Source organism: Nelumbo lutea, chromosome 6 (assembly GCF_056320005.1).
Source record: "Nelumbo lutea isolate HS-2025 chromosome 6, American lotus-T2T, whole genome shotgun sequence".
Taxonomy (NCBI): Eukaryota; Viridiplantae; Streptophyta; class Magnoliopsida; order Proteales; family Nelumbonaceae; genus Nelumbo; species Nelumbo lutea.
Genome location: NC_142689.1, coordinates 17273113 through 17417291, shown reverse-complemented (window position 1 = coordinate 17417291; position 144179 = coordinate 17273113). Strand labels below are relative to the sequence as shown.

Sequence of the window (144179 nt, the reverse complement as noted above, 5' to 3'; positions counted from 1 at the left end):
CGTGTAAAGGTTAAGCACGAGATCCCCTCGACACTGTACTGTGTGCTTGTGCTTACCACTGATTAATGCAATACAAGTGGCCTTTTGTCTAATTTGTGTGCACTCTTGTTTCCTTTTGTGTGTTGTTGCTTGCATTTGTAGGCTTTCTCGACCCCAATCGAGCGCCGCACGGGGCGCCGTCGAATAGCCCCGTGATAGTTGGTATCAGAGCCACGTTGACACTAGCGGTTGTCAAGCCCAATGAGTCCTTGTCGTGCCCCGCAACAACACTAGCCCGATGAAGAATCATGACACGCAAGAGGAGATCCAAGAAGGGATCTCACGGGTTTATTATGAGGACGAGCCTAGAGATAGCTCTCCCAAAGACACAGGCGTCAACTCAAAGCATAGCAAGCGTGACAAGTCAGTTGACAAGCTTGTGACCATGGACAAGCGCATCATGCACTGTGAAGCAGTGGTTGGAGAAACTCGTGACCGCGTGGACGAGCTTCAACTCAACCTTAAGACCGTAGCTTCGGTCGTGGAAAGATTGGAGGACCAGTCCGGTGATAGCTCCAACAAGCCAGACAACCCACTAGAAGACCTAGTGAAGTGCCTACAGATCCAGCTCGAAGATTTGAAGGGCGAAGTTACCCTTCTGAAGAGGCTGATGGCCAATACAGCCAGCACACCTGCTGCTCCAGCCCCTCCAAAGATCAAAGTCCGCGAGCCTACCTCATATGCAGGGACCCGCAATGCTCGGGAGCTTGACAACTTCCTGTGGCAAATGGAACAATATTTCACCGCTGTCGAACTTGTTGAGGAGGCGGGCAAGGTGCGTACAGTTGTTATGTATCTTACTGATGTTGCTATGTTATGGTGGTGCAGGAGATGTGTTGATGCGGAGCGAGGATTATGCTCCATTAATACCTGGTCTGTGTTCAAAAGCGAGATAAAGCGCCAGTTCTATCCAGAGAACGTGGAGTACCAAGCCCGTCGGAAGCTCAAAAACCTAAAACACACGGGCTCATTGCATGAGTACGTGAAGGAGTTCTCCGCACTATCTCTCGAGATCACGGACATGTCAGATAAGGACATGCTCTTCAACTTCATGGACGGCCTACAACAATGGGCCGAGCTTGAACTCCAGAGACGAGGTGTGAAGGACCTCGCCACAGCCATGGCCGTTGCTGAACAACTGGTAGACAATAGACGACCAAGCAAAGACGGCCCCAAACCCAACTCATATCAAGGCGTAGGGAAGGTTGGAGGTGATAGGAAACCTTACTACGCGCCCAAGGGAGACTCTGGGCCAAGTAAACCTAACACTATGAAGCTCTACAGGAGACCCGAAAGAGACTCTGGTTACAGGGGTGGCCAGTTTGTGAAGAGAACACCTCCGGCACCATGCTTCATCTGTGAAGGAAAACATTGGACTAAGGATTGTCCTAGTCGGGGGAAGCTCAATGCCTTGCTCGCAAAGCTTAGTGATGATGAGCATAGCGAGGAGGAGAAGGAACCAGGGGAGAGAAGAATGGGGGCTCTACGAAGACTCAATGCAATGAAGAAGAAGACGAGCCTGCAGGGAGCATGGAAGTTCAAGCCGAAGGGACTGATGTATGTAGACATTCACTTGAATGGTAAGCCAACAAGAGCCATGGTGGATACAGGTGCTACCCACAACTTTATCTCTATGGAGGAGGCATCCCGAGTAGAACTTGCACCTACCAAGGAAGTCGGATGGTTGAAGGCTGTGAAATCTAATGCCAAACCCATACAAGGTGTAGCTCATGGGGTGGTCTTGCAACTTGGTGACTGGGAAGGGACGATAGACATCTCTGTCGTGCCCATGGATGATTTTCAGGTTGTTCTCGGCATGGACTTCTTAACTCAAGTAAAGGCGGTGCCCATGCCTTTCCTCAACAAAGTGTGCATATTCGAAGATCAGACCCCTTGCATGGTTCCAGTTGTGCCAGAGACCACGTCCACCCCCAAGATGCTCTCAGCATTGCAACTCAAGGATGGAGTGTGGAAAGGACATGCCACTTACCTAGCCACATTGGTGGACTCCGACCTGCCTGACCCACCAACCGGGCATATCCCGCCAACGATTGCTATGGCACTAGAAGAATTTCAGGATGTCATGCCTCCCACATTGCCAAAGAAGCTTCCCCCAAGGAGAGAAGTTGATCACAAGATTGAGTTGGAGCCTAGAACCAAACCACTGGCACACCCACCATACAGAATGTATCCTCCTGAGTTGGCCGAGCTACGAAGGCAGTTGAATGAGTTGTTGGATGCTGGATTGATTCGGCCTTCTAAGGCCCCTTTTGGAGCACCAGTCCTGTTTCAAAAGAAGCATGATGGATCTCTTCGGCTCTGTATTGACTACCGAGCTCTCAACAAGCTCACCATCAAGAACAAATATCCCATACCTTTGGTGGCCGACCTCTTTGACCAGCTCAGTAGGGCCAAGTACTTCACCAAGCTAGACCTGAGGTCGGGGTACTATCAAGTGCGCATAGCTGAAGGAGATGAACACAAAACAGCTTGTGTTACACGATATGGGTCCTTCGAATTTCGAGTCATGCCCTTTGGGCTCACCAATGCTCCAACCACCTTTTGTACATTGATGAACAGAATATTTCTTCCCTACCTAGACCAGTTTGTGGTTGTGTATATTGATGACATTGTAATTTACAGTAGAACCTTGGAGGAACATGTTGACCACCTCCGTACTGTTTTCCAGGTCTTGCGGGACAACAATCTGTTTGTTAAGAAGGAGAAATGTTCTTTCGCCACAGAAGAGGTGGCCTTCCTCAGACATATAATCCAAGCAGGCACAATCAGCATGGATCCAACTAAAGCCAAAGCCATTCAAGATTGGGCACCGCCCACCAGGGTCACCAAACTTCGCTCCTTCCTTGGCCTCGTGAACTACTATCGAAGATTCATCTCTGGTTTCTCAGCACGAGCCACTGCCCTCACCAACTTACTGAAGAAGACTAGTATGTGGACTTGGAGTGAATGTTGCCAAACAACTTTTGATGACTTGAAGAGAGCTGTCTCAGCAGAACCTGTCCTCGACTTGCCTGATCCAAGCAAGCCGTATGAGCTACACACAAATGCTTCTGATTTTGCCATTGGTGGGGTCTTGATGCAAAAAGGACATCCCATCGTCTTTGAAAGCTGCAAGTTGAATGATACAGAGAGGAGGTACACTATGCAAGAGAAGGAGATGACAACCATCGTCCACTGCCTCCGCACATGGCGACACTACCTGCTTGGCCCCAAGTTCGTGGTCAAGACTGACAACATAGCTACTAGTTATTTTCAGTCATAGAAGAAGCTGAGCCTTAAGCAAGCTCGATGGCAAGATTTCTTAGCGGAGTTTGACATGACTCTAGAGTACAAGCCAAGGCCGATGAACAGGGTTGCTGATGCACTTAGCAGGAAGGCCGAGCTTGCAGCACTATCCACAGGTGAAAGTCCCTCTCAAAGCCAGATCAGACTGGACATCATTAAGAGCATCAAGGAAGGACTCTAGAAGGACCCCATCGCTCAGAGCCTATTGACAACGGCTCGTGAAGGGAAGACTAGGCGGTTTTGGGTTGAAGAAGGCCTTCTTTTGACAAAGGGAGGGCGGATATTTGTACCGAGAGTTGAAGACTTGAGGAAGACTCTCCTACGTGAATGTCATGAAAGCTTATGGGCAGGACACCCCGGGTGGCAACGTACCTTGGCACTTCTACAACATGCCTACTATTGACCTCATATGGAGCAAGATGTTCGAGAATACACAAGGACATGCCTAATTTGCCAGCAAGACAAGCCTAAGCGTGCCAAGCCTCTTGGACTCCTACAACCTCTTCCAACTCCCTCACAACCTTGGGAGAGTGTTTCCATGGACTTCATCAGCGGTCTTCCTAAAGTGGGAGACTATGCATCCATCATTGTTGTTGTTGATAGATTTTCCAAGTATGTCGCTTTCACCCCAGCACCAAGGCACCTTTCAGCTGAAGACACGGCATACCTTTTCTTCAAGCACGTGGTGAAATATTGGGGAGTCCCACAAAACATTGTTAGTGATCGAGATCCCCGATTCACTAGTGCTTTCTGGACAGAACTATTCAAGCTTCTTGGCTCGAACTTGAACTTCTCCAGCAGTAGCCATCCAGAGTCAGATGGGCAGACAGAGAGAATGAATTCCCTCCTTGAAGAGTACCTCCGCCATTTTGTATCAGCTACACAGAAGAATTGGGTTCGATTGCTGGACATTGCACAATTCTCTGTCAACTCACAAAAGAGCTCCTCCACCAATCAAAGTCCTTTTGAAGTCATCACCGGCCAACTACCAAGATGTCCGCACAGCATCGTCAATGACCATCAAGGAAGAAGCCCTCGAGCCTTCACTTTCACCAGGGAATGGAAAGAATGCCTTGACATTACTCGAGCCTCCCTAGAGAAAGCCTCCAGAAGAATGAAGAAATGGGCCGATTTGGGTAGACGGCCCGAGAACTTCCAAATAGGTGACCTGGCCTTAGTAAAACTCCATACCCATTGCCTTAGGTTCTTTCGAAGAGTACACCCCGGGCTTGTGAGAAAATATGAGGGACATTGCAAAATAATAGCCAAAGTAGGAACTTCAACCTACAGACTCAAATTACCCCCCTGGCTAAAAGTACACCCTGTCTTTCATGTAAGCCAACTTAAACCCTACCATGCCGACAGCCAAGATACCTCCCGAAACCAAAGTCAACGCCCACACCCATCCTACCAACCACCCAAAAACCGATCCCTTGACTCCATCCTCAACCATAGGTTGTCCCAATCCTCCCAAACATCAGAATGGGAGTACCTGGTGAAATGGAAGGGACCTGCAAAAGAAGACACATGGGAGCTAGCAGAAGGCCTCATTCCGTTCGCAGAGAAGCTGGACAAGTACCTGAGGAAGAATCTTCGAGGATGAAGATTGAATTGAGTGGGGGAGATTGTGACGGTTCAGCCACCATCAACGCCATCAGCACGTCATCTAAGTGTTTTGGGTTGGGTCCTTGTACTCTTTTTGTAAGGGGGTATGCCAATGGCAATTATGTAAATAGTAGTATGCATGTACAATATTTTGATGTATTATTCAGTCACTCCCCCAAAAACTTAATGTACTCTTTGAGGGGAGGTAGGTAGTCGAGTGAGCTCATAAGCGTGTAAAGGTTAAGCACGAGATCCCCTCGACACTGTACTGTGTGCTTGTGCTTACCACTGATTAATGCAATACAAGTGGCCTTTTGTCTAATTTGTGTGCACTCTTGTTTCCTTTTGTGTGTTGTTGCTTGCATTTGTAGGCTTTCTCGACCCCAATCGAGCGTCGCACAGGGCGCCGTCGACTAGCTCCGTGACACTCCGATCGGTTCACCGACGGCCTACGACACTGGTGATCCGCGATATTGGTGGCTCGGCTACGGATTAGAGACTAATGCATCTCGACGACACTGGCAATCCCAGTTACTGTGTTTTTCCTTTTTTTTTTTTTAATTTTAAGGGTACATAATAACCAAAAAACCGAACTGTGGTTAACTAGTCGACTAGTTAACTGGTTGTATCGGTTTGGTTTCTATTCGGTTAAATGTAAAAATTGAACCTATCAGTTCGATCCAGAAAATTACCCCATGGTTCGGTTAATCGAACCGTGAGCACCCCTAGTGGTAACACCTAGACCTGTTCATGGTTTGAGCTGGGTTTGGGCCAAACTTTGCCTCTTTATAAACAGAAAATTATGAGGCTTGAGCCCAAGCCTAGCCTTATATAAAGCCGGAAGCCCAACTTTGATAGGTATTATTTTTAGAGCTTGAGTCCGAGCCCGTGGGCTTAAAATTTTGTCCAAGCCCAATTTAAGATAGGTCAGGTCGAGCTAGCCCATCAAGCTACCTGACCCATAAACAAGTCTAGTAACACCAAATCAATAGGCTTTAAGATTCAAAACTTGATCATGATGATTTCTAGCAATACTAAGTTATACATGAGCTATTGGGGTCATGAGAGACATCAAAATTAATTTTAGTGGCTCAAGACCAAATCAACCCCCAACAACGTCTCACAACATATCTCCGCCGTGTATTGGAAACATCTTCCGATAATGACATCATTATTTATGGTATTATCATCATAAAATGGCAGATATGCTGTGCGATATTGTAGGGGACAGTTTTGTCGGAGGCTGATTTGAACTCCATTTATTAATTGATTGATCATCCATATTATTAAAGTTGTCTTTAAGATCCACAAAAAAAAAAAAAAAAGGAAAAAATAGAGTTTTTTCAAGCAAAATAGGTGGGGTCATCATCTTATATTTAAATGATTCAAGTTATTAGATTTAAATTCATAATTTCTCAACCTTTTCATTTAATATTTGAATATATAATAAATAATATAAAAAGTAATATTTATAAAATTTAAATTATAATATGATAAACTTTGAACAATATGTTAATATATTATAATAATCTACATATTAAATTATTCAATTTAATCAATAAATATAATAAAAGTTTTAAATTATATTATTATTATTGAAAAACAATTTTTTAAAGAATATATTTCATTTTTTTAAAAAGGAGAATAAAATAGGTTACACGGTAGACCCTAGAACCGACCGAACCATGTTCACACTTACTCTACATTTACGCTTTTCGCTGCTTGTTTCGTAAATCCAAAAGACAGTATTATTTGCTGCTCTTGAGCCGTGATTTAGTAATAACGCTCCATTTAATGATTTAATCTGGAGCGTCCGATTCCCTCCGGGTAATGCATCCGGTGAGGTAAACCGTAAACCGTACATTATGATGATTATATTCTAACCTAACGGCTTTAAAATAATCCTCTACTGCAGCGTGCGTGCTTCATTGTTCATTCTTTCAAAATAAACGCAGCCGGTGAGGACGGCGGTATACTGCTGTTACTTTCCTCTCTGCACAGCAGAAGAAGAGGAGAAGAAAGAGAAGAAGAAGAAAGAAGAAGAAGAAGAAAGAAGAAGAAGAAGAAGTTATTCGAGATAAAGATGTCGATGATGGAGATGATGCTGATGTTGGTGATGGTGATGATGATGATGATGATGCATGTTGATGCTAGCGACACGAATCGGGCTTTTCAGCCGTGCTCGGACACGAAGATACAGAGATCGGACGGTTTCACTTTTGGGATCGCTTTCGCTTCGAGGAGGTCGTTTTTCTACAATAGTTCACAGCAGCTCTCTCCATGCGACAGACGCCTGGGTCTCTCATCATCAAGCTCTCAGCTCGCGGTTTTCAGGCCCAAGGTGGATGAAATTTCTCTGCTCACCATCAACACCACATCCTTCTTCCCGGTACGCATTTTAGGGTTTATTTCCTTCTCAATAGGATAAGTTTATGTTCTATGGTTTCGATTATGCAATTCGTGGAATCTGAATTTTGGACTTCTTGCTAGGTTTCGTCAAATTAGTTCGCTGCTTAGACCGACGTTTGCAAATTTTGATATTTTTCGTTATTTTGTTGTTATTATGGTTTTTGCTTTGATAAGTGTAGGTTTGCAAATGTAGATAGTGAATTCATTAGGGTTATTGACTTTGAATAGAACATCCAAAGTACAATGAATTTAAGTAAATGGTGAGTTGTTGACTTTGATTGGAGCATTTAAACTTTTAGTGACGCAACGCGATAATCCCGGACTGGTGATGATCAAGTTAATGTGGCATAAGAGGTCTGCTTCACTTAGTGTTAGGTAGAACTGTAGAAATGCTCTGTGAATAAGAGATAATTTGATCCCTTGGATGGGTTTGTAAGGGGAATCTGATAGCTACTCAATGAAGATCGACAATGCCCGTTCATATGATCATATTACTCCATGTAAGACTAACAGTAAATTTGATTGCCTCTTTGTTTGCTTGCATGCTTTAAATTTTGTAGTTCTGTAACATTGGGAGATGGCTATTAAAGTAGTGAGTATCTTGATTTCTGGCTATTGGCTAATGGTTTGTGGACATGTTTGGTTTGTTTAATTGCTAAAATTCTAACGAGTGGATATATGGGTTTGGTTGAATTCTCTCAATCTCATTGCATGTGTATCTTTTTACAAGGAGATAAAGAACCTTAACCCCTTGTTGGAGGGAGGGGAGGGGGGAGATTGATGGGGATTTTCATTAAGTGGATCTCAAGGATAAGGAGCCTATGAATGAGTCGGAGGAAGAAGATTAAGAGGAAGTTCAGATATATCAAATACATCACCTTGGAGTATTAGTAGTGGTTGATCCGGTTCATCAGAAAGTGCGGGTGGAGAAGTCACTGGGGCCCAAGGATTACTTCTGTACTTTGTTGTCCCTAAGGATCATGTTATAATCCCCTTTACTTCTTTATTGAATATTGTTCATATAAAATGTTTCTAGTTTTGAGGGGAATTTGAGAAATTTTGACAATCATGACACTCAAGGCAGAGGAATTGAATGGGTTTCAAGTGAACTTGTCCTATCTTCTGACAATCAGTTGTTGCTCAACCCTCAATCTTTAAGAAAGTGCTACGGTGTAGTCTATTATCTTGCAAAACAGTAAGAGAAAAATTCCAGTTATGTCTTATTAACAGAAACATGCCAAGTAAGAAGGTATGGGCATTTGAAGATATACATGATTTACATTGAAAATAGCACTCATATGATAAGCCTGTATATCCCTTTCAGACGTTTTTCTTCATGAACACATGGATTGATATTAACTGCCTGGTAAAAGGTCATGGGCAGTGTTTGACTTGAGGCTGGTTGCATTATTCCCATATCATCCAGCACCAGAAATGGTTGAGGGTTGGTTGACAACGGTTTACTTTTTCTATCAGCTTCTTGTATAGGTATCCTCAAAAGTGAAACTCCACAGGCAAGTCACTGGGAAGTATCAATCCAATTAGTGCTGGGAGTAAAAGGCAGTGGAAAGTGGCAACTAGTTCAACTAGTTTTTGAGAATAATCAACACTCATGCGGAGAATAATGAAAATTAATTCCTGAAAGGTCCTAACTGCTAAATTTGAAAGTGATAATAAGGAATGAATATTCACAAGGGTCTGTCTTGTGAGACATGAAAGATTGATATTCTCCTTCTCAGAAAAATGAACCGGGTTTGTTTGTTTGTTTTCTTGGGGCATGGTCAGATAGATGGATTTTTCTTGAAGATGCTTCATAGTCTTGCATCAGTTTTACAAGTCTCATCATTTTCTTTTTCTCCTTTAGCTACTATTATTTTCATGCAGTTTTCTCTATATTTTCAAGGATTCTTAGCATCATGGACCTTGTCCAAAACCATAAGACAACAAAACATGAAAAAGGATTTTTTCTTTTTTGCAAATATAGGGGGTTAATAGGTGTGAAGTCTTGTCCTTTTATTGTTATAAGAGGCCTGTAGTGCTAGCATCTGCTGTTTTGAAAGATAAATGTTACTGTCAACTAGAGCCAATGGATACATATGTGCATTGGCTGGTGCTTATTAGATTTTATAAACTCGTGTTGCAACAAGTTATTATTTTCAACTGATTCCCTGATGCAAAAAGGAAGACCAATTGCTTATTTGAGCCAAGAACTCCATGGCAAGAATCTCTTTCTACCTACATACAAAAAGGAGTTAGTTAGCCATCATTGTTGCTTTCCAAAATTGGTGCTATTACTTGATTGGACAACATTTTATCATCAAAACAGTCCAAAGAAGCCTTAAGTTTCTGTTGAACCAGAGCCCAGAGGGTTGTAACCCCAGCTCAATGGAGGTGGCTAACCAAGCTAATGGGGTTCGGTTATGTAGTAGAATACAAGAGGGGTAGAGAAAATGATGATATCGATGCCTTGTCATGATGGGGAGATGTTGAAATGTTGGCTATATCCATTGCTAAGCCTAATGGATAGGCAAGGTAGGGGTAGCGAAATATTGGCTTATCCATCTGCTCATATACTCTGTGCTTTTTTAATGAAAACTGTTTTTTTTTTCAAAAAAAAAAAAAAGTAAGGGAAGAAAGTCTAACTGATCCCTATCTACAACACATTAAGACACACAACTAGAAGATAACACCTTATGGTATCAAGATATCAAGCTAAGGATGGATTACTTTGGCCTCTAAGGAAGAATCCTATTGGGCCCTACTTCTTGTATGAGGACTCTTTTTAATGAACACCATGAATCACCTTTAGCATGACACTCAGGATACCATAAAACACTTCTCTGAATTAGAGATGCCTATTATTGGCTTGGAATCAAGAAAGATGTGATGGATTGGGTGAGGGAATGTGATGTCTACCAATGCAATAAGGCTGAAAATGTACCTTTACCTAACAACTATACGTGCAGCGATAATGTCAGCATGAAGCTGCCTGTAATATTTGTATCCTAAAGTTGATATGCAAACAAGTTGTAGAGGAAGGATTACTAGATGTGGAGCCGCCTATTGTTGAAACATTGAAGCTTTATTCTAAGCATGTGAAAGAAGTGCCTGAAGATGTTATCCAAGCACTTGAGGAATAACTTTAATCAAAACAGTAATGATGAGATTGGTAGTTGAGTTCCCCAAAGATTTCAATTTCTTCTTCCTTATGGTTCCTAGTATAGAATGCATAGATCATGAGATCATGAATTGGAACAAATTTTGATTCTTCCTTGCCTGAAAACATGGTTATGTTTTTTTCCTTTTTTTTCCCGGAACTGGGGGAGATGATGCAAATAAGGATGCAAGGAAAGGATCAATTGAGAAATAATTTTCCAACTCCTACACTAGTTTCAGAATTTTTGGAAATGGTGATATTAATATTTTTTTTGTAGATTTTTAAATTCATTATCTAGTTTGTGGATGTCTTAGGAATAAAGTTATTAAGATTTCTAGCAACATAATATTATTAGTAAATTAGAATTACTATTTGTGATGATTTTGGACTTACTATTTATAGCAATCCCCATATTTATTATTATAACAAAATCATAATTTATTATTTTTAATAATTTCTTTTTTTCTATATTAAGTTAGTTTTAACATATTATAGAGCCAACTCTTTTGCTCTTCTCACTCATTCCACAGTTCCACTACAGCCATCACTTCTGCCCTCAATGAATCACCAACTCCAATTGGCCCTGAATACAAAGCAACAGCATTACCATTTTCATCCCTAAAGGCCCCTCCTACTCCTGATTGCACTGGGTTTCTTTCCCAAAGTGTTGCTATCAAGTTAAGCTTAATGAAGTCTTTCTGTGGTTGTGTCCACGGAAAAAAAAAGAAGAAAAAGCTCTCTCCATTGAAGTCTTAGTTGCAGAAGTGTCTGCTACCTCTCTCCATCAGTGTTTTAAAAGGCATGGGAGGCGTATGCCTGGAGGTGCGCCTTGAGGTGAGGTGCTCCCAAAATGCCCTGAGGCGTATGCTAGAGGCGCAGATACCTCTGAGGCGTACACCTCTTGTGCTTTTTTCATGAGGTGTGCTAGAGGCGTATGCCTCATGCGCCTCATGCACATCTGATATAAAAAGACAAAAAAAAAAAGAAAAAAAAGAATGGAAAGGAAAGGAAAAAGAAAGAGAAGAAAAAAGAGAAAAGGGAAGGGAAGGGAAGAAAAAATAAGGGGAAAGGAAGTGGTTTGCTCCCCAGACCCCCTCGCCCCCTTTTCGATGCAGTCCAATTTGTTTTTTTAGAGTTAGGGGGGTCTTGCTCCCGCTCCGGCTCCGCTTCGATAAGACCCCTCCCCCCTTCAACTAATGTTATGCATCTTTATTATTCTTAATATAAAATATTTTTATTAAAAATAAAGAAAAATGAGATCCCCCCTTCCTCTTCTTTCTCCTCCCAACCCCCACGTCTTAAGGAGGCTTACGCTTCTTGCATTCTGAACTACGACGCCTCATGCCTCTAGGTAGTGGAACGCCTCGCGTCACGCCTCCACGATTTAAAACGTTGCTCTCCATTAAGTATTTCATTGACTGAAAATGAAGAAAAAGCTTCCAAAGTTTTAACCCATTGGGCAATCCTCACTTAAAAAAAGAAACAAGTGAGGGGGAAAAGGAGAAAAATTCCTAGCAATAACCAAAATTTACCAGTTTAAAAAAAAAAAAAGAAAAACAGAATTTTCCAAGCCAGACTTTCTTTTATCAAATCAAAAGAATGCTATTCGAGAAATCCTACAGAAGGATTTCTTGATCTTCAAAGATGCCAAAACTCAGGGAGGATGAAATGCTAGTCTCTTAAATATGTTGGGAACATTTTCAGGAAAGTAATGGAACCTTTGTCATTGATTGTATACTTGTTTTGTTGATTACAAGAAAAAAAAAACTGTTTTGCATTGGAAATATTTTCAGGAAAAGCATGGAACCTTTGCCATTGATCGCAATTTGCGTATTTGTTTTGTTGATTAAAGGTGCATGAGGCTTGCCCCTTGAGGTTCATGCCTAGAAGGTATAATGCACATGGGTCACACTTCGAGTGCCTTTGTCAATTCTGTATATAACACATTAATTGTAGTTACAGTTTACGTCACAAGAATGGATTAAAGAATAATTATAAAATCTCAATGTGCTTAGTTTTGAATTTTACGTATATTTAGGGTTTTGAACACCCATTTGAGGTATCGATTTACATTCAGTAGTATCCTAATTGTCTGGAAGGATTTGAATGAAATCTTTATACCTCTGTTTAGTCCTTGTTTATATGATGAATTCATCTTTACATTCTTTTATAAATTTTTCTGTAGTTCTATACTTTTATCATTTTTGTTCATGTCATTTTTTCCTACCTCATGCATTAGAAGATCCTAATATCTCATCTCACACCTCTATGCAAACACTGGTTTATGGTTTGTCAGGAGAATTATGGCTACATGGTTGCATTTGCGGGGAGGAAATATGCAGCAAGATCTCCCCCTGCTTTTGTTGCAAACAGTACCTATATGGTAACCAGCTTTACTCTGGTAAGTAGATCATTACATCAGACCTGGGTTGGTATGAATTCAAAATCACGTTTTCTTCTTATTTCTTTTCTATTTTTTGATGGATAACTATTAACTCTAAATTTTATTATACAACAAGAAAATAAATTACATAAGTCGGTATCTTTCCCATTGTGAATGCAGGTTCTCGAATTTCAGAAGGGTAGGCTGCAGAACTTGTACTGGAAGAGAGATGGATGTGCTTCGTGCTCAGGAAAGTCTAATTTTGTCTGCCTCAACAAACAAGACTGTGCAATCGGAACGAATAGTTGTAAAGGCCGAGGTGGGTCTGCAGATTGCAGCTTAGGAATACAGCTAGCTTTCTCAGGCACAGACAAGCATGAAGCTGTGCTCAATTCATGGTATGAAGTGAAAAATCTTCGTCAGTATTCCCTCTATGGCCTGTATTCAAACCTCAGGGATTCTCTCACCAGCCAGTTCAACAACTTCTTCTAATTGAATTACATTTTCTTCTTCATTTGTCTTGTCCTCATCCTCGTTGTAACGATCAATTTGTGTAAATTTACACTTGTGAATGTCAATTCTTACTGTGAAGTAGCTTAAAGAATGGCCGGGTTAAGACTGTGCATGCATACGAACAGGTGAGGTCTATCCCAATCCCATCGAGGTTGTCAGTGATAAAATTATACTTTGAGATATCAAAAGAAAGTATCGGTCAGTATCGAGAGCTTTTTTTTTTTTTTCTTTTTGTAAATTAGGTCCAGAGGGGGCCAGTTTAAGGTCTATCCATTCTCTGAAGGTTCAAAAATTGGATATGATATGCCCCGTATCAGGCGTATTGTTGGATACTTTTTTTTAATTTCTTTGAACCTTGCTCTGAACCAGCCAAGACCCCGAAACACTCTCTGCAATGGCATATTAGGAGGCTCCTCATATATATTGGCCGATAATAGTTCAACACATATTGAAATTCCAAACCTTGGTTGATACTTGGTGCTCCATAGGTGGCAAAATGGGTTCAACCCATTCTAGCAAAGATTGAGGAAGAAGTAAGCATCTAGGTGCGGCTCTCAGGAGCATGCCCCATGACAAGTGTGGGAGATTTTCCATTGCATGTTGAGATGTGGGTTTGCTGTGTGGGGTGTCGATCAAAACTTGGAAAGATAATATTATTAATGCTATGTACGAGAACATAAAATATATTGTTATTCAAACAGGATGGACAAAAGTCGAGAAAGAAAGAATAAAGTAACTTATATTCGTGCAGAAAAGTGCCTAGTAATACTAATGAGAGGGAGAGAGAGAGAGAAAGGAATACATCGTTTATTAAAGAAAAAGAAAATCTGAAGTTGGATAAAGCAATTAGGCTGGATAGTGGTAACCTTAAAAAAATCGGAAGTTGGCTAAAGCATGTTCTTCCTGGCTTCATCACTCTGGAACCTGCGGCTACGGGGTTGCAGTGGGTAACCAAAGATGGTGTGGAGAGACAGAATCTGTCCCGCAGTGAGAATATTGACTTTAAGAACACTTGAATAATGATGGAAAGGAAGTGTGCCCGAAAGAGAACAATAAAAGAGAGTGACGATAATCCAATCTAGAGGATTCAAAAGATTGGTTGACCAATATGGGCTAATTGACATGAATAGTTTGAGGTAGTAAATTCAAGTCGAGATCCTAACAAATGATCGAGGCTTCTTTATCCAAATGCGTATTTATAGAACTTACCTTTCCTTGTATGGACCATATTCCTCTTTTTCTCTATCTTCCCCTCCTAACACTCAAGCAGAGGCCTAAGCCGTTTACATTTGGGGGGTGTTCTTGTTTTGAATTTGGAGAGGAGAGAAAGTTTGTTAATGGGATTTTGCTTTCCATTAGCCAAAAATCCTATGTTTTTTTTTTTTTTTCATTTCTATGTGGGGATTAGAGAAAGTTAATTTTCCTGCGTAAGTGATACCCATTTCCTAGGTGGATAAATAACTTTCCCACATAGGGAGAAAGTTGTCAACATTTGGATAGAACAAAAATGTCATTTCTAATAATTGATTTCTATGGCTAAAATGATCATTGCCTTATTTACCTGAGAAATAAAAGAACATAGGTAAATGCACTTACTTGGGTAAGTGTTTCTCAAGAAAAACTTACCCAGATAATTGTATTTACCCAGGTAAGTAACTTACCAAAAAGCGAATGGGGTCTTGAAGGAATGTGGAGAACGTGTAATTTATTTGAAAATATTATAAAAAAAATCTTAGGAAGTTGAGGTTACTTGGGTCAAGAGGAGTTCAATTTTTGAAAAAAAAAAAAGTTAACTACAAAGCGACTGTTTGGCATCGTTGCCGTTTCTTGGAGCAACAACGCCACATCAGTGCCACATAGGAAAAAACAGTGCTCTAGGAAACAACCATCTGTTTGGAACCATTTTTTTCATAGAAAACGGTGCTCCAAACTGCACCTTGGAAATCGGGAAGGCATGGCTTGGAGCAATGCCAAATTTGGTGTTTCTTGGAGCTGCAACTCATTAATGCCAACAGGGCAATGATGTGGCACTGGATAATGGGTAGAAGTGCATAAAACGTTTCTTAGAGCATTGGTACCAAACAAAAAAAAGTTGTTGCTCCAGGAAACGTTCTACCTAGCAGCAACGATTCCAAACAAAAATATGCACCATTTTCTCCAACCCACACATCATGCAACTGTAGCATCGATGCCAAACATAAACATAGTTAATGAAATAAAGAAATGGAATGTAAAAAAAAATGGAAATATTCATGACAAAAAAATACATAAGTTTGGAAAAGTTAAAGGAGGTGCAAGATAGACTCTATCTATGGATGACGGTACACTCCTCCATGAAAGTGGTGTTACAGAAACAGCTTAACATTATTCTCTAACAGGAATAGGCTCACTGCGCCCAGAAAGTGAGACTAAATGAGATTAACTTGGAGACAAGAACAATAAGTACTTTCACACAATGGCAACGATAAGAAAAAATAAAAATAAGGCCCCATTTGGTTCGCAGGAATAAGGTTCTGGGATCGGATTTGGAATGGGCTATTCCAATTCTAACTGTTTGGTTGAGCAGAACTAGAATTCCATTTCGGCTATTCCCATTCCTGCTGGAATGGCATTCCCCCATTTGTGTTTGAGGGAATGGTTGTACCCTGCCCCTCCCTTGGGAATGAAATTTCATTCTTGCTGATTCCAATTTTTATTTTCATTCTTGTTTGAACCAAACAGACTATGAGAATATACCATTCTGATTCCGATTCTGATTTCGACTGCAAACCAAATGGATGCTAAAATCTTCAAAATTAAGGATCATAAAAGAGTTTAATTCGGACCAGAAACATCATGGAAATAAAAGAAAGATTTGCTCTATTCTTGAAAACAGATTCCACACTCTGGGTAAAAGGCATATGAATGAAGTCACTAACCTTATCTGCCCGTGCATCGTAGAGGAACAAAATGAAAGAAGAGATGTTTTGTAAGAAGAATATATGGGAAGCTCTAAATTGAATGCATGGTTTAAAAGTCTGAGTCCAGATGGGCTGAATGTTTCCTTCCTTTAAAAAACATTAGGTCATTATCCAGATTCTATTGAAAAAGTGAAAACCCATAATTGGTTGATGATTTTAGGTCAATTAACTTTTGTAACATGATATACAAATTTGTTGTCAAAAATCTTGTTAATGGAGTTAAGCAGCCTCTCTTTGAGACATGGTATCCTCGTATCTAAGTGTGTTTGTGCCCCATAAAAATATCGTGGATGGTATTCTAATTGTGCATGAAATGTTTAATAAAATAAGAAAAAAAAGGGATGAGGAATGATATTGTGGCATGCAAGATTGATATGGAAAAAGCTTATGATAGATTAGAATGAGATTTCATTAAAAAGTCATGGACTTAATGAGAAATGCATTCAACTTGTCATGAAATGCGCCACCATTGCTTCATATCAAGTCCTCATATATGGTTCACAAACAAGAACTTTTAAATTAACCATCTAGCAGGATTTATCAATTTGTTAAGAAGTCCCCATCTCCTATCTTTTTGCTTTATGTGAGGAAGCTTTGATGTGAATGTTTTGCATTGATCATGTTAATAGAATGAGAATATAGGGTGTAAGGCCAGAAGAGATGGTCCTTACGTCCTATCATTCCTATCCTCCAATTTGCCGATGACCATCTATCTACTTTTTGTAGAAACCTCCCTTCATGCAGCTTAGAAGATAAAATACATTATTGAGAAGCTTTCTAGGGTTTTGGGAAAATGCCCAAACTTGAAAAAAAAATGTCACTTTAAGTGCTCTATGTTACAAAAATATTCTCCCAAAAGTTCTCAAATTTTCGTTGGAAAATAAAAAGAGAAATACTTAGGCGCCACAATCATTGATGAGAGGGTTGGTGGACATTCTTTTAAAAAGGTGGTGGAGAAGGTTGAAAGAAATTAAGTGGATGGAAACCAATGTTTTTAAAACTGAACCGGACAATGAATGATTCAAGGGTTTGGTTTCCGAGTCGAATGGTCCAATTGTTCGAATCAAATGGATAGCCCATTCTGACAAAAAATAAAAATAAAAAAATAAAAATGGCCAAAAAACGTTGGATGATTCAAATGGTTCGAACTGTTCGACCATCCGGGTCAGTGGTTTGCTGACCAAATCAACGGTGTTTGGCCAAAATGGTATTCTGGGGTAAAACAGAACACGCTCTAGCCAGAAAAGCTAACCTTCTCAAACCGACAGTTAATATAATGCCCACCTTCTTGATAATTGCATTTAAAATTCCCACTAAAACCTTGGACAATATTGATAAAATGCAAAAAAAAAGAAGAGAAAATGAATAGAAAAAAAAAAAAAACCTCCCCACTTTTAAAGTGGGATAAAGTATGTAGCTCTATAGAATAAAGGTAAATTGGATTAAAAAAACTTTAGTGGTTTAATCGAGCTTGTCTTGCAAAATTAGGTTGAAAAATTTTTACTCAATTTGATAACCCATGGGTTAAGGGCATGAAGGGTAAATATATTAGAAACAATAACTTTTGGGAAATCGATCCCCACAATAATGCCTCTTGGGCCTGGAGAATTCTCAATCAACGCAATATATTTCCATAAGGTCAAATTTGAAGAATTGGCATTGGGAAGTTGGTTAATATCTGTAAAGATAATTAGATCGGGAGGGTTCTCTTATTAATTTTGTGGGTGAAGTTGAGTAACTAGGATCAGCTAAATGCATTAACCGTGTAGTGGGTTCTGGAACCAATGAACACGAGTTCACAGTAAAATGTTGAATGATTGTGGGCTCTATGTATTTTATGACTGGTGTAGAGTGTTATTATTGATTCCACAACCTTCTGAACAACTAATCAGCTGAACCTATGTTGAAGTTGAGTTTTGAGATAAAAATATTATGGTAAAATCCCTAATCTCTCTTAATATCAAAGAATGGGATTGCAGATATTTGAATGACTTGGGTGATGTTTGGCATTGATGTTGATTCTTCCTTACTGATTTTTGCGGCTTTGAGTCTGTCATGTAAGTCAATTTCTGTGGCTTTGAATCTGTTTGGTAATGATTCTCAAGGGCCGATTTTTCCTTGTTCGATGCTATGTCATCCTAAAAAAAAAAATCGAAATCAGATAGAACTCAGGAAATCCTCAGAAAGGGTGATTCCTGAAAAGGGTGGATTTCAAGAATTGATTTTTGGCCGCTTTCTTGAAAATCATTAAAATCAGCCAAACATCACCTTGTTACCTCCTGAAGTTCTGTTAAAAATCAAGGCCATTTTTCTCCCTCCATTGGATAAACAAGACAAACTTTTTGTGGAAGCTAAATCCAAGGGGAGAGTTCTAATCTGCATACAAGATTGCAAAAGGTTTGGAAAAATCCTCTATGTGAACTCTAGAGAAGAGGATCATGTGGAAACTGAACTTCCCACCTAAACTCAAATGCTTCACCTAATAATTAGCGAGTGTCTTCCTTCTAAACCTTTGTTATCTAGAAAGGAAATGAATGTTTGTTGTGATTGTTGCTTTTGTGGAGACTTGGAAGGTTGCACTCATATCTTCTCAAAATGTGAATTAGCTAATGATGCATATGAATCATGTCAATCTGGGTCAAAGAGATGAGAACACGTCTATGAGGGAGTGGTGGAAAAAAATTGTGAAATTGATAATGAGATACAGGGCAACTTGCTCTTGTGTAGCTCATCCTCCCTCTTCACAAAAAACAAAAAAGAGCTCTTTCTTAAAAAGAATGATCCTCTTAGGTTAGATGGGCCTATAAAAGTCAAAATGGACCTCCATTTGGGTCCAAGTCTTAGTATATCTGAGCCATGGCCCACGAAATGTTGTGAAACAATTTTTTTTTTTTTTGTATTCTACCCCTTTTTCCCCAAAATGCTAGTTGTGGGATTCAATTCCGTGTCAATGCTGGAACAAACTAGTTAATACACCAATGATTCAGCCCTTGGTTGGTTAGTAAACCAGCAAAACGGGGTTTGCTTGAAGCAGAAAAAACAAAAAACTATCTCCTCATCGTGGAGAGGAATGCCAATTTAATATTTTCCACATTTAAAACCCCCAATCTCCTAGTATTTTGACTATTGGTGACTTTGGATATGATATGCACAATATAATGCGATATGTATTGATATTTTAAACCTTACTTGGTAGGCTGAAAGTAAACACTCCTAAATGACTCGATTTCAAAAACTAGACTTTGAGATTGCCCTTAAAATACCCTTATGAACACTGAGTTTTTAATTGCAAAATCGAGATATGTCCTTAAAATAAGAAATGCCAAATGCAGCCAAAGCATCTCTTTGGATGATTTGATTGGCTTAAAGAAAATCGTTGTTGCTCCAAATGTTGAGTGTTCCTTTAGTCCTTAAATTATTCTTCTCATATAGTGAATGTATATGGAAGCAAGCGTACTCTTAGAGGAGGAGCCTGCAAGCAAAAATTCTTCTCATATAGCATCCAGCTGCACATTGAAAATATCTCCCGTATATTCATGTTAAATTCATGAGATATTAGCAATACAGGGCGAGATTTCCATGCAACTTTTGCTTGCTGCAGAAGATCCCATCATCAGGAAGAGAAGGGTAGGACCAAAACCATTAAGTGGGTCAAATGGATTCCACCTAAACATAGAATTAACAAAAAAAATTTTATGCCTCCTAGAGAGAGAGAGAGAGAGAAGCTAATTAGGTTAACCTGTGCAACTCTTTCCTCACCTACTAAAAGAAATAATGGAGAGAGTTGTTGGACTTGGAGCATCCGTCTAGTTGTTAGCTTGTCATTTTCAGCTCTTCTATTACTTTTGATGAATTATCAGTGAACAAATAGGATTATCTAAAATTCCCCTTTAGTAGGTGTTTGGAACGCATAAATCTGTTTCTGAAGAAACACTCACTGTTTGGTTGGGTTTTTTCCTGAATAAAGTTTTTTCAGGCCATACCTTGGAAACCGGAAAAACACCATTTTTTTTATGTTTTTCTGTTTTTCTACTGCTGCTAGCAACGGTGGCATTGAAAAATACCTCTTTGGCAGCAATGGCATAAAAAATAACGTTTTCTGAGAAAATAGCATACCCCTGTCAGAGATCTATTGTTAAGAGAATAACGATTTTTGTAAATTTACAATACTGCCACTTTCTTTGACTTGCCATGAATGAAAACTGTGAAATGATCATGGTTTTCAAAATTGGACTGGACCGGACGGTTGGATCGGAAAAACCAGGAACCGGTCATTTTAATCTAAAACTGGGATTTCTCAAAAAACCGTTGATTTTGGTTAGTAAACCGCTGACCAAGGGCAGTTAACCGTTTGAACAGTTTTGACCTTTTTTTTGTCAGAATAGGCCAACTGTTCGACTTTCAACGCGGTAACCGGACTCCTGACCGTTTCAGTCTCCAAGTCGGTTTTAAAAACCATAGAAATGATGAAATTTATTATACCCCTCAATTTGAGATTTGGGAGTTGATCTCTTTGTCCAAACGGGCTTGGGACCTTTGAGTTGGAGGATGGATATAAGTTTTTTTTTTTTACCTACTTTCTTCTTTGAGCAATTATTTAACAGAAAATCAGGGTTAGTTTGGTCATTAAAAACACTTAATAGCCTAGCTCTGAACAACTTCCGTTAGTGGCTACTAACGGTGACATGCCGGAAGGTAAGTTTTGTATAACAAAAATTCTCTGACAATGAAGGCCTCTAAAGGTTTTTAAAAATCAGGTTAATATTAAAGAGAAGTGGGAAAATGATCCCAAAGGGAATTTTAGTTAATAACCCAAACAGGAAAAAAACATTTTTTTTATGACAGTTCTAGAAAAATTCAATCTGGACTGTTCAGGAATATTATAGGTCTTCATATCATATGCTCAACATTTGTTTTTTTTTTTTTAATTTTACCTTGTATCCAAACTCCTTAATAAACAAATATATGAGATTATTCAGAGCTACAAATGAATTGGATATTGAACCTACCCAATTCGAATCCAAACCATGCGGGATCTGAATATCTGATTGATAAATCTAAACAAATTTGAACGTATGATTAATTTTGTAATGGATGTAGGGCCAACCAGGCCCAACTGATGCATCATTTCTTCCTCCAAAATAGAGACAAAAGGGAGGAGAGAAGCAAGGCTCATAGTGATCCTTGGCATGTTAGGGTCCAATTCAATTATTTGTATAAATATCTCTGAGCAAAACCTATGGTGCATCTCTTGTCCCATGTAGCAGAAGACGTGATTGGTTGAACGCGATGGTTAGTATACGTTATTAAAGATGAAAATACACTTTGTGAAATGCAAATCAATAAAAAAATAAATAAATTTTAACATAATTGGTTGAGATTTGGATTTATCGTGCAACCAATATTAATGCATACACCTTAATTGAACTCATATCTTTCTTATCTAAAGGGTTTAGGAGTCGTTTTCTTCAGGATTTCATTGGAGACCTGAAATTCTAAAGTGGCTTTTGAACAAAAATCCTGAAGATCAGAACATCCTGACAGACTAGAAATAAGGTTCAAAATATCACAGTGCATTGATTTACAGATTAATCGATACACTGCTTCCTCAGACTATTTCAGTGGCTTTTAAACATTATAAGAGAATATATCATACCCATAAAAAAAAAAAAAAGTTTCAATTGATCAAAACTCTTCATATGCAATTTTTTCATATCATGAGTATTTGACACTTAGAATCTGAAACCCTAAAACCACCCAACATGTACTTGTCTTCAATCTTCTTAGCATCTCAGATTTGTAAGAAAGAGGGATTTGTTGGTTGTTTTACTCTAGATTGACTTGATCTTCCACAAAACACTTGAAAATTAAACTCTCCAAGGATCTTCTATTTTACCTTGGTGAGACTTGTTATCAAATGGCCCTTCCAAGTTCCAAGGAAAGATTAAACCCTTTTTTCCCCTCAAGTCAAAGTGCTCCAAACAGTAGCATAAGCTGGTGAAAGTGGAATTGGGATCTCCACCTCACAGAATGCTCTTCACACCGACCTCACAGCCATACCCCACCAGATCCGGACTTGTGAAAGTGAGGAACTGGAGATTGATCGAAACAGATTGCCACCGATTCCAGCCAGCAAACTACAGGATCTCTTTTCCTGTTTCTTTCCCTCTTTCGATTTTGAGTTCTGGAACCAAGTCACTGGGTCGAATGGATCGGAGCCCAATTCACAGAACGTGCTGTGGAAATGGTAGCGTTTGGAATTGATTATGACCTTATGGGGTTTTTCCGTTCTCTTCTGATTTTGAAGCTCCCATCTGTCATTTTCTTCTGATGTGAATCGTTCCCAATCCACAAAAAGAAAAAGTAGAAAGCAAAGCACCTGCAAGCTTGCAGATGGACAACTGCATAACACAGCAGTCTTTTATATTATCTTGCTACCGAGTCAAAACTAGAAGTCCAAACACTAGCCATTGTAATTAAGTCACAACACCAAACAAATATCAGCATTAAGCACAACCAAACTTTATTGTCTTTTAAAACTCATAAACTTGAACATACCAAATGGGGCTCTTAACTGGTTCAGTTTTCTTCTGTTTTTTTTTTTTTTTTTTACAATACATAAAGGACCCCAGCACTCTTGACAGCCCTGAGACACAGACAGCCTTGAGTTGACAGGGGCCTCAATGCAGAGAAAGCCAAGAATGAATTGCCTTCTGATAACAACCAAATGGCGGTAGGGACCATCCCTCGACCAGAACCTGTTGCAGTAACCACAAACAGCAATGCAACAGAGCTCCTCCATTCAGTTGAGGCAAGGATGGGATTGTTCATGTGGAATACACAGCTGTTGAGCTTCCTGCCTACATCTTATCAGAGCCCAAACAAGCCGATGGTAAAACACAAACAACCCCATTTTTATCCTTGCATTCAAACTTTAAGGTCACAACAGCCATCTGCTGCTGCAACCCACTTGCTGGGTATTCCCATACCCTGCCCACTATCAACAATATTTGAATGGAAAGCAGATGGATGGAGACGATCAATGTGAAAGCGATCGAAATTTCCTCTAGAGTACAAACTAGTCACCTCCAACCCTGCACCAACGGATGCCTCTCTTGATGTGTTTGCATTCGCACTTTCAGATTGCAGAACTTCAGAGGTTGGAGACCCAGAAGACTGACCATTGCTTGCTTTGCCTGTGTCATTCGTACCCTTTTGACTATTTGTAGTCTTTGTGTTCAGGAAGCGACCACCACATCCCCTTGCTCGACGCATTGCATGAAGATGGCGTGATTCATGCAGATATGGCTGTGGAGCACAAGATCAGTAAGATTAATATGGCTGGAGGAGTCATTTTATGGTACATAGTTAAGATATCTCAGTCCACCAAGATCATGGTGGCTGCATTACCCAAACCAACTACACTATCACTGTCTTCAACATTCAGGATAACTATATTGGTAAATAATCCAGAAAGGAGTCAAATAACTCAGATAGTTAGGATGATCTAATCATAACAACCTAAGATATAATGTGGGTCAGAAACCAGTTTGTGACAAAGGTGGGTAGAATTGTTCTTTTCTTAAGGAAGTGGCATTCTACCACAAAAGATGGTTGATTTTCTTCTTGCAACTTTCAGAAATGAAGATGCGCTTTCCTTGGTTCAGTTGAGTGCGGTACCTTCCGAACTTTGATCAACTTATTCTCCATCTCTGCCTTTGCACGAGACTGCCTACGCCTAATGATTCCATGGTACTGCTTTGCATTCACATAGATGGGTCCATCTTCTGTCATATTCAATGGCAACATCACCCGTCCCTGATTCATCTTGAAATTGAAAAACCTGAATCAGCTTCCATGCCTAGGCTTTACACTCTAGTTGATATCACTTTCATCAGTAAAAGCTACAACTATTGATCTGCTAACATACTACAAAGTTGCCATTTATCTCCCAAAACATAATACAAGGTTGAAAGGAGAATTTAGGACCAAAACCTTATTATAAAGAAAGAAAGTGAACCACATGACAAAGGGAAAGGAATACTCAGTAGTCAACAAGACTGCCCAAACAAGTGTACCATCAAGTCTTCAGATATATACACATATACATAAATAAAGAGATCTCCTAACAGTTCCATGAACCATGCATATATTTTTTCTAGAAAAAAAATGAATACATAAGCCATTACGAGTTAACAGAATAACATTTGAAAACTATTTACCTGGATATATTTATGTGCCTAGCTTACCAGTATTGTATCTGGTACTAATTGGATTTAATATAGGATATTGCATGGATATTTCTACATGTACTTTTTAGCATTAATACTTTCATAATATGTAAAATGGTAAATTTTAACAAATTATACCACAAAAATATCTGCACATTTTAGAAATTTAATTAAATTGGCCAGATATAAGTATTGAGAAGTGACATTTAGCTTCAAAAGCTAGTAATATAGCATGAGACACCTGTACCCAAATCTATGTCCACGTCCATATCCGTATCTGGGCATAATAGTTTGATTTTTCTTTTTTTTTTTTTTTTTTGTGGGGGGGATGGGTAACAGTGAAAACAATTTTATTAATTGGAATTGAGGTAATTAAAATGGTAAAGTGCCTTCCACCCCTTTAGGTTCGTTAATCTCAGCTAACCCTGCATAGTTTACGCAGTCCCTCTATTTGATACAATACCAAAGAACATTTGATTCCCGTTAACCATTTAGCCCCTCCATCTGCTAAGGAGTTGGCTGACCTTGCATCATAGTTTGAGAATAATAAGCCCATATTCTTTCTATGTATGCAGTAATGCTTTGTCAGTCTTAGTATTGTGTCAACATGAGAGTGCTAAGCATGTGTCAGCTTGGTATCCATGTATCATAATTTTGGGTCCATAAAATAGGAGCCTTTAATTCTGTCCTACATCAATCTACCATATTTTGTTTCTTTTTTTAATTATATTATGTTTACTACAGCTGGAAATTAAAAATTCAAAATGCAAGACAAAACAGAGTAATTTACTGGTGGAACTGTGGAAGCCGAACCAGTGCTACATGGATAAACAATATTTTTTAGTATAGCTTTAGAAAATGTCAACCAAGAAGACTGTCATAAGTTCACAATTGTACTATATACTTAACAGAATAGTCTCATCATATAGAATCTATCATTTCCCATCTTTTAATTATCTTTTTAGTATGGCTTTAAATGGAGAAATCTAAATTCGAAGATTTCCAAGTTGTAAAACTGACAAAGTGAACAATTTACAAGAGAAAGCTTGTAAAAAGATGTGCAAAATATTTTAAGAAATTCTTATTCTAGAGTTGCCAAATATTCTTTTGAAATTACTAGGAAAAAACTGGGGAAATGTCATATTAATACACTGCTTCAGCTAATTTTCACATATTACTAATTTACATAAAATGTTAGTGAATTTTTGTTTTATCACTTTTGAGCATACATAGAGCACACCACAATTCTGCAATGAAATGAATGAATTAATCCATATGTATATTACTATTAAAAGTTCAAATGATGTTTAGATTCTAGAATATTCTTGACTAAAATACCCCTATTGTTGAATTTGGTCCCTCTTTATTATAAGTAGGGGTGCAAATGGATTGGATCCCGATCCAATCTGAGATCTGATCCTATTTGGTTGAATTCAGATCACCCCTGTTCGGATCTTCAGATCAGATCAGATTCGGATCACCCCCTATCCAATCCGGTAGATGTTATATATTTATAAATATAAATATAATACATATATATGTCATTTATTTATTTATAAATATATTATTTATATTATATTTTTTAAAATTTTTATATTATTTATTTTTTTATAAACAACACACATATATATATGATGAAAATAATTAAAAACACTTGTATTTTTTGTTTTTATTTATTTAAATTGGTATATTTTATTTTATTTTTAATACTTTATTAACTTTAAAGAAAACAAGTCGGATCAGATCAGATCCGAAGATCTGACTTACCGATAGGATTCGAATTCAAATCGAGACATATCAGATCTGATCAGATCGGATCTGTTTCTGGCATGAACAGTGCCTTATCGGATTTGGATATACCCTGATTTGAATCCGATCTGATCCGTTTGCATCCCTAATTATAAGGGCAAAAAACATAATTTGAACTACTACTTATACTAAACCCATTCCATTCCCTCTTATCAAGTCCTATATTTAAGGTATTAACTGATTTTCCTTTTTCTCAACAATCACTTCTTTCCAAATGAACCATACAAGTAGTAGACATAAATAAATTCCTAAACAATGATAAGAACTAGAAGAAAGGAGGAAACTAACCACTGTCTGAGATCCATAAGTTGTAAAGATTCCATAACATTGATCCATATAAGGATAATTTGCACAAGCCTGAAGATTGACAATACAGATATGTCAAAAAAAAAATCCACAAGTATATCAGTACATAAAAACCCAAACAACAACAAGTTACATAAAAAAACAGTCAAGTACTATCAAGATTGTCAAGAATAAATCAAGTCGGTCAAAGGCCAAGGAAAGGGAAAAGGAACCTTACCATTGGTTGACCAAGTCCTAATTCAACACGCACTTGATAATCAGGTGGGAATGATTGTCGAGTAATGGTTGATGGAATTTGCTGAGGCTTGCTCCCCTTCCCGGAATCCCTGCTATCACCTGAATGATAAGCTTTTCAACTGATCAGTTAACATTCAAATCGGAGACCTCATATATAGAAATTTCTTTTTTTAGTTGAACATATACAGAAAATTGTGTACACAGAAGACCATAGTTCCTAGAAAAGAAAAATAAAAGCAGAAAAAAGAAGTATTATGTAGGAGAAGGTCCTACCAAATGGAGACAGGAAATGCACCAAAAAATGTCATGAGAAAAAAGTATTGCATGTGGGAAGTAGGTTTCCTTGTATATATGGTATATAGGACCCCTGGACATTAATGAAAGCATGTGTTTTCTTCTTCCTTTGGTTGTGATGCATTATGAGAAAATTGGATAAGATTAAATTAATCAAACAATGTGTACATCTAGAAACAGTAAAAATATCCTGGTCTTCTGCTCAAATATTAGGACAGGTAAAACCTAAGAAGAAATGTTCCAACCACTAGGCAGAATGCTTTTGCTATTCCACTATTCTTAAGAGAAAACCAAGAAAAATTAGTGGCACCCAACAAAGAATATAATAAACAGAATTTTCAAATCACTATCAGAGTACCAATTTGTAGATGTCATACTGAATTCAACACCTTCTGTTGTGGGAATATTGAAGCTACTGAATTCGCCACTCATGGAATAAGTAAAAAGACTATACAATAAGTGCATTGCATCTTATAGGATATTAGTGTTTCCTCCTTTCTATCTTTTTATGGACTCCTAAACAATAGGGAAACACAACTTAATAACTAATATTTCATGTGCAAAGCAGTTCAGGTATTTCTGCCAGTAAGTCACTTTTCTTTTTGGAAAAGAGGGATATTCATAAAATAAAGTAAAAGGAAGCAACATAACAGACAACAAGAACACATACCACAAGAAACCAAACAAGAAAATCAATGGAGTCAAGTTTAAAGGGTGCTCAAACAACTTTTGAACTGGACCATACAAAATTCACTACAATTGAAATGGTGCTCCGTCTTCTCCAACATTGTAGATCATAGCAACATCTGGTATACCCCACCTTCTAGAAAAGATATATCAGAAATTATTTTATGTTTTTGAGAACTGGCTTGAACCAAAGGTTCTGATCACGAGTACTAGCAAACTAGTACCATTTTCCAAATAGCAAACTAAAACAAGAAAATGATGCGAGAGACTAGAAGAAACCATAATATTATCAAGATAAAGGCCACAAGATATTGTAAGGCCCATCCATCCCATAGACCCGATGTGCAGTTGGGAGTTTTCTTACTGCATGCAGCTTTACACTTTGAGTCCCACAGGTCTGTCTATATGATGAGTTATTGTTGACAAATCCTAGAAGAAACCTTACCTCGAACATTTGAAAACAATGACTAACACGAGTCCACCATTTCCTTATATTTCCCGTTAATACTAGAGGAAGAAAACACAATAGAAATTCATTATGAAGACTGGTCAAACATGCTAGAACAGAGAAGGAAAATAAACATCGATAATAGAAGATAATTATACAATTTTATGCCATTGTTGGATTTGCTTACTGAACCCAATTATCTAAGGTAATCGACAACATCAATATGCCACCCAAACAGAAATATTACTAAGCTTCATTCATGTCATAAGGAGCATTAAGGGGAAGATTACCAGGAAAGATGGTGAAATGAGCAGTACTATAGCTGTCCTTTCCTTGTCCATGGTCTGTACCAAGCTGAGCTTGTGGAGGAGCAGCTGTAAGTTGGTTTCCACCACTAGGATTGTCCAAAGAGAAAGACTTCAATTGACCAAATGACTCGCCGTAGGGCGGTTGTGATCCAAGGGAACTCCACCAGGGAACTGAAGCAATTGGAGACAACTGAGAAGCAGAATTGTGGGCAATTCCTCCATGTTCTTTGAAGCAAAGAGTTTGCATCCTGAATTTCCTCGAGAGAAAATCCGAACTATTGTTTTGCAGGGTAAAATTACTTTCCTGGTTCAACCTAATAACCTGCAACCAGAAGCTCTCTTGTAAGTTAACCAAAATGATTCCAAATAAAAACCCATAAAAAAACAGGGTATTTCAGGAAGCAAATTGTGGATAATCTTCAATAAGAAAAATCATTTGAAATCAGTCAGAGTGTGATACGACCAAAAAAAACAGTGAGAGCATTCAAACTAAGGAACGCCAGTTGAGAAATTAAACAAAGAATAAATTCACATATCCATAAATCAGTAGAAAGTATCACAAAAAAGAAGCAAAATTCTAGAATATTTATATAACCTTACGGTTCAACATACAAAACCCATTTCAAACATACAGATAGAAATACCGAGCGAGTGAGCGAACGAGAGAGAGAGAGATCAAAATTTGCATGAACCCACTTTACTAAAGAAACCTTCAATCCATTAGATAAAAAGAAGGGAAGCCCAAATGGAAAAAATAACCCAGCACAAACCAGAAACTCAAAAGAAGAAGAAGAAGACAAAACAAGTACATCGGTAAAGTAGGTAACCAGAGACTCTAATAAGACACAAGATCATCTACTGCCTCTACGTCTGCACCTCCATAAGAGAAAGAGAGAATACCCACATTTCAGAAGGCGAAGCAGCTCCGAATTCTAAGCATAAGCCATAACGAGAGAAGCCCCATTTGACAGGAGACCTGTCGGTATAATATCAAGCCGAGGGGAAAGAGAGAAGACGACCCAAGAGAGAGAGAAAAGAAAAAGAGAGAGAGAGGACAGAAGCGATAAATGCTAGAAAGTGTAATGGAACTACACGGCAGCAGCCAATGAACCTAAGCTTTCATGCAAGCCTTTATATTATGTGCAGTAATAATAAATTATTGCCAATACAATGGCTGATCCTCCTTTTGATTATTTGTTTACTCCCAGGGCGTTTGTTTAATCCAAGTTGGATTCTAAAACTAGTATTGTTCATTTTTCTGCAGAAATTAATTAATTGCTAATTGTAATGTTGGAGAATATGGGGATGTAGGAAATGGCCAAACAAAACAACCCATAACTGTCTATATCCTATACACAGTAAATGTCACCCAGAAAAGAATAGAAATAAACAAGCAAATGACTGTAAAGGGATGACTGAAGGTCTATGATTCCATTGAACCATGGCTATGCCCTCCCTAGGTTGGTTCACTGCCAGCTAATTGAGTAGATGGGGATTTAATTTGCTTGCCTCGGCTCATCTCAGCTCATCCCCTCTTGTTTGGTTGGGTTAAGGTTCACTTGGGATGTGAGTACTGATAAGCTTGTACTGAACTACTGATCTCGTTGGGGTCCAAATTTGCAGATTCATACAACCTATCAAAGCCCACAAATGGTTTTGGGTCCCATGGTTTCCCACAAGTGCATAATCAGATGCATCCCTTCCTCCTTGACATTATAGCTTTTTCAATTAGTTTTGCCAAAAATTGGATTACAAAATTCACTGTAATCATTCAATTTTTAAGGAGCTGTTAAGTCCCAATGTCAAACGTTTTGTATGGCATTCGTCTTGAATAAACTAGAAAATTGGTTGAAATGTATTTTTTGACAGTTAGTGCCATTAAATGCCATTAGGCATATAGTGAATACATGCCTTAGTGTTGGGGGAACATTAAAAATAAGCTCCTTCTAACAGAAGGCTTTCACATAAATCAAGACAAACGTTTATTTGATAAATGATTTAATTAAACAGCATTCCAAAACTTTATTGAAAAAATGCCTATGTAAAACTAAGTTGATGCCGTTTTTCAGATAAATAGCAACCGAACCAAACACCATCTAAAATTTAAATATACTCAAATGGTTTGTTTTAAAGCTTAACAAAAGAATTCCATAGGGTGTTCATTAATGTATAAGGTTTTGTTTTTTGAAACCAAAGAAAAAACACTGCCACATCAGTAAAATCATTTTTTTGACATGATTGTTTCTGTTTTGAAAAACAAAATCCTGCATATTGGCAAGAATTCCCTTAATTAATGTACGAAACAGAGGACTAAGGTCTGAGGGGATATTCTTCAATATGAATGGTTTTGTTTTGAAAAACAAAAATAACTTCCATAACAGAAAAAAAAATTGATATTATGATAAGATTATGCTCATCTTTTAAAGCCAATGGTCTAATTGGATTGACATTTTCTAGGATGTTGATAACTTTTGGGGTCTACATCCATCCATGGGTCCTGTGCAGTGTTAGAGAAACATAAAACAGGAAAGAAACGATATATTGAATAACCCCATTCCAATATGGCTTCTCTTCCGAGAAAATCATTGGAAATAACATTCAAAGAATTTCTTTTAAACATTCAAAGAAATTAAAAGACATCAGTACAACTATAATGCAGCAAATTTTTCAAAAAAAAAAAAAAAAACTGAATTCATACACACATACAATACAACTATATTATATTTATAAAAGGACTAAGTAAACTGTTCAAAATATCAAAATATAGCAGTGTGTATCGACCAATATGGGTTATTTCAATTGTTTTTAGGGGTTTTTATGGTTTCATTTTTTATGTGACATGATGCATGTCCAAGTTATTAAACCAAAATAATAATAAAAAAAAAATGTTTCAATCAGAAGAATTTTTCCATGGAAAATTGTGTTTTGAGAGTATCAATACTTTTAACTTCATTCAGTCAACGTTGACAGCTTCTCTTTCTTCATCATCTTGCCTCAAGGCCTCTTCAAAGCCTTTTTAGATGCTGATATTTAAAAAAAATATATATAAAGGATAAATTACAGATAGCCACCCTGTATTTATAGGGAGTAATACTTGCTTCATGAATTTTGTTTTGTGACAAAGACATCCAAATTTCTATGTTCCATCACTTTACCCCCTGACCAGCAAAGTTATTGATGAAAGTAAAATTACTAAATTGTTCATTCATTGGAAATTCTATGAACCAACAACAAATATCAAAATGATGAAAATAATCATTCCAAATCAGGCATTATTGATAAATTAATTAGTTTCAAGGTGTTCTCAAGATGAACTGTGTTGAAAGAAAGTTGAGAGAAATAAGTGAAAGCTAGGATTTTATGGGAAAAAAAAACTAAGTCAAAAAGGGCAAAATGCTATCATAAAATAACACAAGGATAGTCCAGAGTTTTAGAAATCTCTAAAGAAATATTCCATGAAATTAACTAATAAAATGTAATGGCAAGGGCAAAGTGTTAGAATCCAAAAGTTCAAAGAGCTAAGTGTCATGATTAGACCTGTTCATGGGCCGGGTAGCCTGATGGCCCGGCCCGGCCCACACCCCGGTCGGGCTTGGTCATGTAATTAGACCCACGGGCCTGACCTCGGGCCTAACACAGTAAGCCCGATTGTGTTTCAGGCCGGGCTCGGGATTTGTCAAAAAAGCCCGGCCCAGCCCGACTCAATATTATATATTTTATAAAATACATAATATGTATTTTATATATATATAAAATATATAAATAATAAAATATTTATTAAAATATATATATATATATTTATAATTTAATATATACATTTTTTATTTTTTTCTTTATAATTTCTCTCTCTCTTTCTCTCTATCTCTATTCAACCGCTTCAGCAATAGTAACAGCATGGGCTAAATTCGGGTTCGGGCCCAGGCCCGGGCATTGGACTTTTTATGAGGGTCGGGCTCGGGCCTTAGAAAAATTTGTTAATATAGAGTGAAAGTCCAACCCGAGCCCGGCCCAGCCCGGCCCGGCCCATGAAGAGGTCTAATCATGACTAGTGGTTACCCCTAATTACTTGATGGTAGCTGTCTATAATTTATCCAAAATTAATAAAAAAAACATGACAATAATGTTATTATTAATTATCTCATCCACATTAATTGCAAAATGAAAACTTTTAGTGCCCATTAAAATAGTGCTAACTTCTGAACTGTTATGTCCCACTACCTCATTAAAAACATATTCAATCTTCTCTTGATCAAATATGACATTAATTATCATTACTAGATACAAAGCATTTTTAACAAATGTTTTAAAAATGAACCTAGAAATGGATCAAATTTCTATCTAAGTGGCAGGTCAACGGTTCACCCTCTCTACTTGGCAACCACTTCACTTATCACTGGTTCTCTTAGATGAAAGTGTAAAATTACATTTTTTACCCTAATGCTTGTTCGACCAAAATACTTAAAAAACAAAAGAAATAACCGAATTTTAAATTTAAATAAAAAATAATTATAAATAAAGTAGACATTAATAAGAAAAATAAAAGAAAATAATAAACTAAAATAGAAATTAAAGGAAGACAACAGAAAATAAAAATAAAATAAAATAAACAATGAAACTATTTCTCTATTATTGTCTATTTTATTTTTATTTTTATTTTTGCTATATATTCTGCTTTGCTTTTTTTTCTGTTTTTATATTACCTTTTGTTTCTTTTTGGAATAAAACAATGTGGGAGAAGGGTTTTATTTCTAAAAGCGTAATATTAGACTTTCTATGGATATTTCTAGAATAAAAAACCATAACCAAATGAATATAAAAACTGTTACAAAATTCTAACTGGAAGTGCATTAAGTGGAGCAGTTGCAAAGTAGAGGGGTGTCTTAATATGCAAACTATAGGGTAGGTCCTAGTATTTATGTGAATCTATAGGGGTGTCTTAGTAAACGGCTCTAATAAAAATATAAAAAATAAATAGATAAAATATAGAAAAACAGCATCCTCTAATACCATATATTTATCATATAAAAAAAAGTGTGACAAATGAAATTATTGTTATTAATAATGGAAATTGGTCAAAATGCAAAAGCGGTCCAAATAGTTGATTTTTGATTGTGGAGTAGATTGCCCCAAGATTTGATCCCGTATAACATCCCTACTTAGTGATTTTGGGTTGACAAAATGACAACTAAATACAAACGGGTTTGATATATTTCATGAATCACATTCATTCGGAGTAGTGTATGTGTGATTAGGGTTATCAATGGATTTAACCCTTTAACCTCTTTTTGATCCGATTAAGATCCGAATCTAATTAAATTATAAAGTTTACGATTAATAAATTCAATATTTTATAATATTTTATATGATATCAATAAACAATTATGATATCAAAAGGAAAACTTATAACCAATCAATTAGTATCATATAAGTGATAACCAATCAAATTGTATTTATTAAAAGTACCAGTGAGTGTGGGTTTTCCCAATATATTATCCATTAACATGATTAAAAATGAAAAAAAAAATCTAATTTTTCCCTCTTTTTCTTGACTACAACTAAATTTGTAATAGGAGGCCATTTTTGGATTCATGAATAAATGTAATGGCATTCAGATAATTCATGAAATGGATATCCAAAGGACGAATGTACTTGTACCACATAGACTATCCAAAGTAGGAAAAGGTTTATCGTCGTCATCATCATCTAAGCTTTGTCCCAATCATGAGTTAGGCTACATGAATCCTATTTCATCTTTATGAGAAGTTTAAGTCATGTATAAAAGGTTTGCCATATAGACTATAGAGAGAGAGTAACATAATAAGAATTAGGAATATGAGTTGAAAGAAGGTCCTTTATTTATGGGTAGGAATGGCAATGGGGAACTGGAAATCCCAGCCCCATCCCTGTCTTCACGGAGAACAAGGATCCCTGAGCCCCACCCTACCCTACCCTGCCCCTTGTTGGCCAGAATGATTTCATTCACATTTTGGATTAGATTTAAACTTGTCTGGACCAATTGAGTCTCAATTTGAATTCAGACGAAAAGATACCATTTGCAATCTTACCTACCAGTGTTTATGACTAATGATCCCCTTGTTGCCCATGTTTAGTATTACTCGCCTTCTTTTCATTATAAATGCCTCAATGGTGGTTGGTGGATATTTATGCCTTTTAACCTAAGGTTTAGAAATTTTCTTGCGGTGAATGAATGTTGTTTTTAATGGATGGGGGGGGGGGAATAATTTAGGCCCATTCCATCCTAATCATTAATCACAAAGTTGCTATAGGGGTGTTTGATGGAAATGTTGTGGATCATTTGATTTTGATGCATGCCACAATATCATGTTTTCGTATAACCAAGGTTTAAAGTATTGATACATTCAATATCCACGAATAGGCATATCGGGTGTTTTGATGTTTAATAACGTTTTGTAGTTTTTTTATTTTTTTTAGAATTGCTTCAGAGGGTTGGCTTTAGGCATGTCTACCTTTTGAAACCATTTAAGATCCGAAACATCGCTTATTTAAGGTATTGGAAACCTAACGATACAATACAATACAATACAATATGCCTAAAATGAGGCATTTCATGTCCGAAATTTTGAACCTCAGGTATAACTTAGTTTAAATCATACTAAAGCGTAGATTAAAAGACTGTGCATTCAATCATTCTTATAAAGTTTTACAATACATATTGGCCAATACAGACCGATACATAATAGTATTTTGAACCTTGTACCACAGTGCATTCAATCATTCTTATAAAGTTTTACAATAAATGACTAAAAGGGTGTTCGGTACAATGAATATATTGTGGACATGACCGTTTTAGTCTTGTCCACGATAGAATGCGATGTTCTATTTTGTGTGGATTGTCCTCGTCCACAAAATAGCATGGACAGGAATGAGCCACACCCTAATTTATCCTCCACAATATTTTCAAGATAATATTATAATAACTTTTCTAAACATTGAACCATTTTCTGTTAATCAAAATGGTTTTATAGACATTTTATTCTTTAACAATTGACATAAATGACAAATATATTTATTAGTAATTATATATATATTTGTTTTATTTTATCCATTATTATTTTATATTTTTATTATTATTCTAATTTATTTTTTACTTAAATTATGATTTTTTGTTCATGATTAATTATGTAAATTATCTCATAAGTTGTACGTGAAACATGTAGAATCAATAGGTTTAGTGTGGATTAGTCCATGCCACATAGTATTTTGTTGAAAACTTTATTGACAATGCATCCAAACCAATCCATACCATTAAATAGAATGCATGACAGAAGTGTGGTGTGGTTTCAAGCCCACCACACTTTATCTTATCCATAATACCAAACATTTCCTTAAAATCAAGAACAACCACTATATTTTGACTTCTATTATAACCAAAAACCAATGTTACTTTTATTTGTCTTTTTACTAGGGTTTCTCATGAGGGCAGATTTGGCCCTCTAATGACATTATGACGCCCGGCACTTACAGACAGCCTGACACTTATAGGCAACTCACTACATGCAGCTCGTCACAAGCAGTTTGCCACCATGCAGCACTTACAGGTAACCACCACAGGCAGCTCACCATCATGTAGCCAAGCAACTTAGACAATTCGGCATTGCACAGGCAGCTCACCACTAGGCAGCTCGCCACCAAGCAGTTCTCCATCATGTGACAACCCCGAGAAACTCACCACCATATCCCGTGTTTTATGGGATTGTGACTTGTAACGGTTGTATTAGCTCACCCACTCCCCGATTTAGGCAAAAATGGGCAACATTACCGGTTGGTGGCTTTATGCCCACCTAACACGAAAGCAGGTCCCATCACAGCGGGAATCTAGGAACTGCTTCATCAAACCCACGAGGACTCCAGTATATAAAGACCTAACCCCCTAGGGGCAAAGGTAGAAGGAAAAGAGGCGAGAAAATGAGGTGTTCTCGCATGTCCCTCAGCTCCCGCCGCCTACAAAGATGAGTAGATCATCTTCAGCTCGGGAGTAGCCAGTTCAGTTCCCGTCATCGCTGGTAGCCAGATCAGTTCCTACAGGGAGCATCTGGGTTGCGCTACACTAGGGAGCTCAACTTTAGCCTCTGAGTCACCGACCACTTGGGAGCAGACGAGGTGACGAGGTACTTAGCCAAAAAAACTGATACATGGCCAAAAATTGATTCATCAATTGGCGTCGTCTATGGGAACACGCTACAAAAAGCTAAGTTCTCATCCTACCAAAGCTAAATTCTCATCCTACAAAAAGCTAAGTCCTCTTCTCCCAGAAATCTAAGTCCTCACTTCTTAGAAACTGAAGCTCTCGCTTTATAGTTTCCTTTTTTTTATGAACTCAAAGACTGTGCAGGGAGCTAACAGACTAAGCAGCTCTACCAACTTTACTTTCAATTCAGATAAAACATCACCAGTCCTCTTCGTGAGGTCCCCTCTACAAAGACGAGCTCTTCATGACTTCCACAGGAGTTGGCAGCCAATAGACTACATGGGTGCCCTTGCTGATCGAGCCTTATAAGGCTCCCGTGCGAGCTGGGGACCTAAAGTTAGTGGTACTGCCCCCGAAGGTTGAGTTCTTGTAGCTTTTTGTAGGAGTGGGTGATCGGCATCACGAGGCTGATGCAGCGCAGTCATAGCTCTAAGGCGCCCACCCGGAGGCCTGGCGGCCTGGCCCAAGCGTGACCTGGCAACTTGGCATAGGCCCGACCTGGCGACCTAGCGACTTGCAAGACGTTCTCGTTGGCGAATTTGACATGCATATCCAAACACTCCCACGATCCTTGGAAGTTGGCCCACGTGTCAAGCGATCTGGAAGGTGGTCAACAGGCATGGCGGTTACCTCCAAGAATCTTGAACCACTTAGACAATCTCGCAGAAATCTTGGATATGGTGCGTGAAGCCCACGCCGAACGATGCTTGTATAAAGGCATCAACCCCAGAAGCAAGTAAGCAAGTTCTAGCTCTTAAACTGTGATTTTTAGCTCGCAGTCTACTATGAGAGTACTAACTTAGCCATCGGAGTGACCTCACCGGATTAGCCACCCCGGGTCCTCTAACATTTAGTTCCTTGCAGGTCTCTAAAGAGCAACGAAGCTCATCAATCCAGCTCGGCACCTGGTCAGCCTGGCGCCTCACAAGCAGCCCTGCACTTGGTCAGCTCGGCACCTCACAGGCAGTTCGACACCTGGTCAGCCCAACACCTCACAGGTAGCTCGGCACCTGGTCATCCCTACACCTCATAGGCAGCTCGGCACCTGGTCAGCCCAGCACCTCATAGGCAGCTCGGCACTTGGTCAGCCTAGCACCTCACAGGCAGAGACCTCAACACTACATAAGACCCAGTCGCCTCTTTGGCATGGGCAAAGTCCAGGAGTGGACTACGAGTCGCTTCCAAAACCTAAGGGCTACAATACTACACATAAGACCCAGTCACCTCTTCAGCATGGGCAAAGTCCAGGAGTGGACTACAAGTCGCTCCCAAAGCCTAAGGGCTACAATACTACATAAGACCTAGTCCCCTCTTCGGTATGGGCAAAGTCCAGGAGTGGACTACGAGTCGCTCCCAAAGCCTAAGGGCTACAATACTGCACAAGACCTAGTCGCCTCATCGGCATGGGAAAAGTCAAGGAGAGTGGACTACAAGTCGCTCCCAGAGCCTAAGGGCTAAAGTACCGAACTGGTAGAGACCTCGACACCTTACGGGCAACTCGCTTCCAAGCAGCTCCCAGAGCCTAAGAAACTGAATTAGCGCTTACGAGCTCGTCGAGTTACAGGCCAAAAGGAGAAATCTATTACCTTTGCCGAGTTACTTTCAGCCCAGAAGTGGGGGCAAATGATGAGGGCGGATTTGACCCTCCAATGATACTATGACACCTGGCACTTACAGGTAGCTCGCCACAAGCAGCTTGCCACCATGCAGCACTTACAGGCAACCCGCCACAGGCAGCTCACCATCATGTAGCCTAGCAACTTAGACAATTCGGCACTGCACAGGCAGCTCGCCACCAAGCATCTTGCCACTAGGCAGCTCGCCATCATGTGACAACCCCGAGAAGCTCACCACCGTACCCCACGTTTTACGGGATTGTGACTTGTAACGGTTGTATTAACTCACCCACTCCCTGGTTTAGGCGAAAATGGGCAACTTTACCGGTTGGTGGCTTTACACCCACCTAAAACAAAAGCAGGTCCCATCACAGCAGGAATCCAGGAATTTTTCCACCAAACCCACGAGAACTCCAGTATATAAAGACCTAACCCCACAGGGGCAAAGGTAGAAGGAAAAGAGGCAAGAAAATGAGGTGTTCTCGCAGGTCCCTCAGCTCCCGCCGCCTACAAAGATGAGCAGATCATCTTCAGCTCGGGAGTAGCCAGTTCAGTTCCCGTCGTCGCTGGTAGCCATATCAATTCCTGTAGGGAGCATCTGGGCTGCGCTACACTAGGGAGCTCTACTTCAGCCTCTAAGTCACCGGCCACTTGGGAGCTGACAAGGTGACGAGATACTTAGCCAAAAAAGCTGATACATGACCAAAAATTGATTCATCAGTTTCATCTTGTTTGTAAAAAATAATATGTGCCCAAATCAAATTATTATTATTATTATTATTATTATTATTATTATTATTACTATTATTATTATTATGAGATAATGGTTATAAGAACATATTACGGAGGTCAATAAATTTTATCCACTTTTTGTGATAATAAAATGTGTTTCTTTTTTTTTTACCATTTTGGTTATCTTAAAATTGAAGTGGCATTTCAAATGAAAGGAAAGGAAAGGAAAAGTAAGAAAACCTTTACAATTTTCCTGTCTTTCCCTTGCCTTTTCCTTTCAAACCAAATAGCCTAAATAGCTCTCCCTTCTCTGTTTTTTCACTTTTCAGATTATAAATACTTTCTGTCTTGTGTATCTAACGCTAACTACCGTACTGGCAGTGTTGCATACAATTGCTTTAAATATCGTAAATTGGGTACATTTGGATGCCCCCACATGACCTATTAGCAACTCTAAGCACATTCAGATAATCAAGTTGTCCCACCGAATGCCATAGTTGGAACTGTTCTCCTCTGTCCTCTCATCTCATATGTTGGGTCCCACAACCACATCTCACTTATTTAAACATTTGGAGCCCACCATCGGATGGGCCCACTAGTAGGTCCTAAAACCCTAAAATTTCTCTACAAATGGCACACCTATATTACTCCATAAGTTTTATAGACTTGGCCCCAAGATATTTCCAATAATATCTCCCTTTATTAAATGTATAGTAGAAGAGTTCCTTCCCATGTCTCCAAAATATAAACTATAAAGTGCTATTATTTCTAGCACAAATTTCTGATGCATGCTTGATTTTAGGGTTTGGCTTGTCCTGTGGGAATATATATTGGCCAAGACATTGGTTGACAGCTTGACATGATTAAGACCCGTTTGGGAGGAATTGCTTTACTCTTATTATTAATGCTTAATTTGGAAAGAGTACAATACAAATATGTAATGGTGCAAACCTATATACAATATTTGTAAATCTTGCATTTTTACAGTTCATATTTATATTTACACTCTTTCCAAATTAAGCCTAAAGAGGAAACTGTCTGATTCATAATAACGTTAAAATCATCTTATCAGAAGTACGAAATTCTCCAAAAATAAGGAGGCGTGGTCTTATCATCTACCATTAATTGAACCATTTTGACATTTTTCTCTTTCTTCTTAAGCCTATTACTAGTTGAGGGATGAGGCATATTGTATTTGCCATCCCACTTTATCTATACCATTAATAAAAGAGTTAATAGCTCCATTTTTTTTGACTTTTTATTCTAAGCAACATATAATATGCATAAAAAAGGAGCATATATGTCATTTATTCACTTTAAAAATTGCCCACTTATAACAGTTAAGAAACAGTCTACTTATAGCCGTTCAAAAACTATCCATAAATTGTAGACCTGTTCATGGGCTGGGTAGCCCGATGGCCCGGTCGGCTTGGTCATGTAATTAGGCCCGTAGGCCTGACCTCAGGCCTAACACAGTAAGCCCGACTATGTTTCGGGCCAGGCTTAGGATTTGTCAAAAAACCCCGGCCCGGCCCGACTCAGCATTATATATTTTATAATATTTATAATATGTATTTTATATATTATATAAAATATATAAATAATATAATATTTATTAAAATATATATTTATAATTTAATATATACATTTTTTATTCTTTTCTTTATAATCTCTCTCTCTATTCAGCCGCTAACGGTATGGGCTAAATTTCGAGCTCGGGCCCAGGCCCGGGCTTCGGGCTTTCTATGAGGACCAGGCATGGGCCCAAGTTGTAGGCACGATGGTCGGGCCGGGCTCGGGCTCGGGCCTTAGAAAATTCTGTTAATACAAAGTGAAAGCCCGGCCCAGCCCATAAACAAGTATTGAATTATAAATAATTTTGTTTTGGAGATACTATCACGTGCAAATGCACATATATCTTTACTATTACCCAGTAAATGGTTGAATAATAACTAATTCTGGCTTTCTGCATTTTTCACTCAATATTGCTTATAAACTAAAAACTATGAAACCCCGACTTATGGCACAGTTGTTGGATTCTCATTAGTATCCCTCCAAAATAGGAGGCATGGGATCAAACATGAATACACCATGAATCTCCGTGGTATGGTTAATGAACTTCACATGCACCTTATTCTGTCCCTATCCCCTCCTTTACTACATTTAATGCAAATAAAATACACGGTTGAAACCCTCCCAAACGGCCAATAAGAAGCCATTCACATTAAAAAAAGGGTTCAACTATGATATAGGAAAGATATAATATCCGAAAAACTTCTAACCAGTCAATTGGAATTATAAATGTGATAACCAATTAAGTGTTATTTATCAAAATTCATAGATGAATTTTAATTGGTCAAAACTCTTTCTATACCATATCTTTTACACATCATAGATTTTCCTTAAAAAATCTAAAAAAAAAAACTGATTATAGCGGAGACCTGGAATCAAATCCTACCTTCACCCGGATTGGAGCAGTCTAAGGGATTTTGGGATGGCTACAACCTGTTGTATAACACATTACCTAAAAAACCATAGATTCTAGATCTAATTACCAAAAAATACAAACTGTAGCTCAGCTAGACACCACAATAAAAGCTATTTAGATCAACTCATTGACATCCCTGGTCCTACATGTTCCAATCTCATAGACATTTTATGTTGCATAGGGGACCAATAATGCAGTTACAGATTTATTTGAACAAATGTTGCAGATTTGGACTGTACCAAACAGTTGGCAGGTCACCCCCAGTGACCAGTGATCTTTCTCATTAATGAATGGTTTTTATGGTTGGAATGAAACTAGCCGGCCGACTAGCCAATAAAACCTGACCTAGTGTCCCTTCTCAAGGAGGCCGGATCTGCTCATAACTAAAAGAAATGTTCCAACACGTTCCAATATGATCGGTGTGGTACGATGAGTCTCAGTTTCAAGGTGAGATGTGTGGACACAGAACATGTTTGTACAGTTTTTATTGTGAGTATATCCCAATCCTTTTCGGAGGGGATGAAGCGTACTGGTTTTTTAAGGCGGGCTCCATGCAAATAATTTAGGGGTTTTTATTGTTCAGTTTATCCCAACAAATCCTATTTCCACCATACAGTTGAGTGTCAATTTAGAATTGATGTCGGTTAGGATTAGTGTTACAGATGGGGGTATTTGAAATTTTTACAATAATTTATAAGCCATGCATGGTGAAAAAGATCACAGTTCACAGGAATCCAAATCTGCCATTAGTCATTTAAAGGGCTATCTACTTCAAGTTCTTTGAATTGGAGTGTTTCAAAGCAGCTGAACCAATTTATCTGAATCATCATCTCAGCGAGATAGGATTGGCTGAATGTAATGGCTGTTTAGCAAGCTATGGAACCCATGATTAAGTGCCCCCCTCCCCCACCCACCAACACTGGATCACCTGCCAACAAAACACATTCTAACCCTCTATCAACATCATCTCACACTGTACATCTCATACATGGTGGGTCCTGATCTCAAATTCAGATTCCGGTGTTAGATCAAGTTGATAAAGGATTGGAATGTGTTTTATTGGTAGAAGATCCCAACTCTCCACCCATCAGTCATAAAATACATATAGCCCACAACCATTCAATCTCTCACTTAACATTTACTGCTAGTAAGAGACATTTTCACTGGTTCCACAACCTACTATACAGCCATTGCACTCAGGCATTCAGCTAATGCCAACTTGGACACAGCCTAACTACCCTTTGGAGAAGAGAGATAAAAAAGGTGGGCTGTCCTTAGAGTCCTAGATCATAGACCAGATCTGCTCCTCACACCTGACGCCTCACAGAGACTTCATATACACATTGTATCATGCATTGGGAATATCTCCCATACTTATTAATTATAATTCACGGGAGATGTTCTCAATACACGGTGGATGTACCTGTGAGGTACCCATTTGTGAGGAGCAGATCCCATCACCCTAGATCGAGGTATAGCCACTGGGGACCGAAAGTGGGGTTGGGCCACCGCCCACTTAGTATGTCTCTTCTTTTATCCCTCATAAAGCATTCATTGATCCTATCTGTTTGATAAAATGATCCAATTGATCTTACCTCTGGTAATGTGACTGGAACCTCACGAGTCCTACTTTTTGTCGAAGGCGCTGACACCATGTGCCATGAGTCCATGACGTGGAGTTCTTTTACGTCACACAGCTACAGTCACTCCGTTTATAGCTAGCCTCCTATGTTGGACATATTAAATGGCATTAACACCATGTGCCATGAGTCCATGACGTGGAGTTCTTTTACGTCACACAGCTACAGTCACTCCGTTTATAGCTAGCCTCCTATGTTGGACATATTAAATGGCATTAACACCGTCGTGTTTGGTTGGGAGTAAGGACCACCATGTTTTTGATTTGGCTAATTGGCTTCTGCTCCAATTTCTCACTCTCTCCTTTCACCAATTTTTGGTGGGAGAGTTTGTGCCCCACACCCCATTTGAAAGATCTCAGACTGAGACACGACAAGCAATAATCCTCCCTTCTATGGCTGTCAATGCACGCTAGGCTGCCAAGGCATAAGGCTGTCAGTGGTCCAGGCCAACCCAGAAAGGCAGCAACCCATTCAGTCGGCCCTATTTCTTAGGGTTTGGGTTTGCATTTTGCGCCTCAATTATCAATAGGGTCCGTTCTGGGTTTGCATTTTGAGTTTTGATTATAATAAGTTGGGGATCAGGTTTGCATATTTCAGTTAGGTTAGGACTTAGGGTTCGAATAATTTCATAAAAAATTACTAGAAAGCGACTTATGTGATGTACAGATTGGTGTCAAAATGCTCCGTCCATATGACTAGATTCGGTCTTTCCAATTAAAAAAAAGCACTGAAATGGTTGTGGGCAAATTTAAATAGGTCTTGCTGCCTTATCGAATCTAGATTAGGGTTCATATTTACAGTTATGATTATAATAGGATTGGGTTCAGTAAAGTTTTACATGTTTCGGTTAGATCAAGGTTTGAACTGATCATGAAGGTAGTATAATATATGAGATACTTTGACAAGATAATGCAAGTTTATTTACAAACCCAATAGATAGGATCTATGTGCTTTTTTTTTGTGGGTTTCGGATTGGGTTCAGACCAGATCCGACCAATTAAGAACCATGCCAAGGCAGGGAGTGAGCAACTTGACTAGCCTCTTGAGATAGTTGGAAAGGAGGAGCTCAATTGTCTAAGTCTATCTTCAAATCCTAAGCTCACTCACCCATGTATGGGTTAAAAATCTAAAGCAAAACATCACAAAAAATAACATTTTGTACCTAATTTTTGTAACTAGAAAAGAATTCATATTATGTTACATATTACAAGAAGATAACATGTTTTTTTGGAAATTAGGGGGTTCTGCTAGGCGTCAACCCATCTTTAATTTGACTTTTCATTTCAAGGTATCCAAAAAAAGAGAGAAGAAAATAAAATTATGGGCCTTTGTCTGGCAGTTGTTATCCAAGAATGAACCAACCAGATGCCAGGCATAGCCTAAAGCTAAGAGCGCAAATCTAGGTGCAATTAATAAACCAAGTGGGGCAGTCATTTTGGGTCTCAAGAAGAGTTTAAGTGCAATTACAGGCGTCAAATGGCTTAACTAGATGACCTACATGGTTTATTTATTCCACTCTAGCCCGTGCCTAATGCCAACCAAGCAACCTTATCGTCTTGAGATGATTTCCTGTCATGCTGTTCCATGGGGGAGCAAAAAGACTGACTTCTCATAGAATTTGGGCTTTGTTATGTGTAGTGAAGCATCAATTTACACCAAAGCAAATGCTAGCACAAACTGCTTAATATGCATCAATAAAAATAAGGTAAGTGGCGTGGCTAAGCATCAAAACACCCTTAATAGACACATACATATTAAACTAAGGCATTAGGAATAATACCCATTTAGCCTTTCTCTCATATGAGCTGGGATCTACTGTAAACAATTGATGCTGTAAGTCAATGTTGTCTTGTCTATTGGACAGCTGTTTGGAGTGGTCGGAATTTAGGGCTCATGCACAAATTCAGGGGACATTGCTATACAACACAGATAAGCAACAAATTCCTTTGCTGGCTGGTTTTGCAACTGCATTTGGTTTGGTTACATGTTGGTACAATTATAGGTTAAGGCTTTATTCTAAATTTTTAAAATAAAAACTAATTATTTAAGTTCACCCATAATCAATTCAGTTAAGAAAGTGAATGTATAATATGGGCATCTTTTTAATACCATCTCACAGGGTTCATCTATTTTATTCATCAAATTGAAGTTATATATGTATCTATATATGTATGTATATAAATATATACAAATTATATTATTGGTGAAAACAGTATTTTAAATCTGACCCGGAGGTTGAATTGTTTTTCCTATTTAAATCATCTGGCTCAATGAATGAACACATGGTATCGTCGATATAAAAATTTCAAAAACTAAAATAATGCAAATTAAAAGACCAATAACCACTCAACTGTCAATACATCAAATGGGTCAGTGGTTCAACCATTATAGTTGATGAATTGTTAACCAAGTCAAGTTTTTGTAACATATATAGCAGGTTGGTTGGATGTTGACCCAAACTGTGACCGATTCATCGCTGGGTCAAACAGATCGAAAACATTGGACGTAGTTCAATCTTGTTAATGACTTTTATGTAGTGCTTGATAGATCAGAGGGGCCCATTATTTCATGCAATTCTAACTCCATGAAACCCAAGTTTCTTTTCTTAGAACTAAACAAAAGAAAAAGTCCAATGTGAACAACCACTATAAGTAGGCCGATCTATTAAATTCCATCACTCAAACTTTAGAGATAATTTTAGCACCACCATGACACCAACATGCAAGGACAGAGTTTGATCCTAGAGACAATATTGACCACATTGCACCGAGTTCATTCCTTATTGGAACAAAATTTGATCTGAAAGACTGTTGTTGCAGTACACCTTGGTTTCAATTAATCTTAGTGTCAAAACCCCAGATACCTTTAAATCACCTCCTATTGTATATACCATGGTTTTAAACAACAACATGGAAATGGAACCATTTTGGCCATAGGTTTTTGGGATGATGGTTCGATCATCTGGTTTCTACGGATGACTTATTTTGATAAAAATTTTAAAAAATATTTAAAAATAAAAAAAAGCCAAAAATCATTGAATAAATTGATAATTCAAATGTCCGAATTAACGAATTGTTGACTGATTTAATGGTTTTTGGCTAAAAATCAGGTCTGGGGTAAAATGAAATTGATTGACTGAACAATTTCTGGGCTGAACTGTCTGAGTTAACGGCAATTCAAAAACCATGATATTTACATTATTCTCTATCTCAGTCTATTATTTTACACCTTCTAGCTAGCACCCTGAATTAAGGCACCCATCACTGCTTCAAATAAAGATTATTCAACAACCTAGTGGTCCTCCATCTTAACTGAGAGTGGATTGGCTTCTCTTAAAACTGTATGCAACAATTGAGATATCAGTTCTCTCTACCAATTAAAAAAAAAAAAAGGAAAGAAAGAAAAGGAAAGAAATTGAGATAGTAGTTTTCACACAAAACCCAACTTCTAATAAGTTCATATTTATATGTTAATCAACCATTTCCCCTTGGAAATCCCTACATATTCAGTGATTTCATTGAAGTTATTGACCCATTACTTGCCATATATATGTATATACTATTGTTAATTAATTATACTTAAAACATGATTAGACAAGCATTAATGTGTGGGGCTAGTGGCCCAGTTTTTGTTCAACCACCAGGACTGAGTCCCTTGATATTAACTTTCATTTAAAGTCAGTCAGCCTACCTAAGCAATGTCTCTTAGAAAATATCAAAATAATGATATATTATTAATATAGAACTATATAGTGTTATTTCATGGATTTTTTGTCCAATAATTTATGAATATATTTAATGGCCAAAGGTTTGTCCAACACAACAAAACCTATATATCAACATCAGGGATCATAAGTCACTCATAAAAGCTTTTCCCCTTTTTCAGTTAGAGACTTGAATTGAAAAGATACCCATGAATCAACCTGCTTTTAATATAGTACTACTATATATGTATAATGCAACATTTCATCCAAACCATACCAAATTGTGTGTACCTTTAGTCCCTCAAGTTCTAGTTTTCTTTTGAAGCCATGATCAATTCATTGAGAGTTTTAACCATGTTTTGCTAATTGATGCCCTTTAGTGTGATCCCCACCATGCCTAGTATTCTTTAAGAAAATTCACGTGGTCTACCATTCTAATCACTTGTGTGCCACTCTTCTCTTATCCCCTTTTGCCTCTATCCCTTTTTTTTATGTTTAAAGATCTAAGCTTTGGTTGAGAATGATTGTAGAGGGACAAGAAAATAATTCTCTTTTTATCTGGCAGTTGGGAATTGTGACAGGAGAGGAGGATGGAAAAGCAGGTCATTGGTTAATTGTTGAAAGGTGAAGATGGAAATATCAGGTCCATGTTTGAGGTGACAACTTTAGGCTGGAAAAGGAGTGAAAACCATGTCTGACCACGTATAGACACGATTCCTCTCTGTCAAATATCAATGGCAGTCTCTACAAATATATAAGATGAATAGGATTCATTTGGGGACTTGGAGATTGTAAAGATGTGTGTTTATGTATATAGGGTTAAGTAGGCTGCAACCCAATGCAGAATTAGTAGTCCACTCTACAAACCATATCCTGCCCGTAAATTTGACATCAATTCACGGTCAGAATTCATCCCCTTATACAGTGAGGCTACAAAATTTGAGTTTCAAGTCCGATTTAGATTAAGGTTGTTCTGTATCAAACCTGATCTATTGACATAATACCATTGAAACATTTATAAATAATGTTCAAAGTATCAATACTCTTGACATGAAAAGTTAATTACCATATCGAAGAGTTTACATCAATAGGTTGAATAGTGGAGAATTCACATCAGTTACTAACATATAAATTAACAATCGAAATTATCAAACTCTTATAGTATAGCATATCGAAGACCCCGCAAATGATACATACCATACAATACACAATAATTTATATGGATATTTTGAATTTTGTTTATAAAATTATATATAGCAGAAAGAGAGAGAGATCATATATATTGTCTTAATTAAGGCAATAACAAGCTATTCCCATCTTGATTAAAATACTCCAAATTTAACTATTTTATTACATTGTTACACTAACAAATAAGTTTTCAAAGTAAGGGTGGATGAAATGGCCATGGCACTAAGTAAGTGGATTAGCATCCTTATAAACAATAGTGGATTTTAGACATTGTGCTGATGTACAAGGATCAACTCACATATCATGAGATTATGGGACTTAAAAATAGAATTTTTAATCCAAACTAGTATCTCTTTAAATATTTTGTTTGTGATGGAGGGACCAACAAGAAAGTGGAAGCTCCCTTTTTGTTTATAGTAATAGTGATCTTGGTATCCAATGTCTCATCTATTTGGTAGGTTAGATGAAGACAGGACATCTCACCTTCTGGAGGCTGGAATATTGGATGAGTATGACAGTCTGATTTGATAATAAGTGTGCTTTTGGGCTCACTGCTTATTTCAATTTGATGATTGTTAGAAGCCTTTTTATGTGAACCTTAAAGAAGGGAATGTCATAAATTAAGGGCCCGTTTGAGTGTGAATTGATATTCAACAGAGGTGATTCAGCTGCTTTGAAGTGCTCCGAAGGAACTATTCAAAGAAATTGAAGAAGACAGCCTCACAGCCCTTCAAATGACCAACTGATAATTGATTTGGGCTGTTCAGATTTTTACCAAATATATAATTTATAGGCTGTTCACATGGACCCCACCTCGAAAATCCAGCCCTCCCAAATGGGAATTGATTTAATTGCTACTACAGCCATACTGGAGGATATATGCTCAAGGACAGGATTGCCTTATCTCCAATTAATTTACTATTCTCTTCTTCTAATATAGCTGGTTGGGAACTGCCTTGAGCCCAGCACATGGACAGGAAATGAATTTGTCATCTAAGATAGGATTGATTTCTGTAATGAACATTACTTAAATGCTTGAAATGATTTAATTAATTAATTATCAGATCATTGAAATAACTCCATTTAATTTGATCAACTTGCATTGATTGAAGTTATGACCTTTCACAGCATTTGAAATGAACTGATTATTCTGGAAGATGCTCAATGACAGGTCCACTCTATCTCTTATTTGTTTTTAATATTTCTAATATAGCCAGTTGGGGTCTGTCTTAACCCTAGCCTTTTTTGTGGTCAGGAAACGAACTCGTCACATAAGAATTGAATGCTGAAATAATAAAGTTAAATTCACTTATATTTAAATTACCATGTCTTTGAAATAACTCCATTTTAAATTAATCAACTAGTGGAGTCAAATGTTAGAAAATCTAAACTAAAATGATTTCATCTCCAAGCGGTTTCCAAACACACTCAGAAAAGTATCATATCATGGGAAGCTTGATTTGAGCAAGGATGGCTTATTTAATTAAGAGAAGAGACATCATCCATTAATTTATCATCTTAGGGCTTTTTATTTATAATGATAAAATCTCGAGCTGACAAGTGTGAGAATATGGGTTTGAGTGTAAGAGTAGTAACTTTATGAAAAAGTGAAAAGTCATATGTATGCATAGAGTCCGCCGGCCCTTCCTAAGACGCCGGCCGGGACCACCCACTGGGTAATGGTATTACCAACCCAAAAAACAAGAAAAAAAAAAACTTTGGGCAATGGTCTTTTTATAAAGTTTAAAGCTAAGGCTCTGCTTGGGTGGCCAACTTGGATTTATCCAAAATCCCACTACCAGGGCTACTTTTAGGCCTTTTACAACAAGGAGAGTGCTCCTGAACACTTGTCAAGTGTGAAACTGAGTTAAGGAAGGAAACGCTGTGTTTAGGTTTTTGTAGAACTAGCAGTTTTGATATATATATGCAAATGGGCCCTACAGTCATAATAACTATAGTGGGCCAGCAGTGTCCAATTTCACCTACTTATGGACAAAGCAGAGAACATAGTGACCAACCTGTTTCGACCTGGGCTTAGCCCTAGGCCAACAAGCCAACCAGACCTAAAATTAATAGGGAGCAACCTATTATGTGCAAGAAGCTTCAAAACCGTCCAGATTGCTTTTCCCAAACAGTCAAAGTTTTTCTCAAGATCATGCATGTGTTCATTCTTCATCTTTTACATTTTGCTTTTATCTGGGAACTGGGGTCCTATTACGATACAGTGAAAGGTTTTTCACTCATGGCATTAGCTTAAAATTGACCCACTCAATTTTAGGGGTGATCTTTTTCAGCCCAAACCAGAAATTTTGGGCTTATATGTGTTTGTTATTTTATGTTATATTTTTATATATAAATTATATAATAATATGACACTTATATATATAATTTATATTATACTGGTGTTGGTGTAGGTGCATATGTGGGAAATAGGGGTGGATTCAAGTCGAATATTTGGCTATTCGAGTTTGACTCGCAGGAATGGTATCTGGTTCAAGCTTGAGCTCAATTCAAGCTAGAGATTTTAGTTCGAGCTTGGCTCAGTTCATAGCTTGCAAGTTCGAGCTCGATTATAAGCCTAATGTTTTTTAAGAAGATAAAAATTATATGTATAAAATTTTTCTTTTATTTTTTTAGACAAAAATTAAGAATTATAGAAATTATTTACTATTATACATAAAAAAAATAAAATTATTATATTAATAAAATTATTTATTATATGTATGTATGTATATAATAAAATTTATTTATTTAATGCTAGGCTCACGAGCCTCATGAGCCAAACTTTACTAGACTTGAGCTTGGTTCGATTAGCAAACGAACCTATATATTGGATTTGAATTTGACTCAAAATTTGGCTTAAACCGAGTTGAGCCAAGCTCGAATAACTTGTAAAAGGCTCGGCTTGTGGCCACCCCAATGTAAAAGATGAATGAGTATAAAAGAAAATCATTATACAGATATCAAAAAATATATATGATATGTATAGAAACCAAGGCAAGTATCTACTCTATCTATTTATCTATTTATATATAGCCCAAGCCCTTATACAGATACAAAGCCCAACCCGGGATGTTCCCAATGCACACCCACCAGTGGGTGTAAAGAGGATTCTATTAGGAAATCCGAATTTGACAAAACTAGACCCGTCAATGGACAGCAAACTCCGTCCATATTCCATGGATTGATTCTGTGTCTGAATTCTGGACTAATAATAATAATCAGGTCAGGACCAAATTCATCATATCCCCAACTTAAGGAAGGAAATTTTCCCCATTTTTCAGATCTTATGAAAATATATATTAAAAGGTAGAGATGGAAAAACACTCTCCCCGTTGATAGGAACGGGCACGGAGATGGAGATGGGGACCGTCCCGCTCCCATTCCTACCCAAAATGATAAGGACCTGATCCCAATCAATCAAACTATATGTATGTGTATAATTGGGCCAAGTAAGGAGCTTCTCTACACCACCAACCCTATTACCATCCATTGCATATTGGCCATTTTGGATTTGCTAAGCCTTCTCAACATCCTTCACCTTGTATTGGTGATTTTCCTAAAAAGAATAATTAATTGTTCAAGGTTAACTTTTTTTTAAAAAAAAGCTTCTTCCAAGATGACTTATTATTACACATGGCAAATTCTTTGGGGCTTAAATTTGATCCCCAAACAGAAGATGATTAGACAAACACAAGCAGTGTTTTAGGCATGAAAATAAAATCCCATGTATGAGATCCCTTGGTCATTAGGGAAGCTTTAGACAACTAGACAAGCCTTCTAGTCGGATCCTTTTTGTGATTTTCTGTAATCAACCAAGGAATTCTAGATGTGAAACATTAGTTTGGAGCTCAAAGCAAGTCTTTAGAGTGATTTTTCATGCCTTTGATTTGTGGAAAAATAGTAGGCCCAAAATCATAGGCAGAGCTACATTGTCATTAGGGTAAGCAATTGAACCCTTTTGGTTTCTAAAATTATTGAGGTGTTATTCACAATTTATGTTAGATTTAGATTTTTTTTTAATTGATCCACTCAAATAAAAATTGTAGTAGGGTCAATTTGAAATATATAAAAGGGAAAATTCTCGATTAGTGCCTTGTACTTTGGGTCTAGTGTCATTTTAGTCCCTGAATTTTAAAATGCATCAATTCAATACCTAAACTTTTAAAACGTGGCAATCCAGTACTTGTCATTAACTAGCTATTAACCTGCCGTTAAATGGCATTTGAAAAAGTCACAAATGCCCTTCAAGTGTTATTTAATTTTCTTTATCAACCATTTAAATGTTGACAAAAAATTAACAGTCCCAAATTTTTGTCTTTTCCATTCAAGAAAGTTGGGGTCATGTTTGAGTTGACATTCTGGTGACCCTTTATTAAATAGAAGAGTCAAGGATTCGAGACTGTTAATTTTTTATCAATGTTTGGATGATTGGTAAAGAAAATTAGATGACACTCGAATGACATTTGTGTCTTTTTCAAATGCTAATCAACGGATAATTAACAGCTAGTTAACAGCAAGTACTGGTTTGTCATGTTTTAGAAGTTCGGGTACTGAATTGTCACATTTTAAAGTTTGAGAACCAAAATAATACCAGGCCCAAATTACAAGATACAAATTGGGAATTTTCATTTTGATCCACTAAAGTAAAGCCACTAAATTTCATTAAAAAACATGGGATACCTCTTATAATTTTAAAAAGTGAAAGATGGTTTTAATAAAATAACCAACTTGATTAAAAGGTTAAAACAAAAGCTAGCTTTTTGCGTAAAATAATCCGAAGACTACATTACCAAACACCAGGTATAGATCAAAACCGGGTCTAACCCAATTTGCCTTTTTCTATCATGTATATCTTCAATCTGAACTTTATCATTTTCCATGTTTATTATTAAATTACAAGGTCAAAATAAAATCCCAGTCTCCAGGAAAGGATTTATCGAATCAGACCTAATAAACTGATTGGTAGTAGGGTTGGTTCTGGGATGCATTGCTTACAGTTACAGACCCTACGCTGGGTCTGGACTGATGAGACCAAGTACAGGTAGACAGCTATGCCCATTTTCTTATCAGAAAGGAACTGGGTCAAGCCCAACTTAGGACAGATCCGACCCATTGACAGCTCTGTGTGAACCCCATTTTAGAACCCCACCAATGGAATTATGGATACGGGTCTCAATTTAACTTCAAACAAAGGCCAGTGGCTACGAAACATGGATGGTAGCTGCATTGGGGTCCATTTCAAAAAATAATTACCATATCCAGCTTTTTGTCCTCTACATTCTCTAATTGCTGACGTGAGTGTACCAAATTTCTCTCTTTGTGAAATAAATTTCCTACTTTAATTTCTTTTTTTTAAAAGAAACTTCCTATTTTTATTCAAAATTAAGATAACTGAAGGAAGATATTTTCTCCATCCTGGACTCTCAGTCCTCTTTAACACTATATCCAAATTTCACTAAAGTGGTAACCAAATCAAGTGGGTTTTCATCAGAATTCACAGGGGGCTTGATTGATCAAATTCTTTTCGATACCATTTCTTTCTGGCATCATAGTTTTTCCGATTAATATTCAGATATTGAAATGTAACAACTAATTAAACTAAAAATGATTAAATATTACATATTAATAAAATGAAATGACTTTGATATCATATATCATGAATAAAATGAATTGAAAATAACGTATGACACTCAAACTTATGACTCTTTAATAAACATGCAACGTTCATGCCAATTTTATTAATAGATACAAAATAAATTTTAAATATATATATATATATATATATATATATATATATATATATATATACATGCATATATTGATATTTATTTAAATAAAAATGGGTAATTGAATAGGGGTGGATTAATATTCAATCCAATTATAAATGAATTTGAATTAAATTCAGATCAGCCTTAATCTGATTACATTTGAATTCGGCCAAATGGATACTGTCTGAGGACAAAGACTTGATGGTCATTTATCATCAAACCAACCTCAGACGGGTTGGATAGAAAATAATAAATGAGAAAAATAACCTCAATTCAACAAAGAATTACTCCAACCAAATGGAGTAGAGTTGCATAATAGCAAGTAGATCGCTTCATGGGCCGGGTTTGAGTTTGGTTTTACCAACATTCTAATGAACCCAGCCCAAAGCCTAGCCCGTGAACAGGGCTAATAGCAAGGGACAGAACAAAAATTACAGTATAGCATATAACTGAACAGAACAAGAACAAACATTCTGTAAATAATCATTCCTCTTGTTCAGCCATTAGACCCGGAGAACAACCTCCCAAACAAGAGCCCATACCCTTTTGAATTAGTTGGCTAAGGCATTAAATTGAGTTCACATTTCCGTCCCACAACGCCCCACAGCACATCTCCGCCATATATTGAGAACATCTCTCGATGATGACATCATCGGGAGTGGTATTATCATCAGTAGATGTTCCCAATACATGGCGGGAATGTGCTATGAGACATTGGGGCGGCCCCTTGTGGGGCGGAGATGTGGTCTCCATTAAATTAACCAATATAGGGGTCCACCAAGGACCATATATAACATTTATTAGACAAGTCTACTACAAGTATTTTATCACCACCTCAACCAATGCCCCTTTCAGTCTTTTTAGCTCTTCCAAAGCCCACAAGTTGCATCAAATTATTTCTTTATTGAAGCAATAGGCCATTTCTTATGTACATGCTTAAACCACCTGGAGACTGGATCTTCTCCTCACAGAGCAGTACACCTCAAACGGACTTCACAGCCTCATCCCACCTAGAGTTCAACTATGAGATCAAAAAAAAATTATAACCAATCAACTGGTAACATAAAAATGGTAATCAATCAGGTGATATTCATCAAAATTCACAGGGATTTTGATTGGTCAAAGCACTTCTAGTACCATATCTTTCCAGCATCATACATTTACCATTAAAGGGGTGTTCTTTTTTCGGATTTTGAGAGGGGAAAGTTGGTCAATGGGATTTTGATTCCCATTGACTAAGAAACCCATGTTATTTTTTTCAGATTTATGTGGGGACTAGCGAAAGTTTATTTTCTTGGGAAAATAACTTTCTTCTAGATGAGTAAATAACTTTCTCACATAGGGGAAAAGTTGTCAATACTTGAATGGAACAAAAATACCCTTCAAATAATAGATTTTTATGGTTAAAATGGTAATTACCTTATTAAATGGAAAATAAAAGAACATGACTAAATGCACTTACCCGGATAAGTAACTTACCCAAAAATGACCAGGGCCTACTTCTAATGTTGCAAGTTGACTTGCTCTAGAATAGTTGAATTTCCTCCTACCGAAGGTTTTGTGAAGCTGGCAAGCTGCTGAATATGAACGGATCTTCACGGGGCAACCCGGGCCTGGGAGGTCGAGGGGGCATGGTTAACGATGGTTTAGGGTTCTTCTTGGCAGGTTTCACCAACTCCTATATGGTGTTTGCTCCTCTTTTTCAGGTGGAAACTCAAGCTCTCCAGGATGGCTTGATCCTTGTAGATAGCTCTCAATAATAATGTACAAACATTACTATTGAGAGTGATAACAAGTACGTGGTGACCTTTCAAAAAATGTCCGTGGTGGTTGGGAGGTTTACTACATCCATCAAATCGTCAATAAGCTAACCTATAATTTGAATGGAGGGTTTGTTAGTGGGAACGGGAAAGGGTTTTGTATCTTGGTTTTAGGCAAGGTGGGCTACGTCTAGAAAACATACCATACTGCTCTAGAACCTTGTCAATCACAACATCTCTCATATTGTGAACCTTGTCAATCACCTTTTTATTCTATATATAAAAACCATACCATACTGCTCTAGAAAACATAATTCTGTGTTTAGTTCTAGAAAACATATGCATCACTAGACCTGTTCATGGGCCAGGTGACCGGGCCCCCGGACGGGCTTGAACATGGTTATAGGCCCGTGGGTTTAAATTCGGGCCAAAAAGCCCGACTCGCAATAAATTCAAATCGGCTCGGGTTTTGTCAAAATAGCCCAGCCCGGCCCGACCTAATATTAGACTTAAAGTGAGTAATGTGATTATGTCCATTTGAATAAATTTTTTGATTTAAAAATGTAAAACTGTGTTTTAAAATATAAAAGAAAGGGGAAAAAACCATCTTGTAGGCCCATTGTTCATTTAAATAGGAAAAAAACTATCTTAATTTTTAATTTTAATTTGAATTGGGAAAATTGTTTTTTTTATTAGGCCGGGCTTTGGGCTCAGGCTCAGGCTTTGGGCTTTTTATCAAGACCAGGCTCAGGCCCAAGTTATAGGCCCGTTGGTCAGGCCAGGCTCGAGCTCGGGCCTTGCATATTTCCCTTAATGACAAGTGAAAGCCCGACTCGAGCCCGGCCCATGAACAAGTCTATGCATCACTAGGGGTGGTCACAAGCCAAGCCTTTCATGAGCTATTCAAATTTGGCTCGTGAAAAGCTCGACTCAACTCAGTTTAAACCGAGCTTTGAGCCAAATTTGAGCATATATAGGCTCGTTTGCTAGTCGAGCCGAGCTCGAGCCTAGTGAAACTCGGCTCTTGAGGCTCGCAATCCTAGTATTAAATAAAGAGTTTTTATTATATATATACATACATATAAATATATATATTATGAATAATTTTATTATACATAATAATATTTTTATTTTTCATGTATAATATTAAATAATTCTTATAATTCTTATTTTTTTGTCTAAAAAATAATTGTTTACATATAATTTTTATTTTTCAAAAAAAAAATTGGCTTATAGTCGAGCTCGAGCTCAAGTCTCTAGCTCGAATTGAGCTCGAGCTTGAGCCTGATACTATTCTTGCCTGCAAAGTTCAAATAGCCAAGTATTCGGCTAGGCTCGGCTCGAATCCACCCCTATGCATCATTATATTTTGAAATGTTGTAACTCATAAGGCCATGATGGACAGGATGATGGGAGGAGCAGAATGAATGTGAGTTAAATGTTTTTTTCTTTTTAAAAAATATGAAAAAGCATATTTTATCTGTAAATGTATGTATAATCTTTTAAAACATGCATATTTATAAATATATGATATTCATATAGTAGAGAAAATATACTAAAAATCAATCACACTGATTTTTTTTTTGATCATCTGAATTACTTGCATATTATAATTTTATAAAAATTGGCTTTTTTTTGTATCTTTGCAAGCACCTGTTTAATATGATTTTGTTGAAAATACAAAATCAAAACTATAATATTTATGTTTCCTAAATACCATAAGATGCAGCCTAGGTTAAACTTGACCTATTATACAGCCACAACACCAATCTAGAATGAATAAAATTATGTACAAATTTAGGAGTTCAGATTAGCTGCACTTGATGGCTGTGTAACCAATAGCAACGCCCCATGTCAGCCACAAAGTGCATATGCCACACAATCACTCGATCTCTCATTTTGCATGATGTGATGTGGAGCGTTATTATTGGTCGCACATCCCCTAACACAGCCATCACGTTTACCAAATCAGAGTTCAAAATTTTAATCTGAGGTCAAAATTTAGAGGTTAGACGATTAAACAATATATATCATAGTCTAATTTGAGTGAAAATCACAGAGGTTATTACTGGTTGATGTGGAGCGTTATTATTATTGGTTAAATAATTGGCCCCTAACACAGCCCCTGAAACCGTAGCTTGTAACCAGTAGGTGTTTGGCACCGGTGCTGGGAACATCACACCATTTTCTCATAAAAATGGAATTGAGCATATGGAATTATAATACTTTTTATTTGAAACTAGTGATGCCATATAGGCATTTTTTAAGAAAACAGCACTGGTTTTGTTTGGTAACAGTGATGGCAACAAAATTTTCAACATTGATCTATATTATCCAATATCCAGGTTGATACCATATTATTAAACTGCTGGCAAGTAGCAATGCACTGTTTTCTCAGAAAACATTAAATTTGATGTTACTTCATACCACACTTTCCCAATTTCCAAGACATGGTCTGAAGCAACATTTTTCTGAAAAAAATGATACCAAACAAGAGAACGTTGTTTGAAGCACCTCTTTCTCTGATGTGGCACCGTTTCTCAAAAAATGGCATCGATGCCAAACACTCTCTAAGATGCAGCCTGCAGGCACCACCCTGCCTTCACTGGATCTATTCCTGCTCATCTAATTGAGCTGGCCTCCTTTGATCTTGTTAATCACATAGATGGGACAACTTTCTGTTTTGGGTGTTCATTCTATGAAAACACATTAACCTCTATCCCCTTACCCAAGACACTCTCAAAACAGAAGCTTAAACCTTATTAATACAAGAAGGATTGGAAACAAATCTGTGAACAGACATTTAGCACTAAACCTGGCTTCATCATATTTTGCCTGTACAAAGCTTTGACTGGGCTCTCACTACCGTATCGTCCAGGACAGTCACATATGCAGCTCAACATTATGATCTATGAGATGTAATTGGTGAAGATCCTGTCAAGGCTCAAGGTAGTAAAATAGCTCAGTTTGGAAAGAATACAAATACAAAGATGTACGGTGCAAACACATACAAAGATAATACAAATTATAAGGTTTTGCACCCTACATATTTGCATTTTTACTCCTTGAAAATTCTCTCTGCATATCTTTCAGAAGTTACAATAAAAATGTGTTGGCCATGCCAAGGAATCTAAACTTGGACACAAGTAAATGACATGATAGGTAATTTTTTTATCAATTTCCTTGAGGCTATGTTTGGTTTAAAGGAAAAAGTAGGAAAAGGAAGGGAAAGGTAGGGAATCCTTTACAAGCCTTGTATGGGTTTCCTACCTTTCCTTTCCTTTCCCTACTTTTTCCTTCAAACCAAACAGCCTTAGCAACTTCAAATTGCTCTCTGATCAAAATGTGAAAAATACATGGAACAATTGCAACAAGATCAATTTGGTGGCATGATTGTTGTGCAAGTGAGGCTCAACCAGAGCTTTGATCTTTTCAACCAATAGGACTGTCTTCAGTACCTTTTTTATCATAAAATATCTTGCTCAAAGTTATTTGCATAGCCTTGGGCATTTTTCCATGGTAATTGACTTTTTGACACAAACGGTATCCTTCATGCACAATGGCACTTTCATGAAACAACGTTGCTGATGCCAAAATAGACAGTCTTTTGCTGAAAGGCATTTATGGCGTAATCAATCTGAAACTGACCAGAATGAAATTTAAATCGAAGGCCATAACCAAAACCAAATCCAGACCCTGGTTTGCCATGTCTAAGAGCAGGATTTCCTGGATGACACAAGTGAACAAAATGTTAGTATTCACTATTCACTATTCTTTTGCATTGAAAACTTCGTTTTACACCCCATTTAACTTCTTTTAATGTAAATGACAAGGAAAGCAAAGTTTTCATTGTAAAGGAGGCAAAAATATAGCTCAAACATTTCAGCATGAAATGTTTTCATTTCATTTTACATTTTTAAAAAACAAAGCCAAAAGAAAAATGTTCATTACATAAGACATTTCCATTGTTAAATTATGACAGTAACATTATTTAGATTGGTAAAAGGAGAAGTTGAAACATAATCATCTAAGCCTTGTCCGTCCCAACTGTATGCGGTCAGCTACATGAATCCTGTTTTTCAATTCCATTCTGGTCGGTGTCATATCCACTGTTAAATTATGAGCACTTAAACCTACATCCTTTTCAATCTGCCCCTAGCTCTTCTAGCCCCTTTAATTTGTAATAGATCACTTCTTATAGGTGCTAAGATGGTCATCTCTGCATGTGACAAAATTATATCATAGTCTACTTTCTCTCATTTTATCACCTAGGAGCTACTCCTAGGTTCTTTGAATGATTTCATTTCTATCCTTGTCCTTTCTAGTTTTTCCATTCACCCATATCAATATTTGCATTTATACTACACTCATTTATCGGATATGTTTCATGACTTTCCAACACTATCCATACAACATTTGTGACCTTACAACTGTTTTCCATTTAGCCTAATTAGTATTTGCCTATCACATAAAACTCCAAATGCACCCCTCCGTTTTTCCCATCCTACTCTAATTCTATGGGAGATGTCTCCCTTATTATAAATTATTGAACCAAGGTAACAGAAAAGCTCACATTGAGTTATCTCTTGGTCTCCAATCCCAAATGTACCCTGATTTGCACTCCTATTATTGTTAAACCTACATTGCATATATTTTGTTTTAAATTTTTAATCTTATTCTAAAATCTCTTGTTTCTAAGGAATTTGTACATAAATGTAATTTTGCATTTAACCCGTCATTAGTTTTAGTCTATGTTTGGTCAATTCATTCATGATTAGTGCAAATAAATAAGGATTAAGTGCTAAACCTTGGTGAAGACCCATTGTTACTATAAAATCTCATCTCTCCCAAAGTACTACCACCCTCATACATATCCTTAAATAGGTTTGTGCACTTATTTGGAACTCCTTTCTTTTCCAAAACCCACCATATTATCTCTCTAGTTACTCCATCATATGCTTTCTCTAGATCAATTAATACCACATGAAGATCTCTCTGCTTCTTTCTAAATTTTTATATCAATCATCCTAATAGAAAGATGGCTTCCATGGTTGATCTCCCCGGCATAAACCCAAATTGGTTTTCTATTTACTTTTTTCATGTCATAATATTTGCTCAATTATTCTCGACCAAAGTTTCACAGTATGGATGATAAGCTTAACCCCACATAATTATTACAACCTTGTATATTGCCTTTGTTTTTTAAATATAGGTACCATAGTGCTCTTTCTCCATTCATCCGACATCTTTGTTTTAATCATCTTATTAAATAGTTTAGTTAGCCAATAGTTTAGTCCCATTTGGATCTTAACCAACCTTTATGACCCCAATAAGGCAATAACTACAAAGAAAATAATGAAATGTGGGAGGAGTTGTATGCAATTCAAGGGTTATGGGATGGTCCTTGGTGCTTGGGAGAGGACTTAAATGTTATAATATTCTCTGAGGAAACTAGTAACCCACATCAATCGATTACAATCAGCATGAGGGAGTACAATGGTTTTATTGAAGACTGTGAGTTGAAGGAAATTCCACTCCAGCAAGCTAGGTTCACCTGGTCTAATCATCAAGAAAATCCTCTTTGATCTAAACTGGATAGATTTCTTTGCAACTTAGCCTGGGAGAATATTGGGAAGATTTGGCTTCTAGGGCTATGCATAGGGTCAATTTTTATCACTGTCCTATTAAAACGGGTTTGGGATCATTTGCTAATGGACCTGGAATATTGTCTGCTGTTCTTGCATTCTTTGAGAATCATCTTCTTCACTTCAATCATGATCCCCCTCCTCCATCTTGTTGCCAGCAGAAACTTTCCCTTGTCCTTCTTCTCCATTTCCTTCTTCAAGTAAACTCACCTCCAGAATTTACAGTCTCAACCAAAAAGAAAAAAGAACAATAAAGATCAATGGTTGATACTGAATGATACTGATAGATTTACAAAAGATTTCCCTTTGTCATTTACTATAACAGCAATAGTTTTCCTTTCTAATTTCTCAATCATTCTTTGGTGGACTGCAAGCTGTGTACCTGCTTCTCCATCTCTATGCATCATCATCAATCACCCAAATCAGGTCTTCACCCCGAAAATCCCACCACCAAATTTAAAATTTGTAGGCCTTACATGTTCTACATCAACATTGAACATGAAATCTGTCATAAAGAGACAAGATATGGAGATAGAGATAGAAAGAAATAGAGAGATGGGTTTCAGATACAGAACATTTAATGGGTGAAAATGGAGAATGAGAGGAGAGAGTAGGAATACAAAAAGAATAAGATAAATTGCAAGGATCGTGAAATAGGGAGTTGAACTCTCCTTTTTATGTAGGGTAATAGATACATGTCTATATACCTATAAAATGAAAATATGCCAACGGTATGTTCAAACCTAAGAATAAGTGCAATTGAAGAACTATCAAATATAATACAACTAACCAGGTACATGGTGACCGGAGCCCAAGTCTGTGCCACAGTCCACGAAAATAGTACCTTCCAACACCTTATTCTGAGTAAAAAAAAAAAAAAAAAAGATAATGAAGTTTTAGTACTTGCATTATTTTTATTTTCCATTTTCTCATTCTTTTCAAATTGCAACTGCAAAAGATGATAGCTTCATAACACTAGCAGATATAAAATTATGATTTAGTAGAGAGCATTCAAGCATATCAATGAAGTAACATCAACAACAGTAATAGAAAATAATCACTGATAACAAGAAAACTCCCCATATTCTTTATGGGTTTCATCCGAAGTAGCCAGTTTATAAATCATAGTGACCTTACAACAAACATTAAATTGCAGGAATGACTATCAAAAATATAAATAAACCACCCCCAGCATGTCAGTGACAGAGCTCCTCCTTTATAAGAAAGAATATATAATATAGGAACTGCATTCATTAAGATATCCTAATTGCACAAGGCCCAACAACTTCATTGGATTTCAAATTCAATAAAAATTCATATGCTTTGTAACCAAGGTTCATTGGATATATATCGGACGTGTCGTATCGTATCTTTGGGGGTCTGATACACTTGTTTACAGGTGTTTCGGGACCCAACTCTTTTTTAATAAGAAATGGGCTTAAATATCTTCCCAAAAACTAAATTTTGAAAAAAAAAGAAACTAAAAAAAATATTTCTGTGTATCTAAGTACCGATACGCCTCTGCCGATACACAGAAGCGTATCGATACTTTGAACCATGTTTGTAACAAGAAAAGTACCCTAAAGAAACCCAGAGTCCCATAGGACCAAACCTGGGACACAGTACCCTAAAAATGCATGCATTTAATCAAAATGTTTACTGTAAAATGGCATCCTTTCAGTATTTGTAACACTTCTTTTCTTTCTTCCCTTTTTTCTTGATAATTAAGTCAGAAATTTTTATCAAGTAGAAAAGAGGTTGACCCCTACTACTAGGGAGGCCTAATAGCAGGGAAAAGAGAGTAGTGTGATACAAGATAAAAACAAGAAAAAATACAAAAAATACATTCATGATAGATGTTCTGCCCCAAGGTTTGGTGCCCCAAAACAAAGACCTAGTCTCCCAACCCCAACAATGGCAAGTGAATCCGTCAAAGCATTTATAGATCAAGGACCCACCTGAACAAGGTGTTCAGAAGGGTAGCAATGGATTTTGCCTCTCTTAGAGCAAATATGAGAGCACGAGGACCTTCCCTTGTTGAGACCATCCATCAATTACTACCTGGCAATTCCCCTTTTTTATGGATAACTTGAAGATTTTATTGATTATAAAAAACTGTTGTACAGAAAAGTGTGCCTAGCACCCCTTTGAGTGTGGGCCATCCCCTGCTGCTGTCCATCCCCTTTGTCCCCCATAAATAACTAGGGGGGACATTCCCCAAAACAGCCGATCCCTTTGTGCTCCTTGTTTGGCTAGCTCATCAGCTAGCCTGATTGCTGATCATTGAATGCAGAAGAAGCTCATGCTTGATTGCCTAGCCAGGTACCTTACTTCTCTAATCATATGTAGGGATTGCTAAGGCCCTAGACTATTTTTCTGAAACCATCCAACCACTCCAATGGGTACAGAGTAAATTGTCATTATGAACCTATTGGCATCCCTATATACTCCTCCAATACCTGAAGCTCCTCAGTTCCCCAAACTACAGCCATGAAATACAGCTTGAGAGTATTGGGAGGAGGGGGACTAAAGTGTGGCTATGATGCTTTGATGCTTTGATGCTTTGAGCTGTGGATGACAAAGGGATGACTTGTCATTCTCTAATAATGTTATTTGTCAAGAATGGTGCATAGATCTTGAAGGTTTTCACCCAATGGGCCACCTTTACATCAATGTTTTCAATTAAGGCTTCCTATGATTGGATGGTTTCCCTGAAGGTTCTTGCATTTCTTTCTTCCAAAACTGTCCAAAAGATTCCTGCTTTTGTACATCTCAAAAAGATTTTTTCTCTCCTTTATAAAAGAGGTCAAGAAAATGCTTCTGTAGGTGAGGCCCACCTATACACTAGGGTCTAGACAATCAAGTATAATTCCAATGGGCCTATTGAGAAGTACAAAGCTAGATTGGTTGTAAGGGGCCATGCATAGATATACGGTGTAAAATACTTGACCTTTGCTCCAGTGGCCAAAAGCAAATTCTACGAACCTTGTACAGATCTAAATATTGATTTTCCACTTGCAAAAGAAATTTGCATTTATCAAACTGTCAATATTTGCCATATAGAAAAAGAGAAGTGTGCCTCTGTTGTAATTTAATTTTGAAAAGTTCCCTTCCTAAACCAACAAATGATTTCTAAAAGCTCTTATTCAATTAGGCTAAATACAATAAACATATAAAAATTAAACAACCCATGGATGATATGGTTCAACTGTTCAAGGATGAAAGTTCAACGGCCCCCTGGTATCTTGATAGATCTGATCACTAGTAGGGTCCCCCATTCACTGCATACAGAGAAAACAAAAATGAGCATTCTCTATGGATGATATGGTTCAAGGATGGACACCTATTGTTTTTGTACAATTTTCAGTTATCTCTTCCAATTATAGACAGGTTTCTTTTCAGAGATTTCCCTCCCCTAAAAATAATGATGGCTGATCCTTGAGAAATATGAGTCCATCAGGCATAGACAGAACATCATGCAAAAAGGAGAGATATTATTAGCTTATTTAGGCTCTGTTGGATCTAGACGCTCATTTTGTATACGTTTCGAAGTCTAACTTCAAGACCTCAGGCTCATGACATCCGCTGGACCACAGAAGGCAGATAAGAATGATTAACAGATCCATATAATCCTGTTTAGAGATGGATGTAAGTTAATGCCAATTTTTCAATATTCTTCTCTAATTAAAGACAGCTACTTTTCAACTTGATGGCAAGGGAGCCCATGGTGACAACAATTCCACACTATTATTATTTTTTTCTGCTAATTCCACATCGTTATTGTTAGAACTATTTTTTTGAAAATCATAATTATATCATAAATCATAGAAAAGGTTGCATTGGATCGAATCATTAATCATATCAAAAATCGTAAGTATTTTATTTTAAATTTGTAAAAAACAATATGGTAAAATTTTATACATATATGAGTTATTTTCCACTAATTTTTAAGTTGAAACCACCATATGTTTAATTAGTATAACAGACTTTACCACTTATACACTTGAACAGTAAGATGACATAATCAAATTTGACAAGAAAGTAAATTAGCTCATATATAATAGTTCCTTGGACTGCACGTTCAGGTGGGTCCCAAGGATTTCCAATTGCTTGGATGATACTCTAGCAAGGACAGAGGTGACGAGCAAAATCTACTATGAGGAAATCCTGGGCATGGGAGACTTGGGAGTGAATTGTAATGTCTCAATCAGATAATAATTAGTTTGATCAGGTAAAGGCTGTTTTGCATTTATACCATGCTATGTGATTTTATGGATAGTATGTATCCTCTCATAATTCAGATCCTTCATTCTCCCTCTTCTTCCCACCATGTCCACCCAAGTAGGATGTTCTCCCTTTTTATTTTTTTGATGAATAACAGACTCCTTCCCGTCCTACACCATTAATACAACTATAACTGTATTGATTAAAAACAAAAGGAAAAAAAAAATGGTTCCTTAACTTATATGTGATTGAGAAAAAAAAGGAAAAAAAAAAACAATAAGGTTTCTAAATAGGCTTTTAATAACCCAGTAAATCTTATTCAGTACAGGTTTTGAAACAAAAGTCCCTTGAAAAATTATATAAAATAAAGAAACAATGAAGTAGAAAAGTAGGTTCCGGTTGAGTTGATTCAAATGATAAAACACATGAATCATATAAATTGTAAGATTCATGATTCAAATCAAAAGATTCAAACAGTAATTGCAGGATACTTTTAGAAAAAGGATTTAGGCATGAGGTTCGAATACAAACAGTTCGGGATTCAAAAATCAAATCATGAACTATACAGAAATCATAAAATTTTGACAAATTATGATTATATTAGAACCAATTTAGTTCATGCCATGGTTATCAGCTACAAAAGAAACATGTCTGAGCAGGGAATGTCTTTTGAAGAAGGATAATAGGCTTAGTTTTATTTTGCAATTTGGCCAACATTGAACTGACTTCAGGTCTTCGGCAATACTTGAGTAACTTGACCCAAGAACAGGCAAGTTGCCTGCATAAGCAACTTAGCATGTAACGTGAGAAACAGTAAGGTCCTCAAGAAAGGGGGCAAAATTAGTACATACCAAAGGGAATGTGAGTCCATTGTTCACAACCAGACATGATCTCCCAGACCCAACTGCACCTTCTCCATAACCACGAACGCTACCAAGGCCCCCAATTGCAAATGCTTGATAAGGAGCCATGTCCCCCACAATGGAACCACCTGTCAGGCTGTTGAAGGAAAAGGTCAGAGTGATGATAACAAGGAATCGACAGGAACCAAGCACAAGTCATTTCCAAATATTCCAAAATAGAAATGTCATTCACCTAGTCAAGAAAAATGCAGGCCCTACTTTAAGTCCCTTTGATGCAACAAATTTGAATCGGTTGAAAATTAGCCACCTAGATAGAACAGGCATTCCTTGTTCTATTTGAAGACTCAACTGAACCACATAACAACAAAGTTAATGAATTACAAATGTCTTATCCTTGATTTTAGAATATAAGATTAACATACAAGTGGAAAAAAAAATCACAAGTTCTAGATGGATGGTACAGATATTTTACTTGAGAGAAACTGCTCTCATTTGCCTTGGCATAATGGGACTCCTGCTTCAGAACCACCATATTATCATGAGGACCACCACTGCATAAAAGGCATTTCAAACAGAAAAAAGATAAAATCAGTTCTTCAGCTTAATTTCAAGATTGACAAATAACTGCAAGCCAGAATTACCTGCAAGTCACTGGAAACCCATCAATGTCTCTGCTTATGGAACGACCATCGTCATTGATTGGACGTACATGCTGATCGAAATTACAATGGATAAATTAAATTAACAGCTAGAATCCGGTATTGAACCTGAAAGGCTGAAACCGGAAAATTTTTCTTTCTTTTCTTTTTTTTTTTTTTTTTGGATCGGTGCTGAAACAGGAAAAGTTGAGAGTTGTAACAAGTGAAACCCACCTCAAACTTTATGCTGGTTGTGCTGCTCCAATTGGAACTTGCGGGCTCATTCAGATCAACCCCTGCCGAGAAACGGCACAGATTGACACCACCACTTCCCGAGCGAGAAAAGTTGTCAATGGGCAGGCCATGGACCCCAATCTCGGGTGAAATTGAATGCTGTATACACCAAATATTCCTATTAGACACAAAACGATCTCTCCCAATCACAATATAGTAGCTCCAAATTCCCCAATTTGCCTGTAATTGCCTATAACCAAAAGAGTAAACGTCATCCGTAAAAAGAAAAAGAAAAGATATAGAGACAAACCTGAATGACAAAGGACTGTTGAGCCAGCCATTCGGGTCTTGGCCTCCTATAAGCTATCAAAATATTGGAATCATAAAGCCCCTTATCCCAGGAAACGTCAAGCTTCTCACTTCCGCCAAACAAATTGGGGTGTTTGATGCAAAGACTACAACGAACAGAACAAACTCAGAACATCAAAAACTGAAAAAGACGATAATCGAACGACTCATCTTCAAATAAGATCAACAGAAACCAATACCGTACCTCCCAATAATCAATGAAAGCGGATTTCCATTGTCCCTGAAGAAAACCAAATTCTCTGTGAAATATCGCAACTTGCAACAAATATAACCAAACTGCACATAGCTTGGGAATGAGATAAAAAACCTGAGAGGAGGAAGCATCAACGCTGCACATAGCTTGTGAGTGAAATCAACGTTCACATCTATCTTGGCTGTGGAGCAGAGACAATGGCGTCAAAACAACAAATGGTTAAAAGAGAAGAAAATAGGGACTTTTGGTTGTGGGTTTCGATTTTTCTGTATTTCAATTACAAAGAAGTACTAACCTTTGCCAGCATGGATGCTCTTCTGAGCTCCCATCCCATCACTTGAGCAACCATTAAACGGAACTTGAACTTTGAAAATCTTCAATGCTCAAGCCAATTCCGAATGGATAGACGAAGAGTATACGAACGAACAAATTAATAGAGATGGGCTCTCTGTTGGTTGAGCAGAGAGAGAGGGAGAGATGGTTTGTCAGGCTAAAACAAACAAATGGTGATTATGCCTTGCGTGGAGAGTGAGAACAGAGTAAACTTGTCATTCGGGCAAGAACTAAGGAGTGAGGAGTGAGGAAGAGGGGGAACCCTCAACCCAGAGCCTTTTTATAAGTTTCTACTCGCTTCCTTCACATGCAAAGGAAACGTATCCAATGTGGTGCACATGAAATTGAGCACCCATTATCCACCACTAGATGGACGGTGGATCTCAGCAGGGCCCATCATGATCACCCACTTTCCATGTTTGAACTGGGGTGTTCTAAGTTCTAACAACATAGTTGGTTATGATTCATGGTTGATTTTGATTTTGTCTTTTTCATTCAAATCAGTTTTACTAAATGCAATATAAATGTATATATGAGCATAAATATTTAAATTGAATCGAATTACATGGACAAAATGACTTTTACTAAATGCAATATAAATGCATATGAGCATAAATTCAGATTACATGGATCACATAGGTGAATCTATTTGCAGCCTTATATAAAATCTAGTGTAGTTTTTAAAAGCAAAAAACAAAAAACAAAAAAAAAAACATGGTAAAATCAAGGAAGGTGGGGTGTAGTGTGGGGCGCAGATGTAAATGTAATCTCTATATTCCTTTCAAAAGAGCAAGAAGAAGAGAGGGACAGAAGGTGTGAGGTTGGAACACAACGATCTCTCCATATTCCTCCAAGGCAATTCAACGATCCAATGGAAGTCAGGAGTGCAATCAGGGGACATCAAAAATGTTTTATTACTCACACTCAAAGAAGACCACGAAATATATGTTTGGCACCCTTTTCTGATGTGTGGGTTAGAATTTAAAAGCACTTTAAGAAATGTTGCAGTTAGATAGGACATTTTCTGGAGGAATAGTAACGTTTTTTGTTTGATATCAAGGCTTTAGGAAACGTTTTCAACACTCGTATCCATCACTTCCACCTTACATTCATATTGGCAACAAAGAGCTGAAGTTTCAAATTCGGCATTACTTCAAACCATGACTTTACGATTTCTAAGGTGTGACTTAAAGTATTATTTTTTATGGAAAAATAATTCTAAACAAACACCCATTTTCTGAAGTATCATTTTTTCCTACATGACACTAATGTGATACCATTTTCTGAAGCAACGGCAATGATGCCAAAATGTATTGTCTTTCTCGATGCAACAGGCAGAGCCCTCACTCGCTGGGTCTAGTTTTGTTTGTCTTGTTTTTTCAATCTCCCTGTTATATCATAAAAATTAAATGTACGATGATAAGATGCTTCGCACCAAGAATTTGGAATTTCAATCCAACTAGCCAAAAGGGAAAAGGGCTAGAGCCTAGAGGTCCATATCCATACATATACAAAAAGACTACAAACTAAAAACATTAGCTTAAGTGATGATTACATAACTACATAAATGCACATAATAAATCTAGTCAAAAGTGTAACGCAAATTTACTTGCATTGATGCAAAATTAATGGGCACCTCACAAACACATCCACCGTTTATTTAAAACATCTCCCCTGAATAATAATTAATATGTACAGAAGATGTTCCCAATGCATATAAGGATGTACGTGTGAGGCGCATACAAGGCACCAGGTGTGAGAAGCAGATCCAGTCTCGCAAAAATATGGTACTCCAAATGATTTTGGTGTAAATTCTAATTTATTTTTCTTTCAATTTTTATTTAATATAAAGTAAGAGAAGACGCAAAGCAGAACAAAGTAAATCCAAAACAAAATTAAACAAAAAACTGCAATCTTTTCATTTGCACTCCATACATGATACATGTACCAGTGCAAATAAAAGTGGACTGCCACCAAACGCAGCCTAACAGTTGTTGATGCCGGTGTAGTTAACAATCCACAACCACAAGTGATTTAGCTGTGAATAATCCTCAATAATAAGATTGCCTCAAGACAAGCAAACAAGGATTGGATTCTTGCAACATTGCACCAGTTTGGAACCGATTATTAAATCGCTGTAAAAGAGAGTATTTGTCCTGAATCGGTGAATATAGCGTAATGGTGAATTGGTGGTCCAAAGCATCAATACGGTGCAGCCCTTATTGACTGAGATCATGATAAACAACGGTCATCCACTAGTCCCCCTCGGTAGCCAGAGTATCAGTGTCCAACCCAACAGTCATCAAAACTCAGAACTCGCGAGGAAGTGACGTCTTAACACAAGAAAACCGCATGTAAAAGATTAACTCATCAATAAGAACGAAAATCATCCAAAACTAAAAATTCAAGTGAAAACTACGAGGTCAAACAAGTTTAACAAATATGAAAGGAAAGAAAGAAAACAAAACTCTCTAATCTGAATGTTCCATCCTGTCAAATCAACAGATGTTACTACTTAGTCAAACAAGCTGAAGCCCATGTCATCATCAGACTCCTCTGCCGGCTCCTCTTTCTTCTCCTCCACAGGAGCAGCAGCTGGGGCCCCACCAGAAGGTGCTGCAGCAAGAGGGGCGGCAGCAACTGCAAACTTTGAAGGGTCCTGCAGATTATAATTTGTTTATGCCAATATAAGTAACCTCTAGGATGTATAAACAGAAGAAGGAACATAAAAGTTCAACATTGAGGATGGACGAGATTAATCTGGCTATAATATTAGAAAGTAGCGTAACTAACAAACCTTCAAGTATTCTTTCACTTGTTCTGCCTGAGGATAAGAGTACTCTGTGGCAACTGCAATAGCAAGAACATTTTTGTATGCATTAACGAACATGTGTGGTGCTGCTGCAAGGGTTGGGTACGAAACTGCCAGTGAGAGTGCTGTCACCATAGATACTCCTGATACAAACTTCTCCATGAGGTCATCTTCTGTGAGATCCAACACTTCTGGACTGAAAACAGACCCATTGTCATATACAGACAAAATGTTTAATCCATATGAGAATGGTCTGATCCCCAGCTTCGCCAAAAGAGCAGCCTCGGAAGATCCAACCTTCTCTCCCTTCTTTATCAGCTCAACGGGTGTGATAATCTCAACAGTACCTTTGTTAATCTTGGTGGGAATGTTGAGAACCTGCAATGCATAAACTATAAAGTGTTATAACCAAGAAAGAAATGCAAAGGGGGGGATCGCATTTATGTGACAGGATATAAACCTGGAAGAAGGAAGTCTGAGATGGGTCCAACCCAGTATTTCCAGGAGGCACAACGACATCAATTGGAGCAACCAGACCAACACGGGCAGGAGCTCCAACCTGTTTATAACAAGAAAGAATTATTTCATCAACAATCTTCTAAGATCATATACAGATGTGGAATCATCCAATCGTTGATTCTAAACTAAGATATCTTTGAGAATCAAAAAATGAAAAGGCTTTTAAATAGATATGGAACACTGTTTCATATGAGACAAATAAAGCAAACCTTTGGCAGAGTAAATGCCCCCCCTGTTAAATTCACATGCAATAATTCTATTTTTCAAAATACAAGACGGTGAAATTGGATTTTAGAAACCATATGGTTTACATTAGAAGCCTAACAATGAAGGTTTTACCAAGTCTCCACCCGGTGTTGATTCAAAACAATAGATTTCAGTGAGAAACAGGTACTTGATTTAAGAAAATACATGCTGCATAGAATATATCGCATACAATTAAAAGGATTCCATCTGTTGAGGTACAAGTTCAAGAAAGACTCTCATTTTAATTTGCATGAGTTCCCAAAAAAGTTACTGCAAGCAAAACACAAATTTTCCGGAAGGGTGCCAAATGCACACAACCCAAAATACATGCAAACATACAGCCTTCGAAATACAAAATCCTGGCATCGCATCTTAATAATTTGATTGTCGTTCCAAGTCATTTGACAAGGCAATACAAGCCTAGAATAAACGAGGAACAAATTTTGAAAAAGGCCACTACTGCATAAATCTTCAGTTCAATTCAACAAGATGGATATGGTAAAATACTTAAGAAACAACATTTTGCACGGTCCGAAAAATATTTTAGAAGAACCCCGATATCCTGGCAGGCCATAAATTGCTGCTACAAACCCCATATATTCCTCAGTGATACAACTAAATAAGTAAGAGACCACTTTAATATTAAAATAACTTGTTCCTATTTTGGATGCTTGATTGGTAGATTTTCAGCATCATGACTTTTGTTTGTTGGGTCTCTACAGGCATTTTCATTACAAATCTTACAAACATGTATTTCCATTTTCTTCCCTCTACATGCCCTCCATCTTAGACTGCGTTTCAATGGTAGTAATACAATTAACCAAACAATATCCAGCCCACAACTAAGTATAAACCAATACTCGAATCTTTAAAGAAACAAAATAAGGCACATGTTCTTCACTTTAGATTTAATATTAGGCGGTGTTTCATCACAGACAATTACCTCATTCAAACAAAACAAGCATATCAACTCTATACATCATAGATTGATGCTCAGCAAACGAGAAAAAGAGAACATCAAACCTTGTATTTAGCCACTTCCTCAGACACTTCCTTCAAATCTCCCTTGGTGAAAATAAGACCCACATTTCCCTGTTAAAAATAAAAAAAAAAAAGAGAGAGAGAGAAACATTAATCGATCATCATAAAAACCCTAGAATCCGAAGACAGAATAACAAAACGGAGAAAAAGACAATCTCAAAACGTACCACCAACAGGGGGATGAGGTTCAAAAACGCTTTATTGCCGGTCTTCTCGGCGTGAAGCCGGATCGACCTCTTCATCATGGTATTCTTACCCATAAGGACAACGGAATCACCACGTAGCCCCTTACGGATGTTCTGCAACTGATTCGACCCAACATTGTCAGCCGACGCAACGAGGATCTGAGTGTACTCGTCGAGAAGCTGGCAGAGCTTCTGATCGTATGCGGCCTTCTTCTCAGTCTTGGAAGGCTTCACCGCCATTACACTGTTTTTGAGTTTCAGAGAAAGATAGAAGAAAACCCTAGAATTGAAGAAGGAGGACCAAGACGACGCGAGAGCTCGCCAAGGCGGACGAACAAAAAGTCTCTTTAACCTCGCTAGGGCTTCTTCTTCCACGCCTTGGAACTTATAAAACCCTAAAAGGGTTTCTATATCTGTACTGCCCCTGGGTTTTGTTATAATGACTTAAATATCCCTCACTTTTGAAAATGATTTGAAGTAGGGTTTTCTTACAATTTCCAAGTTACAACAGGATAGGACAGGTAGCATGTGAATGTGATAACAAGTGATTGTTATAATATTTTTAAAATATCCCTCTATTATCTCCATATCCTCCGTTTCTCCTTCGGCCCTCCGTTTATCAGAATGTTGATGTTAAATAATTGAGTGGTGGTTCAAATAATCCCTACCGAAATGCAGAATCGAGCCCTTATATTACCACCTACCTTCGAGAATAATTAACATGTTGCAGTAAATACCAAAAAAAAATGAAGAAAATAAAATACCAATTCTAACTTCCAACCAAATTCAACCAAAATGTGGTAGTGGCCGTTAGGGGAATAAGTAGGGCTTTTCATAACAAGACCCAAACGGATCAATCTGGTCCGATTCGATTTGAGTTGGCCGGTTTTTCTTTGGCATCAGTTGGTTTCAAGTAAAAAAAAAAAAAAAACATAAACTGATGGTTCGGTTCAGTTTATATATATATATATATATGATATATTTCAGTTTTATTATATATATTTTAGATAAATATAATATATATATTTGTGGAGCTTTCTTTCAGAAATATACATATTATATATAAAATTTCTGATATATAAAATATCAATTTTAATCCATCAAATCATTTTTAATTTGTAGGCATCCAGCCTTTGCTTTTTTAGACTTGAATCCTTTACCGTTCATACCGAGATAATCATTCACAAAATCGATCTAAACCGACCCAACCCGATTCAAACCGATCAGGTCGATTTTACTTAGTATTGGGTTGGTTTCGATTTCATTTTTAGGTAAACCGACCAGGTCTGGTCGGTTGAAACCAACCCAACCCGACCCGTGAACGGCCCTAGGAATAAACAAGACAAGTCGATTCATGAGTTATTCGAGATTGTCTCACTAAATATTCAAAGTCAGCTCGAAGATTTTCAAGTTAAGTAGTTAGTCGAGTCGGTTTGAGCTCCATAGTATTCGGCTCAAGTAGCTCACAAGCCTGATCGAGCTTCTAATAAAATATTTTCAGTCTTTTTATTTATAATACATATAAATATTAATTATTTGATAATAATTTATTTATAATATAAATAAATAAATTTATAATCAAGGTTTATAATATTTTTATTTTTAATATTTTAAATATTAAATTATTTGTATTTTTTAATAACAAATTATTTATAATTGATTTGAATAGCTTTCAACTATCGACTCACTCTAAACATTATCTCATGTATTCTTGGGCCTAGTCCAATATAAAATTTATTTCAATTCCATACAAAGATTTTCGAACAATTAATTTATTTACAAACAGAGAATTTCCTATAAATAGTATAAGAGACTGATTACGCCCTTATAACTTAGTGGTAGAGCGTCAGTCTCGTAAACTGAAGGCCTGTAAGTGCTTGTCCCCCACCCCAAGGGATGTTCTCAATCGTTTTTTAAAACGTTCTCAATATGTCTCTTGCACCAAAATAATTATAATTAACAGAAAAAAAAAGCGAAATGCCAATTGGAAGTGTAAAATGAATTTCATAAAAAACCATCTGATTGATCACCACTTTTATTATACGCGTTGACTAATTAAAAAAAAAAAAGTTGGATATCATGTCTTTCCGATATTTTAACCCCAATTTGAAATAATAGATATTTTTAAAATAAAATAAAGTAAATAAATTAGAATATAAAAAAGGAGGATGACATTAAATATTGGACGGAGATAAGACTCTCGAGAGTCCCGGATCTGTATGTTGGATCTGTATAGTTAGGAAGATTTTTTTTTTTTTGTTTTGTTTTTCTTTTTGGATTAGGAATTTGTTTTTGAGTTTTGGGGAGCAATGAATTCCATCATTTGTATATAAATATCATAAGGTATCAATGGGAAAAGCACCCCTTTTGGCTTCCAAAGTTTTTCTCATGGTATCAAAGTAAGGTTACGCTGCAAAGCCACATTCTGCAGATCAGTAGCGATAGCAACGTTGCTGAGAGCATCGCCACATTCGCTCGGCGCCAATAGCATGGGGTCTGTGTTCTAAGCGGTATCAAAACGGTTGCTATTCGTTGCGCAACCAATGATTGATGGGTGCCATCACTACAGCAGTGGCATAGAGGAAACGCTCACTGTTAGGGGAACAGTGTTATAGTACTGTTACTACTTGTTCTCTCTCTCTCTCTCTCTCTCTCTCTCTCTCTCTCTCTCTCTCTCTCTCTCTCTATATATATATATATATATATATATATTTCTTCGTGTTGATTCTATCGTTCGTTTTGCTAATTAAAATTTCCAATGGGAAACCTTAGGAGGATACTCGATATTGTACCTTCTTTACTCATTAAGTGGCCATCAAAGCATAAATTTTCTTCCAACTGCGGTGATTCCAAATGGTTATTCCCTTTCCTTTCCCAAAGGATTGGAACAGTGTGTAAGTCACAATATTCAATAGCATCAGCAGCCGAAGCTCCAAGTTCGTTCTTGCCAATCGACGATTCAGAGGATAATCAAAAACTACAGTGGTGATCCGCTTGTTCGTGGGTCGTGTTTCTTCTTGTTTCTTTAAGAATTCAATATTATTGCTGACAAGTCTTGCTGATCAATCACCATGGCTGCCAACAACGATAGGAACGGTGATAGCTCGAGTAAGCCTGTTGGACACTCTAGTGGATGTGGCCAAGGTACGGCAAAGGCTCATACTACTCAGTCATCAGCAGGGAGTGAGGTAGCTGCTAATGCAGTTGTGACTGACGAAGACAGAACCGGACTGAACGGGCTTAATGACGAGCAATGGCAGGCTCTTGTAAGCATGCTTAATGCTTACAAAACCAGGACTAATGAAAAACTCTCTGGTAAGAATTACTCCACTGAATGGATTGTTGACTCTGGGGCGTCACATCTCATGACAAGGAATTTAAATGTGCTCGTCGACACCTATGATGTTGCACCTTGCCCTGTTAGTTTACCCAACAGTGCCCACACCGAGGCCATGAAAGAATGCACTGTTGACACAGATTGTATTGTGACATTTATTAATAAGTTGTGTGTGATACAGGACCGTGTCTCGAGGACTCTGATTGGTAAGGGTGAACAACTTGATGGTGTCTATGTCTTCAAGGGTGTGGCGTCGATTCGTGCTTACAAGACAGATGGAATTGGATCTTGCAATTTGTGGCATCAGAGATTGGGACACCCTTCTTATCAAACGGTTTGTTTGCTTCTTAATATCAATAATAGTAAGAACAAAACCTGTGATGTTTGTTTAAAGGCAAAGCAAACTAGAGATGTTTTTATTCAAAGCGGCGATAAAGCGACCGATTGTTTTGCATTGATTCATTGTGACTTATGGGGTGCTTATAGAGTACCTGCATCTTGCGGTGTTGTATATTTTTTTACATTTGTTGATGATTGTTCTCGAGAAGTTTGGATCTATTTGTTGGCAGAAAAAAGTGAAGTTGGTCGAACACTCAAAAATTTATGTGCAATGATTGAATGACAATTTAATAAGAAGGTTAAGGTGGTGAGAAGTGATAATGGAACATAGTTTAAATCCTTGAAATCATATTTTGACGAGCAAGGGATTTTATTTCAGACTTCCTTTGTTGGAACACCACAACAAAATGGTCGTGTGGAGAGAAAGCATCGTCATATCTTGAATGTGGCCAAAGCACTCAGGTTTCAAGCACATCTTTCGATCAATTTCTGGGGTGAGTGTGTTTTGACCGCAGGGTATTTGATTAACCGTACACCTTCGACCCTTATTGGTGGTAAAACACCTTACGAGATGTTGTTTGGACAAAGTCCTTCTTATAAATATCTCAAAGTTTTTGGTTGCTTGTGTTTTTCGCATACTCGGGACCGTGACAAATTTGTCGCTAGGATTAGAAAATGTGTCTTTGTTGGGTATCCTTTTGGGAAAAAGGGATGTAAATTATACGATCTTGACTATGGTGATTACTTCGTCTCATGAGACGTGATGTTTAGTGAGGTCAAGTTTCCCTTTGCCACTCCGGAACATCAACCCTTAGTAACCAGTCCTCCCGTAGCCAAAAAAAATGTTGGATTGCCTTCGGCCACTCCTCCTGACATGGTATCTGAATCACCTCATATAGAAGTCAGGGGGAGCAACACGATCAATGAAGAAGGACATCAGAATACGGATAATGATGAGGAGGCAAGTCCTCTTGATGAGACAAGGAGCCATACAGATTGCATAAATAATGAAACTCCAACTGCTCCTCAACCCACCACGGAATTATTAGGCCGCAGACATCGAGAAAAACGGCCCCCCAGCTATTTACAGGACTTTGTCACACACTATGCTCGTCGTTTAGACCCCTCCGTTGTTTCTCTCGCATCATCTCAGTCCTTAGGTACTCCTTATCCCATAACTCATTATGTGACGTATCATAATTTTTCTGTGAAACACAAACATTTCTTGGCAGTTGTTACTGCAGGCCGAGAACCTACTCTTTTCTTTGAGGCAATGACTGATGCTCGGTGGCACAAGGCTATGCACCAAGAGATACAGGCTTTGGAAGTCGATGGGACATGGACCTTGGAAGACCTCCCACATGGAAAAAAGGCAATCAGGTGTAAATGGGTATACAAAATCAAGTACAACTTTGATGGATCCATTGAAAGATTTAAAGCACGGTTGGTAGTCCTGGGCAACAATCAAGTTGAAGGTCTTGATTACAACGAGACCTTTGCCCCCGTGGCTAAAATGGTCACAGTTTGAACCTTCTTAGCAGTTGTTGCGGCCCAACATTGGGAATTGCATCAGATGGATGTCCACAATGCTTTTTTGCATGGTGATATCCATGAGGAGGTCTATATGAAACCTCCTCCAGGTTTTCCGGCCTCTGGGACTGGAAAGGTATGCAAACTCCATAAATCTTTATATGGTCTGTGGCAAGCCCCCCGAAATTGGTTCTCTAAGTTAGGTGCTACCTTGAAACTTTTGGGTTTGATCAATCCTTTTCCGATTATTCCTTATTTACATATCGCAAGAATGGGCTTGTCTTTCACGTCCTGGTTTATGTTGATGACTTAATCGTTGGTGAGAATAATCCGAAGTATATGAACAGTATACTCCAGAGTATATCGCAAGAATGGGCTTGTCTTTCACAAATTTAAACTGTATATGAACCGGTGTTTTCACATGAAGGACTTGGGTGTTCTTAAATATTTTTTGGGCATCGAAGTGACTCGCAGATCATCGGGGATATTTCTTTGTCAAAGAAAATATGCACTTGATATTATTATAGAAACTGGATTATTGGGGTCCAAACCTACTCCCTTTCCTATTACTCAGAATCATAAACTTACCCTTGCTGACAGAGCACTCCTGGATGATCCTGAACGATATCGACGTCTTATGGGCCGGTTGATGATTTATTTAACCACTACATGGCTGGAGCTCAGTTATTGCATCCATGTCCTGGCTCAATTTATGCAGTGTCCTCGTGTTGATCATTGGGATGTGGCACTACGCGTGGTTCGTTATCTGAAAAGACGTCATTGTCAAGAAATATTTTTGCACTCTGATAGTGATATGCAATTGTATGCCTATTGTGATTCCGACTATGCGAGTTGTCCTCTAACTCGTCGCTCTCTTATTGGGTATTTTGTCATGTTAGGACATTCTCCCATCCCTTGAAAGACTAAGAAACAACATACCATCTCCAGTTCCTCTATCGAGGCTGAATATCGGTTAATGGCTACTACCCGTTGCGAGCCGAAGTGACTAAAAGGTCTGCTATCGTCTTTGGGTATATCTCATCCTCAGCCTATACGATTGTTTTGTGACAATCAAGTTGCTCTGCACATTGCCGCAAACCCTGTTTTCCATGAGCGAACCAAACATATTGAAGTTGAACGTAATTTCATTTGCAATGAGCTCCAAACCGGCATTATTGCACCTGCCTATGTATGTACTGGTGAACAACTTGCCGACATTTTCACCAAGGCTCTCGGGCAAAAATAGTTTGATTCTTTCCTTCCCAAGTTGGGCATTCGCAATCCTCATGCACCACTTTGAGGGGGAGTATTGGACGGAGATAAGACTCGCGAGAGTCCAAGATCTGTATAGTTAGGAAGTTTTTTTTTTTTTTTGATTAGGAATTTGTTTTTAGAAAGTTTTGAAGAGCAAGGAAGCCCATCGTTTGTATATAAATATCATAAGGTATCAATGGAAAAAACACCCCTTTTGGCTTTCGAAGTTTTTCCTGGTAAATAAAAATAAAAATAAAATAGACAACTTTTAAAATACTAGTTTGCATCGATCACAACCAAATAATAACCTTAAATTTATGAATACAAAACTGAAATGAATTTGCATCCATCTACTGAAATAAATTTTCATCACACCAATGTATTCTCTTTTTGCATTCTTGCCTTCCACAACTTTTAAAATACCCATCACAACCAAATAATAACCTTAAATTTATGAATACAAAACTGAAATGGATTTGTATCCATCTACTGAAATAAATTTTCATCACACCAATGTATTCTCTTTTTGCATTCTTGCCTTCCACAGCCTGAAAAGCAAACTTTGCTCCCATTTTAAATGAAAAAACGATGGAAAAATCAATTTTACTTTCATATTTCGTACAAAAAATGCATTTTCACCAAGCACCTACAAAACCAATCCAAAGTGTAAATTCACTTCAATTCTGTATTAGCATTCTTAGCATAATATGTACAAATGTCTCAATGATGCAATGTTAATGGGCATCACCTCGATCCAACCCCAACCCAAAACCTGATTAAACCTGACCCAACCCAAATCATACAGGATCGAGTCAGTGCGCCACTTAACCCTACCCACACCGACATCCCTTAGTAGGGTTTCATTCAATGCGGTAGGTTTAGAGACCCATTAATCAAATAAGTGGACTACAGCTATAGTACAGTAAAAACAAAATGGAATTGGATCAAATAAACAAAGAAAAAATGTAACAAGTAAGATTTCCCACTAATTTGGTGGGCAAACCAAATGGGTCAAATATATATATATATATATCTATATTTTTTGGTTGGGTCCTGGCTGCAGACCCGGACCCGACCCACCCCATTGACAACACTATATATACCAGCACCCACAACAATAACGTTCTTTGGTATTAAACGTTGGTTGGAAAGAGAAGTAGCTAGTCACACTCTTTGTGAAGATTGTATATGAGAGGAGGATGAGCAGACATGAGTGCATGCCTTCAGTACGTGTGTGTAATGTGTATATATATAATGATAATGGAAAGCAATCTAGTCATCCACTTCCAGCATTGAGTGCAGATACTATGAAAATCTTCTTCTTCACAAACTATGCCTTGGTTCTTCTCTTGCTCTTCATCCTGCCCATCTCATCCCTTGTTTCAGGCAGAAAGCACGTCTATATCATGAACAGACTAGGGAATGGGCAGAGTATGAACGTGCATTGCCAGTCCGGCGACGACGACCTCGGCAACCAGGTTATGGCAGATGGTGATGAATTTGGGTGGGCGTTCTCTACCAACACCCTCGGAACAACGCTGTTCTACTGTGATGTGAACTGGTTCAAGAATGACTGGTTTCACTTTGATGCCTATTCTCATGAGCGCGACTGGTCGAGGTGCCGGTCGGAATGCCGGTGGAGGGTTTCAGAAGACGGATTATATCTTCATAACCAGAAGAATGGTGAATGGGAGGCAATGCCACTTCTGAGAGCTTAAGATAGAGTGAGAAGCAGAGCCTGAGCACAATGATGTGAAGTCTTTTAATTTGATTTCTTCTATTTGTGTTTAATTCTAGCGATAATAGTGATGAGTTTAAATCAGATACAGCCTTTCATCATGTCTTCTGCAATTGAAACTAAAACTGTGGGCCCGTTTGGTAGATTTTTCCGTGTGGTTTTTTGGTCGTTTAGAAGATCGATTTTTTGTCTATTTTCATTTGGTGTAAAAAAAATCTAACTACCAAAAGACGAAACTCGAAAACTTTGAAGCTTCTCTCATCTTTTACATTTTAATCATGCACGATAAAACGCAACTTACTTTGGGCTTATCAGATCTTCATGTTTACATGTCAGCCAAAAAGGCGCACCAAACAGGCCCACTATTAATTGGGTTCTCTTGTTGCAGTAACAGAGCTTCTTGATTTTCAGCCAACAGTCTAGTATTGGGATTTGAATTGTTCAAGCATATGCCTATGAACAACTAGACCTCAAAAGTATGAGACTTGAGAGAATCGTTCATACCTCATAACCATCTGGTTATAACCCTCAAAAGTAAGGATAACGTTAATTCAAGCACCTCGTTATAAACCGCAAGCTTCTGCATTTGCTGACAAAGGTGAGTAGGCGATGAATCCACCGCTATGCTACTCCAACTCTCAGTATTTTTCATCACCATTAAAGAACTTGAAACCAATCAAACAATCAAGCCAAAACCGAACGGCAACCACGGATACAACGATGAATGAGAAAACAATGAACAACAAGAAGAAAAATATAAGAGAAAAGGCATGTTTCTCGACTGGAGATCCAACACTATCTTGAAATGCGAAGAGACAAAATCGACAATACAGGGATGGCATCTCCGGCACTGGCATCTCACTGCCTATTTCCCCGGCACCGGCTAGCATCTTCATCCGCCCCCTTCCCATCTTCGTTCTACAATACGGGGACAGTGGATTCAGTCTCAACAAAACATGGGACTGGCGCGTATTGTTGGAGGTGGGTGGTGGCTGCGCGTGGATGGCGGTTTGGGCAGCAACAGCCGCCATGGAGGGGGGTGTTTCACTGTCTGTTTCGCCGCCGTAACTGTTTGGAGACGAGCTCCACTACTCTGTCTTTGCATTTTTCTGTTTTTTTAGGCAGCAGCAGCAGCCGGAGACGAGTTGATTCACAATCATCGGCAGGAAAGGAAGATGTGCTATATGATGTAGAGACAAGCTGTGTATTTCGCCGTCAGAAGTGTTTGGAGATGAACTCCACTACTCCGAATTTGCATTTTCTGTTTTTTTATTAAATATCTTGCTTTCGAAACCGCTTCTGGGTTCGTTCGGTTGCAGCATGTTCAGCATGAGTAACTGAAGATTTTTGTATAAATGGAATGTGGTGGATTCAAATTGTTATATCTGAATTGTTGGGGCTGCCGGATATGGGTAGCAGATTGTCCTCTTTTCTCTGTTTTACTTTGAAATTTTGAAGAAAAATACAGGGTAAAATAGTCTTTTTCTTCTTTCCGTATTTCTACCCAATATTCAGCGCCACACCAAATTTAGCGTTCCTGCAAGTCATGCTTTCCCGATTTTCAGGCATGGCTTAGAGTATGATTTTATATGAAAAAATGGTTTCAAGAGATGGTTGTTTCCTTCAGCACTGTTTTTTCCTATGTGGCGCTGATGCGGCATTGTTGCCGGCAATGATGCCAAACAGCCTCAATGATAGTTTAAGAAATTTGTCATTTTCAATTAAAATGAATAAGGAAAATATCACATAAATGATGAATATATGCGTACATAGCTAAAAACATAACAAAAAACCGCTAGTTAGCTAGTTGGTGGACTTGCAAACCAATTGTAAACAGAAATTCATAGGAATTGGAATAAGAATGAACTATTAAAATAGGAACTAAAACTAGTTGGAATGGAATTTCATTCCCAAGGAGGGGAGGAAATGGCCATTCCCTTAAGGTTGTGTTTGGAAACAATGCAAATAAGTGTCAATGCAAATATGTAGAGTGTAAAATAGTTTATATAAATTGCAAAATCGGGTTAGTTTTGCACTGACAAATGTATCTTCTTACCAAATAGACTTTTAGCCGTAATGGATGCAAATATGAATTCCAATAAAGCATATGTTTTTTCTTTTTTTTTTTATCAAAGCCCACTAGAATGCAAATTTACTTCTTTTTTATTATGTACATTTACATCTTATTATCGATGTAAATATATATTGGTTTGTCATTTGTTAATGCATAAATATAATGTTGTCAAACACATGCAAAAGTAAACCAGAGTGCAAAGTTACACTGAATTGGGATTTACACTCCATTTGCATTGTTTCCAAATGAAGCCTAGATGAGGGAATGCCATTCTACCACGAATGGGTATGACATTCTAGTTCCACTTAACCAAACAATTGGAATCTAAAGGGCATTTTCATTTCAATTCAAACCCCTATACTTGTAAACCAAACAAGCCCTTAGCCTTTTTCATGTTTTCACCAAAAGATAGCTTGCTAAAATAAGCACTTATTCTTTGCTTTTTGGCCAAACACAAATAAATACTTTTTTGTCACTTATTGTGTGATCCCATCACTTAAAATGCATTTATTTTAAGAGTTCCCAAACAGGCGCTTAAAGTGTAATTAGGCTTGATGGCTTTTCCCAATGTACAGTTGTAGTGTCGTGTGGGTAGGAGATCTAAATTCATGAAAAAACCATTGCATGAAAGCCTCTCCAATCCCAAATGGGCACATCTTTTGCTAATGCAAATCTCTCTCTCTCTCTCTATATATATATATATACACACACACATACACACACACACACACACACACACACACACACACATATATATATATATATATATATATATATTAAATGAAGGCTTTTAGGCTACAAACTCCACCATCCGGACATGTGGCTTTTTCAAATTAGACACATGTCATTTTTTGAAAAATTGTTGTTAAAACCCACAACTCATTACCACCATTCAGATGAAGGGAAGGGAGATCCATCATATGGATGGTTGAACCATTTGTCTCCAAGGTTTAGGGCATAACTGGAAAATGGTTCGATTCAGGGTTTCAAGCAAATTCACACTACACGTACTTCAGGTTTTACCCTAACAGCTGAGACAAGCGACTCCAACCGACTTGGTAGCACATTAGTCTTAGCCTTGGTAGGATAAACCTCCCCAGGTCTATCAAACAACCGTGAATGTTCTAAATTAACACGAGTCTCATTAGTGTCTAGTTTAAGGGTATCACACAGAAACGCACCATAATTACATGAATCAACTATGTACTTGATTCATTTACAATAAATGTCAATAAGTTAATCAATCTAATTGGAGCTAAGAGCATACACTGTCTAATAGACACACGACCTTCTCATTTTTTTGGGAAAACTAGACACGTGACATTTTCTAAAAAGTTGATGCTAAAACCCACAACCCACTATCACCATTTTCAATTCATTCCTAAAAAATGCAAAAGTCATTATCCATTCCACAACCGCTTTTGCCTATATTCTCTCAATATCAATTAACCATTAACCCTCTACGTATCATAACAAAAGAAGACTATTCATATTTTAACAATTATTGAAAATATATTTTTTATAATAAACATATTTTTTAAATTTAATAATTATTTAAAATATTAATAAATATAAACTAAACTACTGATTCCATAATGTAAATTTAACATTATTGGTTCCATGTCAACACGTCACTCCTTTCTCCCCCACCCTTTTCCTAAATTCTCAAAATTTTTAATTTTATTTATTTTTTAATCCACGTAATAACAATGAAGTCCAATGACGCGCAAGAGGCGTTTGGACTTATGAAGCATCTCCCGCCAGGGTATTCCAAACATCTCTCTCACTCAGTTTGGTCTCAAGCTATCATTGTTTCCCATACTATCATCCTATTCCGGCGATCAAGCTCCACAATAAACTCGGTTTTCTCTCAAGCTATCATCCCATTATATTTTGTTCCTACAATCAATCTCCACTATGTCTTCTCTTTCAAATCTTTGTTTGGGTTCTTCAACAATCAAGCTCTTCGGGGAATCGGTTTTGTAACTGGTTAACTGATGTGATGCGACTTATAGACAATATTTTCATTGTTGTTTTGGACGTCAAAACAGGGCTTCCACCCTTCTTCTTCTTGATGGCAGGGGGTCTGGATGTTAAAATAGTTTGGTTTTGCAGTTAATGGACTTAGGGTTTCAGGTATTCATTAGAAAGATGTAGGCCAACTTATCAAGATTGCCATGGAAAAAGGATGAGTAGCAAGGCTTGAATTAAACATTGACCTGTAAATATTAAACAAGATTGCTTGCTATCATTAGACTTTTCCTCTGTCCAGCGTGTTATTAATTAGAACCTAACTTAGTATATAAGCATTTTCACCGTAATGGTGTTTTGGAAATTTGCATACTTAAAATGCAACCTTGCCATCAACACAGCTCATAGCCTCAAACTCCATAAGATGGGATACCTCTTATAATTTTGGAAATTTGCATACTTAAATTATGTGTATGTATGGTTGGTGGGCATAAGCATATTTGGATCCAAGCGGCAATGAAAAAATGGTAAAACACTAGGATTTACTTAAGATTTGCTTATTTTAGCATTTCTTTATTTGTTTGTATTTTGAATTCTCTTCCTTCTTTCCTCCCCCTCTTTATATGCTTCCTTGATGGGATCTTTACTGTCATGCAAGATATGAGACCTTTAGTTCTTTACTGACATTCAATGCTTTATAGAATAAGATCTTTCCTTCTTTCATTCTTTTCTCCCTCTCTTTTCAGTTTCAGAAAATTTATGAGATGGGTTATGTCTCTAATGTAGCTTTATCATTATTCTTTTATACATAAGGAAATTGTAGAAATTCAACAACTGTTTTTTATCTAATGAATTAATTTAGATTGTGTTGAAACAAGAAGTTATGGCAGAAAAGAAAATGAAAGTAGTAGATATTGAATTTAAAAAGCTTTTCAGGCTGAGAGATGATCAATTTGGGTTTCTGGTTGAGCAACCTGGGTATTTCTCAAATCTTCTCATAGTCTACAATCTTTTGGTCAATTAAATAATAACAATGAATAAAAGATGATGATCTGAATATAAAACTTCTAACCCTTTTAGTCTAATCTCTGTTATCAAGTTCAACATATTGTTAAGTTGTTAACATGTAATTGACAATTTACTATTTTTAGGAGAAGACGATTAGCCATCCAAATTTTGAATAAAAACACTTTATTTAGCAGTAATTACAAAGGTTAGAGCCATAGTGATAAAGAGCATAATAGTAATGAAAGAGAAGGAAACATCTAATTCATTACCATTATAAGAGGGACATCCATCTCTTGCCTTTTCAGCATCTCTTCATACACCCCTTTCTCTTTCTGTCTCTATCTTTCTCCTCACCGAACCGAAGTGAACACACTAAGAAAGAGAAGGAAAGTAGAGCAAGGAGATAAGAGAGAAAAAGCAGTAGAACACACTCACTATCACACGACACAACCCAAATAATTATTTATAAATAAATTATAAATGGGAAAACCTCCTAAGTATGCTTTCATATATCTTTTATCTTCTTTAACCTATATGCTTGCTGTTGTAATTGGGTTTTAATTTCTTTGAACTTTTAAATGCTTTGGGGTTTAATATTTTTCTTTTTAAATAAACAAGTGCCTTTTTCCCTTGGAGATTAATTGGAGACTTCTTGACAATAATGTTTATTTAAGTAGAGCAAAATGTCATTTAGTTTTGTAGTATTTTATTAGGCAAGAAGGGTTTTGTGCTCTTTTTTTTTTTAACTATTTATCAGAATATATCTTCTAGTTATTTATTTCTTACCTGGGATTGTGCAATGCTATTGTAGAAAGTCTAAATTTTAGCAATATTCAAGTTTTCTAGAAAGTTTCCGTATTGTTTTCTTATAGTTTTAATTGAATTGAAAGCACGAAGTATAAAATGAAAAGTAACATTTGTTTTAGCTTTTTATATATCTAAGAAAAACTTATACCTTTTTTATATTAAATAAGGGCTACTGGCACCAAACCGTGCACCAAAACGGGTCATCTCCACTTACCCATTTTCGAAAAATTGTCCAAACCATATAGACCCAATCCATGGCTTGGGTTGAAAGATATTTATTTTGATAATAATCGTAGTAAGGGTTTCTAGCATATAAGGGTAACTTTTGGGGTTTAATATCAATAAAGGTAATGTATTTAATTTTTTTTTTTCAAAAATAGGTTAATTTTTTAAAAATAATATCAATAAAGGGCAAAAAAACTCTTCTTCTTCTTCTTCTTGCCATTTGTTCACCAGAGCTGCCGTCCGCCACCACCTCTACCTTGCCGAAGGCGGAGGCAGAGGTGGGCGGAGGCAGTAGCGGGCAACGGCTTTGATGAACAAATGGCAAGAAGAAGAAGATGATCAGTGTTTTTTCCCTTTATTGATATTATTTTTAAAAAGTTAACCTATTTTTTAAACTTTTTTAAATATATTACTTTTATTGATATTAAGCCCCAAAAGTTGCCCTTATATGCTATTACCCCTAATAGTAACAACAATAATTATAATAACAATAGTAATAATAATGAAAAAGTAATATAATAAAATATATAATTCAGATATTTATTAAAACGTTCTACAATATCAATTTATTTTAATATCTCCAGTAATTAATTAGTTATTTTATTATTTTTATTGCCTTTAAAATTAACAAAAATGCAAAAATTAAATTAATTTTAACTGAAACTAATTTTCTACTAAAAATTAATTTTAACACTAATATTTTTTAATTTAAAAAATTAAAATTTCAGTAATTTTTGAAAATAATTTTGAGATACTTATTAAACATATTTAGTAATATCGAATTATTTAAATATTATCGGAAATAATTAAAAAGAATTTGAGATACTTATAAAATAATATTCAATTTATTGATATTTTCATTAATTAGTTATTTTAGTATTTATTATTTATTTGAATGTATCCATTAATTATTTATTAACTTTAAAGTTACTGAAAATGCAAAAAAAAACTGAAATCATTTTTCCACTAAATGTTAGTGAAATAGATTTAGTAATATTGAAAATTGATATTTTTTCAGAATGTTAAAAATCAATTTCAGTAATTTTTGAAAAATTTCAGCAATTTATTAAAACATTTCAACAGTAATTGAGAATTATTTTCAGATGCTTATTAATGTTTCAGTAATTATTGAAAAATTTCAATATTTTTTTTGTGGAAATTAATTTCAGTAAAAATAAATTACATATAATAATTGAAAACGATTTAATATATTTTTGAAACATAGTTATTGATTTTCAGTGATTTGATTTATGTATTTTTATGAAATGATCAATCAATATTTGTTAAGGGTTAATTAATTATTCGGATCAATAATTACTGAAAAATTAATAATTAAAAATTATTGAAAAATTACTGATTGTGGTCCATTTCTGTATTTAGTGATATCAATTGATTATGTTGCTTAAATTGTGGTGAAATTATCTCTTGATTTTGAATTATTTGTATATTTTTCCGTGAATGGCACGGGTTCCTGCTAGTAGCTCAATTAACGTTGAAGTCCTCTCAGGCGCAGTGCACTACTAGGAGGGCTTTTGCTCAACGGCTTTTGGATTTGCGAGATCGATGGACCCGAGTCCCTAGCCAGTTTTGGTGAAAATCTCAAAATCCAGATGGGCCAAACACGACGGTTAAAAGCAAAAATAAAAACATGGCTTCCCAAATTGAAGCTTCTCTCATTGACTTCTCCAAAAGTCCGAAGTAGCTGCTAGCTCATCAGAAGCAGTTCAACCAACGCTTCGACCCTCTCAAAATGGGCCATCACCTAGCTCAGCCAAATGATGGCTTTCCCATGGAGTGACGCAACCAAAGCTTCAGCCCTCAATCGAAACATTCAGTTAAAGCAACTTTAGCTATTATCAAGCAGCGTAACGGCCTGCCGCCTGAAAGTACATGGAATTGCTTTTATATTATAGTGCAAAATTGATTGATAGCGGGTTAATCGCTTTTAGCATATCTCAACCGTCCATCACCAGGCTTCCGACCACAGCAAAAAAAAAAAAAAACAGCAGAGAAGGGAACACAAAACCTCGGTAAGACTCTGAACCGGAGAACAGGGAGCTCCAGAGGCAGATATTGGATAGAGATAGCTTTCAAAGCGGAAGCAGAGAAGAGGGAACTCTCTGCATCTCCCGAGTCTGTTGTCTAGGAGGTTCGGAGGATTGTTGTTTTTCGTGCAGAAGACATGGGGAAGAACGAGAAAACTGGGTTAGGGCGAGCACTGGTGAAGCACCACAACCAAATGGTCCAGCAGTCCAAAGAGAAGGGCCGTTTCTACAGAAACCAACAAAAACGAGTTCTCGAATCGGTCACGGATGTGAACGACATCGATGCCGTCATCGAACAGGCCGAAGAGGCCCTGCGTATCTTCTCTGTCGACAATCCTGTGCCTAACCTTCTCATCGATTTGTTAGCCCAAATCCCTTTTCTCCTATGTTTTTGCCCTTATGATACTTATTCCTTTCTGGTATTCGTCATTTGCTTCTTGTGTTCGAATATAATTGAAGCATAATAATTGTATCTGAATCGGGACCCAAGTTCAGTTCTGAATGATAGTTTTTTTTTTTTTCTTTTAATGCTAATTATGCATATTGGTTGTGATCAGGGATGGGAGCGCTGAAGCAAGCGGCATGACGCCGGAGGAACGGAGAAAGCAACGGAAGAAAGAGGAGGCGTTGCACGCTAGCAGCCTTCGAGTACCTCGCAGGCATGATTTTTTTTTTTTTTTTATTTCGGATTCTTCGCAGAAACTTGACAAATGATAACAAGCTAAATAAGTCTCAACTTATCAATAGGCCACTGTGGAATGCTGGGATGTCTGTGGAAGAGCTTGATAAAAATGAAAGGCAGGCTTTCTTAATTTGGCGGAGAAGCCTTGCGAGGTCAGCTCTTGGATTTTGCTGAATCCTTATTTTATTTCTTTTTGGTTGCCTAGAAATTGATGTTGTACTTACTTTGGTCAGTTACCCTTCTTCTCCTCCCCCCTCCATAATCCATGTTGTAGTTTTTCTTCATGAAAAGGAAGAAGTTGCGAATATTTTAAGCTTAAAGTTGATAGTCTGCATTCTGCAAGGATAATACGGGGAATAAGATTATTCATGGTTAATTACAATATGTATTCTAACTTCAGCACCCCCCCCCCCCCCCCCCCCAAAAAAAAAAAAAAAAAAAAGGAACAGTAATAATGGTAACTGGTCGGCTAAAATGTCTCTCTATTATCTTTTCTTTTTTCTTTTTTATCAATAACAAGAAAGTTTCATTAAGATTTGAACTTTAAATACAGAAAAGGGGAGATAATACATTTTACATCAATGTCCTTTGTCACTTGAACTTTCTCTTTTCACTGCTGTAATTCCAAAGCTCATTATTGTCTTCCTTTAACCAGCCCACTACTATCTCAGAATCTCCTTCTATGACCAGTTTACTGGTATTCAGCATTTTAGCACTTTCCACTCCTTCCAAAGCCACCAGTACCTCTGCCCTAAGAGAGTCACCTATTTCAATTGGGCCTGAAAACAGAGCTATTACATTCCCTTGCTCATTCCTTAGTACTCCCCCAATGCCCGAGGGCTATCGATTTCCAATACTACTAAATTCAGCTTGATAAAGCCACAAGGGGGAGGGTTCCAAGTTGGACTTGAGGCTTCTTATCTAGGACTGAACTCACAATCTCTTTCTAGTTTCTTAGCAAATCCAAAATAAAAAATTCCGTGAACAAATCCAAAGATTTCAGCCAGTGTACCACCCTACGTAGATCAATTCTAGAATATTTTCTAGGCTTCTCTCATTGTATGAAAAAATTCTTGAGTTTCTTTATTTCCATATAGTCCAACAAATAGCAGCCCTTACACACCTATACATAATCCTTCCTCTTTTTCGTTGGCCAACTCAAAGAAGAAGTAAACAATATTTGCACATTCAGTGGGGGATTCCACCGGCACCCAAACAAAGAAGTAAACCATTCCCAAATACTTTTTGTAAATTGGCAAGAAAGTAAACCAGATTCACCATTAGCCTTACAAAGAATACACCAGTGAGCTTTGAAGCAAATCACCCGTGTTGGATCTTTTCAAGAAAGCTTCCCAAGAAAAACTCCCAACTTTTGGTGGGATAAGTTGACACCAAACTTCTTTAATAAGGAAAGACAAGCCAGAAGGAGCAATTGATTGTGTTAAGGCTTTGAAAAAGGAGTCCCAAATGAATGATCCCGAAGGTGAGGGGGTCCAAATTCTGCTATTTAGCTTTGTAGGATCTAGGAAAACCCCTTCAAGGATGCCCAAAAGTGTCAAAGTGCTATACCAATTCTATGTCCTTGATTGCTCTTCTCAAACCTAAGTTCCAACCAAACCCAACACTTGAGTTAGATGGTACAAGGAAAGTGGAAATAGGCTATTTTTAAAGTTAGAGACAACAAACAAAGATGGAAATTGGTCTTTCAAAGGAGATCCCAACCCAACTTGTTCCTAAAACTTAATAAGGTTGTATGAGTGCAAGTCATACCTGATCAAAGGTGAAAATAAAGGCAGGACAACTTGGATGGCTTTCCAAGGTGATGCTCTTGTAGTCCTAGCCAGAATCCCAGGATCTGCAAGCCCTTGAATACTAGCTACTACCTTAGCCCATAGCTTTTCTTTTTCTATTGGGAACCTCTACAACCACATACCCAACAACGCTGAGTTTCTCTTTTGGATATTCCCAATGTCAAGACCTCCAAACTTCTTACTTCTATTCACCATCTCTTAACCAACTCTATGCTCCTTTTCCTCATCCTCGGTTCCCAAGGAAAGTCTCTCATCAGTTTTTCCAACTTGCTAGCTAACCCTGTTGGGATCTTGAAAACGACAAAAAATAAATAGTCAAGTTAGCTAGTGTAGACCTAATCAGGGTGATTCTCCCTCCTAGAAATAGATAAATTTTCTTCCAAGAGGCAAGTCTCTTTTCAAATCTCCACCTCTGGATTCTAAAAACTTTCTTTATTAGAATTATCTCCTAGGGTCAGACCTAGGTAATTCAAAGGCCAATTAGATACTACACATTCTTGAATGTTCACCTTTAGATTTGACATTTGCTCAAAAAGTTGTATTGCAAGTTTCTTCAAGTTCTAATCCAGCTCAAATATCCCCTTCATAGAAAAGTATCATATCATTTGCAAACTTCAAGTGAGTGAGTGGTATGTCCTCCCTGCCCATTCTCCATCCTCTTACTAAATTCCTAGAATCTGCTCTAAAAATTAGTCTCCATGGGACTTTTGCAACCAAGGTAAACAGAAAAGGAGAAAGGGAGTCACCTTGTCTTGTTCCTCTCGAGGTTAGGAAAAAACCCACCACTGTCCTATATTACCAATATAGAGTAATAACAAGTCCTAACACACTATATCGCCCATTTGTACCATTCATTTCCCAACCCAAAATTAACAATCACTTCCAGCAAAAAAGACTAATCTACCAGATCATAAGCTTTTTCTAAATCCAACTTGCACACCGCTCCCTTTTCCCTGACTTATTGAAATCCTCTACACTTTCATTTGCTATTAGAATTTGATCAGTTGTCTACCTGCCCTTCACAAAAGCTCCTTGGTTATGTGCTATAAGGGTAGGGAGCACCAATGTTTTAAAACGCAGAGGCATGTCGTGAGACATTCCAGTACCTAAAGGCATGAGGTGTAGTTCAAAACATAGAGGCATAAGCTTCCCTTAAGAGGAGGAAGAAGGAAGAAGAGGAAGGAGGATCTCGTTTTTCCTTTTTTTTTTTTTCATAAAAATCTTTTATATTAAGAAGAGTGAAGATGCATGGCACTGGTTGAGGGGGGGTTGATTTTATAATAATGGGTGGTTGGCATTCTCATTACTATTTAAACAAATGATGGTGTCTGAGGGGAGATAAGCCTTGTTTTCTATGTTAGATAATCTCACCATTGTTGTTTATCTTAAAATTAGCTTCTCAACAAATTCTTTGATTTTATGTGGGGTAGGGCCATCCCATAAGAACTTCATGGAAAAGGATATGAGGAATACACCAAAAGGAGAGTTAACAAGGGATAAAGCCTCATTACCCTATGGAAGATTTTCTTTTTATTTGTAAGAAATGAATTTTATTGTGTTATGATGCATTACAACATAGTTTTAAATCCATTATTTTATTATAAGGTAATTTATTTGTTCAGGCTTGAGGAAAATGAGAATCTTGTCCTTACTCCTTTTGAGAAGAATCTTGATATCTGGAGACAGCTATGGCGGGTGCTTGAACGAAGTGATTTGGTAAGCTCATATGCTTTTTCAGTGTTTGGTAGTAATAATTTCAATTCCTTCACCTCATTTAAAAAAAAAAAGAATCAATTCACCTGAAAATGGTTCCCTTTTTCTTTTTCTGTTCTAAAATGCTCTACAGTTGTGAAAATATATGTACCTCAAAATATTCGTTTGAGCATTCCATGCTTACTTACTTTTGCATGTTGGCTGATTGCCTAGTGAGGATGGGGGCGAATAGGAGGGAATTGGAATGGGGTACTCTGGGTCCAGGGGCAACACTATTTGAAGCGTTAGTAACCTGATTTTGGGCTAATTGTCAGCTGTTATCTGTCATGTTATCCACCTCCAATTTATTAGGAGTGGTGGGTATTTGTATATAATTTCATAATCAAACAACAAAATTAGTTATTCATGATAAAAAAGTTAACCTTTTGCTGTCACCGCGTGATGAAGGTGGCAGGTGTACCTTATGGTCTGCAAGATGCGTGCATCCTTTTTTTTGTTTCATTTTTTTCCTTCTATTGGGAGGTGTTTGTAGAATCATCTATTGGATTTTTGGCCATAGTTGTCAAGGTGACAAAGCCCCCATGGAGGGCCACCTTGCTTAACCGCCTGCCTATTTTGTACATGTTACTATGAAAAACTTTTATATTCTTTATTGTTTGGTATTATAATAATTAAATAGATATTTTTAAACTAAAATATTTGTTTGTGGGCTAAGCAAGTAAACTCAGCACCATAGAAGTACAGATTTGCATTCAGGGAGATTGATTCTCTTGCTAAGAGATTTAGCTCTACTTTTGGATGGATTAAAAGGACAGGGAATGGACTGGCAGATACTCTAGCAAAACAAACAGTTGATAGACCTACTCTATTTTGGGCTAAATTGTAGCTAGCTGTATCACAACAGTGGGATGTTGATCTACATAATCTAGGTTTGTTTGTATATTGTAATACTCTAGAGTGCAGAGTAGACAAAGAAACTGTAATCTGTTTTTCAGTTTAATAAAAAGCTAAATTCTCTTTTGCTGATAAAAAATATTTGTTTGTGGGTTCATATACTAGTTTATTTTTATTATTTTCTTATTTGTTAGGGTTCAATCAAGGTTCAAAATTCGATATGATACACCCCGTATTGAGCATATCGTATTGTATCACTACCAGCAAACCCCTGATATGCAAAATAAAGGCCTTTTGGGGTTTTGGCTACTTTTAGGTGGTAGGCAGGCCTTAGACCAACCCCATGACTAATTTTGAAAGAAAACAAAAAACTAAAAAATAAAATGGTTCTGTAGTGTCAAAACACCTGAAACACTAGTTTGTGTATATCGTGTATACCAATACTTTAAACCTTGGGTCCATCAACACACATGTTGGTATATGCTGTCTTGAACCTTCAAAGAGTTCTAAACCTGAACCAATAAGCAAGAGCTTAAAATTTTGTCCAATCAGCACATTCTTATCTTTTGCCGTCATCATCGTCATTTTTTTCACCATTTTCTTCTTCTTCCACCATTTTTTTCTTTTCCTAGGACAAAAGTAAGGGATCGGTGCCTATATTTTCTGAAATTTCTTTCTTTCTTCTTTTTCTTCTCATAAAGTATGTTGATTTTCTATGTTTTAATATGAAACTTATACTTTTTTTTATGATGTTCATAGATACTATCAACAAAAGATAGTTGCTGGTTGCTATGGGAACCTAGGGAATTATCCTAGGTTTCATGGTTCTACGTAAACAATTCCATTGTTTAGGCGACTAGACAACAAGGTGCCCCCCATCTTAGGATTCTTGTCCACCACTCTACCTTCAAACTACCTGTCAAGGTTGCAAATCAGATTGAAAAGCTTATGAAGATTTTCTTTGGGAATTGGGAGATTCAAAAAAGGACCATCTAATGAAGTGGTAAGTAGTTTTGAGGAAAAGGGAACATGGGGGCTTAGACATTGGTAATATTAGGTTAAGAAACTTAACCTTGTTGGGGAAGTGATTATGGAGATTCCCCCTAGAGCAGGATGGTTTGTGGCACTTGATGATAGTAAATATTCACGGTATGGCAGCAAATGGATGGGATGCTGGTATCAACGCTAGGCCTTCTCACATCAACTTCTCCCCTTGGAAAGCCATTGTTAGAGTCCTACTTGCCTTTCGACCTTTCTTCAGGTATGATGCGTGATCAGGTAACAAAGGTATGTGAGGATGTTTGCATTTGGAACACTCCCCTTAAGGATAGGTTTCCAGTAATGTATTCTCTTTATTAAATAAGTTCAAGGTTATTTCCTCCTTTCATGTGTTTGAGGGTTCATGGGATTTGGGCCTGAGGAGAGGGTTGAGGGACATAGAAGTAGCTTTTGCAGATGAATTGTTCTCTCTTTTAAGTTTAGTTTTCCTAGATCAGTCTTGCCTGGATAATAGAATTTGGTCAGAGTCCTCATGTTTCTGCTCTTGCTCTTTGTTTTTCAAATTTTTACTTCAATCTGTTATTGTGCCTGTTTCTTTTCTTGCTAATGAAGTGTGGTGTGCTCTTATTCCACCAAAGGTTAGGGGTTTCTACTAGGAAGTGGTTCTCCAAAAGATCAATACTTTGGACCAATTTGAATCATTAAACATTCATTGGTAGAATACTCGATTCAACTTCAGTTTCATCCATGAACATGAAGCTCAAAATGTCCTAAGCTGTTCACTAAAAGAGAGAAGTCATTTGGTCTGACCACTTTAAAGTTTAAACGACTCCTTGGCCTTGGGCTATGTTTTTTTATTAAGGAATATGAGTGTTAGCTTACATTGGCTGGGCAGGTCAGCAAATTATATGGCTGATTATCTTGCTAAACAAGGGGTTTTAAGGGAACATCTGTATTGGGCTACCTTGTGATTTTTATCTCTAGTGCTCTGTGTTCTTCACAATTTCAAGGGAGGTTGCACCTCATGCCTCTTTGTGGGATGCTTGTAACACTTCTCATCTTTTTTCAATAAAATTCCTCTTCAGAAGTTCAAATTGGTGCCTTTCCCCACATGTCTGAAGCCTTTGCTTGAGGAGTTGTGAGACAATGACTCATTTGTTCATCTCCTGTGCTTTTGTTTCTTATATTTGGGAATGGTTCTTTCTCTTTGGTTGTTGGTGGAATCCTCCCTTGTGTGTGTTAAACCTTTTTGACTCTAGTTTCTTCCAACAACCAAAGAAGAGGGGTGGAGTGATGTGGAGAGCAAGAGCATCTGTCCTATGGTCAGTTTGGGATGAGGGGAATAACAAGATTCTCTTTGGTTGCAGCTGTCCTATCTTTTGTTGACTTTGTGAGATTGAATTTTGATGGAAGCTCTCTAGGTAACCTAGGTTCCTTAGGAATTGGGGGTATCTTCAGAGATGAGGAAGGAAGAGTTTTGGCTCTTTACTCAGGCCCAATCAGGGTGGGAGATTCTTTAAGGGCAAAAGTAAAGGCCTTACTCCAAGGTTTCAGACTGGCAAAACGGTGGAGAATGCAACAGTTAGAAGTGGATGGATATTCCAAGCTGGTAATAGGTTGGATGCAAGCAAGAAGTTTGGGAATGTGGTCCTTCAGACAATTGCTAAGAGAAATTATGAGCTTAGCAAGGGAGCCTGAGGTGCATTTTAGATGGGCAAGAAGATAAGCAAATGGAATGGCCGGTGCTTTAGCTAAGCAAGGAGTCAATAGGGTGGCTTTGTTTGGGCTTGTTTGTAAGAATGACTATGCCTATGGGTTCTCCATCTATTCTTTGGGTGGTGACAGTTGTCCTCTTTGTTTAATGTTTGCAATGAAAGTTATGGTTTCCTATAAAAATAAGGTGCCAAATTTGTGTAAATTGATTAAAATCATAAAATGACAATAATGATATAGGATGCATGATGACCTTTGAAAAATGTAGCAAGTGAAAGTCCAATATAGTTGTTATTAAGACTACAAGATTAGGAGTGCCTTATGTACAGAATTATTTGTAAGTTGTAAAATTTAAAAATTGTAATATCAGTAACTAGGTTGCAAGTTTGCAGCAGGTTTGATTTGAATGACATACATGTAATATGCTGAATTCACTTGACAATGTTGTCTTTTCCTTTTCTTGCAGAATCTTTATTTTATCTAAAATTCTTTTAGATATATTTTGCTATTTGTTATCTATAGATACTGATTTCATGTATCCTCTTCCAGCTCGTAATGGTTGTTGATGCACGTGATCCACTATTCTATCGCTGCCCAGATCTTGAGGTATTCATTTTTTTTTTCTTTGTTGCAAAATTTTGGTTATATTAAAGTCAGTAACATGATAGGGTGGTGATGCCCATGACTATTTTCCTCTAACTGAAATAGTGGGCATGTTGTAGCATATATAAACCATGCAGTATCAAAGAAAAATTGAATCACACATTGTTTGAAACTTTTAAATGCCATTTGCTTTTTCTGGATTTCTATTTATGTAACTAGTGTTGCCTTTTGGTTAACTTGTTGGCTCTGGATGTCATACTTTATGTAGCACATCCAAAGTTCTTCTGTCCTGCATAATCACTGCAATTCATATTTTCCTAGGTGGATATCAATTCTTAGATAGATTGAGGAAATTTGGAGTTCATTGTCAAATTGTGGGTAGAAAATCTTAAATAAATTTGTCAGAAATTGTATCCTACCAATTACTTTAGGCAATCTCTGTTATAAGAAATCAATAAGTATAGGTGCATATGCATACAAATGCAAGATGTATTGGTGACAAAATGGGATAATGCCTCCTCAAGAGCACTCAAATGGGGACACAAATTATGGTATATCATTGTTCCATTTGACACAACCAAGACATCATCAAACTCAGACTCAGAAGGTGAAGCAATTCTGCAGACGTAGGCTCCCTTTCTTTCTGATAGCAAAAAGCCTGGAATCTCCAAGGAAGAGTTTATGCTGAAAGAATTTCTGAGAGGAACACTCAATCACCCCTAATAAACCCAATCTGTGCTATAACAGAGAGCAAGAGCATGATTTTGATGATGAAACTGATTGGGAGGAACTAAGGCTCAGTTTGGAAGGAGTACAAATGCAAATGTACAAATACAAGTAAAATAATACAAATACAGGGTTTTGCGCTCTACAAATTTGTATTCGTACTCCAACCAAATGCAGCCTAAGGGATTTATATGAAGAAAAAGTAAACCTACCATTAAGTATCGTAAGTGTGGACTCAACAAAAGGTTGCAAGATTGTGGACTTAGAGCAGCTTGGAACAAAGCTCCTTTTCGAAGAACAATTTGGTACAGAAATCCTGGAGCTGAAGGAAACACGAGTAGAAGAAACTACTGCTGACTGTGGGGCATCTCTGGAGGAAACTCAGGGAGAGGAAAATGTAGGAATCGGTCAAATGCAAGAATATGGTGTCTATAAATGGGACGAAGAGGATCACAACAAGCCAAGCATAGGAACGCCTGAGGAACAAGAACTGTTAGCTATTCAGGTCGATCAAGAAAAGGAACTCGACCACCCAGAGCTTAACATTGGGAAAGCTTGTACTAGTCTAGTTCAGGGAGAAGTTTTTTCCCTCATGTTCCTCTCCTCTCTCTTTTCCTTTGGTATTTATTCTACTTGACCTGATGCTAATTACTCTCCTGCTGACTTTGCAGATCCAACTGTTGGTGTCACACCTGATGCGAGCTCTAACCTTATTGGCTTAGAAAAGAGAGAAAGAGTTGAAGTGACAGTGGTGGAGGAGGAGATTATGGACTTTGTATTTGGACATTTAGCAAGCTTAGTTGAACTGGAGGAGAAGAATGAGAAAAGGTTAGAAGTGCATGGGATTCTCTTAGAACTAGAAGGGAAATAGGAGACTGATGGCCTAATTAAAGAGAGGAGAAAAAAGCAGTGATCAAACAAAGAAGAAGGGGAAGAAACCTAAGAGATCAAAAGAAGAACCTATCAAACTGAAAGTCTATCATAGGAAGGGAGTGGAAGGCAGGTAATAAAGAAAGAAAGAGAAGGATGAGGGAGGTTAAAAAACTAGCTTGTGGGGTATCACATGATAAGGATGAGATTTGAAAGAGGGAGAAAAAGAGGGGAGATCAGTAGGTTGGGGAAGGAATTTAGGGCTTCTATAACAATTTGCAATGAAGATTCTCTGTTGGAATGTAAGGGGTTTAGGTAGTTCAAATAAAAGGAGAATTGTCAGGAATGTGGTAAGAAAAGAGAGACCAAATATATAAATGCTACAAGAAGCAAAGTTCTTAGAGGTGGATAGATAGATAAGAAGTATCTGGAGTTGTAGAGATTTGAGCTGGACTTCTGCCCCCTTTTGGGGTGTTTTATGGGGGATTCTTACAGTGTGGAAAAATGAAGAGGTGGAGTGTCAAGAGGAGTTGATTGGGCGATTTTCATTTTCAATAAAAGCAAAGAAAGTCGGTGACAGAAGAGAATGGGTTTTAACAAATGTCTATGGCCTTAACTCATACAGAGATAGTAGTAGGGCCTTGGTGTCTTGGGGAAGACTTCAATTTTATAAGATTAAAAAATGAGGCAAATAACCTGAACTAAACCAACCACAAGCATGAGAAAGTTCAATACCCTGGTGGAATCTCTAGAATTAAAAGATCCCCTATTAATTTCCTCTTTTACTTGGTCAAACTTTTAGGAAAACCAAATATGCTCCATGATAGATGGATTTCTTTTATTAGTAGATTGGGAGGAGCTTTGGGGAAATTTAATTCTGAAAGCTCTACATGGGGTAATCTCTAATCATTGTCCTCTATGCCTTGATCAGGAAACTCCTCTAGGGATCCTTCAGATTTAAAAATATGTTGCTGGAGAACCCAAAATTCATTGAACAAATAAAGGGTTGGTGAGAAGAGAGTGGAATCAATGTGAGAAATAAAGGGGTGAGATTTAATAAGAAACTAAAGAGATTGAAAGAAAGGATCAAGGAATGGAATAAATAAGATTTTGGGAGACTAGAAGAATCAAAAGAGAGAATTGCTAAAAGGATAGAAGCAAAGTTCAAAATTTCGATATGATATGCCTTGTATTGGACGTATCGTATCGTATTGGTGGCATTTTAGTGGTTCAGATAAGTCCTGTTCAAAGAGAAAGAGAAACAAGAAAGCTGTTGAACTAGAGATACTAAACCCTCCTAGTCAACCATAATCTCTATTATATTAAAATAAGGGTACAAAGTAAAATATACCCCTACTTAAGTATGGGACAAGAAAAATAAAAAACAAAACAGAATTGCCACATCACTACACTACTTAAACTATAATGAAAAGACTAAGTTACCCTTACTCGACCAACTCTAACAAGTGGCTTCACAATACGCCTATTTAAAGGTGTTTTGGGAACCACTCTTTTTTTAATAAAAAATATGGTTAAAAATATGCCCCAAAACCAAATTTTGGAAAAAGAAACTAAAAAAATATATAAAAGTGCATTAATTTAAGTACCGATATGCCCTTGCCAATACACATGGGCGTATCAATATTTTGAACCTTAGATAGAGGAGCTAGATTAGAAAGAAGCTAGAAGGGAGATTAGTGTGGAGGAAAGAATAGAAAGATGGAACATGAATGTTATTTTTCAGTGGGTGGGTAGAACAGCTAACACCATAGCGGATAGGTTAGCTAAACAAGGGGTATCAAGGGAACAGTTTTTCTGGGCAGGTTTGTAAATTTTTTGTTACTAGTCTAAGGTAGTACATTGTTGCTATTGTGGAGAGGTACCAGCTCATGCCCCTCCTTTGGGAATGCTGTATCGTAATATCTTATTGTTTTTTTGAATAAAATTCAATCATTTATCAAAAAAAAAAAAAAGAATAGAAAGATGGAGTCTAAAGGTGGAATTAGAAGGGATCTTAAGAAAGGAGGAAATCTCTTGGAGACAAAAATCGAGATGCAAATGGTTGATGGATAGAGAGGGCAATACAAAATCCTTCCACTCATTGGAAAATAGAAGAAGGAAGAACCTAATCTCTAGCATTGAGGTTGAAGGTCTGGTGGTAGATGGGGAGGATGAAATTGTTAAGAACTTTGTGGACCATTTTAAATCAATCTTTACCACCATAAGAAATAAACACTTTGATTTGGGGGATTTGGATTGGAATATAGTGCCTGAGACACAAGTGGCTTTTTTAGAAAGGAATTTCACTGTAGAAGAGGTTCATGTATCAATTTCCTCAATGGAAAGATCTAAAGCTTGTGGCCTTTTTTCAATATTGTTGGGAGATAATAAAAGGTGATCTAGCCGTGGTGTTTTCTGAATTGCACGGGAAAGGGAAAATTTCACAAGCATCAAATGCTATCTTCCTGGCCCTAGTGCCTAAAAAGAAAGAGGCTAAAACTCTGAAAGACTACAGACCTATAAGTCTCATAGGAAACCTTTATAAGATCATTGTTGAAGTTTTGGTAGGTAGGTTAAAAACTATTTTGCTCTCAGTAATCTCTCAAAATCATGGAGCCCTTGTGGAAGGGAGACAAATTATAGACCAAATCCTAGTTGCAAATGAGTGTGTGGCTGAAAAAAAAAGGAAATATGGGGAGAGGGCCTAATTTGCAAGTTAGTTTTGAAAAAAAAAAGCCTATGTTATGGTGAATTGGTAATTTCTTCTTGTCTTTTGGAAAAGTTTGTCTTGAGAGAGATATGGAGAAAGTGGATTAAAGGGTGCATTTCTCAATTTTGATAAGTGGAGTAGCCAAAGATTTCTTCCCACCAAAAAGCAGTTTAAGACTGGGAGATCCCATTTCCCCTTTCCTGGTTACCTTTGTTGAATTTTTTAGCAAACTGATTATCAAAGTTGATCTATAAAATCAGATTAGAGGTTGGAGGATTGGAAGGAATGAAATTGGTGTTACCCATCTACAATTTGTAGATGACACAATCATTTTCTCTAAGGACTGTGATGAATCTTGTGTAAGAAACTTAAAAGCTTTAGTAGATGTGTTCCAAAGGATCTCAATGTTGAAAGTGAACTGGGGTAAGAGTTGTGTGGCAGGAATTAACATGGAAGAATAAGAAATTCAATTGGTGGCAAAAGTACTAGGGTGTGAGATTAAAAATTAACCTCTAGAGCAAAGATCAAAATTTTGATACAATACACCTTGTACCAGGCATATCATATCGTATCTTTGGGGTCTCAATACACCTGTTTACAGGTGTTTCGGGAACCCTCTTTTAAAAAAAAATGCACATATATATATGCATAAAACCTCCCCAAAAAACAAATTTTGAAAAAAAAAACAAAAAAAAATATAAAACCACATGCTTTTTAGTACTGATACGCCTTTGCCGATACTCAAGGGCGTATCGATACTTTGAACCTTGCTTGGGGGTAATCCAAAAGCTTTCTGCTTTTGGAAACCGGTGGTAGAGAGATTTGCAAAAAAAAAAAAAAATTAGCCTCATGGAAAAGAAGCTATCTATCCATGAGAGGATGATTCACTTTGATTAAATCCACCTTAGCCAACCTGCCTGCCTATTACTTCTCCACCTTTAGAATACCGGCTAAGATAGTAAGGCAACTAGAAAAGTTTGAGGGACTTCCTATAGGAACTAGGTGAAGGGAAAAAAGACCACTTGTAAAATGGAAACAAGTGTGCAAACTAAAAGACTTGGGAGGACTTGTCATTAGAAACTTGATCAAAAGAAATACAACCCTCCTAGGAAAGTGGATTTGGAGATTTCCCATAGAAGGAGATAGGCTGCAATGGTTTTTGGAAGCATTCATGGTGTGGCAAAAATGGTTGGGATAGAAAGCTGGCACCTCATACTTCATCAAAATCCCCATGGCACCTGATTTGATGTGGATTGTGGGGAGAGAGTCTTATTTTGGGAGGATCTTTGGATTGGGACTAATCCCTCAAATTGCAATTTCCTGCACTCTACTCTTTATCCAATTACAAGGCTGAACCTGTTTCTAAATTTGGCCTGCCTTTGTAAAATGGGTTAAATTGGGATTTTGGTTTTAGAAGAAGCCTGAGGGATAGTGAGTGTGACTCCCTTGTTCTCCTACTCACAAAATTAGAAAATGTCTTTGGATCAAAACATCTCAGGTGGTGGTAGAGTTTAGGCTCCCTTGCGTGATGGCATTTTCACTTCAATTTTTTTAACCTTCTTGTTCCATTCGAGCCTATGGGGGGTGAACTGCTCGATAAGAGAAATTTGGTGCAAACCTATCCCTCTTAAAGTACAAGCTTTGTGTTGGAAGTGTTTCTCACATGTGTTTCCTTTGTAAGGAGAGTGGTGAGCCTCTTCCTCATTCATTATTCTCCTGTTCCTTTGTATCTTGTATTTGGGAATATTTTTGCTCTCTTTTTGGTTGCAGATGGGTTCCCCTGCAGGATGTGGTAGGTATGTTCAACTCCAGCTTCTTGAGGCAACAAAAAGAGAGGAAGGATTATGTTGAGGGCAGTAAGAACAGCAGTTGTGTGGACCATTTGGGAAGGAGATCAAAGAATCTTCAGTGAGTGGAGTAAATCTAAGGAGGAACTGATTGAAGCCATAACAGTTAGTACAACACATTGGGTAAAGACTTCATTCCTCTTCCATGAATTCTTGGGAGTTGGAAAGGCCTTTAGAGATGGATCGGTGGGCTATCCTAGCCATATATGTTCAGGAACTATTGGAAATGGGGACTCTTTAAGGGCTGAATGGATAGCAGTCTTGCATGGCCTAAGGATTGGAAGATCATTTACCTTCAGAAAGATCATTTACCTAAGGATTGAAGGGGTAAAGTCTTTTGGCAATCAGTGCCTCATGCAGTAATGTGGGGCGTTTGGGATGAAAGAAACACCTGTATCTTTGGCAATAAAAGCAGAACCTTGGAGGAGTTAATCTCAGATATTACCTATCTTTGCATCCTTTGGTCGGTGAATTCAGATCTATTTAAAGGACTTTCAGTCAATGATATTATCAGAAATATTCACCCCTTTCTGTTTCTGCCTCATCCTCAGCAAACTCCCTTGAGGCATCCCGTTTCCATCAGTGAAGGTGTGATAACCCTTAATTTTGACGGTTGTGCCTTAGGCAATCCGGGATTTGCAGGTATTGGTGGTACAGTAAGGGACGAAAGGGGCAATATCTTCCGGACTTTTAGTGGCCCAATCAGTTGGGCCGACTCCACAAAGGCTGAAGTGATGGCTGCTCTCACCGGAATCAGGATAATTAAGAATTTGGGTATTCAGAATTTGATCATTGCAGGTGATTCAGCAACTACAATAAAATGGTTAAGAGACAAAAAAGGGGGCCCTTGGAGACTTTATCACTATCTGACTGAAGTTTGTGATTCTTTGGATGGATTGAATGTTAACTTAGTTTGGATTTCTAGGGAATACAATCATACTGCAGATGGCCTAGCTAAATTTGGTGTGTATTTGGAACATCTGTATAGCGACAAGCTTCCTCCTTTGTAACTTGCAGGGGTCCCCCCCCCCCAACCCCCCTTTTATTCTCAATAAATCTTGGTTAAATTTTCTCAAAAAATAAAAATTGAAGGGGACTCAAAGGTGGTTGTAGGATAGTTAAAAGGTAGCAGCAATGAACCATGGCAATATACAAATGCCATGGTAGAGATTAGAAACATGGCAAGAGGAGTGATGACCATTGCTTATTTGGGTACATAGATCAGCTAATGCCTTGGATGATGCTTTGGCCTAGAATGGAGTCAATAGGGAAATTTTTTCTGGGGACTACTGTAAAAACAAAAAACATGAACAGCTAAAGAGTGGATTAGGTAGCAGTGACAATTTGTAAAAAGAAGGCTGCCTTGGTGGATTTGTATCTAATTCTATTATATTTCAATTGATAAAGTTTCACAGTTTCTGATAAAAAAATCTGGCATTCTTAGAGGGAGATACAACATTGAGTGGTAGAGGTGAAATAGAGGGAAAAGAAGACTTAATCTAATTTTTGCAACTATGGAACTTGGTCTCAAGTCAATAGGTGGTGCTTTGGCATTTCAAAAAGTGGAAAAATTATTACTTATCAGTCTAGAAGTGGAGGATTTAGGAAGCAAGTCATTGGACATAGGTATATCCAAATACACATTTGGTCTTGCTTGTAATGGGAGTTCCTAAGATCAATTAAGAATTCTCACTGGTAGATGTGCATTTCCTAACTGCTGTCATTAGTTATTACTTAGAGAGTGCTCTTGGCTTCAAATTTCTGACAGTTTTTGATTTTGGACCTGGGGACCATTTGATAACTGCTGAAGTGGCTGAAACATATGACTTATTGCATTATATTTTAGGGAAAATTCCTGATTAGTACCCTGTACTTTGGGCCTAGTGCCACTTTGGTCACTGAACTTTCAAAATGTGCCAATCCAGTACCTGCCGTTAACCAGCCGTTAAGTGGAATATGAAAAGACACAAATGGCCTTCAAGTGTCATCTAATTTTCTTTATCAATCATCTGCTAAAATCAGAACCAACCGTCAATTTTTTCATCCCTTTTAATTTTTCCCTTTAAGCGATAATCAACCAAATAGCAAACTGAACAAGAATTATCTGTTGAGAAGAGAGAGAGAGAGGGGGCGGGGGGAAGGGTCCAAGTGTGACTGTCAAATCTATTATAAGTATTTTTTTTTTGTCTCACGACTAAATCAGGAGGGTGGTTGATCTCCATGCTGATCTTTCGAGCTCCTTTACCAAATCAGTTTAAGCTTCATCCGATGGGGATTCATGTGAGACATTGAAACAGGATGGGAAGCCAGGGCACAAAAGAATTAGGCCCGACTAGGAGCTGGAATCTTGGGCACACTGCATGGCTACGCTTCACAAACTCTCTGTACTAATTCTTTTACACCATGGGAATGAAGAAATTTTCAATATCAACGCAAGTAGATTGGATTATGTAACTCCTATTATCTATACTGGGGATTTACTTGACACAGTTATCATTAGAAAAAAAAAAAAACACAAGAATGATCTGGAGCAATTCCAACTGGCAGAGAGCTTGAGCTCTGTTTCATCTTCTTGAGGAAGAAGATGATGAACAGTGTGTTTTATTTCCAAGGGTAATTTTGACATTTTCAGAATTCTTAAATCGCACATGAGGTCACGTGATATACATAACTGACGGTCCATTCACGGCAGGTACTAGATTGGCATGCTTTGAAAGTTCGGGTACTGAATTGTCACATTTTAAAGTTCAGGGACCAAAGTGGCATTAGGCCCAAAGTACAGGTTACTAATTGGGAATTTTCCCTATATTTTATTGGATAACATAATTAAATAATAGAATATTTAAAGGTATTGTGGCTGTTATAGATTTTACCATTACACCAAGTAATGGCCTCTAAAACGAAATCAGAAATTAGTTCATTTAATGATGCTTAAGGGGTGGAACATTTGGCAGATGGACAAAAATTGTGAGGTAATCTATTTTAGGATTCAAAGGAAATGCTAGGAGCACACCTTAAGTAGATTATTTTAGGCTTACTCACCTGGAAGTAGGGGAGAGATCAGAGAGCAATGAATTTATCTTCTTTCATTGGATCTTACTATTTTGTGCAGCTGCACAGGGTTGCATGTGTGATTTTATGAATGAGACACTTGGTTAAGTGCTAATTTTTACTTGTTAAATTTATAATTCATTTATTTACTATTGGATAATTGTATGAACACAAATTTACTTCAAGTATGCATTTATTTCTATGACACAAGTTTACTTCAAGTATGCATTTATTTCTATGCAAAGAAAGGTGGAAAATAAAGTTTTTGCTTGAAAAGGCAAAAAAATGTTTGGTATCTTAAACATCATTTTGTTTGACATATTAGGCATATGCACAAGAGATTGATGAGCACAAAAGGACATTGCTGCTTGTTAACAAGGCGGATCTTTTACCATTTACTGTCAGGTTTGAATTTCCTTTTCTGTGCTCTCCTGATACAGAAGTTCTTTCTCAATATTGGTTTTGAAGTCTCATGATCTTCTCTAACTATGCATCACAGAGAGAAATGGGCAAAATATTTCCGCGATAATGGTATTCTCTTCCTGTTCTGGTCAGCAAAAGCTGCTTCAGCAGCACTGGAAGATAAAAAATTAACTGGTCTCTGGGAGAAGGAAAATGCCTCTCAGAAATCAGATAATGATGATACCAAGATCTATGGCAGGGATGAACTTCTGGTCCAGTTGCAGCATGAAGCAGAGGCTATAGTTATAGCTAGAAAGGGCTCAGGTCTAAGTCTGACTCACACTCTCAGTGGAAGCAGTGCAGGCAACTCAGCATCTAAACACGTTGTTGTGGGATTTGTTGGTTACCCTAATGTTGGGAAAAGCTCGACAATTAATGCATTGGTGGGATCAAAACGAACTGGTGTTACCTCAACTCCAGGGAAGACAAAACATTTCCAGACGTTGATAATATCTGATGAGCTGACCCTGTGCGACTGCCCTGGGTTGGTATTCCCATCTTTCTCAAGCTCTAGATATGAGATGATTGCCTCGGGAGTTTTGCCAGTTGATCGCATGACTGAACATAGAGAAGCTGTACAGGTTGTAGCCAACCGTGTTCCCAGACATGTCATAGAGAGTGTCTACAATATCACTCTGCCCAAACCCAAACCCTATGAACCACAATCTAGACCTCCTCTCGCTGTAGAACTACTGAGGGTCTACTGCTCCTCTCGTGGATACGTAGGTTCCAGTGGGCTGCCTGACGAAACCAGGGCTGCCAGACAAATTTTGAAGGACTATATTGATGGAAGGCTTCCCCACTTTGAAATGCCTCCTGGAATGTCCAATGATGATGATGGGGTGTTGGATATTGCACAATCCATCTCTTCTGCTGCAGATGAATTGGACTCATCTGATTCTGAGGGTGAGCCAGAGATTGAAGATTCAAGCACGCCCAATCTTGAGCATGTTCTGGACGACCTCGACTCATTTGATATAAACAATGGTTTAACTTCCACCAAGACTGCTGCTTCCAAGACGAAACCAGCGACTGCATCTCATAAGCATCATAAGAAGCCTCAAAGAAGAAAAGACCGATCATGGAGGGTTGAAAACGATGGCGGTGATGGAATGCCGGTTGCAAGAGTCTTTCAGAAACCAGTGAATATGGGGCCCTTGAGGGCCCAATAAGTCGCTCCCAAATTTAAGGGTTGGATCTGCTCATCAGGTTCTTGATTACGAAGTTGAGGTTGAGGTTTGCTTCCTAAATTGCGTATCATCAAGAAGAAGAGAAAGCCTTTTTATTAATGGTTGCAGGTTTAGTATAAATGCAGCCACACCACTATAGAATGTGAATGTAGTTTACAGCAACGAATTTGAAGGTGATTGTTACAAGCTTTTTTCCATTGTTTGATAGCATAAACAAATCCTAAGGTATTTTTTATGATGTTGCATTAAAATCAAGCTACAAAAAGATCAGGAGATCAAGTGCATGGAAATAAACTAATTGAGAGGGTTCAAAAGAGGAGAAAACTTGTTGAATCATTAACCAATACGTTATATAGTTTTTCTAGTCTGGTTTTTCTTTGCATATAAAATGCTAGATGGCCTGCTAGGCAAGGATTTGGGAAAGGGTTTAAAAGAGGAGAATGCTTTGTTGACTCCATAACCCAAGTTCAAGTCTTAACCTAAGGTAAGAGCAAGATATGTTGTCAATTTATGAAAACTTAAGCTATGTTTTAAGTCTTTTCTCCTCAAGGCTCAGGTAAGAACATACCTCTCTAGTTGGGGATTAGAGTAATCAAAGAATGAGGGTAACCAAACGATTGTTGTAAAATGGTTATTATAGATTTACGGGCGTATAATTGCTACTTTATACTGAAAAATGGGAATGAAAATTCATGACCAGGGTTGTGTATGCATCATTGCCGCTTCTACTATAAAAGTTTGGGATTTGTCAATACAATTTTTTGATAAAATGGGCTATTTATAAAATATTAAATGCTGCTACCATTGTCACCTCATGAATTTTTACTATAAATGCTGATACCAATCTAATGCATACGTTTTTCGGAAAAGTACAAACAGTTCCAATGTAGATTTTGAACTCCACTGCAGAGCTATAAACATTCAAATTGTCAAAAACCCTTACTTTATACACCAGTGCCCCCCATGAATTGACATCAATTTCGACTTGACACCCATCCAACTGTATTTTGGGTCTATAAATTCTGACCCTGGGCTGAACCGTCATTCTCCCTGCATTTTTTTAGTAGATGTGATAAGATAGATAAATTCCAAAGGTTTCAGTTTAAAGCAACAATGATACCCAATACAGCCCAATCATTGACTGATTTTACTAATTACTTCTTCCTTTCATAAATACAAGTGTAAGAGCTGCAAGTTAAAAAAGATAAAAAGATAAAAGCAAGGTTCAAAATTTGGACCCAATGTGCCCCATATTGGGTGTTTCATATCATATTGGTAGGTTGGCGATATTCTTAACAAGGGATCTTTTAAGAATTCGGTTATTTTCAGGGGGTAGGCAGCCTAATACCGACCTCTGACTTATTTTTGAAAAAATAAAAAATAAAAAGAAGATGCGTAAAGTTCAAAGTGTCAATGCATCACTTTTGTTGTATTATTGGGTATTTGAAATTGAGATTAAATTGATCTCGTTGATGTTTTCATTTCTTTAGCCAGAATTTGCCAAGAACATTGCTCGGCCTGACATGAGGATGTGGTTAATCACTTATTATACTTTGGTTCGAAGTAAAAGAGTAGGTTCGGGCTTAACTTTTGTCAAAATTTGAATGAAAGTGGCCCGAAATTTAAGCCTAGAGAGTGTAAAATGTTTATGAACTGTATTAGAAACACGACATGTGAACAGTTCTATTCAGAAGGCACCGGAAGAGCAAGAAATAATAATATTAATAATAAAATAAAAACAATAGATGGACTCGTTTCTAATTTTTTTCCTGAAATGTTCTGATTAAATGTTCAAAATATAAAAATAAGGCCAGAACTTTGAATTTTCAACAACCCAATAGCTTTCTACATGGCAAGATGATCTGGGTCCCATTCTACATGCTCACTTTGTACTCTGTAGCCTGGACGTGCTCACTTACTATTTGGGTTCAGCTTTATATACCAAAACAGAACCACCCATATAGTATCCCCTTATTTTGATAGATTCCCCTACTGTTACTATTCTTAACTGTGTAAACCAATAAAAATTTATGATGTGAGGAATCAATAAAAACTTTTCACCCAATATTTAAAAAAAAAAAAAAACCTTTAATAGAAACTAGGAAGAACCCCATATCCAAGGTCTTTGTTACAACCAGCTTGAGACTTACCAGCAGACTAGTAGGTATCTATAAATTAGGATTTATCGATACAGGCCAATATGCCGGATGGAGCGTATTGGTCTATATCATTGGGTGTTTCATTTTTATTTTTTATTTTCTAAATCTGTTCAAGGGGGTTGGTTTAAGGCATGTCTACCCCTGAAACAGGTCAAACCCTGAAACCAATTTAAAACTAACATATCGGTGATGGGTCAGTACGTTGCAAAATTTTGATCCTTGGTTTAGTTAAGAAAACACATATAGTCCATGTTTTTCTTTTAAGAATCAATTTATTTAACCAGATTGTTTAAGTTTATCTTTCTAACTCAAAACAAGAAAAAATTTCACATTGTAAAATATAAGGGACGTTTTACAACATGAACCGTTTTTCTTGTTGCCATAAACAAATTAAAACAAATTGGTTTGAAAACAGATTGTTTCTCAAAATAAAAACACAAAAAAATATGTTTTTGATTGTATATATGTAATTTTTTTCAAAATTGCAACCAGAAACGTATTTTTGAATTCCTGGTTTCAAAACGTGTTTTTATCTGATTATTTCTATAAAATATATAATTTTTGTATTACAAAATTTGTTTTTATTTAAAAAAACGTTCTTCTGATGGTTCCAAAAACATATATAAATAAAAAGAATTTATCTTTGAGTTTAAGAACATAGTTTTTGTTTTTTTACTGATGTGACGATACACATACTCCATAAAAAAAAATGGTACAGGTCTAGCGATACAAATGGATATAAATAAAGATTAAATGATTTCGTTAGATGCAGTAGCCAAACACCCGATTCAAATGGATATAAATAATAAATGGTACAGGTCAGAAGGGTCAGCTTATCCCTTGCTGGATTTCCATTCACTACTGCTAAATTCCAAATCCGTTTTTATCTTCTTCACTCGTCCACAGTCTTCCTTCTACATGTCTAGCGAAACCCAGTTTCCGAAAAATTGCTTCTAATGGCCATGGCTGCAACAGCTACTGCTTCGACATCGGCTTCAATAGTTCGCCTCCACAACCGACTCACCAATCTCTCGTCCTTCGACCACCACCTTTTCGTCACCGTTGCCATTGCAGGAGCAGCAATAACAAGGAAACATCAAACCCAAATCCTCAAATTCAAAGCCCAAAACCCTCACCTGCCTCTTCTGTCACTCCGCTCTCCCTCTCACCTCTGCTATGCTTCCTCTGCCTTTGAGAGCTTCGAAGACCCGGAAGAAAATGAAGCCATCGCTGATGATGAAGAAGGACATGACGAACGGGCATATGCGAAAGAAAGGAGATTATACGTGGGGAATTTGCCTTTCTCCATGAATTCTTCTCACCTTGCAGAGGTCTTTAGTGAGGCTGGTCAAGTTGATGCTGTAGAGGTATTAGCCTTTAATTACTCTAACCCTTTTCGTCTCTTTCGTTTTCTTCAAATGTACCCAGAAAAATATAACTTACTTGTCTCAATCTCTTATTTTTCTCTTTTGAATTTGTAGATTATTTATGATCGAGTGACGGACAGGAGCAGAGGATTCGCATTTGTGACGATGGGCAGCGCTCAAGATGCCAAAGAGGCTATCAGAATGTTTGATGGTTCTGTAAGTATCAGAAATCAGAATCTAAGTTTGAACAGAGAGAAAATGGAACTGATAGAGCTATAAATTTAATTTTACATGCCTTATGAATACTTCACACCCTTTAAAACTATATCTAGGAAGTCGAGAGATGATTTTTAGTATATTTTTCTCATCTAACAAGTACCTATTGAATCAACTGTAACTTACGAAATAATTGTGGAATAGTTGCATCAAGACGATAGAATGTGAGCATGGAAATTGTAGTCTGAATCCAGGGTGTTCCATATGTTTGTTTCATTAAATAAAATTTATTTGTTCAATTGTTTAGTTCATTGAATTGGACTTCATTTTTTGATTACTTAGAAGATCTTTGAAGTGGGTACTGTCAAATGGCAGCCACCAAGCTCTTCATAGATGCTATCATTGAATCTTGATGCAGAGAATCCTTAGAAAAACTGAGAGATAATGTTGTTGTGTTGTTGTTTGTTATTGTCACCATTGTTGGTGGTGGTGGTTTGGGGTCCCAGCAAGTAGGGGGCAGAAGTGTAAAGGTGAATTTTCCGGAAGTTCCACGAGGAGGTGAGAGGGAGGTGATGGGTCCAAAGATCCGCAACAGTTACAGGGGCTTCATTGACAGCGCCCACAAAATTTATGCAGGAAACCTCAGTTGGGGCCTCGCTTCTCAGGGACTGAAAGATGCCTTTGCTGATCAGCCTGGCCTACTGAGTGCCAAAGTCATCTTTGAAAGAGACTCTGGAAGATCCAGGGGGTTTGGGTTTGTCACTTTTGCTTCTGCAGAAGAAGCACAATCTGCCCTGGAATCCATGGATGGTGTGGTAAGTTTTACTTGGTACAGTAATTGAAATTGAAGCATTTATGTTTTTCTTTCTAAGTGGTTGTGCTTGTGCATGTTGACATGCAATTAGGAAGTGGAAGGGAGGCCCCTACGATTGAATATGGCTGCAGAAAGAGCTAGTCCTGCTTCACCCCTAACACCAGAGAGCAGAACAGAGGTTCCCCTTAATAGTGAAATGCAATCCAGCATCAGCGCCTACTGAGCAAATGATGTCAGAAGATGAAGTGTTTTTTCTATGCTCCTCAATGATAGTGAGAAGAACAATAACAGAGTTAATGTCTTAATTTTGACTTGCATTTTTTGGCTCTTGAGGGCCTTTTGAAATTCATGTTTACTGATGGAAAGTGCTATTATCAGATGACCATTTTGAGCTTGAACATTCTTAGTTCAATTTAACTCAGTGAGAGTGATATGGCTAATGCTGGGTCCATGGAGCTAGTCAGAGTGATAGCAACAGGACCATTCAAGGTGTTGCAAAATAATCTATTGCCTTCTGCTTTGTCATCCAGATCTTTGATCCTATCTGTTTGTTTATGAGAAGTAATATGAAATGGTTCCACTTTATATGAAAAAGAATGAAGATAGAAGGGTTAGTTGTTTGGGAGTGAGGTGGGAAGCAAGATGATGTGGTCCCATTTTATATAAGAGAGAAGTGAGGTAGGAGGAAGGTGACATCCTGTTCACATTTGCACTGCAAACAAACAGAGCCTGTGGAGTTTTAAAGAAATAAAAGATCTGCTATCAATTATTCAATCACTGCCATCAAACATCAATTAGTATGCATTAATATAAGCAAAATTTAGCATGTTGTGTTTCAAACCTTCTTGTCAGGTGGGTGGAGGCAAACTTAATTTAAACAACACCCCCATATTGTGTTATTCCATAGCATTTCGGTATATCATCATCATCATCATCATCAAAGCCTTTTACTCGCTAGAGAAATCAGAATATCAAAAGAAAAAAGAAAAAAAAAACATTATAACAGAACACTACCAAAAACAATATACCATTTCTCTTTGCATTTGGAGTTCCATCTTTACCACCATCTGGGCTGCATGATCACATCTCCTGCTTGAAAAGAGAGAAAAAAAAGAGAGAAACGTTTATTCTTGAATCTTTACCAAACATTAGGGCTTAAGAGTTAATGACATTTTTCAAATGAAGCTTTCTGCATATAGAAGCTCCTTACTGCTAAACTTTTGAAATTTGAGGGAAGCAAGCATCACTTGATAACAACACCATAGTTTTTATCACATCTCTAAACTAATATGCTATGTGATATTGTCACCTCCAAAAAGAGGTTTCAGGGTATTGATCAATTCACTAGAATCTTTCAACTTTGGTATCAAATTCTTCCTGATCTCCAATATATATGGGTTAGGCTGCACAGTATTAAAACAAAAAGATCATGCCTAACTTTCCAAATGCATTGAACTGTTTTCCTACAATTAGAGAAAATTTTCCAACTTTCTTGTTTGCAATTGAATTCTTTGTTTTAGCCAATTCTTCATTTATCTGCTAAAACTCAAATTGTTTTGACCCCCTATCTTTGTGCTGGAAGGACCTCCTCCAAACTACACTACCCTAGGGAAATCACAACTAAATAGAACATGTCTACAGTTTATGGTTCATTGTTACAAATAGGATAAATTTGATTATATATACTTCAAATGCATCATAATTCACCTGTGTCCTAACTCCTAAGGATATCTATTCTTTATCAAAATTTGCTTTAGAGAACACAAAACTGACATTTATAAAAAAAATGGTGTAAAAGCATTAGATGATATCTAGATAACCTAAGGGATACAATTTTATTTACAAAATCAGTGATCAAAGAAAAGGAAATTGAACATAAAGTAGAAAAAAGTTAGGGGAAGGGATCCCCTTGCCTTTGACTAAGGGTATGTTAAATTGTTTTCCTTTAGAATTTTACTAATGATAATTCTGTACAACATAATGGGGACACATGCTGCATAATCTGTTGCATCTAATGCCTCCTAGACTATTCAAGGGTGGTCCTTAAGGCTGTGTTTGGTTTGAAGGAAAAAATAGGGAAACCTTTAGAAACCTTATATATGTTTTCCTATGTTTCCCTTCCTTTCCCTACCTTTTCCTTCAAACCAAACATAGCCTAATAGTTTGGTCAATAAAATCAAAGTTGTTTGTAAATAGAACAATTTAAACAATATCTTAATAGCTCATAAGATCATCCACCAGATGAAAAATAATATAGAGGAAGAAATGAATAGCTATAAAATTGACCACTAACAAAGTATATGATAAGGGAAAGGGAAAATTCTGCAAAGTACCGTGACCCTTTATCATTATCTTAAATGTGGATCAATCACCTCATAAAAAATTATCTACATTTGATGGGCTAACAAAGATCTTTTCAACTTCTTGATCTTTTGACCTATTGCCTATTACCTATAATCATTTGTTCTATTTCTAGCTTGTTGCAATATGAATATAGCTACTTTTCTATCACCCTATCTCAACTAATTATTTTAGGATTTAGAACCGGAATCAAAATCCATCAGAATTGGAATCAGAATGGTCTATTCCTCCTGTCTATTTGGTTCAGACAGGAATCAAAATCAGAATCGAAATATATTTTTAATAATAATAATAATAATAATTCATCTTACTTGCGATTTTGTGTCATAATTTCAAGTTACATAATCTTCTCATCATCTTCATGATATAATCAAAAGTACTTGTATATATATATTTCTTTCTAAAGAATGTGTATTAAATGCATGTTCAATCTAAAATTCTTTTTATACATTTTGTTCGTTTGAATCAGAAATATAGTTGATAAATAAAATTTTATGATACGTTTATATATAACAATAGGTCGCCATGTAAATAAGTATGTATATTGTCGTGTTTCCATCATTTGATCTTTCTTTTTTTTTTTTTTCTTGTAAAATTGGTTTATGGTTTGAACTGTTGCAAATGTTGTCTAATATGGATGAGAAAAAAAATTACAAACCTTTGCTTAAATTGTTTCTTTTCTTTTTTAAATGTTGTAAGTTCTAGTTGATAATTCAGTTGTTCTTGTTATATGTCATCTTTTACTGATTTTGCACTCATCTATTTATTTCCTACAATAGAGAGACTATTGCAAGAGGCAATGGAGAACTCTCCTGGAAAAATCAAGAAAAACAATAAACGTAAGATCCCAAGTGATCAACCGAGAGAAGGCTGCTTCACTGTCCAGACCATTGTTAGCTAGCCAATCCGCTCCATGGTTATCTTCCCAAAACATGTTTTTGGGCTCAGTTTGGAAGGAGTACAAATACAAATATGTAGAGTGTAAAATTTTGTATTTTGTATTATTTTTTATCTATTTGTACTGTACGTATTTGTATTTGTACTCCTTTAAAATGGAGCCCATTGTACTCCATCAAACGAATAAGATCACAATCAATGCTTTTACAATTACAATATTGTATGAGAGAGGTGCATTTCCACAAGGGGGTTGAACTTCACCTTTGAGAACTTTGATCACAACTTTGTTGATTAATTTTTTTCGTGCCCAAGAGACTGCTTTTGGTGCTATGTGATCTACGAACTCTTTTTGTTTCAAGTGTTTTTCTTTGAACCATTTGGACCCAAATATTATTATTCTCATTTAGGATTTTCCGTCCTAGATTTATTAAATTTGCATAATTTACTTGATTCGTTTTTCTTTTTTCTAGACTACCATATTTTTAATGTCAATTTTTTGAATTTTGGTTTTTGTCCTGAGGCTTCCATAAAATTATATATATAACCTCTATGTTAGCTTTAGCAAAATTTTTCTGGAAGTTTTGATCACTTAATTTGCATTTTCACTCATTGCCTAATAAGGGTGCAATTGAGTAAAGCTCTAGAATTCAAGCTCAAGTTCAATTTAGCTCAATTCGAGTTCAATTTTTATCAAGTTTGAATCTTAGGGTAAGCTTGATTAATTATTTGTGATGAGGGCATATTTGGCCTTCCACTAACATCATGACACATGGCATTTTAGAACAGTTGGATGACACCCTGACACCACTTAAGTGATGATTTGCCTTACCCAAAATGATGGAGTCTCAACTGGTGACTCACCTCTAGAGACTTGCCTTCGCCACCGACCTGGCGACCTACCTTTGATGACTTGGTGACCTGCCTCCTCTACCGACCTAGTGACCTGCCTCTGTCGCTAACCTAGCGACCTGCCTCCACCACTGACCTGGAAACTTGCCTCCTCCACCGACCTGGCAACCTGCCTCCACTGCCGACCTGACGACCTGTCTTCGTCCCTGACTTGGTGGAAACCTATCTGGCGATCTCATCCACAACTCAGGGTGGCTAGTAGCACCTCGTCTAGGACTAACATGTGGTACCTCGTTAGTACTAGCCGAAGTGACCTCGACATGAGGAGCGACCTCCTTCGAGGGCTTGTTGACTTGATTGAGGTCTAGGTGGCGACTTATGAGATGTGCTCGCTGACTAATTTTGCATGCATCCCATCACTCCCGAGTCTCTCGGAAGTTGGCTCCCACACCGAATGTTCCGGAGGAAACTGAATAAGGCGCAAAGACTAGTCTACGTGCACGACTACCTCTACCTTCGAGGACTTTGGACCATTTAGGCACGTCTTCCCGGAGATATCAGATGCAGTGCTTGAAGCCCATGCCAAACAATGCCTATATAAGGGAATGACCTCCCACCTCAAAAGGTACATGCGCAATTTAGCTCTCTCTCTCTCTCTATCTCTCTCTCTCTTGCTCGCTCACTTTTAGCTTTTTCAAAAATCTCCAGCTCGCTAACTTAAGCATCAAAGTGCCCACCCCGGGTAAAGCAACTCGGGCAACAGATCGCCCCAATAAACTATACAACTCATCATTATTCAGCTTGACATCCGACTTACCTTCTAACTAGGAGTTGTTCAGCTAGACATCCAAGCCACCTTCCAGCTAGGAATTGTTTAAGTAGGCATCCAAGCCACCAGCTAGGAACTATTCATCTAGGCGTCCGAGCCACCTTCTAGCTAGGAATTGTTCAGCTAGGCATCCGAGTCACTTGCTAGTTGGGAGCTTTCAAAACGCACATCATCAATTTGAACTTAATCTATATCAATAAAATGTTGGGATAAAAGCTTATGAATTTGGCTTGATTATAGAGAGAGAGAGAGAGAGAGAGAGAGAGAGAGAGAGAGAGAGAGAGAGAGAGAGAGAGAGAGAGATATAAAAATATATTTTATAATATATTATGAAAATATATTTTTATATTCTATATAATTTATAATGTATGTTATGACATCCCATGGCAATAGGCATGTAACATTTTATATTAAAAAATAAATATAGAAAACACATGTATATTGACACATTGGAAGTTCTCGTATCAAGTGTGACAAAACAACACATCATAACCAAATACTTATTTGTTACTTTTACCTTCAAAAGCTTATTTTAAAAGCAATATCTGTATAATAAAAACAACTTCTTGCTTTTGTAGTTCAAAAAACACAAAAAACAAGCCTATCCAAACATAACTTTAGTTACGGTTAAGGTTCTTCATACACCGTCAGTGTATCAATATAACGAGTGACGCTCCCCTATCTAATTCTACCATCACTTCGTCCCTACGAGCTGCGACCATACATAAAAGGAAAAAAAAGGCGCGCTGCGACCATACGTAAAAGGAAAAAAAGGCGCGAATTTACTCATCTCTCTCTCTCTCTCTCTCTCTCTCTCTTCTTGCAACCGAAGTCGGATTCCATTTCTTCCTCCCTCCCTCCCTTCCTCTGCCTGTCCGTTTGTCGCAACTCTCTCTCTCTCTATCCCTCACCACAACAAACTAGGCTTTGGCATACAGATTCTGCCAGCGGTATTCGGTGTCCATCGTCATCCATAGCTTTCCATCGGTGGTTTCGTTCGACTATGATTTAGGTTGTTTTTTGTTCAAACTTCGAGGTTGTGGCTTTTGGGTGTTCGGCAAAGGAGTTATTCCCCTTTGGTCAACTCTTAGCTTTCTTTTTTATTTTTTTATTTTTTTATTTTTTTTATTTTTTATATTTCTAATTAATGAATTAACAGCAGAAGATGGAATCTAGAATGCTTATAGTGGTATTTTTTCTTTGACGGTTAAACATGAACTTTGTCCATGAAAGGTGGGTTTTACATTGAATGTGTAAATTTTATTCATTAAAAAGAAGGCTTATTCAGTACCAAACTATGGTGTCAGATTGTTGGGAGTGTTTCATAGAAGATTATGATGATTCCATGAGCAAGGTTACAAAACTAGCTCTATCTCAACCAAAGGAGATTTCCGCCTTGTTATCTAGGATTGAAGGTGGTTAAAAAGAAAACATATTTTGGAGCATCATCTCCTTTGCGGTGTGCTGGGTATTTGGAAGGAAAGGAACGAGCATATTTTGAAGATAAAATATGATCAAGAAATACACTAGTGGATGATACTGGTTCATTGATCATGGAGTGGGTACTAGTACATTCATAATTCAAAGAGTCAAGGGGAACGATTTTGGAATAATTTATGGGTAACTTCGGATTTATTGTTGGGGGGGGGGATGTTTTGTTATTTTGATTGGTATGTTATAACCTGTTTGGTGGAAGCTCTTCACCAATAGTTGAAACCTTTCTTCTTTTAACGAAAATTTCTCTTTACTATAAAAAAATTGACAATATACACTTGATTTTTCAGAAATAATGACATAATTTTTTGTAGATGGGGCAAGAAGTTTTGATTGTTTGTGCACTATATGCGGATGATTTTGAGATATTGGGTGAAGGTTTAAATCATAAAGTTTAGCAATTAAGAAAAATTCCATAAATTTGAAACCAAAGGTCATTAAACCATTCTAACTCTTGTTTATAACAATAAGAAAGAAGTAGTGCTCATGCATTCAGAAGGAAAAAGTTTTAGCATAAATTTTATCCTACCTTTTGGAAAGAGCACAGTTTTCTTTCTATCCAAATTGAGACAAGTAAGCTGAAATTTAAAAATAAAAAAGTATTCACAAGTGTAAATGTTCTAGTGAGTTTATGCTTTAAGAAGGAAAATTCTAATAATTAAAAAAATAGGGAGGGGAGAACCACTAAATCTGTAAACATGTGTAGCATTGCATGTCTTCTCAATTTTGTTTCTTATTTTGTATGTTGTTCATTGCTATGAGGATTGGTTTCAAGGCTCAGTTGTTGTAGAGGGGTTACATGGCGGTGGTGCTATATATGCTTAAAGGTGCTTCTGCTCTTCTTATCCTTGCTCCCTCATTCTCTCAGCCTTTTTGTGATTTGCTCTTGCCACTTGATCTTTAATGAATTACTTTTGTTAACTGTTGAAAGAACATTATTTTGGGTGTACATGGGTGACAGTGTAGTTAAGTAATTCCATCTTAGAATAAGGACACTCTAGTCATAAAAAGGGCATACTTGTAATTCTATCCATTATTTAAAGTTAATATTAAGCTGGACTGACTGCTAAGAGGAGATTAAGACATTCTAATCTCTCTCAAAACAGTTTAGTGGTTTTCTCTTCTCCTCTCTCTCTCTCTCTCTTTCTTTCTTTCTCTTTTCAACATTGTTTTTTGTTCTTTAGTACCTCTGTAATACCATATTTTGCATGGTATCAGAGCAGGAGACGCGAAAGAGATTTGTTAGGGCTTCTTTTCATAGTCGATCTACCTAGGATTTCTTTTGGAGGGTTGGTACTCACTGCTTGTTAGGGGGCACTATGGACTTACCAACTTACTAACTCTCCAAGTTGGCCAGCTTCTGCTGCAATAATGTGTCAAACCAGAATATATATAACAACATTTTTTTTTTGAAAAGGTAAGATAAATTTATTAAAACGGACAGGCTTGAGGGACTCCCACTACAAACACCAGATTGATTGAGTTCTCAATAGATGAGTTACATTTGAGTTTCTGAATTCAGGAGTGACTGAGATCCAAGAAAGCAGTTTACCAACAGCCAGCTGAACTATATCCTCGGCCCCTCTCACTTTTTGATTAAAAATTCTGTTGTTTCTCTCAGACCAAATGGCCTAAACCACAGCTGCTGGAATAGTGGACCAAACCACCTTCCCTCTTTTCTTCAAATTACTGATTTTCCAGCAGCATAGTAACTGCTTAGTTGAATTAGGCATGACCCAACAAATCCCCACCATCTTCAAGAAGTGATGCCACACCTGAGCAGCAAAAGGCAATGAATGCATAAATGGTCCGTAGTTTCCAGACAGGAAAATTAACTTTAGAGGGGCAGGTAGGGTTCCAAATCTGTTTTGCAGGGAAACCTTCCACTGCTACTATGCTAACAAGCCTATTAGCCATTGCTTTGACTGAAAAAACACCATCCTTGGACCAAGTCCAAATCCACTGGTCATCCTGATTATGATCGACAATTTGAGCCTGTAGAGTTTCCAACGGATTTGAAGCTTCTTGGATTTCCCAGTCAAAAAGACCTCTTCTGAACTGAGGAGCCCAAACCACTTTATTACCCAAAACTTAGTAAGTTTCAGCAACCGAGACATCCTGGTTGGAGGCACACTGGAAGATAAGAGGGAATTCTTCTGCCAAGGAATGGTTCAAACACCAATGATCTTTCCAAAACTTAATTCTGTCCCCTTTACCAACTTTGAGGCTGATTTCCCCATAAAACAAGGGAGCAACTTTCATGATATTTTCCACAAGGAATAACTCCAGTCAGGAGGGGGAGTTTTAGTTTTCCAGTTACCCCACTCGACCCCAAATTTAGATGCAAGTAGACTTCTCCACCAAGCACTTCTTTCGGTTGCAAATCTCCAGATCCATTTACACAGCAGAGTTGAATTTGTCACCTTGATTCTTCTCAGACCAAGAACCCCTTGCTCCTTAGGAAGACAGATTTGGTTCCAATTCAGAAGGTGGATTTTCCTTTCTTCCTCCCAACCCCTCCACAAAAAGTTTTTTTGGAGAGTCTCTATTTTCCTAGCCACTTTATTTGGGATAGGGAAAAGGGACAGGAAGTATTTGGGGAGATTAGAGAGAGTACTTTTTAGAAGGGTCGTTCTACCACCAAAAGAGAGGTACTTAGCCTTCCAAGATGACAACTTCTTTTCCAATCTTTCAATAATTGGATCCTATATGGCATTAGAGGAACCTTTAGCTCCCAATGGAAGGTCCAGATACTTTACCGGAAGCTGCTCCACTTGGCTAGTCAAAACAGTAGCAAAATCTTCGAGGTTAGGGACATCACCCACTAGGATGACTTGACTTTTGTTAAGGTTGACTTTCAGACCTGTGACAACTTCAAACCAACTGAGGATCCCAAGCAGATTATCCCACTGATCAAGAGAAGCATCTAAAAAGCATAAGGCGTCATCCATGAACTGAAGGATGTTCACTTTTTCACCCCCTGGGGAAATTGCAAACCCTTCCCACACACTAGAAGCTGCTGCCTTCTGACTAAATAGAGTAAGGATCTCTGCAATACAAATGAATAGAAGGGGATAGAGGGGGTCTCCCTGCCTTAACCCTCTAGAGCCTTCAAAAAAGCCTGCAGATTGACCATTAATCAGAATAGAAAATTTGGGGGAAGAAACACAAGCTTTCATCCAATTCCTCCACTTTTGCCCAAAGTTCATCTTTTCCAAGACTTCGTCTAAACAATTCCAATTAACATGGTCATAGGCTTTTTCAATATCCAGTTTATAAACCAAACCTAGACATCCCTCTCTCATCTTTGAATCCAACAACTCATTTTCAATAAGAATTGAGTCAATCATTTGCCTACCCGGCACAAAAGCACTTTGATTTTTTGAGATCACACTGTCTAAAACCCCTTTCATCCTTTCAGCTAAGACCTTGGCCAAAATCTTGTAAAAGTTATTCAGAAGGCTAATTGGTCTGAAATCTTTGACACGTACAGCCCCTTCAATCTTAGGAATGAGAGTGATAAAGACATTATTCAGGCTCTTTTGAAGGGAGACATTAGAATGGAATGACTGGAAGGCATTTAAGATATCTTGCTTCACACAATCCTAGCACTGAAATTCATATATCAGGGAACATAAACCAGAATTCATATACCTCATTAGTTAACAACCAAAGATATTTGGATAAGAGAAAGGTGAGGCCTTGGTTTTTGAAGCTGATGAGTCTCTTTCTTAATCAGTGTAAGCTGAAATTTGAACAGATGGTCTGCCAGTAAATGTTTACTGCATAAATTCCAACCCAAGGAGTGAATACAAATTTCTCATGGTGAAAACAGAATCAGTTCATGAAATGAAAATCTAAATCAATCCATTAACAACCCTGTTAAAAATCCAACCAAGGCTGAAAAGGCTAGCATGAAAAGCTAGCTTCTATCTCTCAACTCACAAGATAAAAGAGTAGCACAAAAATCTATTTTCCACAAGATTCACCACAAAAATCTATTACTCCACAAGCTCTAACAAGTTCCAAGGTTATCCATTGGTTGAAATCCTGTGATCTTTTTAAGGATTTCTCAGTTGAAGACATTGAAGTTGGGGTATTGTGGCATCTACTACTACTTCCAAAGCTATGATACAGGAAGTTTGGTCCCCACCAGCACAACAAAGGGTGAAATTGAACTTTGATGGAAGCTCTATTAGGTAATCCAGGCCCATCTGGTATAGGAGGTGTTTTTAGAGATAATGAAGGCAAGATAATGGCTTTGTTTTCAGGTCCAATAGGAGTTGAAGATTCCTTAAGAGCGGAAATCTTGGCACTACATCAAGGTGTAAAACTGGCCAAACAATTGGGGCTACAACAGATTGAGATAGAGGGAGACTCCAAGTTGGTAATTGGGTGGATGCAATCAGGGCAGCTGGGAATTTGGCAATATAGACAGCTGATAAGAGAAATTCTTAGCATAACAAGGGAGGTGGGTGTTTGGTTCAAGTGGGTAAGGAGATCAGCAAATGGTTTTGCTGACGCCCTAGCAAAACAAGGGACTCTAAGGGAGAGTCTTTATTGGGCGGTGCTGTAATGTTTGATGTTTATTGGATCAACCTTTTTTGATAAGGGTTGAATTCTGTATTTCAGTTTAATTTATCTCTAATGAAAGTTATCGTTTCTGATAAAAAAAAGTTCCAAGAGTGACTCGCAAATCCACATCCCCAATCCTAGAGGAGTGTTTCTGATGAAGGTAGATTATCTACAACATGGTTCCTGGGTAAGTACTAATAGCACTCTAGTATCGAGCTCAAAGCTTTGTCTCTAAGATTACAAGATAGATCCATAAATCCATCAAGGAGTTAGTTGCAAAAGGGCAAAGGCTATTTGAATCAATATGAATGAGTTGGATAGTGGTGTTATTTGAAGCAATCGTGGAGCTTATAACGAGTTCAAACAAAGTACACTTCTAAACCCAAGCTGACATATTACTAAGATCTTGTCTCCTCTGTTTTCCTCTTTTTTTGTTTTTGTTTTTCTATATATATTTTTTATAGATACTCTGTTTTCCTCTTAGTTCTTCCATTTAAGAATTAACTGATCAATCCTTTTCTTTTTTCTTTTTTTTTTATCTCCTTGGTAAACTTTCATGCTTATCAATTTGGATGACTTAAATTCAAACCATTACAGTCCTAGGACTAAACCAAACTTGCTCACTCTCCTTCAACCCATTGCAGTCCTAGAACCAAACTAAAGCCACTCATTCTTCCTCAACTCATTGCAATGTAGAACCGGCCCAAATCTTCCCATTCTCCCTAAACCCATTGTAGACTTGAAACCTCCCCAAACCACTCCACTCTCACCCAGTCTTCTGTTTACCCTGGAACCAACCCAAACTGGCTCTCTTTCACGGTTTCACCCAATCTCCTATTCTCCTTCTACCCTAGTACCAACCTAGAGAAGTTCACTTTCACCTAGACCCATATTTTTACTCTTGAAACTTCAATATTTTTCATTTATTTTTTAGTCCTTCAAATTTTCTTTCATCCTTTTTACCTCAAACAAATGGGACAAGGAGGGACAGAGAGAGTTAATTACATAAATGAACTTTTGGCATTCACAATTTCATATTCAATTGAAATTTTGGTAAAGATAGATCTCTCTTATTTCTAATGTTATAATGTGTTTATGTTTTAGGTTATAAAGGTGTTGATACGTTGTTGTAAAATTGCACTGCACTAACAGCTATAAGAATGTGAGTTTCTCACCCTTTATATGAATACTCAATTTGTTCTTTGTTTAACTTGACTTTTTTTAAGTTGCTACACAATCATTTATGATTTTTAGGTCACATAAAAGGATTAGGTATATGGTTTTGATTGATGCTGAAGAAGTGGAAACTCAACATCAACCACAAGTTATGCAACAACAATCTCAACCCCAAACACAACGTTTCCAACAACAGTCCCAATCCCAACCACAAGCTACTCATAATGAAATACGTACTAAGAACTCTCAACCAAAGAGAGCCCGGGCCCTACATTATGTAAGAATTTACTTAAAATTGATTCCTCCAAACGTGTAAAGGTGGATTTTAATGAAATGTTGCAACCTGTTGGAGATTTCGGATGTAGCTTTGGTCAATTTATAGGGACCCTTGCAAGAAATGGGGTAAAACTACCCATTGATGTAAGCGATTGGAGAAAGGTGCCTCCAACAGCTAAGGAAGACTGTTGGAATTTTGCAAAGGTATTACAATTTCTTAATACTTTTTATTGTTTAGACTAACATAATATATGGTCTTTACTTGTAACCATGATCTGTTGTAGCAAACATTTGATATTCCTAAAGAAAGCAAAAATTGGTTTTTGAAGAACTTGGGTATCAAATGAAAAACATGGAAGTATCGAGTGACAAAGAAATATGAAAGCAACACAAATAATGAAAAGCCTCTTGGTGATTCACGTGTTAATATTGAGCAATTATCTAATTTCGCTTCTCAGTGGAATTTTGAAAAAGGGAAGGTGCCAATATTATTTAGTGGATTCTTTCTACATTTAGACATTTGTATTAGAACTTATTGTTATAAATTTCATTGACTTATTATTATTATTATTATTATTATTATTATAAATCTCATTGTTACAAAACCTTAGTGCTAAAGACAAAAGCATTTGGGAAAAGCTACAGTTAAACTAAAAAGATTACTCCTATAACAGTACTTTCGACAGATACGAGTTAAAAAATTATATGGGATGGAAGGAATGAGGACTGGTTTAAGAGGAAAGTTGTGAAAGTGAAAACAAAGGTTAAGGATTGGGAAGAAGTATTGCAAATCTTATTGGAGACGCTTCAACCAAAAGAGAAAATCACCCTCATCCCATTTGAAAAGAATAAGGCAATACTTGACATGGCCGAACTTCAGAATGTGAGAAGAATCCTTGAAACCAAACATGGCCAGATTGCAGTGGAAAATTGGTCGCCCTCTCGTAACGAACTGAATATCTCACAGAAGACCATAGTTATCAAGATTTTGGGTTTACCCTTCAACCTTTGGCAGGAGCACATATTCCATAAGATAGCAATGGCCTGTGGTGGGGTCTTGGAAGGTTTTTGCATGCAAAACCTTCAAGTAGCAAAGATTAAAGTTGCGGGTGGAAGATTGGAAAAAATCCCAAGAAGCCTAGACATCTTCGTGGATGACTGTTGGAGAAAGGTGTGGTTGGCATTGGAAGTTGAAGCAAGGCTGTGGAATAGTTCGAAGGTAGAAGAAGATGATGATGTGGACTGTTGGAGGCCATGTGGCGAGAGCTGGGTGGACCATCCGAAAGTTCAAGTTGGTTGAGCGTTTATGGAAGCTGAAAAGTCGGGCAATAGATTAAAAGAGACTACTTGGCCATTTAAGGGAGATTTTTTGAAAAAAATGCGAATGGGATCCAACGGCCCAAAAGAAATCCTATGTTGAGGTGCTGCAATCGAAAAAGGGCCACCTCGCGCTACTTTTAGACTCTGAACCTTTCGAAATTGAATTGCTCTTCTCTGAAGATGTTGGTACGGAGATTATGGAGATACATGATTCGGGGGCTGGTAACTTTATTGCTAGACCTGTTCATGGACCCGGCCCCCGGACGAGTTTGAACATGTTTATAGGCCCACGGGCTTAACCTGAAGGGATAGGATATCCATCACATGGATGCCCAAAGAATGCGGAATAAGAGGCGAATTTCAAAAAAAAATTTCTCTCCCTTCAACTGGGAATCGAATTCCCCATTTAAGGTTATGTATTCACTTAGCCTTCCAAACTGTTGCCCCGTTGGGCTTCCTTGTATGGCGTGGGACCCAAACATTGATCTACACATCAGTCACATGGGTTCAGCTCAGCCTTTGTCACAAGGCATGGCCGAAAACACTGTTGAGGACAGTGCACCCCCTGAAACCCATCTCATGGGCTCTATGGGCCCAACACTTACCCTAAGTGGTCCCTGGGCCAAGCCACCTTGTAACACCCATGGACTGTGGGTAGATGCAAGATTAGCCCATCAGGTATCATCCTCAATGGTTTTACACTTAATCTCTCAGCCCATAATGATCATACACTGCCCGACAAAAGAGGACCTCTCCCTCGGCTGCAAGGAACAGTGTTGCACTCTCTGCTTATATGGATCCTGGGAATTAAAACATTCTTGCAAACATTTTAGAAACCATAATATATATACTTTTATATCTCATATAAAATATATTTTGCAAAAACAAATCTCAACGATTGAAATCGGTTGCCGACAGTCTTGGTTTCCATCAGTGAGAGTGCATCCCTGATCATTACCTTTGTCCGACAAAGGGGCTGATCCTGTCACTATGATCACCGACTTAGATGAATTCTCAAACAGTCCCAACATACCCAGGTTTTGACCCCCGCTAAGGATCTCACTGAATGGTATATCAAAAACAGCCCAATCCGACACCTAGTGCAGTATCACAATCGAGTCTAGGGGTTGGGTGTAACTTTCCAGTTTTGCCCATCAATCTCTAAGGTCTAGGGCAATATTGAAAATCTGGTTCAGTTCAAAGATTCAATTAATCCTACACTGTATGTGCCTAGGGTCTTACCCTGGCAGCTGAGACAGGCCACCCCAACCGATTTGGTGGCACCACAGTGTCAGCCTTGTCAGGATAGGTCTCCCCAGACCGACCCACTGGCTGTGAACATTCTAAACTAACACGAGTCTCATTAAGTGTCCAGTTTAAGGGTATTATACAGAAACATACCAAGGGAACATGAATCAAATATGCACTTTTATTCATTTACAATAAACTCATAAAGTACATCATCTTGATTGAAGCTAAGGGCATATAAAACTGTCTAACATAAACTCGGGCCAAAAAGCCCGGCCCCCAATAAATTCAAGCTGGGCTCGAGTTTTGTCAAAATAGTCCGGCCCGAGACCGGCCCGACCCGACCTAAAATTAAACTTAAAATGGGTTATGTGATTATGTCCATTTGAATAAATTTTTTGATTTAAGAATGTAAAACTGTTTTAAAACGTAAAAGAAAGGGAAAAAAAACATCTTGTAGGCCCATTGTTCATTTAAATAGGAAAAAAAAACCATATGAATTTTTAATTCTAATTTGAATAGGGAAAATTGTAATTTTTTTTATTAGGTCGGGCTTCGGGCTCGGGCTCAAGGTTTGGGCTTTTTATCAGGGCCGGGCTCGGGCCCAAGTTATAGGCCTGTTGGTCGGGCCGGGCTCGGGCTCGGGCTCGGGCTCGGGCCTAGCATATTTCCATTAATGATGAGTAAAAGCCCGGCCCGGCCTGACCCATGAACAGGTCTACTTACTGCGGAAAGTGGAAGGCCTATAGGAGATTCTCAGAGAGAGAAGAAAATAGATACAAATCAAGAACAAAGACAGGGTGGCAGTTTTCTGGAGACGAGTTTCCATAGCAAACCGACTTTGGAACCACTTGAGGAACAACTCCCCCCAGTTGCACAGGTGGACACTGTACCTGAACTTGAACCATTTGGGTTTGTCTTTGGTGGAATTGCTGAAATCTAGATTCAAGATCAGAGAGTCTCTTCCCTCCTTCCTCTCAATCCAGTTCTTTCTTCACCCCCACTTTTCTATCAAAACTCATTTGTTTTTTATCCTTGTAGTAACCTTCAACCTTTGGATTTTGCAGTTCCAGTTGTTGAAACGTCACCGGTAGCGGATAATGACCCATGTGCAATAGAAAAAAGAGGGGGTGGTGGAAAAGACAATGAGGAGAAATTGCTTAATGTGATGGTTTTGGAAAAGGATGAGGGGGGAAATGAAGTTATTGCAAGCACCCAAGAGAAGGAAAAGGAAGACTACCGTTTGGATGAGGGAGAAGAAGGTTGTAGAGAGGTACCCAAAGTAAAAGGAGAGGAACAAAAAGAAGCCAAAAGGAAGTTCGCCAAAGGAGTGGTCTATCTTAGAAAGGGGGTAGAAGATGATAATAAAAGAAAGAGAAAAATGAAGGAGGTGGAAAGGCTAGCTTGTGGTGTGTCCTATGAGAAGACTGTAAATAGGAAAAGGGAGAAGAAAAGAGGAGAATAGGATTTGGGGTTGAACTAGGGTCGGGGAAAAAAGAGTGAAATGAAAGTGCTTTGCTGGAATGTAAGAGGTTTAAGAAGTGCAAAGAAAAGGAAAATCATCAGGAATGTGATAAGAAAGGAGAGACCGGTTATAGTCATGTTACAAGAGACAACTTTCGGACTTGGATAGAAGGTGGATAAGAAGTATCTGGAGTTGCAGGGGTCTAAGTTGGTCTTTTGCCCCATCGTGGGGTGCCTCGGGTGGAATCCTTACAATGTGGAAGAATGAGGAAGTTGACTATCAGGAGGAACTAATAGGTCAGTACTCGTATTAATAAAAGCCAAGAGGATGAGTGATGGAAGGGAGTGGGTATTGACTAATGTGTATGGACCGAATTCATATAGAGAGAGGAACTCATTCTGGTAAGAGCTAGCTACAATCAGAGGCATATGGGAGGTTCCGTGGTGTTTGGGTGGGGATTTCAATGTAATAAGATATACAAATGAGACAAACAACCCCAACCAACCCTTAACATCTAGCATGAAACACTTCAATTCCCTGATTGAGTCCCTAGAACTAAAAGAGCTTACCTCGTTACAAGCCTCTTTCACCTAGTCAAATCTCCAAGAAAATCAAGTGTGCTCAAAACTGGATAGATTCCTGTACTCCATTGATTGGGAAGAGCTATGGGGCACTTCGACACTAAAAGCCCTACCTAGAGTGACTTCTGACCATTGCCCTTTAAGCCTTTACCAAGAAAGTCTTATTGGTGGCCCCACACCTTTTAGATTTGAAAACATGTGGCTAGAAGTTCCAAACTTTTTGCAAAGGGTAAAAGAATGGTGGTCAGAGGATGTGATTAGGGCTAGAAACAAAGTGGTGAGATTCTCTAAGAAACTGAAAAAATTGAAGGAAAAGGTCAATGAGTGGAACAAAGAGGAATTTGGAAAACTTGAGGTCATAAAGGAGGATTTAACTAGGAAAATAGAGGAAGTGGACCAAAAGGAGGCTAGGAAAGAGTGTGGGGTGGAGGATAGAATAGAAAGATGGAACTTAAAAGTGCAATTGGAAGAGATTCCAAGAAAAGAAGAGATTTCTTGGAGGCAAAAATCTAGATGTAAATGGCTTTTGGAAGGGGATGGAAATACCAGTTTTTTCCACTCTCTAGCAAATGGGAGAAGACGGAAAAACCAAATTTCCAGTATAGAGGTGGATGGAAGAGTGATAACTGCAAAAGAGGAAATTGAAAGATGCTTTGTGGATCACTTCAAGTCAATCCTAGCATCCTCTGATGAAAACATGGCAGAATTGGGAGATTTACAGTGGGACAGAGTGCCAACATCCGAAGTTAACCTCCTAGAAAGAGCCTTAACTATTGAGGAGATACATGAAGCAATATTCTCGATGGATAGATCTAAAGCACTAGGGCCAGATGGATTTTCAATGGCTTTCTATCAGGATTGTTGGGAAGTTTTGAAAGATGAATTAATGGATGTATTTGTGGAGTTCTATCAAGAAGGGAAATTATCGCCTGGAGCAAATGAAACTTTTGTTGCTTTAGTGCCAAAAAAGGAGGCCAAAACCCCAAAGGATTACAGGCCAATAAGTCTTGTGGGTAGCTTGTATATAATCATTGCTAAAGTCATGGCTGGTAGGTTGAAGACTGTACTGCCCTATATTATCTCTCAGAACCAAGGAGTTTTGGTAGAGGGGAGACAAATTGTGGATCAAATTTTAGTGGCAGATGAGTTTGTGGCAGCTAAGAGAAAACAAGGTGACAAAGGTTTGATTTGTAAATTGGACCTTGAAAAAACTTATGATATGGTGGATTGGTCCTTCCTGTTGAATTTAATGGAAAAGATGGGGCTAGGTGAAAGATGGAGGATGTGGATTAAAGAATGTATTAGCTCAGCACATTTTTCTGTTCTGATGAATGGGGTAGCAAAGGATTTCTTCCAGGCTAAAAGAGGACTAAGACAGATCACCAAAGCTGATCAAGAAAACAAGTTTAAAGGTTGGAGAATGGATAGATCAGAAGTGGTGGTGTCTCATTTGCAATTTGTTGATGACATAATTATTTTCTGTGAAAGCTGTAATGAAGCTAGTTTAAGGAATTTGAAAAGATTGGTTGATGAATTTCAGCAGGCCTCCAAATTGAAAGTCAATTAGGGAAAAAGTTGTGTAGTCGGAATCAACATTGAAGGGGGGGATATCCAAGCCATGGCAAATCTGTTAGGTTGTGAAGTGAAAAAATGGCCTCTGGAATACTTAGGAATGCTCTTGGGTGGGAATCCGAAAGCTGAAAGCTTTTGGAAACCAGTAGTAGAGAGGTTCATGAAGAAGTTGGCAATGTGGAAGAGATTATATTTCCTTGGGGGGAAGAATCACCTTGATAAAATCAACCCTTGCAAACCTTCCCACTTACTTCCTTTCCACCTTTAAGATCTCGGTGAAAATAGCTAGGAAATTGGAGAAGATTATGAGGGACTTTTTGTGGGAGCCAGGTGAAGAAAAGAAAGATCATTTAGTGAAATGGGAGCAAGCTTGTTACCCTAAGGACCAGGGTGGATTAGGTATAGGGAACCTAATAAAGAGAAACAAGGCCCTCCTAGGGAAATGGCTATGGAGATTCCCTTGTGAGGAAGAAAGGTTGTGGCACAGGGTCATTAAAAGCTTACATGGTGATGCAGATAACGGCTGGGATGCAAAATTAGCCCCCAATGCAGCTCGATCCTCTCCTTGGAAAGCAATCTTTGAGGTATATCCGACTTTTCTTCAATTTATCAGGTTTGATGTTGGTTGTGGCAACAAAGTTTTATTCTGGGAAGACCTTTGGGTTGGGGATGTGCCTCTTATGTTCAATTTCCCAGGCCTCTACTCTTTATCAAACTATAAAAACAAACCTGTTGCTAGGTTTGGTGTGCTTTCAGAATCAGGGATCTCTTGGGATTTTGGCTTTAGAAGAGGGTTGAGGGAAAATGAGTGTGAGTCTCTAGTGTCGTTGATTTCAACACTTGAGAGGGTCTACTTGGACCAATCTATAGCTGATTGTAGAGTGTGGTCCCTAACTTCTGATGGTTTATTTTCCTGTGCATCTTTCTTTGGTTTGCTCACTCATATTAACCCTATGGGAGTGAACTTCCCAGTGAGAGAAATTTGGACTAAACCGATCCCTCCAAAAGTACAAGCTTTCTGTTGGGAAGTGTTCCTAGAAAAGGTAAACACTTGTGATGTGCTACAGAAAAGGAGGCCAAACAATTGCCTCTCTCTTCATGTGTGTGTCCTTTGTTTGGGATGTGGTGAAACTCTAACCCACTTACAATTATCCTGCTCTTTTGCTTCTGGTATTTGGAATGTTGTTTGTTCTCTCTTTGGATGCAGATGGGCTCCCCCACAGGATGTGGTAAGTCTATTCAGCCCCTCTTTCCTGTGTCAATGGAAGAAAAGGGGAAAATGTATATGGAAGGTAATGAGAGCAGCTACAGTATGGACTATTTGGGAGGAAATAAACCTAAGAATCTTTTCAGGAAAAAGCAAAACAATGGAGGAAGTTATTGAAGCCATAAAAATCAGAACTGCACATTGGGTGAAGACCATGGAGATATTTAGAAACTACTCCACGAATGAGATACTAAGGAATTGGGCTGAAATAGCACAAACAGATGTACCCAAAGTTCTTGTAAGCATGGAATGGAAGCCACCAGCACGGAACAAACTAAAGCTGAATTTCGATGGGAGTTCTCTTGGCAACCCTGGAAGGGCAGGCATAGGGGGTGTGTTTAGAAATTATTTGGGTGTGGTGGTGGCACTCTACTCTGGACCAATAGGTTATGGTGATTCAATACAGGCTGAATCTCTAGCCCTACTTCAAGGTCTAAAGATGGCTGAGCAGATAGGAACAACAGACTTAGAAATTGAAGGAGACTCTCTATTGGTCATCTCTTGGGCCAAAAACATCACAGCAGCACCTTGGAAGCTCAAGTTTATTTTCCGAGAAATTGACACACTTGCAAGGAAGTTCAACTCTCAGTTTGGTTGGGTTAAAAGGGATGCAAATGGAATGGCGGATACCCTAGCAAAACAAGGGGCAAATAGATCTTCATTGTATTGGGCAGAATTGTAACTGATTGCTGGAGATTGCAATTTCCTATGCAATCTTTAGCTATTGTATCTTAATCTCTCTGTTATTAATGAAAAATTTTTACTGATCAAAAAAAAAAAAAAGCTACAGTTAGTCCATTGTGTAGGCACACAGTCTTTTTCTAGGGTCTGCCATGATGAGGTTTGCTAGGTAATTTCGTATTTACTTTTGCAAGTGTTCATTGTAGTTTGTAGTAATTTATTTTTTTCATGCAAGGATAGGAGAAATCTATGACTCGAGCAGAATTATTTGTTAAGACCCATACACGAAAGGATGGGAAGGTTGTGAATAAAGGCATCTGAGGAAGTCATTGTAAGTATTTATATTCATTTTTTAGAATATGGTTCTAAAATTTTATCTTCATGTGTAGGTTAATTTTTACCTTTTTGCTTTTAATAAATAATATTGTATGCTTAAATTACCTTGTTTTCTATTATAGACACGGGTAAAACAAGTTATGTCTTCTCAAGCTTTGGAGTCTTCATCACAAGCAACCTCTATTGCTGCAAAAGATGATGTTCTTAGTCAAGTACTTGGAGAAGAGCGTCGTGGACATGTTCATGGTTTAGTGTTTGGACCAGCTCCAACATCTTTATGGGGTCCAACCACCAAGCATCAAAATACACAATTGGTTGCTGAGAACAAAGAACTCAAGGAAAAGATTAACTCATTAACTGGCAAATATAATGACTTGGATGAAAACTTGAAGAAGGTTATAGAGATGTTGCATAATAGAGGAGAGGTAAAATATTATGATCTAAAATTAAATTAAATATTTATAATTTCTTCAAAAGTGTCAAGTTTATTCAGCAGCATTAGTAATTCATTTGCTGTAGGGTTCAACCAATGCTACATTCATAAATTCGCCAGAAAGTATGCACTCCTCTGAAGCAAGCCACATGGTTGAGAACCTTGGTCTTGTGGTGATGTCTCAACACATTAGCTTTGACAATAGAGTATTATATATTGGAGGACACTAGTTTGTTAATATCAAATGATTACCTTTTGGAATTTATAATTTTTTGTTGAATAATTGGTTTCTATTTTGATGATGGAATGGAGGAGAATGTTTGTGCATGAGATGAGAAGTTGGGGGATGCAATTCATAGTTAGGATGGATGTAAATATGTGAATATAGAAATGTTCTCTTTCTTTACAGGTTAACTCTTTCTTTAACCCCTCTCCTCACCCTTAACCTAGCCATTTCTGCCCTTTAAAACCACCAGTTTACTGCTACAAATCATAGTAGTTAAAGCCTTAAAACAACTTTTGACCTTCATTTTACTGATGTAATCTATGGTAGAGAACCAGGCCCAAAACTTCCTTGTTTGTCTCAATGCCCTATGGCAAATTATAACTCATTGCACTTCCAATACCTCTCACTTTTACTTCTTTTTTCCATGAACCCTAGTCCATAGCGGTCCAAAATTCCTATTAAACCTTCCATCCCTTGGCTAAAATTTGCAGTCTTTGGTAGCTCTGGAACCACCCTATTATAGCTTTTTTAGCTGTTGTAAAATGCAGCCCAAAACCGTCCATTTTTGTTACTAAGTCTGTGTTTGGTTGCAATGCAAATAAATTTGCACTGATGCAAAACTGTGGCAAAGCAAATGATTTGAGTTTAAATTCTGGTCTATTTTTGTTTCAAATTTTAGAGTAATTTGTTTGATTGCATTACAAATGAAGTAAATTAAGACATGAAGTAGAATAAAGTAAAATCCAAAACAAAATTAAATGAGTATTTGCATTTTTTTTTCATTTGCACTCCCATGCATTTGTACTAGTGCAAATAAAATTGCACTGCAACCAAACACAGCCTAAGGCTCAGTTTGAGGAGAGTACAAATAAAAATATGTACAGCGCAAAACCTTGTATGTTATTTTTCTTAACCTTGTATTTGCACTTCCCAAACTGAGCCTAAGACTTAGTTTGGGAACCGTACAAATATGAATGTGTAAGTCCAAATACAAGGTTTTGCACTGTACATATTTGTATTTGTGCCCTTCGCAAACTGAGCCTAATGCATTGCTTGCTGTGAATTACCGCAGAACATCAACCTTTTTAGCCCCCTTGAAATCTTAAAAGTCATCTTTTGACTGCCAATTCACTATTGAAACACCTAATATGCATGTTTATGCTTATCAGGCGTATTGATACTTTGAACCTTTCCTATGACTTACCACCCTTTGGTTGCAAGTTTTTTTTTTTTTTGATGAATCCCTTTGGTTGCAAGTTTTTTTTTTTTTTGATGAATCCCTTTGGTTGCAAGTTTTTTTTTTTTTTGATGAATCCCTTTGGTTGCAAGTTTTTTTTTGATGAATTCCTTTGGTTGCAAGTTACAGCTCATACCATGCACCCCTTTCTTTGTTGTACATCATAGCAAATAGCATAATCCCAATTCATTTTAGCTCTATTTCAATCCATGGTTATGCTGTAAATCATAGTCACTTAAGCTATTATGAAATGATGTAGTACATGGTCTTTACATGAAATATTCGGAAAACTTTAGTAGTCCAAATCCATTGCTGAATTTCCACATAACTCATAGTTTAAATAGGAGGTGTAGAAAACACTGATGTGGGCCCCATTGTAGTGGTCCCCACTATGTTCGTGGGACAGTATGTGTAGTTATTTGTTTCAGTTATAGTAGTGTCAGTTTGAATCAATTTGTTAATTCATTTGTTATTTATTATGTAAGTACTAAGGGCAGATGTGTCCTTTCCATTATGTACTAAACATAACCTATAAATAATAAGAAAGTGGCAGCGGCAAATCTGTCAAAATCTGTCCCTCCTTTCAACCACTTGTGTTTTCCTATTTCTCTTCTATTCTCTCTCATTTCTCTCACTTTTCTTCTGTTTTGTAAACCTAAAACCTATTAGGATTCAAGACTGATTACAGTCTTGATCTTCTACTTGGTATCAGAGCCTATCTAGGGCTTCTCATGTGTGTCTAGTCCAGCCGATCACATGAGGACTAGCTAGGGTTGGAAGCTTTGAAGAAGTATTCGGTGGCTGAATCTTGGAGATTACCAGGAGAGGTTCGTAGCAGTTGAAGACTTGTCGCGGCTTGTAGAGAGTTGGTAATCGGGAAGAAGCAGTGAATGTTAGGGTTCAGGTAATCCTAAAGACAGTAAACTGAAGTACATACGTAAGTTTTTTTTTTTTTTTAATTGAGTTTCAGAGACTGTAATCAGTCGAGATAGGTTGGACCTATCTAGAAGGAGGGGCCGAACTGCGTTCAAGTTTGTTTCTAGGGTTTGACTTGTCGAATTGTGTTTAAGTTTGTTTCTAGGGTTTGATTGTTGGGCCGATCCCCCCCTCTCAGAGGTGATTAGTTTTTAGGGTTTCATATTGCCCTACGACAAGTCCCACTTGTGCGGACTGCTTGGAGAGTGTAGCTGAGCACTTATTTCAGACCTACAATTGAAACCGTAATTTTGCTCTCGCAGCAATGGGCCCCACAGTAGTGATTTTAGAAAATAGCATCTCAGATTGACAGGCTGCCTGGTACTGTGCATGCCGATTGATTTCAGATCAGATTTGAGTTGATTCCTTGCATATGCTGTGATAGGCGATTGATTTCAGATCAAATTTGGGTTGGTTTCAGACTAGATTTCGGATCAGATCAGATTTGTGTTGGTTTCGGATCAGATTTCAGACCTGCTTGTTTGACTCTGTTTTCTGGTATAGTGGCTCTAATAGTTTGTAGCCACTGAATCTTGATCAAAGATGGAGTTTAAGGGTCATGGAGAAAGTAGTTTTGGAAACCATAGTTATGGTAGTATATCTAAAACTGGGTATCGGATTACAACTATGAGATTTGATGGGTCAAATTATTTGGAGTGGGCTCAATCAGCCATGATGACTATTTGAGGAAGGGAAAAATCGGGTTACCTCTTGGGAGATGTGAAAGAACCTTCCAATGAGGACCCAACATACACCAAGTGGGTTCAAGAGAACTATTTGGTTATGGCATGACTTTGTAATTCTATGCAGTCACATATAAGCCGAAATTACTTGTGGGCAAAGACAGCCAAAGAGATAAGGGATGTTGTGAAAGAAACATATTCCCAACCTCTTAATGTTGCCAGAGCCTATGAACTGAAGTGTGAGGTGAACATCCTTAAACAAGGAGAGAAGTCAGTTTTTGTCTACTTCTCTACCTTGAAATCCTTGTGGCATGAGATTGACCATTTAGAGACCCTTGAGTGGGAGAGTCCCAAAGATGCACAGACTCACAGAAGACAAGTCGAGACGAATAGGGTATTTGAGTTTCTGGCTAGTTTGAATTCAGAATATGACATTGTGCGACAACAGATATTGACAAGAGATAGTGTGACCCTTTCTCAAGCATATTCCCTGGTGCATAGTGAAGAGACCAGGAGGAAAGTCATGATGCAGCCTCAGCCCTCTTTCCTAGCCTTGACAGCTATTAAACCTAAGCCAGCGGGTGACTCAAAAAGGGACCGGAAGAAGGAAGATAAACGGGATCTGGTATGTGAACATTGCAAGAAACCCAAGCACACAAAAGATATTTGTTGGAAGCTACATCATCACTTGGTCCTGACAAAACTAAGAAATAAGAAGGGTAATGCTCATGTGGCCGTGAACACTGATTCAACATCCTCATCAGGCACATCCCTAGAGACTTTAGTTGTTGTTCGGGCTGCCCTCATACAGTTGGAAAAGGAAGTTGGGAGTTCAGCTCAGCCATCTCAGTCACCATCAGCTCCTGCCACATCCGCATTTGCACATTCAGGTACTCGAGTCTCAGCTTACCATGCTTCAGCTCTAGGTAATACTGACCACTATTGGGTAATAGATTCAGGTGCATTTGACCATATGACTAGTTTGCCATCTTTGTTCACTTCTTATCACTTGTCCTCTGCCCGAAATAGAGTATCCATTGCTGATGACTATCTTTTTCCCATTTCGGGCAAGGGGGACATCAAGCTATCGGATACTATCTCTTTATCTTATGTCTTGCATGTTCTTAAGCTTGATATTAATATGCTTTCAGTTAGTAGTATTACCAAACACATGAACTGTTCAGTAACCTTTTTCCCTGACTGTTGTGTTTTTCAGGATTTGGAGACGATGAAGGTGATTGGGACTGGCTGTGAGATGAATGAGATCTATCTGCTTGGAGAGAGTTCTCGTTGGGAGGAGTCAGTGGATAAGAAGTCTTTTGTTTCCCAGTCTGTGAGTTCGGTTATGCCAATAAGTCTTTGAAGAGTCTGTTTCCTACTTTATTTGAGTCTGTTGAGTTATCAAAGTTGAGGTGTGAGAGTTGTGAGTTTGCCAAACATTGTAGAACCTCTTATTCTTTAAGTAATAAAAGGAGTAATTCCTCTTTTGACATTGTGCATACTGATGTTTGGGGGCCATATCATATCTCTTCTATGGGTGGGTACAAATATTTTCTACTGTTTGCTGATGACCATACCCGTTTTTCTTGGGTCTATCTTATGCGTTCTCGAGATGAGGTTCCTGCTCTGACCCAAAACTTTCATAAGATGATTCTCACTCAGTTTGGGACCAAAATCAAAGTCCTTAGATCTGATAATGCAAAAGAATACTTTGCTCAGCCCCTTCTACCTTCTTAGCCATGGAGTTATTCACCAGAGCACTTGCCCTTATACATCACAGCAGAACGGTGTTGCCGAAAGGAAGAATAGGCATATCTTGGAAGTGGCCCGAAGCATTATGTTTACCTCCAATGCACCTATTCACTTCTGGGGTGATGCTACCTTCACGACAGTTTATCTCATTAATCGAGTTCCTTCCCAGATTCTTGATATGAGAACCCCATTTTCCCTTCTATACCAAGACGAGGAGTTGTTCATTGTTCCCCTTAAAACCTTTGCTTGTACCTGTTTCGTTCAGCTTTTCGGGCCTCATCATTCCAAGTTTAAACCTAAGGCCTCCAAATGCATTTTCATTAATCGAGTTCCTTCCCAGATTCTTGATATGAGAACCCCATTTTCCATTCTATACCCAGACGAGGAGTTATTCATTGTTCCCCTTAAAACCTTTGCTTGTACCTGTTTCGTTCAGCTTTTCGGGCCTCATCATTCCAAGTTTAAACCTAAGGCCTCCAAATGCATTTTCCTTGATTATGCACAAACTCAAAAGGGTTATTGCTGCTATGATCCGGTTTTAGGGAAACAATTTGTCTCCATGGATGTCACTTTCTTTGAGGAGACACCCTATTATCCTAGGGTTTCTCCTTAGGGGGAGAGCAGTGAGAGTGGGGCTGTTTTGAGTTTTTTTCCTTAGGGGGAGAGCAGTGAGAGTGGAAGTAGGGTTGGTAGAAGTGGGGCTATTTTGAGTGGGGTTGTTCCTTTACCTATTCCACTGGATAATGAAGGCTGTAGTGGTGAGGGTGGTCAGAGGGAGCCGGAGTTGAGAGTCTATCACAGGCGATGCAGGCAGGTTGATCCTAGTCATCGGTAGTCCCGGCCAATTCCAGTTCCTTTTGCGGCTCCAGATCTAGAGCCTACTGAGATACCTCTCACTGTTGCCACTTCCCCTATTGTGGATGGCCTTGATCTCCCTATTGCCATTCGCAAAGGGAAACGACATTGCACCACTTCTACAGCTCACAACATCTCACAGTTCTTATCCTATGATCGTCTGTCTCCATTTTACCGGTCCTATCTCACTTCCATTGCCGATGTCCCTATTCGAAAAACAGTGCAAGAAGCCTTATCAGTTCTAGAATGAAAAGATACAATGCAAGTCGAAATGGATGCCCTGTTGAAGAATAATACTTGGGCACTGGTTGACCCACCAAAAGGAAAGAAACCGGTGGGATGCAGATGGGTGTTCATTGTGAAGCATAATGCTGATGGCTCTATTGAAAGGTACAAAGCTCGGCTGGTTGCAAAGGGGTTCACTCAGACTTATGGTATAGACTACTTGGAGACCTTTGCCCCAGTAGCCAAGATGACCACCATCCGAGCTCTGTTATCTCTTGTAGCAAATCATTCTTGGCCCCTGTTTCAGATGGATGTCAAAAATGCCTTTTTGAATGGAGACTTACAGGAAGAGGTTTACATGCAGTTGCCTCTTGGATTCTATGATACAGAGACATGTAAGAAGGTTTGCCGACTGAACAAGGCATTGTATGGTTTAGAAGCAGTCACCTAGAGCCTGGTTTGATGGGTTCAGATTAGCCCTTGGAAAGTTTGGTTATGTACAGGCCCAGTCAGATCATACACTATTCATCAAGAGGGTGGAGTCCTCTCTGACATTACTTGTAGTATATGTTGATGATATTGTGGTGACAGGAAATGACAGTCATGAGATTGATTCCCTCAAACAGCTCCTTCATCAAGAGTTTGAGGTGAAAGATCTTGGTGCACTACGGTACTTTTTGGGTATTGAGGTTGCTAGATCCAAGCAGGGGATTTTTATCTCTTAGAGAAAATATGTTCTAGATCTGTTGGCGGAAACTGGAAAGTTGGGTGTTAAGCCGACCGATACACCCATCGAACAAAATCACAAGATTAGTACTGAGGGCGGGGAGTCTCTTAAAGACAAAGTTATGTTCCAACAATTGGTTGGAAAGCTCCTATATCTCTGCCTCACTCGGCTGGATATCAGATATGTAATTAGTGTTGTTAGGCAGTACATGCACTCCCCTAGAACTTCTCATCTTCTTGCGACAGAGAGAATATTAGCATATTTGAAGAGATGCCCGGGTAGATGTATACTGCTCAAGAACAATAATCACATGAGGGTGGAAGTCTATACAGATGCCGATTGGGCTGGGAGTGTTGATGACAAAAGGTCTACCTCTGGATATTGTGCCCTTGTGGGAGGTAACCTTGTCTCTTGGAGGAGTAAAAAGCAAAGTGTTGTTTCCCGCTCCAGTGCTGAAGCGGAATACAGGTCAATGGCTAATGGAGTGGCTGAAATCTTATGACTGAGGTTACTACTTGAAGAATTGGGTATTGACTATGAAAAGCCCTTAATGTTGTATTGTGATAATCAGGCAGCTATTAATATAGCCCACAACCCAGTGTATCATGACAAAACTAAACATATCGAAGTTGATTGACATTTTGTGCGAGAAAGGGTCACATCACAAGAAGTGTGTATTCCGTACATCACATCTAATATACAACTTGCAGATATCCTCACCAAGGCTGTATCACGGAAGAAGTTAGAGACAGAGCTATCCAAGTTGGGAATGATAGATATCTACTCCCAACTTGAGGGGGAGTGTAGAGAATACTGATGTGGGCCCCACTGTAGTGGTCCCCACTGTGTTCGTAGGACAGCATGTGTAGTTATTTGTTTCAGTTATAGTAGTGTCAGTTTGAATCAGTTTGTTAATTCAGTTGTTATTTATTTTAGCTTTTATTTACTTTATTTATTATGCAAGTACTAAGGGCAGATGTATCCTTTCCATTATGTACTAAACATAACTTATAAATAATAAGAAAGTGGCGGCGGCAGATCTGTCAGAATCTGTCCCTCATTTCAACCACTTGTGTTTTCCTGTTTTTCTTCTATTCTCTCTCATTTTTCTCACTTTTCTTCTGTTTTGTAAACCTAAAACCTATTAGGATTCAAGATTGATTACAGTCTTGATCTTCTACTGGAGGCAAATGGAAAGATTTTTCTATTGAACAAAACTTGTGAGAGAACTAAAAGAAGGTTGATGGAAGTTAATTTGATTGAATATTGGAATGAACAACTGGGCGTGATAGCTCAACACATCAACTTTAACATTAGATTATAAAACAATTGGAAGACTAGTTTGCTCTAATCTTAAATGATTATCTGTTTTACAATTTCTTTTGTTAATGTAGGATGACGAGGTTCTCAACAAAACTTGTGTGGCTGATGATGCTGACTTTGAAAAAAATTGTAAGTATGGTTTATTGTCTCTAGCCTCTCATTTAAAAAAGAGGCTTTTTTTTTTTAACATTAACCACTTTATTGCAGGATGATGTTCACACTACTACCCCGATAGTTGGTGCAGCTATTCATCTTATTGCAGAACAGACAAATAATCTGGTATGTAAATGTCTTATTATGTGAATGGTAATTGTAAATGTATTTTGTTCGTATAATTACAAATATATTTTTCATGGCAATGTGAATAGGTAAAATTATTAGATTTGGATGATGAGGTGGTTGCATATGCTCTTCTCAAGAGTAAAGATCCCACTAAAGGAAATACAAGGACGACCATTGGGAGATAAATGGTCTGAAGTACTAGTTAGACTTTCAACGAAGGATGATGCACCACTTATGAGGATAGATGCAGGGCGTAGAACCATCAAAGATGCAGCTGCTGCAACACAAACAATTGCTTGGCGTAATGATTTTGTAAGTATTAGTTGCTTAATTATTTATGCCAATTATTAATTTGATATCTGCTAATATTGATTTGTATTGCTGACATGCAGATAAAATCAGATTTTCGGCCTCATTGGTTGGATGGAGAAAGACTTCGCTGAAATGTAGATAAAATCAGATTTATAGACAAATGGAAAGGTTTTTCCATTGAATTTGTGAGAGAAATAAAAGAAGGCTGGTGGAAGTTAATTTGATTGAATATTGGAAAATGAACAGCTGGGAGTGATAGTGTTATACGATTGGAAGATGCTAGTTTGTTCTAATCTAAAATGACTTATATTTTACAATTTCTTTTGTTAATGATAGGATGATGGGGTTCTGAACAATTTTTTTGGGAACCTCATCAGCCACTTTATTATGATGATTCAACTTAAGAATCTTAATGTGTCATAGTAGGTGTATTACATATCACAATAAATAAGCAGTACAGTTGTATTAAAAAAACGAACCGGTGTTACTGGTTTGAACGGTCCGATTGTTCGACCCGAACAGCTGGCCCATTGACAAAAAAATAAAAAATTTTAAAAGTTTGGAAAACAGTCAAACTTCAAACGGTTTGATCGGTTCGAATGGTTAACTGACCGGTTCAATGGTTTTGGGGAAAAAGTGGTTTTGAAGGAAAACAGAACCTGGTTTTTCCGGTCCAACCATCCAATCCGGTCCGGTTTTGAAAACAGTGATTAAAAATGATTTAATGAAACTTGCAACTATCACTATATCTTCATACAGATAGGCTTGTCATTGGACTGGATTCAAAGTGGATCCAGCTACATTTGCATCCACAAACCTTATAGTTTTTTAATATTAAAATCTGAAAACAATATATTAGAACCAAAAACTAAAGAAGGGGTAAAAAAGCAAGAAATGAAACTAAGTTGGGTGATGGTATGTTCACATACTTGGTAGATGAAGATC

At 37.6% G+C, this 144179-nt stretch overlaps 8 protein-coding genes across 29 annotated transcripts; 5 read left to right on the top strand and 3 right to left on the bottom strand.

Annotated features, from left to right (window-relative positions):
- Positions 1–277: 277 nt before the first annotated feature.
- On the top strand, positions 278–3322 carry LOC148847649 (uncharacterized). Its single transcript, XM_088951277.1, has one exon. The coding sequence runs from the start codon at positions 278–280 to the stop codon at positions 3320–3322; it is 3045 nt and encodes a 1014-aa protein (XP_088807403.1).
- Positions 3323–6979: 3657 nt separating this feature from the next.
- Positions 6980–13503, top strand: LOC148847648 (uncharacterized). Its single transcript, XM_088952105.1, has 3 exons — positions 6980–7339; positions 12813–12917; positions 13080–13503. The coding sequence occupies exons 1-3, from the start codon at positions 7034–7036 to the stop codon at positions 13389–13391; spliced, it is 723 nt and encodes a 240-aa protein (XP_088808231.1). The 5' UTR covers positions 6980–7033; the 3' UTR covers positions 13392–13503.
- Positions 13504–22870: 9367 nt separating this feature from the next.
- Positions 22871–30012, bottom strand: LOC148847647 (nuclear transcription factor Y subunit A-10-like). Of its 8 annotated transcripts, none has more exons than XM_088952098.1 (6): positions 29597–30012; positions 28675–29014; positions 26936–27054; positions 26701–26769; positions 24053–24199; positions 22871–23680 (listed from the first exon to the last, which is right to left on the bottom strand). In XM_088952098.1, exons 2-6 carry the CDS (start codon positions 28937–28939, stop codon positions 23300–23302), a joined length of 981 nt encoding a protein of 326 aa, XP_088808224.1. In that variant the 5' UTR covers positions 28940–29014; positions 29597–30012; the 3' UTR covers positions 22871–23299. The 8 variants fall into 8 exon arrangements, with proteins under 8 accessions (XP_088808224.1, XP_088808227.1, XP_088808225.1 ...); XM_088952101.1 differs by having other exon boundaries at positions 24053–24190; XM_088952099.1 differs by having other exon boundaries at positions 29502–29694.
- Positions 30013–58101: 28089 nt separating this feature from the next.
- On the bottom strand, positions 58102–68745 carry LOC148847646 (protein SUPPRESSOR OF PPI1 LOCUS 2, chloroplastic-like). 3 transcript variants are annotated; one of them, XR_016101328.1, is made up of 12 exons: positions 68282–68600; positions 68101–68167; positions 67978–68013; positions 67735–67879; positions 67425–67583; positions 67194–67264; positions 67025–67103; positions 66785–66900; positions 66541–66688; positions 62256–62325; positions 59279–59546; positions 58102–58754 (listed from the first exon to the last, which is right to left on the bottom strand). XR_016101328.1 is itself a non-coding variant. In XM_088952095.1 (12 exons), exons 1-11 carry the CDS (start codon positions 68313–68315, stop codon positions 61888–61890), a joined length of 984 nt encoding a protein of 327 aa, XP_088808221.1. In that variant the 5' UTR covers positions 68316–68590; the 3' UTR covers positions 59180–59546; positions 61848–61887. The 3 variants fall into 3 exon arrangements, 2 of the variants coding, with proteins under 2 accessions (XP_088808221.1, XP_088808219.1); XM_088952095.1 differs by lacking the exon at positions 58102–58754 and adding an exon at positions 61848–61946 and having other exon boundaries at positions 59180–59546; positions 68282–68590; XM_088952093.1 differs by lacking the exon at positions 58102–58754 and having other exon boundaries at positions 59180–59546; positions 68282–68745.
- A 1927-nt stretch (positions 68746–70672) lies between these two features.
- Positions 70673–73482, bottom strand: LOC148847645 (large ribosomal subunit protein uL10). The gene is made up of 5 exons (XM_088952092.1): positions 73105–73482; positions 72920–72988; positions 71592–71690; positions 71117–71509; positions 70673–70978 (listed from the first exon to the last, which is right to left on the bottom strand). Exons 1-5 carry the CDS (start codon positions 73360–73362, stop codon positions 70835–70837), a joined length of 963 nt encoding a protein of 320 aa, XP_088808218.1. The 5' UTR covers positions 73363–73482; the 3' UTR covers positions 70673–70834.
- Positions 73483–89185: 15703 nt separating this feature from the next.
- On the top strand, positions 89186–109085 carry LOC148847644 (GTPase LSG1-1-like). The gene is made up of 7 exons (XM_088951820.1): positions 89186–89811; positions 90008–90109; positions 90198–90284; positions 93566–93659; positions 97812–97868; positions 107395–107474; positions 107569–109085. Exons 1-7 carry the CDS (start codon positions 89588–89590, stop codon positions 108701–108703), a joined length of 1779 nt encoding a protein of 592 aa, XP_088807946.1. The 5' UTR covers positions 89186–89587; the 3' UTR covers positions 108704–109085.
- Positions 109086–111614: 2529 nt separating this feature from the next.
- Positions 111615–113806, top strand: CP33 (chloroplast RNA-binding protein 33). The gene is made up of 4 exons (XM_088950345.1): positions 111615–112247; positions 112362–112463; positions 112970–113278; positions 113369–113806. Exons 1-4 carry the CDS (start codon positions 111837–111839, stop codon positions 113498–113500), a joined length of 954 nt encoding a protein of 317 aa, XP_088806471.1. The 5' UTR covers positions 111615–111836; the 3' UTR covers positions 113501–113806.
- Positions 113807–118970: 5164 nt separating this feature from the next.
- LOC148847642 (uncharacterized) lies at positions 118971–143551 on the top strand. Of its 13 annotated transcripts, none has more exons than XR_016100466.1 (10): positions 118971–119225; positions 125387–125444; positions 125537–125938; positions 134109–134199; positions 134327–134629; positions 134724–134810; positions 142712–142769; positions 142848–142919; positions 143009–143234; positions 143315–143551. XR_016100466.1 is itself a non-coding variant. In XM_088948799.1 (9 exons), coding segments are annotated over exons 4-7 (432 nt in total). In that variant the 5' UTR covers positions 118973–119225; positions 125387–125444; positions 134109–134199; positions 134327–134344; the 3' UTR covers positions 142850–142919; positions 143009–143234; positions 143315–143551. The 13 variants fall into 13 exon arrangements, 7 of the variants coding, with proteins under 7 accessions (XP_088804926.1, XP_088804922.1, XP_088804925.1 ...); XR_016100464.1 differs by having other exon boundaries at positions 118971–120534; XR_016100462.1 differs by having other exon boundaries at positions 118971–124650.
- The last annotated feature ends 628 nt before the right edge of the window (positions 143552–144179 follow it).

Bases quoted from the DNA above. Each gene is read 5' to 3' on its own strand.
- LOC148847647 (XM_088952096.1), bottom strand. The intron at 27,055-28,674 runs GTAATCTTCCCC...CTTATCATTCAG, and splicing joins TCATTTCACCATCTTTCCTG to GTGATAGCAGGGATTCCGGG. The intron at 23,681-24,052 runs GTACCGCACTCA...TGTGCTCCACAG, and splicing joins AGTTGATCAAAGTTCGGAAG to CCATATCTGCATGAATCACG.
- LOC148847645 (XM_088952092.1), bottom strand. From the start codon at position 73,362: ATGGCGGTGAAGCCTTCCAAGACTGAGAAGAAGGCCGCATACGATCAG. The intron at 72,989-73,104 runs GTACGTTTTGAG...TATTTTTAACAG, and splicing joins ACCTCATCCCCCTGTTGGTG to GGAAATGTGGGTCTTATTTT. The intron at 71,510-71,591 runs GTTTATATCCTG...TATGCATTGCAG, and splicing joins CTCAGACTTCCTTCTTCCAG to GTTCTCAACATTCCCACCAA.
- CP33 (XM_088950345.1), top strand. From the start codon at position 111,837: ATGGCCATGGCTGCAACAGCTACTGCTTCGACATCGGCTTCAATAGTT. The intron at 112,464-112,969 runs GTAAGTATCAGA...TTGGGGTCCCAG, and splicing joins TCAGAATGTTTGATGGTTCT to CAAGTAGGGGGCAGAAGTGT. The intron at 113,279-113,368 runs GTAAGTTTTACT...ACATGCAATTAG, and splicing joins TGGAATCCATGGATGGTGTG to GAAGTGGAAGGGAGGCCCCT.
- LOC148847648 (XM_088952105.1), top strand. From the start codon at position 7,034: ATGTCGATGATGGAGATGATGCTGATGTTGGTGATGGTGATGATGATG. The intron at 7,340-12,812 runs GTACGCATTTTA...ATGGTTTGTCAG, and splicing joins ACACCACATCCTTCTTCCCG to GAGAATTATGGCTACATGGT. The intron at 12,918-13,079 runs GTAAGTAGATCA...TTGTGAATGCAG, and splicing joins TGGTAACCAGCTTTACTCTG to GTTCTCGAATTTCAGAAGGG.
- LOC148847642 (XM_088948796.1), top strand. From the start codon at position 134,345: ATGTCTTCTCAAGCTTTGGAGTCTTCATCACAAGCAACCTCTATTGCT. The intron at 134,630-134,723 runs GTAAAATATTAT...CATTTGCTGTAG, and splicing joins TGTTGCATAATAGAGGAGAG to GGTTCAACCAATGCTACATT. The intron at 134,811-142,711 runs GTGATGTCTCAA...TTGTTAATGTAG, and splicing joins TTGAGAACCTTGGTCTTGTG to GATGACGAGGTTCTCAACAA.
- LOC148847644 (XM_088951820.1), top strand. From the start codon at position 89,588: ATGGGGAAGAACGAGAAAACTGGGTTAGGGCGAGCACTGGTGAAGCAC. The intron at 90,285-93,565 runs GTCAGCTCTTGG...TTATTTGTTCAG, and splicing joins TGGCGGAGAAGCCTTGCGAG to GCTTGAGGAAAATGAGAATC. The intron at 107,475-107,568 runs GTTTGAATTTCC...TATGCATCACAG, and splicing joins CTTTTACCATTTACTGTCAG to AGAGAAATGGGCAAAATATT.
- LOC148847646 (XM_088952093.1), bottom strand. From the start codon at position 68,315: ATGGGAGCTCAGAAGAGCATCCATGCTGGCAAAG. The intron at 68,014-68,100 runs GTTTTTTATCTC...GGTTTTCTTCAG, and splicing joins TTGATGCTTCCTCCTCTCAG to GGACAATGGAAATCCGCTTT. The intron at 59,547-62,255 runs GTTAGTTGTATT...TGTGTCATCCAG, and splicing joins CTCCGGTCACCATGTACCTG to GAAATCCTGCTCTTAGACAT.
- LOC148847649 (XM_088951277.1), top strand. From the start codon at position 278: ATGAAGAATCATGACACGCAAGAGGAGATCCAAGAAGGGATCTCACGG.